The following is a 126,646-nucleotide window of genomic DNA, read 5'->3' on the forward strand; positions in this document are numbered from 1 at the left end:
TGCTATAGAAGGGACCAAACAGACTTATGACAAAGGCAGTTTGGTCAAAGTAAGCAATCTAATTCAGACTATGTTATCATCGCCCTGTCAAACAGATTACACACTACTGCTAATCTAAACAGTGATCTCCAACAGTTTCTGTAACAAGATGCTTCCACGCATGAGGATAAAACGTCCATTCTAACACGACACGAGAGAGAGAGAGAGTTCATATGACGAGGGTATCTTGGTACTTATAATAATCATCGCAAAAAATATTATTAGTGAATATGATATTTAATTGCATAGCAAACATTGGTTAAGAGAGAACCCTGCATACATTGCTAATTAGTGATGACTCGTCTATATATGGATATGTATGCATGTAATAGAGTTAATGAGAAAATCCTAATACAGTGTGAATGTGTGCCATTTGTGTATTCATTCTTCTGTATCCATAGAACCATGCACAAATAAAATTATCTTTGGCAGCCGACACATTTGCTTTTAAATAATTCTCTAAAATTTGCTTAATAGCCTATAATTACTACTATCACAATGAATTATCCGTGATATAATTTACGCTTACATAAATTTACGTAAAATAACAGATGTCGTTATGGCTCATCGATTTCTAGGTCAATACAAATATTTTCAAGTATCAGCAACAAATTGAAATAAACTAGTTGAAACATAATAAAGGTAAAGGTTTAATTCCTGTAGAAACAGCCATGTAATGTTTTGCAAACATAACCGTTTTTCTGTTTTATTTGTTTGTCTTGTCCAATTTTTTGTATTTGCCATTGAAAAAGACTCATTAAAGAGTCGAAAGCGCTCAGGCTAGTTAGATACTAATTTCGCTCTGTTCGTTCTCAGTTCATTGCATTTATTTTCATCAATCCCTGACACACGTGTTTCCTTGCTGGTTCCAGTGCACCTGAAAGTATTGTTATTTTCATATGATTTGTATATATATATCAGATTTGCAATACATGATTTAAACTAGTTATACTTGCACAAAAAGAATTTGAAAAATTATCAAGTGTAAAGAAGAAATAATAATTTAATTACTCGAATTAGAACGCTGTTACTGCCCCTTTGCTAATAATTTCCACCTATAGAGGCCGCTAACCAGAAATGACGTACATTTATCCCCACAAGACAAAGTACGTGCTTCTTGTCGAAAAATACAACGCTGTAACTATGGATAGGGAATATTTAGATGAAACTATCTAAAACTAATTTACTGTTCAACCTTATATCGATGTGCGTGCAAGACGCACTAGATTATGTCATTTTCAAAACTCTTCCATTATTTCAATTTATTTTCAAAACTGCCATTAATACAGGTAAAAAGGAATCAATGCGGGCTTCCCTATGTCGGCCGACTTTGTAAAAATAAAACAGAATTCGGCACACTTAAAAGAATCCAAAAGGACCCAAAGTTAGCTTCCTTATGTCGGCCGACTTCATAAAAGAATCGGCACATGTAAAAGAATACAAAGTCTGTTTCCGGGGTTGACTCGATTTGTAATAAAATAACCTTTGTAATTATATCCTGTCGGTAAGTTTAAACAAGGAGTTTACTGATCGTTGCCAGTTGTGTTTATTAATCACCCAGGCCTTTTTTTTTTTATTTTTTTATTTTTTTTTTTGGTTTGCCATATGTAATCATAATTGGTTCGTACAGGGTAAATAGTATACACAGCAACAACTTGCTTTAATAATATTTTTGTAACCCATGCTAGCGAAAATATTATCATCTGCCCTCACAGTTAATGTATTTTAAAATAATAATTTTTATTTGCGAGGTACCGTCGTATAGTTAATCCGGATACAATACAGTCTTGGTCATTTTGCACAATGTAACTTATCGTGCATGCGTGAGTGGCAGGTGCCTTCAAGCAATCGGGTGATATTCTCCTCTCCTCGGCGATTTTGTTATCAGAAATAAGCGAGGCAAACTACACATAGGATGCATACGCCATCCGATATCCGTTTCATAATGGGCCGACATGGTGGGGGGGGGGTGGCAACCGGAGCCCTCGGTCACAACGGCCCTGGCTATACATACGGAGTTCTTGGATATACGAGCGAAAGTACATCATATAAAAATGTTTGCACATCATATAAGGATCCAAGCACAGCATATAAAGAAGTCTGAACATCATATAAGGCATCTTCGCTAGCCAAGGTTCCGATATGATAACCCTATCTACATCTTGGCGTATCGAGGAGATATTTCTGTGCTTCGGGTCTGGAGCATCCAATCAAAATTAAGTTGTTCAAATTTGAACACTATTCCTCCATGATTGAGACAAGGGGAGCATACAGCTATAATGGACTGGTAAATAAGCAATCTTCCACTGCCGGTCGGTGTTTGTACAAATACCTTTCACTTAAATACGTCAATAATCGCTTCCCTCTGGTACGTACACATTCTTTCGGTGTTAAACTTTCAAAGTATCCTTTTTAAGTCAATTGCTTCCACCATTTTTGGACAATGTACAATGCAACACTGTTACACGCTGTTGGCTAGTTGGCATTACATACTAAGGAAGGCAACTCATTAAATCCAATAGATGTCGCTAAGACAAAATACTAAAATATCTGTTCAATTCGCCAAGGTGTAGATAGGGATATCATATCGGAACCATGGCTAGCGAAGATGTATATAAGAACGAAAGTACATATATAAAAAAGTCTGCACATAATATACGGACTAATGCATCACAAGTAAAGAAGTTTGCACATCACATAAAGACGAAAGTACATCATATAAAGTTTGTTCATAATATTAGGACGGACATCATATAAAGAGGTTTAAACATCATATAAATCATACGATACAAATTGTTATCTTAAGAACGCTCTGGCGTTCCATGTGTATTCGTTCTTTCTATCATGATAGGAATTACGATACGACACACTTATAGCTGTTTCATCTCTCTCTCTCTCTCTCTCTCTCTCTCTTGGTGTGCTGTAATTACTGATCCAAAGCAAGAGCCAGAAAACTAAACAGTCTTATAAGAAACACCAGTTGTTATCTATTACTAGTTGTTATCTATTACTAGTTGTTATCTATTACTAGTTGGTATCTATTACTAGCTTACCACTTAGTCTCACCTCTTCTTACACACGATTCTTCCACTTTCTTATGTGTGATGGCAGCATACTACGTTGTACACTGGTGACCACACATCTTGAATAAATCTCAGCGGTATATGTCTCTGAAAAGGTTTCCATTTAGAGTCTCTGTTTTTTGTAATATAGTAGGCACGGAAACTTTGTGTGGGATGCCAACGCATAGGCAAGATATTTATCAGATAGAGTCAGTTCACATAAAACATAATTACTGAGAAAATGAGAAAATATGTAGTGGACATGAGAAATTACGTAAAATTCAAACAGAAAACAACTGCCCCCTTGAAAATCTTAAGATGGTTTGCAGTCTTACAAAGGAATACGTGTACTTAATACTTTAACATATGCTAGTAAATAACTAATAAACATTTTTCAATCTGATTTGTTTCAAACGTTGGATTTACCTTAATACTTTTCACAACATCCTGACGGGCTAGCTCATGACATAATAGAGTCATTACGCCCTAGAAGACTCAACAAGGCTGCTTAACTTTGTACGTCTCCACACACGCACACACACACACACAGTAAATATTCTTATTTTCTAGAAACTAGACCTTTTTTAAATCAGCGTAAATTATGCAAAAGTCGGGCTATGCATATTTAATTTGTACTGTGCGTGGCTTTTGCCCATGACTAGATGCGATGCAGTTTTAATCTGAAATGTGTAATTGACCTTTATCCATAACTGAGGGTAGAAGATGGGCCTCCCTGACTAATATCTTTTTAAATAAACAACATATTGCAAAGCTAATTCTTGTCCATCATTTTCGATTATATCTTAAGATCAATATTACTTGGAAGTAAATATGTTCATAGCTGTTGGGTTCAAGGTCTAGTTTTTAGAAATTAAGAATATTTAGTGTGTGCGTGTGTGTGTGTGTGTGTGTGTGTGTGTGTGTACGTGTGTGTGATTTGGATTTTTAATGTAGCTTTAACAATTTTTCAGTCATATCCTTACGAGGTCGGCATTGTGGCAGTTTATAGTGATGTCTAGCACTGGGACATCAGGCCACAGACATGTAGCATCATGTCCCACCCATTCATATTATCCTGACACCAGGCCGACCAGTCCTAACACTAGCCTCTTAAAGCTGAGCGCCAAGCAAGGAAGCTGTAAGTACAATTTTTATAAGTCTTTGGTATGATTCGGCTGTGGTTCGAACCCGCGACCTCCCGCATCCGAGTTGGACGCTTTAACCACTAGGCCACCGGAGCGGTAAAGAATGTATAGAAGCAAGCTGTTTACGAATTTGATGAAAATATCAACCTCATTCTGGTTCTGTTATTATAGCTTAGCTTTTAATATAAATGTTGTTTATTTGAGAATTACTCATTCCATATCTTGACATCAGTGTTAGCGGAATCAATTTAAGTGGTGCTTTAGTTAATATTTTAGAGGATTTATTTAGATACATTATTCACTGGTATTACAAAGTGCTCATTAATAATTGTGGACTAAGTCACTATGTTGGGATTATAGTGAACTTATTCAAGGACGAGTTGGATTTAACAATGTGATACATCAAGACTGTTTGCACATCAACACATTCGATGGTATTGGCACATAAGCACATTCTGTATTTGAATTTGTTCGGGACACCACTGGAATTTATTTGGAACTCTATACATTTGGACTTGTGATAGAGCTTTTAAGATTATCTGGGATTTAATTCATAAAACTGCAAGTTCGTTTTCAGTTTTCAGTGTTTATATTATATTTATCAAAACGTGTTGGTTTTTGCTCTTTTCTGTTACATAGTTAAAGACCATAGTGTTCTAATGCTCGAATATTTGAAGAAGAAAAATTAATTAAGAAATATATTGTTATAATAAATAGGTTAGGATACCTTAATATCACAAACAAATAACATATATTTCAACATATGATGGAAAGAAATTATATAGTGTTAAAATATTTAACAGATAACTAAGATATGGATTGATATTTACAAACATTAGACAGATTGATACAATAATAGCTATCACGGTTCCAGTGATATAATAGCAGCAGAAGCAAGTCTTGAAGAAATTCGACATGATGTTTGCTTTAATATCTATGGATTAGTGATAGCTGGCCAAGTACACAAACCATAATACAGAATACGTCAACTCGTCAGAACAATAAACAAAAAGATTTTATAAAGAATTTAATGCAAATTTCAGTGAAGAAATTTTTAATATTGCGGATGGTAATACTATAAGTCTTATTGTATACATGCTGGAAAATAAATATTTGCATGATGCTTTGGAACATTTTATGACGAAGAACCTGCATTGAAAGAAAAACAGCACGATGGATATGCTCTTAAAAAGATATATAAAATAAACAACAGTTGAAAGAATTTTGTTATCGTATAATGTAAAGAAATTTCTCATATAATTATGTACATTAACTTATAAAAGAAATGTTTAAAGTAATGGAATGAATGGAATAAATGATACAGAATGTCTAAAATTTCGAAAACATGACGTCACGAAAGAAAGTTTAAAAGGTTCGACATAATGTTGTTTTTTTGGACTTGACCCCATGTTTCATCAGACGATAGGCTATAGGTGGCGGTCAACATAACTGGTGGAGTAAGGAACCGGGAAAATCCCCCAAAACAACCACCTACCCATGGGAAGCTACTGGCAATCTTTTTCACATACCCACATTGGTCCAGCGTGAGATTCGAACCCAGGCGGAGTCGCGGACAGAGATGAGATGACTGTGCCTATGTTAGACACCCGTTAGGGATCCTAAAGTATTATTCTCAGACACTGTCAGTTCTATTGCATGGAGGTAATATCTGGAGTTTAATTAACGCGTTTGATATTAAGTCGAGTACTTACAACATAAGGTAAATATGCATTGAAATTTGCAATTTACCGCAAACACCTTTTGCTGTGGGCGAATTAGGGAGAAATAGTCTTAAATCAGTATATATTATAAAACTATTACAATACTCCTGGAAATACTCCAAATGCCCAACAGTATACTTCCAAAAATTTGCTTTAATAAGCAACTAAAGTGGTCATCATCATCAATGTTTAAGCTTATGAAATCAAATATATACTCATTTGTTATGATTTTGGATGGGCCTGGTACAACCGAGGTGTAGGAGATTGATTAATATTTGTCGAATTGTTTAAGCAAAGATGTATTAGTATTTACCCACAAACCTAGAGCGCCAATATGAATGGATTGGACTAATTACGAGTCAACAAAAGCTGAGAGAAATGTTTGAGATTATAGAAAATCCATTGTATCTTAACTTATTTTGCGAGTTTAGAGGCAGTTATATGAATATTAGATCAATATGGATAGATACGAACGCCAGTTCGAGCCCCGGCCGAGTCAGATCGAAGACTTAAAAATTGGTACTTGCAGCTGCTCCGTATGTCACTCAACATTAAGAGGACAGTGTTAGCAGCGGTTGGCCTGGTGTCAGGATAATGTGACTGGGTTGGATATGATGCCACATGTCTGTGGCATGATGCCCCAGGGCTACACAACACTATAAACTTAGACACTGCAGACTTCGTAGCGATATGACACCAATTGTTAAAACTACGTTAAAAATCTGAATAACACACACACACACACTGATTAAAGCAGTGACAACGAATTTTGTTTTTAATTTTACCTTTTCTATTGCACGATTTGAATTACGATGATAGGTTTAATTATTTTACCACTAACATTTTTAAAATATATATTTGTATTTATTATTATTATTATTATTATTATTATTATTATTATTGTTGTTGTTGTTGTTGTTGTTGTTACTACTACTACTATTATTATTATTTCCCCTTCCTATTATGTTTAAATTTAAATTTGTAGCTATTATTTTTTTTACTGTTAGGTACATCTGTAAGGTGCGGATATTCCATCAGCGATTTCTTATCTTAGAATATATTTTATAACATAAATATTTTCTAATTTAAAAAAAATTTGGCAATATTCGTGTAATATTCCACATGCTACTCCTTTAAATCAGTAAGCATCAAAGTGATACGTGATCACTGGGGAAATATCAGTGAAGTCGTTCGCAGAGTCCAAATATGGCGCTCTGCTCTCACTGCTTGGATATTACTGGAACCGACACAGGCAGACTTGTCTTTCATCTTATATTAAATGCCGATAATGATCTCTTATCAAAGATTAAATTACTAAGCCGTCGATATAGTGCAATGTAGATATAAACATAAAATCTTTCTAACTTACTGGTAAATTATATATTGAATAGTTGTCGAGGGAAACAGTGATTGAATAGACAAGTTTTGGCATAGGTGGACTGGTGTGATGTCTCCTCTACAAAATCAGTAACACCTTGGACGGTCGCCAATTCCCTCTAAAGTTTGCTTTCAAGTAAAGAAAAAAGTCACTCTAGACTTTACACGTGCTCAGTCATCATTGCTGCATATTAATTCATCGTTTGTGATGGCATTAAATAATATACGTTTTTTTTCCAAAGATACACTGGAAATTAAATTACAGTTTCATTTATGTGCGGTTTATTAGCAAAACATTATGTCGTGGCGTGAACAGATCCAGACTATTTCTAGACCATTGTTAATTGGGATTTTAAAAAACCCAACACAAACCCCGAAAATTTTGTGCATCTAGTTTCGCATTTAATTTATGCTTCTTCAGGCACGAAATGTTTAGAAAGAAATGGACGCCTTTTATTTTAAAATAACAATTACGTCATTACGTATCGTCATAAATGATATGCATTGTCATAACAATTATATATATATATATATATATATATATATATATATATATATATATATATATATATATATATATATATATATATATATATATATATATATATATATATATATATATATATATATATATATATATGTGTGTGTGTGTGTGTGTGTGTGTGTGTGTGTGTGTGTGTGTGACAGGATCTTAAAGATACACTAGTCTCTAATGAAACCTGACTTACCAAAATAATAAAATAAAATAGAGATAAAACAGTCATACATATAGTTATATTGTTATAAAAGATATACAATATATTAATTTTTAAAAAATAAAAAAATAAAAATTTATACAATTTTAGATAGTGCATTGGCTATTGTTAGATGTAGTGGATGAAAACCCTTTTTGTAACAAGTAGTCAGTAATATGCAGGAAGGACAAACTGGTGTTAGGTAGACAGTCCTTCTTTCTACTCCCTCTCCTCGCACAACCCCACCCCATTGGCGAGCATAATTTATCCTGGAGTAGTTTTATTTAACGGGGGAAAATCTCTTCTATCTTTAAGCAAGAACGTTTGCTCCGTTTTCCCCAGACTTGGTGTTGTCTAGAAATGCCTAGAATTTACACTTTAAATTAAGACACTTTATCGTGAATCCCTTAGATAAAACAAGTCTTGTAACGGTCATTTAAAGCGAATAGAATGCAGTAATGATGGACATGTATAAGGTGCATAAAGGCGTGAGAAAGAGAGATCATTGGCATGCAATATATATCAATCGATCGTTGCAAGGAAATAACAGGCATTTTGACGGAATTTCAAAATAAAACATGTACCGCTTTTACAGAGTAGTTTTCTCTCTCTCTTTCTCTCTCTCTCTCACATCCACACACACACCAATTATTCTCTCCCTCCCTTTATCGCACGCACACACACACACACACACACACACACACACACACACCGATACCGATTATATTCTCTCAGAAAACTATCTTTAGAGTGATCATATCCCCCCCCCCCATAACCCAACAGGTGTACTGATATCGGAATTTAATTAATAATCGCTTATAACAATTTAGCACTCTTTCATTTACGATTTACTATAAGGCTATAACGATTAATTAATGCGCTATAACGATTCACAATTCCGTTTCAACGATCGAAAAATTTGTTTATACGATTTTTAAGTTTTTTTAAAAACAATTTACTCGCTTTCCGTTATAAGAATATAGTAATACTTTAATAAGTTAATCTGTTACAATGAATTAAAACGTCCGTCAATATTATTTAAGAGTTCGTTATAACGACTTAGTCATCCGTGCGAATTATTTAGTAATCTGACAAAGCTATTTACAACTCCGTAAGAACGATTTTAAGTGTTATGGTAAATTACTGCATATGTGTGTATGTATATGTGATGGGGTGGGTGATGTATAACTATTATGTGTATAACTGCTGTATGTTTCATCTCGCTCTATTCACCATATAATGTTTGCGTTTGATGTACATTTTGGCGTCTCCCTATCTTGATCTGTGTTAAAACTGGTGTAGACAGTACATATCATTGAACGGTAGCGTTAACAAGGACAATTAGTCAAGCATAAAAATAACATTCCAGAGTGTTCTACCGATTAATAGTGATGGTTATCCTTCTTGACTACTTCCGTGCATACAGGCACCAGTGGCTGACCCTTGCAACACTTTTCCCGAACATCTTATATAATTCGTCCATCTGATCTTATCAATTTACATGTTCATACAAATAGTCTCAACTCGAGGAACGACACCATAGCCCTCCAAGCCAGCGAGTCCACACACACACCAGCGTCCATCTATAAGCCTTCGAAAACCACCAGGAAGTGAAGTGAAATGGCACAAAGAAGGGGCTCTGTGCAAGTAGGTCCGCCTAAACATTTAGAATGGCCTTGGGACCAAAGACCCGGCATGTTGGAGTCCTATCTACAGACTCAGGTTTGTTCTATTTAATTTTCTTGTACTAAAATTATGTTCCCTCTCCCCATCCTCGTGACTCAACAACATTCATAGAAGTTGAATGTCAATGATAACATCAGGTTTGGCTTTCCCAGTTGCAAAAAAAGGCTACAGGAAGCTTCAATACTTTAGTAGAATATCATTTAATTTAGAGATCCGAATTCCCAAGTACAATGTGTTACAGTAATCTGAAACATTCTTCAGACAAGGTAATTTAATAATAAAAGTAAGATATCCTTGAATAGAACAGATAAGACTTTTATTACAATGTACATACATAAATACAATAGCGCTACTTGCGTAAAATTTACCTTTTTATTACAAATATGTATAATTAATAGATTAATTAATATGTATTAACATAAATAATATCTCATTATATCATCACAGTAGACAGCGAGCGGGGTAGAAAAAAAAAGTTGAGGAATAGGAATAGAAAATAGCTGTCGGAAGAGTGAGAACGACACCAATTCTTGTTTGGACACGTTTTGCTGAAGCAAACAGACACTGGGCAGAAAACAGATATGCAATTTTTTGGTTATCGAAAGTTACTCAGTGATGGAATAGATGCAAAATATCCGGATTGTAATGTTTTCTCACAAGGAAAACAAAATCCGATACATAGCGTACATACAGACAGACTGCGTAGTAGCTATATTGCAGAATGAAGACGCAATGGTTTTTTGTTGGCGTTTATAAGCCACCACAATCATAACCATAGTCACCAGAAGCGACAGCAAGATAACAACAGTACCACCAACAGCATGAATCTGTATCGATGTGTTTCTTTCTCTTCTTCCTTTTCTTCTTCTCCTTCTTCTTCTTCTTACTACTACTACTACTACTACTACAGTCTCAGCCTTGAATAAAAAAAGGATACATGAGTGTACATGCAGTCATATAATAAGATCAAATCGTATCGTCAAACTCTGCTTACGCTTCTCGCTTAGTAGTATGACCTAACACGATTATCCTGCCAGATGCGTCTTCTGGTGTTATAGAGTCAACAGCATTAATACCATGGTCAATAGTCAATGAATATCACATACGATACATTAATTGTCTGACTGCAATAGTATAAGTGGCTTCTCCGAAAACGTTGTATTTAGGAAAAAATTAATTCTCTACCACTACCATCATCGTCATTATTCCGCCTTTGTTCCGAATGGTAATGTTTTTTGGTCTGTTTTTGTTTTTAAATTACATATTTGGGTATCGTTTTAAAATCTTTTAACACTACCTTTTTGCACGAGTGTGTTTGGTATTAATCTGCAAAGGGGCTGAAAATGAGGAGTTTTCAGTGATTTTCGCTCACTTTAGAAGGTTATTTCGGTGTGAAAATAAATGAGTGAAATAACCTTAGGAACTCCGCTTGACATGAAAATATGTTCTTTCAATTTCCCCTGCGTGCTTATACATGTATACATATTCATGATTACTTTGTAGTTTACTGCAGTGGGTGGATTTTCATCTGACATGGAATTTACAGACAGAGGGACTTCGACCAATACTATTGGGAGTTACCTTGAAGGAGGGGTGTGGTGGCTATATGTTTATTGTACAAGAAATGTGTCTATTTACACACGAGAGTGTACTGACTTTTTAAGTTGGTGTCTATTTACACACGAGAGTGTACTTAATGACCTTTTTAAGTAGGCGCATCTGCTTTTATCCCTTGTCTCAATAATTATGCAAGAGGTATACCGTGTGATGCATGAAGACAGCTCTAATATCGATATATGCAAGAGCTGGGGGTATAAAACCAATTACATCGACCAAAACGATGTGCCTTTTAATGCATCGGAGACAGCTCTAATATCGGTATATCATATATGCACGAAACTTGAGTATGAAACCGATAATAAGGACAAGAAAGGTTTAACATTTGTCTGATTACAAACGCAATAGACAATTGGAATCATATATAGAAAATATTTAATATGCAAGCTTTACATAACTAACGGACTTTTAAATATATTCACATGTATTTATACATATTTTAGACTGGTCAGTATATTAGCAAACATATGTACCAGTATTTTCCAAATATGACATACACAGTTTGAGAACAATATAACGAATATTTTAAATATTATTATTTTCAAAGAAAGAAATTAACTCCTTCAAAGTGTCAAAATAACTCAATGGAAAATATTTTTCATATTTGGTGTGGTGTCATTAATATAAGTGGAAATGTGGTGTTAAGAATAGCTTTTAGGGGTGAGAGAGTGGCAATTATTAAACGGAAATTAGTCTCGTACAAAATTATGGGCAAAATTTTGCAACCTGCACTGGATACGTACATCCATGTCACCAAAACAATGCCCAAACCAAACACATTGCCCAAACCTATCACAATGCTCAAACCTATCACAATGCTCAAACCTATCACAATGCTCAAACCCAACACAATGCTAAAACCCAACACAATGCTCAAACCTAACACAATGCTCAAACCTATCACAATGCTCAAACCCAACACAATGCTCAAACCTATCACAATGCTCAAACCTATCACAATGCTCAAACCTGAAACATGTAGGCTCTGATCTCTACCACTACAACCACCTTACTTCCAATCATATTTTCTGGACGCGTGTATTTCTCCCTGTTTTTTAGTTAGGTATCTCACTGAAGGTATAAGTATTAATACTCCAGCTGGAAATGACACTGTCATGCTTGAAATGCAATCGGAATACCCCCAGGCCTTTTCGACAAGTATCGGGTAAGGCAATCGGAACATGCCCACGCCTTTTCGATAATGATCGGGATCGCTCATTGGAGATACTACAGTAGAAGCAATTGCATTTACTTCTAACTTGCTTACCAAGTTACGTTGCTTCACACACGACCACAGCGTTAATTACGGCGATTTATAAATTGAAATTATTTTTTCTTGACCGAAATATTCACAAGTTTACATATTAAGGTATGAACTTAACATATGATATTTTTGCCATGGTTCTATTTTGCTTTATGTACTTGAGCTTGTGACTGGATTCTCTACCATTTTCCGGCCAGTCCACCACCACTTTTTCCGCTTTATTACTTCATGCAAGTATTTTTGTGTGGATTTTTGTTTATTGTTTTCGACCATGCAACAGAGAAATCTGCCTGTTTTGCTGACCTTACTTTTTCATATCTCAGTCTGGTTATCTTAGACCTGTCGACTCAGTCATGGTGTCCACCCGCTAGAAACTACTTTTAAAAAGAAACATTTGATCTCATCTGCTGTGACTGACGGGGATGTTATAAACTCCAGCAGCAACAACAACAACGGCAACAAAAACAACACCAATAACAGATATGTAACAAAAATAAATCCACTCATAAAGCAAATTAAGGTCTCTCTAACTTCGATAACACCATACAAAACATTTAGACACACACACACACACACACATGTCGAGCTATTTGAGCTCAAGATACAGGCAATACACATCAATGGCCACACACAAACAAACTCTCTTAAGTGTTAATGCAAAGCGGGCAAAAGCCAGAAATGTCAAACTGGTTTCTTCTAACTTTGTCGAACACCCACAATCCGCCCAAACTGAATCGTATATAACAATCCGATAATGCGATTGTAAATTAAAACTGCTGCACTTACCAACAATAGTGATGCATTCACCACATGCTATTCCAAAAATGTTACCATGTGGCTTATCACTGCACTAGTCATAGCAACACTTGCCATAATTCCAGGACAGAAAATCCAGAAAGTCATGAATTAGAAATATCCAGATGTCACTACACGCTTCCTTAGAAATGTAACCACTAGGCATATCGTAATGCACAGTATCGTACCGTTGCCTACCATGGAACGTTTACAAATTAGAACTAATTAAAGATAAGACTTAACCGTATCAAATATGTTCATTATTTATTCTAAATTTCATATGACATCCATCGATTAAATGTGATAATTCAATACTAATATCAAATGATTTTGTTTCTATGTTCTCATGCGTCTTAATACGCAGAATTTAGATGAACAAAAACACGTGACTCAAGACGCTCATTACGCAATACTGCACACACATAACAATTATAACTTTTTCTTGATTATTTTTTTTTCTAAGAGCGACATATATAGCTAGATTCTACTTAGATAATTTATTCAGATTTTCATAAAAGAGTACAAAACCTGATGACCTTTATATATAGCGAGAAGCAATAATAATACCTGATGAATATTGTGTTTTGAATCTGCTACATAAATTGCAGTTGTGTAGGGTTATTTTAATTTAGTTAAAATTAGGCGAGAAAAATAATCTTCTTCGGTGTTTTTACCAAGACAAGGAAATCTCAGTCGTGGAGTTACGCTGTTTGTCTCTCCACGAGGCTATGCCTCTGGGGAGACAAATAAATATAACCCCTTGACTGGGATTTCCTTGTCTCGGTCCAAAACCCCAACATAGATTCAATTAGTCATTACGTCATGTGATCTATCTTGTCTTCAATGACTTCATGACCTCTACCATCCAATCCGAAGATTGCTCGGCTATTTCCTCAGGTCATGAAATAACATTGGAAATTGTTGTAGGAATACACATCAATTTAATGTGTTTGGTGATTCGTCTCAGTTGGAGTGAACCACATGTGTTACAACAACAAAGGCCAAGATTGTTCCGATTGTGGTTTTGTCTCCTGTCGCCGCCATTATGTTCCATATAAACGAAAGTAGTTCAGAATATAGGTCTCAGTACCGACGTGTGTGTGTGTGTGTGTGTGTGTGTGTGTGTGTTTTAACGTAGTCAGATCGCAACGATGTCTCCAGCGGCAGTTTATAGTGAAGCCATCATGCAGCAGACGTGGCATCATGTCCCACCCAGTCAAACTATCCTGACACCAGGCCGACCAGTCCTAACAATAATCTTTTAATGCTGTGAGCCTAGCGAGGCAGCTGTAAGTACCATTTTTTTAAGTCTTTGATGTGACTCAGCCGGGGTTTGAACTCGTGATTTCCTGCGTCCAAGACGGACGCTGTAACCACTTAGGCTATCTGAGAGATCTCACTGGCGACGAATTACATGGAGGTTTCTTTCTCGGCTTGACTGAAAAGGCCGAAGATATTCGATTGATTTACCACCATCCGCTGCATCAATCGAGGTATCGCTCTGCCATCTTCGTCAAGTTGAGCAATAACCTTTAATTTAACTGTAGGAAGACACATAAATTTGATGTTGTTGATGGTTTGCCTTCAGCCGAATGCGCGATATATGTTGCAAAAGAAAAGGCCAACGATGTTCCGATTGTAATCATGTGAACAAAAATAGTTCATACAATATGACGGCGAATTACATCCAATGTTTCTTTCTCGCCTTGACGGAAAAGCACACAATGTTTCCATTGTCACAACATAAACTGTATGTTCTCAGTAGGTCCATCATAAGAAATATATTACAAACATTTAGTTCCACAGAGCAAAAGTTTCTTTCAAACAAGCACTTTATTCTTGATTGCTCATATTAGAAGGATAATTTCAAGGTGTGAAATTATGTATAACTCTGTGAATTAAATGCAGTTTTGTTGAGTTTCAATTGATTGATGTACTTATTTTTTTTCTTCGGAAAAACGAACTAAAACCTAATCCTCCTCTTTGTCACCGACTAATTTTAGACAAATATGCAGGTCTCTGAATTCAATAATGGTGAAATAACCTGAAGAAATTTTCATCATGCACATATTTCATTTACAGTTACTGGTGGACAAAATTCGTATTTATGTCATAGGATTTTTAACGTCGGTTTTAACAATTGTCCAGTGATATCGGCTGTTCATAGTGATGTCTAGCACTGGGGCATCATGCCGCAGACATATCGCATAATTTCCTACCGAGTCACATTATCCTGGCGCTAGGCCGGCCAGTCCTAACACCAACCTCTTAATGCTGAGCATTAAGCGAAGCAGCTGCAATTACCATTTTTATAAATCTTTGGTATGACTCGACCGGGATTTGAACCCGCGACTTCCTGCATCCGAGGTGGACACTCTAACTACTTAGGCCACCGAAGCAGTCGTATTTCATGTAAGAAAATAAAATAAACGTTTTGAATCGAGTGCGGGAATTATTTACGGGTGATATTTTTGGCAACAAGTAGTGGCGCATCATGATAAACTTAAAGATGCATGTCATTTTATGAATATTTTCCTCAATGCCTTCACAAAATAATAGTTTTGTTAGTTGATCAGTAGTACAAATTAGTTGTCGTTCCTGAGCTACTTAGGCTTTCAAGAGGCTAATAATTTTAATGACTTGCAGGACAAGAGAGTTTATCTTGAAATTCTGTTAATTGCCTGGCAGACCATTGTTCTCAGCATTTCCCAGCTCATGAAAACTATTTATTAAAATTATTTAAAATCTGTTTTTGTAAGTCTCGCTTATTATCCGGATGTCAAGAAACACCAAACTCAGCTTTTGCGACAGCTAGACCGTCTGTCTCAATAGTCAGATGACAACCAGCCGAACATTACATTGACGGAAGATGTGAACTGATGTCGACAGTTCTGTCTGCTTCTGAACATTGGAAATGTAAACTGAATGATATATGACACTTATTTGATAATCCAAAATGCACACGTGCACGCCTGTTTGTAATTACGAGAAGAAAGGGCCTGCGTGTAGACCCCACGATCTCAAAGTTGAGCTAACCTGTCGCAGAATGAATTGTCTTAGCTTCATAATGACAACTAATCCTGTGATGAAGAAAAGCAAACGATGTTTTAAGGGGAAAAAAATCTTTGACAAAAACCCAAACGCAGATTTTATATGACCGTGATCGGGATACCAAGATCATAGAGGCGAGCGAGAGTGCTTTAGAAAGAGCCGTCTTGGCTTCGTAATGATCCAGTGAGAATCTGTCGGTGGCTTCAGGAAATAGCGTATATAATCAAAAATGAAAACTTTTACAAAATCATTAATACAATATTGACAACGACGACGACGATACCGTAAAGGAGACTGCTATACGTAGTTTCACTCCAACGTGGGCTTGACAAACACTACTAATGTCTTTGAATGTAGTGGCAGAAAAATTGAGTGAGAAGTTTATCGTTTTCATAAGTAATGCGAGTACGTCTTTAAGACAAAGCGTTACTGTTAGAAACCTACCTTCAAGAAGATGTTTTTTTCTCCTCTACATTCCAATGAGGCGAATGAAAAATCATCCTTAAGATGAAAGAGTGTATCTGTCTTTTTATATTAAGAAGGGTGCTAGGAAGGTGGCACGTTTGCATGTACAACAACCATATTTGGTCGGTAAAGGTATGAAAAGCAGCCAGGCAGGGTCAGGATGGGTAAAAACGTCATGCGTATACAATCATCCCCAAGTCGTATGCATAATTCCCTCGCCTTTACTCTTCAGTAGCCCCCGAAAGCACATCATAGATCGTGCAGGGAACATCATCTTCAGAACTCAGCTCCCAAACCAGAGATAGTGTTTTTAATCTAAACTTGTCAACATGATCAACTGGGATTTCTTTCAGCCACAATCGCCGGGCTATCAGGTATGAAATAAGATTTTTGAAATGCCATTTCTGACACTTTTGTTCAAAATTATGCTTGAGGATATATCACCAGCATTAGTGTCATTAGTTAATTTGTTGTGGGCCACTGTTTCATCTGTACGTGTGGATTCTTTACTTGAGAGCAAGAATGACGTAGTGTACGCTTCTTGTTGTACACGCATTTGTACAAATTATTTTCAGTTTAAACTAAAATCAGTATGCTTTGTTGGAGTGTTTGTAAATGCTAATAGAAGATAAAGTGAGTTCCATTGGCTAAAGGTACTTTCGAAATTTTCATACGATATTTAAAAACTGCAGCTTTCAAGAATTTACATTTGAACTCGATGTACAAATGTATTAGAAATCGTCTGATTTGTATGAAAAGATTGGTAAGAAAATCCATCAAATAATACATTTCCATGTATTCCCTAAACATCTTATTGAAATCGGAAACGATATTAGAGTTTTAAGGTAATTATAATATAAGAATCGAAATAGACGAAAACCGTTACATTAAATTCAGAACAAAATAGGAACGCCAAGTAACTCCAATGATTCATCCTTTGATTTCAATCGCAGACTCATCACCTACTCAAAACATGAAGACGGTTTAATGCAAGAAACTGTTTACAGTATTTCAGTTATGTACACTTGAATAAATAATAATTATACTTTTGAACATGAAAACGATGTTCATTGCATAAGGATCTCTCTTCCTTTGTTTGCGCCGAGCCTGTTCCCTTGCGTGTGGTTTGCTAAATTTTGTGCAATTATTGTGGTAATGCAACAAATGTTCTACCTGGTTCACGCTTCATAAACTTTTTAATTTAATTTGTCGTGTTTCTTTAGTGTCTAGAATTTGTATCAAAATTTGACTTTGATATGAGCTAAAGTAATTACGACTTTAGTAAATTATTTTATTACTTGATGTTTAGAACAGCCCGGATATCCTTGCAGGAACTAGTTTCAATCAAATTTGTCATGTCAGTTAACTCTCACTTTGTCCAACACCCTCTTCATAAAAATGTGAAATGCACTGAAGAGTAACGAGGTAATCTTACAGTGCGGATCTTCCCCATTTTAAAAATAATCTGGGGGGGAAATTATAAACATGCCCTTTTCTTTAAAATATGTTTCTGTTTGCGATTTTAATAATAAACATTCGATCTCAGAGTTTCCAGAACTAGAAGAACGAATGAAAAAAAGTAGGCAGCTGAAATTTATTTCGCTTAATGGAATTCCAGAACTAGAAGAACGAATGAAAAAAAGTAGGCAGCTGAAATTTATTCCGCTTAATGGAACATCATCAAGAATGACAGCAATATTTAAAACAAAAGCAGTAATTGTATTCTCTGCTTGTTCTTCCTAATCCAGTGTAGCTTGTAAAAACAAATATTTTGTTAGTTTGGCGTCCTCTTGAAAGTAGCCTTTGTAGATGAGCTAGTGGAACGTCATAAAATCGATGTTCCATTTGAGATTTTAATGACATGTTCTCACAGAAGTAGATAACGTCTCTAAACGTGGAACGAATAGTTAATTGGCAGTAAGTTCCTTGCTAATTATCTAAATGAAGAATATCAATTTCCATAGTTAAATGACTCCTGTATTTCTTTGATTTTTCACATAGGTTAAATTTTTATACAAGTTTCCAAAATTATATATCGCAGGTATTTAAGTTTAACGTATATTTCTCATTCAGGAGACTTGCAAATGTACCTAGATGAAGCTTCTATTGCTTCTTGAAGGAGAACGCAAACTTCGACTATCTGCTGACTCAAAAAAGTATTAGAGAAAACAGAATTCTTAAAGCGCAACTCTGATCATAGGTTCTGAATATGAGAACGTGCACATGATAACAACATAGTGAAGAATCTGCATGTACTTATAGTGGCTATTGCTGCAGCTGAACTGCCACCAAACTGGGATATACCGCGTGCTTCATAGTGCAAATTTACTTCAAATGAGCAGGAAATATATGCAAGCCAACTTTTTGTCGGGCAGGTGGCTGTAAATGCAATGAGTTTATTCAACCTAGTTTTGGAACGAGCCTCAACTTTCGAGAGCAGTTTCACAGCTGTGGAGGTACTCAACATCAGAGATATGTCTGGAAATTGCTACATTCAAGCTAAAACGACAACGTACCTTCGTAAAGCCGGATGAACATGTTATGTTTCTGTGGCCAAAAGAGGTCACGAAATTAAAACACGCGGGTTTGTTTTGTTTTTATAAAATGTTTTTAAGATAATGTATTCGTGAAAACTTAACAGCAGAAATATCCCCGTACGCGGTAATATTTTACTTAAGCTGTTCACACAGTACTTAAGGCACCAATAAATAGTTGTTAAGATGTAAGTATAACAAAGAATATATTTTGTTTACTCGATGTATTAAAAATATTACTGATTCAGTACTGTTATTCATCAGCTAAACTGTCACTCAGTGTCAAAATATGTGTCTATCACTAGAAGTTAGAATGAAGTCAGCACTCTTTCATAATTGTTTTGATTATATTTTGTCGTAATTGATTGATATATTAATTAAGAAAGTAAGGCTTCTAGGGCATGCATACGCGCGGTCGAGGGAGGGGCGAGGCACATTAATAATTAGCAGACGAGCCCATGTATATTACAAACGGCATATCTCTGGAGTTAAGAATCATCATAAAGCTAATCCGAATGTGTGATATGTACAATACTTTTTGCACGGCGGTTAAATAAGGTAAATAAATCAGTGTAGTGTTTTGTGATATTAGTAAGACCTTCGACAAAGTCTGGCAAAAAGGTTTAATTTATTACCAGAGAAATACTGGAACCGGTGATGGACGTTTGGAATGGTTTGAAAATTGTAATAGAAGAACAACAACATGTCAGGGCTAGAATGCCCCAGGGATCTATACCTGGGCACATTTTATTTTTTTAAGTTACACGTATGATATTTTGACTGATATTCGGTCCAATATAGGCGTCTTTGCTGATGATACATCGTTATCAGTTGTTGTTGAGGACCAAACCCTTACTGCTGTTGTTTCTTGAACGAACACCTACTTAAATCAATTTATGAGCTAATCAATAGTTAATCGATTTTAATTCAAATAAAATCGAACCAATGTTCATATCCAGAAAATCTCAAAGAGAACAACACCCACAACTTTTAATAAATGTCACGGTTATTAAGAATGGCACCTCGTATAAACACTTAGGCCTAACTTTAACAGAATCCTTACCTTGTCATATACATATGCAGGAAATAACAACAAAAGCATGGAAAAGGTCAGACATACTACAAAACTGAAAATCTAAACCTGATAGAAAAAAACTCATTAAAACTTCTTTTTTTAATTTTGATAAGACCTATTTTTGGAGTATTTAGATGTTATCTGGGGAAATTGCACTCAGTATGAATAAATGCAAGCTGAACAGGTAGAATCGTATGGCGGGAAACAAAATCTGCTAGAGTTTTGGAGGAGTAAAATGTGAAAGACTTTCAACAAGGCGTACAAAGCTGTATCATGGCGTGGATCGAGGATAAATCTCTCCAAATGTCCAGCTTGTCCAAATGTCCAGCTTGTAAGCAACTCCGTGACAGAGTAAAACTCTAAACGTCCTTTGCCAGGATAAATCTATACCAACGTTTATTTTTACCAAACGGACGTAAATATTGATCTTGAAATGTCACAATGTATTACTATCAAGGAGAAAGAATAGTACCAATTATCCACAAGAAACATCGACTGGGTTTTTATTTATTAAACGACAATCTTTGCTCCCAAAAAAATCGTTTGTCATCTACTCGTTAATAATGAGTAACCCTTTGCAATCGGTTGAGGTCAACGAACAGATAATAATAATAATAATAATAACTTAGTACAGCGTATAATCTTTAGAAGTTCTAAGCGCTTTGCAGTATCAGATAACACATAAAAACACACACAAAGACAAGATTACCAAAAATCACCATGAAAATACAAAACAAAAATATGCTGAAAGTGATAAAGGAAACAAACATTATTAAGTTTTAATCTTTTCATTTAGTCGAAATAGGTGATTTTTAAGAGCAAAACGATCTTCATAGGAATCTATAAGTACATAATTATAACTAAAAGAGATCCCTGAACAGTATTTATGTCTTCAATTTAAGCTGTATTATAGTCGGTACGTATTTCTTTTTTTATGAATATAATCCACCCAAGCTGCAGTTAAAAGTCTTTTATCTACCACCACCACTCGATCAATGCCAACATCCGTACACATCTTTTTCTTTCACATTCGTTGATTTGCAAGGATACAGTAAAATGTTTCTGCTGCAAACACATATTAGTCACTGTCGGACATTATAATAACAATGTATGTATAATGTTCTTTAAATATCTCATTATCAGATTTCAGTGTTTGCAGTATTCATCAGTCACATCAGCCATATTATATAAGTAAATAGTATTGTTAATGAGGAGAGAGCACGAAATAAGCTTATGATTGTTGATCAATCCCCAATATCTCTTGTTCAATATGTTGTACATTCCATGATGAGTTTTGTTAATAAATACTGTTTAAACCAAACTAATTGGCAAATTAAAACAATTCGCCATCCTTGCGCTAAAAATCTTCAAGTTGTATTGACTTTTTATGTAGGAATTAAATGCAAAGCAGTTCAATTTTAGAAGATTAGAAAATATATTCAAGGGTATGTAAGACAAAAACTGACCAGTTTATGTCCCTTGTGAAGTACAGTTGTGCAAAACAAGACTATGCATGTGCTCACGCATGCGTCGAAGTCCATTTTTGATGAGTTCTCGTTATGACGAGTTCTTATTTTCCTTTAGTCTCTTGGTCTTTGCATTGTTATACAAATACGCTGAGTTTCCACAAAACTTGTGTACAACGGCCGTTCAGGGCTTCACAGCAAAGTGATTAATATTTACAGGTTATCTTTAAAACAAAAAAGACAAGTAAAATTCGTGTAAATGGATTTTAAAGAAATTATGAAGCAAAGTTAGATGGATAAATAAGGTGGCGGGCTCTTCGCACAAAGAGTAACATGTCAACTCATTTTGATGCAATTTCTCACATTTAAACGCAAGTGAGTTTGTGTCTTTTAAATGCATATGATGATTTCAGCAAAGAGATAAATAATGACCCCTAAGAAAACGAATCTTCAAGGTGATATAACAGTGCTGTGAAGAAGTGCGTCAGCCTGAAACCTTTATCAGTGTTCACATATTGTAACCACAATTACTACACCTTGGTTACTACACCTTGGATGGTAGATGCTTTATGCGAGAATAGATAACGATCGCAGCTGCCAGAAACTTTGGTAGGATTCCAAAAGCTACGCGGCTACGAAAGTTTCATTTCTTGATGTATATTAATGGTCTCTCCAAACTAAAACCTACTGACGAAACCAAACATGACTTTAATTGTCACAAAATTCTCGCTTTATTTTATAGTCTAATGACTGACTCCTATTCATGTAAATTAGCTAAACTTTTACAGGCAAAAAAGGAATGGAAGTGTAGGTATGGCATATGTGATGTTTTCCTGAAGAACTGTTATGCAATAAAGAAACACTGATACGAGTAAATTGTAAATTGCACCATAACTTGCAAACCACAAGGTGATCCACTATTTTCAGAAGTTCCTTATTTCTTGTACAATTGTAATACGTTCTCTAATTTATAACATTTGTCTTCAGCATGAAATACGTTTCCATTTTGAATAATATTATAGATTAGTTAACAGCAACGTAATAAAAGGCTGCTCAGAAAATGATTATTTAGACAATTTTTCATTCTTTAAATTAGAATTATTATTCGAAGAAAGTACAGTCGTCGTAAATAGTCCAACTATGTGGAAGTTAAACTGTTTTGGTCGAGCGCACATCAGTGACATGGCGAGAATATAGTAGCAATTATTATGTTGGCGGCGATGCGACCTTCCTAATGGTTTTAGTTGGAATTATTCATGTAAACGTGGGTTCCACATGATTATTGTGTATTGCATTAAAACCAAGAAATATTTTCTACACGAATGCCTCAACACAATTCACGAAAACTGGTCAAAGCACAAAACCGAACGAGCAGACGGATGGACGAACGTTATATGATCGTGGAGCATATAGATAGTTCGACTGTAGTCAGCAAAGCCAAGTATTACGTTTCATCCTTCAATGAACCGTGCGAGTTCTCATTCAAATTAATATTTCTTGTATAACTGTCTGCTAAGTATATACAGTATTGTTTTGAGTGCAGGCAAGAATTCCTTTCATATACACATATAGCCGTAAGACGGTCATAATTAATGAACGATATGACGCGTTTTGGACATTCTAGCACTAATTGGCCTTTAAGTATTTAAGCTATACTAAAGTTACGTCTTGCCAAAAAGAAATGCTGGAAAGTTAATGAACATGTTTATGTAATCACATCTTCTGAAACTGACAGTGTTCCAATGTAATCTCCCTAATTGCACCCCTCTTGATATCTAGTGTTATTGCTACAACCAATAAGATCGAAAAGTAGACACCTAGCTTTTTGCATTCTGGTTGCTAAGAGGGAGAGGTCTCTCAGAAAGCAGAAGTTTCCCCCCTCGGAACGTCAGTGACTCATTCTGCGGTAAGCGGTGATGTGAATTGGACAACTCTCTTCTTGACCACTACAGTTTACTTAGACCCGCAACATTGCTTTCGCTTGCGAAAGAGTCAGCCATTCTTGGAATCACAGGATTTAAATTTAAATTCAGCCATGCCTACTGTATATGAGCAGGTGTACTCAAAGGTCGGCGGGCAGACGTCAGGGGTGAGTTTCATTCTTCATCACAACTGATGTTCTTTATTAGCAGTTAAAATATTTAATATAATGTCAAATAAAATGCTACGTATACAATAATGAAGTGTGATGCAAAATCATGACGTAAGGTCGAAGTCGTCCTGATGTAAATTATCATATCATCAGCTTATTTTGAGTCTATGCGTGCAAATTATCATGTCATAAAGCTTAATTTGGGTATATGTGTGTTAATTATCATGTCATAAAGCTTAATTTGGGTATATGTGTGTTTAATTATCATGTCATAAAGCTTAATTTGGGTATATGTGTGTTAATTATCATGTCATAAAGCTTAATTTGGGTACATGTGTGTTAATTATCATGTCATAAAGCTTAATTTGGGTATATGTGTGTTAATTATCATGTCATAAAGCTTAATTTGGGTATATGTGTGTTAATTATCATGGCATAAGCTTAATTTGGGTATATGTGTGTTAATTATCATGGCATAAGCATAATTTGGGTATATTGTGTTAATTATCATGGCATAAGCTTAATTTGGGTATATGTGTGTTAATTATCATGGCATAAGCATAATTTGGGTATATTCGTGTTAATTATCATGGCATAAGCTTAATTTGGGTGTACATGTGTTAATTATCATAGCATAAGCTTAATTTGGGTATACGTGTGTTAATTATCCTGGCATAAGCTTAATTTGGGTATATGTGTGTTAATTATCATGGCATAAGCTTAATTTGGGTCTATACGTTTTATTATTATACCATAGGCACAATATAGGTACATGCCTGTAAAATATCATGTCATAAGTTTAATTTGGTTCTGTCTGAACAAATTATCATCTCAAAAGTTTTGTTTGGGTCTGTACGTAGTACGTATTCTATCACAGCAATTGGAGTCTATTGGTAATAATTATCAACTCAAACGTTTAATGTGAGTCTATGCGTTCTATGATCATGCCATAAGCCTAATCTACGTTTTTGCTTACTAATTCTCATGCCATAAGCTTACTCTTGGTCTTTACGGGCTAATTATCGTTTCATAAGCTTTATTTGGTTCTGTTTGTACTCCTCTAAATTATAATCTCATAAGTTAAATTGGAATCCATACATGATAATTTTGCAGTCGTCAACTTAACAATATGAGTCTGTTTGTACTATGTATGTATGTATCATCTCCTAAGATCAATTTGGGTCTATATCGATCAACTTGTGACATTCTTTGTGTGCAGTTAGATGAAAAAATTAAATACACTGACATTATTTGCAGTGGATGTTATCTAAAACAAACAGTTCAGATTGCAAAGAAAGTTCTTGCATAAAATTATGTTGCATTTTTATTGGTTTGACGCATTGGGTCTGTGACATCAGCCATATTAAAAATCGAAAATTTGGAATCTAATGTACGGATTTAGTATATGATAGTGTAATATATACGGTATTCTTTGTGCACAAAGTTTCCCGCATCATCCAGGAAAACTTTGAACAATTGGGCCAAGCTCCCCAAACGTACCAAAAGTTTGCGCTCGGCATTATTTCTGCTTCCTACGGCAAAACGGCTGCAATCAGCATTATCTATCTATATCTAAAGATTACTTCGTATCTAAGCCACTTCTGGAGTTTTGTTTGATAATTTTATCATAATGGTGCTAATTTGTTTTGGGGAGTTTGGGGAGTTCTTATTTAGTTATGCTTAAAATCTTAGGAGATATACATATTTGCATACTTTATCCTTTCTGATACCCTCTCAAAGCTTTATGGCGATAAAGAGGTGAATGACAATGCTATGACAAATATAACAAAATGATCCCTTTGCTAATATATTTTTTTAACCCCACTCGGCTTCTTTCTTGGAAAATCAAAGGTAAAGGCTGTTGTTTGATGCTCTTTATGCTTTTAAATTAATTGCTGTTGTTGCTGATCCTCATTTTTTAATCTAATACATCTTATTACTTCGAGATTTTTGCGCACATGAACAGTACTTAAAGCTTGGGATCCAACAGGGACCAAGGCGGTCGAGAGCCATTCCAAAGCAAAAATATTCCTTGTCGGCGACTCTGTTTAATCCTTCGGTGGTTTGATTGAAGTCCCTAATGTGTAATAATAAAAACAACATATGAATCATTATGGCACATATCAAAACCATTTATATGAGCACAAAGTCAGAGTTGGAGACCGGCGGTTTAGTCTTTCCAGAATGTTCCAACAAAGAAATCTCGTACGATAATTCCTCCTTCATGATCAATTAATGAGAGGTATGTGTTTTAGTTCGGTGAAGAATGACGCGGAAAAACGTTGTGCAAACTATATGAGTCGACAAAACTTATGTTTGCACACGTTTCTTTCATTCATATTTCACTGAACTTAGATAGCATAAATGATCGATCGTTATGATGAAATTATAACCTAAAGTGTTAGAATAATATAAATTCTATTTACATTTTTTTATTAAAATGTATATTATTTCTGACGTATTTTCTTCTTCTTCTTTTACTGTTCATGGATATACTCAAAAAGAGCTATCAATATCCATAATTTATCTGCAGCCAATCAGAAAACGGGTAATAAGTTCCTTACAAACGTGACACAAACTGATCTCTTTTTATCAAATAAAATTAGGCAGCAGTTGTGATCCAGATATGATTATTAGTGTGTTTGTTTACCATGATAAAGATGTTCTTTGAAATACATTCTCTAATTTATTTAATGCTGTATATAAATGTGGTCCCTTTCATGAAACGTCATACGAGGGTCTAGTTGTACCGTTGCATAAAAAGGGCAATTTAGATGATGTTAATAATTATGGAGCTATAACACTTATGAGCTGCGTAGGTAAATTATTGATAGGTGTGCATACTAATAGGCTAAATGACTAGGTAGAAAACTATCATGTCTTTATTGAAGCACACGCATGATGTAGGAATAAGTATGAATATAGCTGGAATGCTTTTATTTTACATGACCGTATCTCAAGATTAAAAAGTTTTTCTGTGCGTTGATTGATTTCGCCCAAACGTTTGATTACATTGTAATGGATAACGCATGGAATAAATTGATAAAGCTAGATTTAAGGAAAAAATATTCTAGATAAAAGTCAAATCTATGCAAAGAAATGTCAAATCAAGAGTTAAATATGATATGTTAAGTGATGAATTCTCTTGCATTCTTGGTGTCTGGCAAGGTGAACGTTTATCGCCTTTACTTTTTCCAGTATTTGTAAATGATTTAGAGAAACTGTTTGCCATGCATGGTATTGAAGGTATATATATTGGGATGGTAAATATTTTTATTATTTATATGCAGATTACATTATCAGCTTTTTATGTTCGCTCTAAGGCCTTTAGTCCGGGTTAAATTTTTGAGAGATCACTGTACTCAGTGGAAACTTGTGGTTAACACCTCAAAAACAAAGGTTATGATTAAAAACATATTGTACTTTGGCTTGAATCCACTTACTGCAATGAAAATCTATAAATTGTAAAGAAGTTTGCATATATTGGACTGGTTATGTTATCTGACGATTCCTTTAACAAAGCAAAGAAAATATGACAGGGTACGCTAAACCAGTGTTATTTTTACCTGAAAAATAAATTTACATCCTTAAAAAGAAGCAATGCCATGAATCTTTTTGACAGACTGATAAAAACTATCTTTAATTATTGTTGCCAAGTCTGGAGATTTATTCCTGTTAAATGTATTATAGAATGAACTCACATTTATATAATTAGGTAAATTTGGCATCTCATATTTTAGGTAGGTGATGTGCAATATAAACATTTCTCAGTTTTTACCTTGCCTGAAACAATGATTGCTAATCATCAATGTTAGCATAATTGTAATGACAGTAGTTCGAAAGTGATTAAGAAGAATTAATTGTAAATCAAACATGAGAAAATTCTGTGTGAATCCATTGCAAATGGTGGGGGAAAAATTAGAAATAATTTCACAGTACATTCTGTGCGCTTGGATCGATGACTGCGAGATATGTGACTGTGTGGGGCACAAATTGAATTTTAATTAGGTTCCGTTCGATAACGGTCTGACCGATATTTTCAGTGTAGGATTAAGTGCAGGGAATGACACATTTGAGACAAACCAGAGAAAAACATTCTGAAAAACCTAGAACCATTTGAAACAGGTGTCATAAAATGATATTCTACAGAATATTTATTTCTAAGGGCGGACTATAGAGGATTATTCTGACTTCGATGATAGTGATACAATTTGTGGCAGTTTGAGAAAGTAATACTGATTGGCTAAGCTAAACGAGAGGTGTCATGTTACACATTTCGGATCCAAACTCAACCTTGAAAGCATTTATTCTTTAGAAGATAGAAACGCGATTGCTACTTTAGAGTATCTTCTCAAAGACTCACTGCTGAGGATGGTAGATGGGTGAAATCCTATAAACCAATGTAGGAATGACTTTCTTCTATTTGCAATTTCCTTGCAGATGAATATCATTTTTACCAGAATGCTTATAGTACAATGGTCGAGGATCCAAATATAGAGGGAAAGAGAATAATTTTTAGTAATTTGACCACTTACATGTATAAGGCTTTTAATCATCGAAATGGCGTCGTATATTCAGATATCTGGTAATTACTTTGACTGGCCATTGCTTAATTCGAATTGCGTAATTTCTGAATTTATCTTCAAAGTTTTATCCTCAATAATGTAGATATATTTTTCTCCCTACTGAGATATTTTGTGAATTAACCTGCTTATTTCATTTGCATTGATCTGCATGCTTTTTGTAATTTCATTTCTCATTGTGTTTTATTTGTATATTATACAATATACATGATAATACCGTGTCGTTTACTGTAGCATCCGCCATTCAATTCATTTAGTTGAAACAATGTATCCACACAGCTAATGGAATAAATAAAGACTCATATTCTTGTCAGTGAAATGACCAACCATACCTATGGCCTGTTTAAGGTGATAAAATAAATTTAAATATAATTAAATCCAATAAATAAAAGGGGAATAAAAACACATATAAATTAACTGCTAAATGATTCCTATTCGTGTAATTATTGGATACATTTTTTCAGATATCGGAAATTGGATTCGCAGTACCAAAAAAACTATCATAGTACAAAAGCTGTTTCTTGTTTAGGATCAAATAATTCTAATGTTCGGAACTTCTCAATAATTCCTTGTTTGGTCAGTAGCCAAAGTAATCCGAATGGGAACTATCGACATACATTTGACGGATGAGCCGTAAATTTAATTGACCTGGAAGTTGGGAATGCTATCTGGTCCTGAGTGAATAATTAACTCCTGACTTTGCAGGACGTTCCAAAAGATTAAGCTGTAGTTTCCGATACAGTGCACTCGTTGTTGCATCGCGTCTTCTTGCAATTTATCTTATCCATGAATCTCATCAAACGGTCTGAAACGTAGTGCCAGTAGGCGTGGTCAAATGAAATTGTGTGCAGGGCATTCAGGTGTGAACCAAAGAAAGTAATAGTTGGAGAACGAGTTTGATAAAAATAATAATGATCAAAGAAAAATAAATTATATACTTAGTAGTACATACAATGCACAAATACCTACATGTTTTGCAAACACAAAATTGTTTTATCAGATAACAGTTCTGATTTGTTTTTATTGGAGCTTCCATCACAAAATCGCAACCCATGAACCAGCTGAGCCGGTTTGAGCATGCTCCAAAACGATCTTAACTAATTGCTTGCAATTTTTTGTCATTTTCAAAATCCCTTTATTCGGAAGAATCATATCATCAAAAAGCTGTGACTAAATTATTGCTATACAGTAAATGTTGCTGAGCCCAGTGAAACGTACAGATGTACATGTTCTCACAAAAATATTTGGCACCAAATGCCAAAGCAAGCAAACAGATACACAATTATTTTTTTTTCATGCTTCCAAATACTTTCCTGGTCTACAGCAAAGAGTACATGCGATATAAACAGTTTACACTATATGGTATTACATAATGGGAATATGCACCTCTGGTAGAGAGCCTCAACTGCATGTACATGTGATTTCACCAGTACAACTTAGAGCCAGTACCCTCCGTCATTAATGTATAATCAACATTTAGAATAATAAATGTTACTCCATGCTTGTAAATCTTAATCCGAATTGAAACTTACAGATTTTGATTAGTCAGAACTGACAAATGTAGTTTTTGATTGGTCAGAATATTTTCGAGTAAATTGTATGGCTGGTGTCCGATCTGCGGAAGGAGTATTATATGACAGCAGATCTGGGTCTTTGCTGGTCGCGCTTGGCTTGAAGCTGTTGGAGGGTGTGTACGGTACGAGTTATATTTACCTGGTGTACCTCATCAGTGAGCAATTCCTGGCGCACATTTTCTTTGGAAAGAGAAAGAACAAGATAATTTCCAAACTCGTGCAATATGGTCGAAAGCACTTAACGTAATGTAACAGTAAACATACCCGGGTTACCCTCCCTCCCATCCCACCCCAACCCATTTCATTTTCACCTCAGTTTTAAAACACATTCCTCATGCCACAAGAGTATTCATTAACCTACTGACATGTGTGGATCAAAGGAGAAAGAAAAGCTTGTGCGTTCAGTGTCGGGTGACATGTAATTGTCTCACCTAATTAGCATTGTCTGGTAGGAATAGATATCAGTACCAGACTATCAGTTCCGTTTTCTTTTTGTCTGGTATCATTAATATTAGTTTGTCCGTGCCATTTTTCTTTTTGATTTTTTTGGGTTGTTTTTTTGGGGTGGGGTGGAGGTGGGTGGGGGGGAATTTGTGTTGGGGGTTATGGAACCATTAATTATCAATCCCAGTCTGTCGTTCTCGCTTGCGCTGATCATGCACGTTCTTTTTTGGAGGAAATGTCGGAAAGGGAAATAATTCTGTCTATGTGCCTTACTTGAATTTCTATACTTGTAATGGGACGTAAAATGTAAATGCGTTGGTAAAAGAACAACAACCAAAACTCGAAATTATATTCCCATAGCTAATGCATTGTCAAGAGCTTCTTAAACAAATCAAAATTTATACCAGATGTTAACAAAACGTTGCTTTAAGACGGTCTTTTCCATTCTTAAATTAAGACTTAAGAAAAGTCTTACATAGTACAACATATTTGTTTTCATCGAACCATATTCGAATAGTTTTGAAAATAGTAATGTCAGATCAAGGAAATTAAACTTATGTCCCAAGAAGGAATAAATTAATTTGTTTATAAAGATGCATTTTAAATATGACTTGTTAATAAATGAAATGTTAGGGCCAAAACGTCAGAGCAATTTTAACTTACTATGTATTATTTTTTTAATACATTTTAACTACTGTCTCTATAAAGGAATAAGTACTCCACAGATAAAATAAGCGAGTACAGTATATTTAGAAGCATCAGATGCATATTATCGTGTTGATATTTCTTTTTTCTCTTTTTGTGTTGTCAAGGTAACATTTGCATATTCACACTCGCTGGCAGAGACTGTATTCATTTTGAAGAATGAGTGACAGGGCGGGTTTAGTTCGGTTTTCGGGTAACCATAACAATCTAGAGGAAACTATATAGATGTCTCAATTAACCTTCAAAAGAAAAGCTGTAAAAATATGTTGGTATTTAATAAGTTTGCGGCACAGCAGCACATTACTGGCTCGACAGTGCCAAGCAAGATCAGGTACCCTAAAAAGGCATACGAAACTAAGATAAAGGATAAAAAGGTTAAAATCCTTAAAATACAAAGTTTTTATTTTTATACCGCACCCTTTTTTTAAAAACAAAAGTCCAAGACCATTTCTACTGGAATATCATTACGCGACGCAGGAAGGTTGACTTCATTAGTCATCTCTTACCTTATGCAGTATGGTGCATGTGGTGTATTTCTACATCCATGTATTTCGCGCGTGCTTGTGTCTGTGCGTGTGTCTGTGTGTAATAAAGCAACATAGATATACTTTAGCTGTACTGTATTTGTGACTATCGGGGTTGCATATAAATACAGTGTGTACATGTTTGCTGTTTTCATTGGTTAGATAACATCATGTATCGTAGGTTAATTAGTCACGTCATATGTATGCATTCAATGTCTGGATAATTCCTGAGTATCTGTTACTCAGGGGAAAAGCTATTATCTCCCTTGCACTGCTGATTCATACTACTGCCTTCATTGATGACGCATGCACTAAGGCTAGTCAGTCTTGCCCGTTTCTGGTAGTTACATACAATATAAAGAGCGTACCGGCTTCAAAATATACTAAATGTGTTACACACAGAGATGAAAATGCTGACAAATATGTGACTGGTAAATACTGGTACCCCTCCCCCTCCCCCCTCCCTCAATCCCCCAACTAATCTAACAGTTTCTCAATCTTGCATCATATGAATTATTAAAAATATTTGATGGCGGATGAGTGTACTTGGACACTTATGTGCAAGACCAAAGACGCGACAAATATTAAAAATTAAAGTATTTCAATATGGGAAAGACAGAAAAGGAATATGCAATACTTACCGCACCTGTCTATTACTGAGTAAACCAAGCGTACCTGGTCGCACAACGTGTCTTTGTCAATGATAAATACCTCTCTCTCTCTCTCTCTCTCTCTCTCTCTCTCTCTCGACCATCGATGCAGATACGGACTAAAATCTATGAAATGACAGCGTAGAAGATTTTCGTTTGTGTCATCCCACGATGTCTCTGGACATATGAATGATGGTAAAAGTTAAGTCAAACCGACCAAAGGATGTGTGTGTGTGTGTGTGTGTGAGAAAGAGAGAGAGAGAGAGAGAGTATAGTGGTGGTACTGTTACTAAAGTAGAATGTTAGTGTCCTTGTCAATGATAAATTGATAAATACATCTCTCTCTCTCTCTCAGTATCTACAAACAGTTCACGGTGAAAAGGAGAATATACATATCAGAGCGATTGTGCTGAATAAGATCTTTGGCTGTTAATTGGTAAATTAGCTCTTACTTTTAGCTTCAGCCAGAATCGCTGCTCATAAAATACGTCTTCGCTACTTAATTAACGATACCGATAAAAGCGGAAATTGGTTGCATATCTCATTATGTAACCTTTGACAAGTAGTTTTGTGCAAATTTAGCATATTCTAATATTGGAAGATTGCTGGCATGGGGTAAATGGACCAATTCTATAATATTCAAAAAATGTACCGCTGAATTATATTTTGATTGATTGAAATTGATCTTTAAATGTACAGAAATTGATTTTCCAATATTAGAAAATTATTTTGCATAATAATGTCACCGTGGTCATTTGCATATGCCGTCATTTCAACCATTTCTTCAAATAGATCACTCTTGTACACTTTTCCAATTTTAAGCATTGTCTGATCTTTTTAATTGCCATTAAGCATTGATGATTTGTTTAATTGCCATTAAGCACTGATGATCTGTTTAATTGCCATTAAGCATTGATGATCTGTTTAATTGCCATTAAGCATTGATAATCTGTTTAATTGCCATTAAGCATTGATGATTTGTTTAATTGCCATTAAGTACTGATGATCTGTTTAATTTCCATTAAGCACTGATGATCTGTTTAATTTCCATTAAACATTGCCTGATCTGTTTAATTGCCATTAAGCATTGATGATCTGTTTAATTGCCATTAAGCATTGATGATCTGTTTAATTGCCATTAATCATTGATGATCTGCTTAAAATCATTAGTCAAAAGTCGGAGTCAGAAACAAAACTTTCAAACAAGCACACCAATGAACATGATATTTGCATATAATACCATTCTGATCATTGAAACAGTTATTTTAGAAGAAATATTCGTAACTTTTCGCAAATTCGATGGTTCAGACTATGACCAGTACTCTCTAGGGTCTATAAAATTATAGCGTAGAAAAGCATATTGAGGCCAAGGGCCATCGCATATCTATCAGAGACGTTCCATTTTAAAAGTCTGTCAGAAAACCAGATTCGAGAAAACAATGCAACAGAAGGTTTGGTAGGAAACTAAGAGCCTCAGAACCAATAAGCCAAGACGACGAAAAAGTATTATTTCCGCTGGCTAAATGGGCTGTCACACAACAGCTGTTTTGCAATTTTTCTCGTGTAACTATTTTGATACGAGACGATGTTAGGCCAGCGATAGAAGACATACACTGTATGAGTGAGGTCAAAGCTGAGGTGCCTCCAACAGCGAGATGCAAGTGACAGGGCATAAACATATTATTCTTTAGCTGGTAAAAAGAATGGTAATAAATATACTTACATTTATGCATCGTGAATTTCCTAAAGATGTATTTTCTTAGCTGGTACTGCAAATCCGAATGACATGTCCTGCAAAACCTGAGACACACCGAAACTTTACTGGAATTTCGAGTACATTTCCAAGTGAAATCACATTATTCCCACTGCACTGAATTGACCCCATAATCCAGTCCATCATAATCAGAAAAGCAGAATTGAGTTGGATCAACATAAAAACGAAATCCATCCACACCAGACCAAATTAAAAAAAAAAACAATGTGGCCCTAAAGTTTTATTTTAAGTAGACCAAAACGACAATTCTTTTTGAAACTACTGTCGATTACGCAACGAAGTTCAATTTTCGCTGTACTATGTGCACATTAATATTGGTATTGTGTATTGATGAATCTACGGTTGTGTATGTTTTTTTATAAATTTAATTACTTTGTTTCTTGTAGTGTTTTTTTGTTATAATTAAGCCTTAGGTAGAATTACAAATTGAGTATATAATAATAAGGCTACTGCATTTATATGGGAAAATATGAACTCCCAAAGGTCGTGCAGTATTATTCCGAGGAAAAAAAAACTCGTTCATATTTTCCCATACAATGCAGTAACCTATAAATACTACCTACTAATATGTACAGCACACAGCTAACCCTGTGAGAGAAAAGTGTCAACATATGCAATGTATAGTCAGAAATATGGAACGTTCACCATTAAATAAATATATGTATTCCACCTTTGAAAACCACATATTACTGTCAGATTGTGCAAGGAAAGATCTTACCTGGTCATGAGCTAAATAAAAATATGTAGGGGCCTACACTAAGTCAGTAATGTATACAATGTTGGTTACTTACATCATTTGGTCGCAAGGTATATTACTAACATATATGTGCGAAAACAACAAACTTCATAATTGCAACATGAACAGAATCCAAGAAATTAAATTTAAAAGTTTTTTTTAAAAAACAAAGCCATTTTAGCGTGAACACAATGACCCACTTTTGTTAAAAAGGTGTAGTACTGATCAAACTGCATTCTCTTTGAAGTTTGATGATTCCTGGTATACCTACATAACTAACTAAATATATACATTATATGTCATTAGTTAATATTTCATACGATTTCACAATGCCAAGGCACAAATATTCAGTGCCAAATAGTTACAATTAAAATTATCTTCGGATTTATGGATTTAGCATGTAGTAAATTGTGCATACCCATCATTTTGTGACGGACAAGTGTATCATTAAAGCTTTTTATCATCTTCTTTTTCATAGATATGCTTGTAACTGTGTTGACTTTCAGCGGTATAATATTGCATGCCAAACAAAAAACCTGCAAGGACACAAACTTAAAGCGTGTATCTGCCCGAGGGCTGTTCGAAATTTACTGAAGCATTGAAAAAAGGAGGTCACAAAATCTAAAATATGAAAACCTGAGATGGGATATAGTATTTGCTTCTAAAGGTTATCACAGAAAACAAGAGAGGTTTAAATTTCTTTATTCTTCATCTTTGTGGAATACAAAAGGGGCACACGAGGGGGGTGGGGGACCTCCGGTCAGATGTTAATCTTTCTAAATGTACTTTTCCCTTGTCTACCGATTATCTGTACTTAAATTGATTGGTATTTTGGGAACTATATGATATTGAAACCCTGTCCTAACATGCTATTTGCCATTGTGGTGTATCAAAGTATAATATATTTCGATAACTAAAGAAAGAAAACCCCAACATATTAATTTATCTTTTAAGTTTTTACATACGGCTCAAATTGTCGAAGTCACACACTTGTACTGAGCACGAAAATGTTTTTTTTTTTTTTTTCTGACGTAAAGATGAAATAGCTTTACATCTGTTCAGTACGTTCTGTTCTGGGAATATAAGCTGATAACTGTACTAAGATTCAAAGGTTGTTTTCTCGGTGATAACAAAATAATCGACTGCACGTTTATACACCGTGTTGACGGTATCAGAGGACTAGCTGCACGATCGACACCCACACCAACTGATGACGTAATTAAATAAACAACATTCTTTGCAGATATTGTAACGATGTATCGTAATAGTAGGTGTACCGAGAAAGATAGCCATTTGCAAGTTAGGTCTTTCTTTTATGTTCCTGTAATACCTTTATTCATCAAACAATTAATCTGACAGTATCACTGCATTTATCCAGGTAGCTTTTCGTGAAATTCGTTAGATAGTTTCGAATTTGAAAGTGGAACATAATTGTTATTATAACCTGAGGAAAAAGGTTGAAAATATTAGTGTCAGTGTTAGACATACCCTGTGGATACAGGGTTCTACCTCAGAAGCATTTCATATGTTTTACCTGGATAGTCATCTAAAGGGCGAATAATAATAATAATAATAATAATACGAGGAAGAAGAAGAAGTTCCGTGTTACATAAGCTTTTCACAATTATGTAATTCATACTCAATAATGCCTGTGAAGAATTGAGAAAGAAAACTAGTTTGTCCGACGTCAAAATAAACTTTTAAATTGTTTGTTGTTCATATTAAATCTGCTTATCTGTATGCATCTGAAATGTTTGGGTTATAGAAACAGAACAACAACTGAAAGGGATCATTAGAACCATTGTCAGTTCTCTTTATCTGCTGTACGAGTTATGGGTAAATGTGGCCGCTAGTATATGCAAGTTGATTCTGTATTAGACCCATGACATTGGTGTAACTTTCTATGTATGCGATATCGGAAACTTTATTTACTGAAGTAATAGCCAAAGAAAATCTGCAAATTTTTCTTAGCACTGAATTTTTTTTATTACTTATGGTTGTCACTTTCAATACACCATTATTGTCTTTTTCTTGTCGTTTCATATTTTCTCCAAACGGTTTGCATGCAATGATTTAGATCTGGCTTCAGTATAAACGTTTGACTCAGTATGTTTGCATCCACTTAAAGTTTGGATTCAATATCAATGTTTGACTCGGTATGTTATCATGCACTTATAGTTGGCTTCAGTTTAAATATTTGACTCGATATTTGTGCATCCTTGATGCATTTAGATACTTGAAAAAGACTTCCATTCTTTTACGCAGACATTAATGTCTTTTTTAATTCACTGGTAATTTTCGTACTTTGTTTTCTTTTCCCGGATATTTCATCTTGCGTAACAAAAATGGTACTTTCTATTTCAACGTCTACATTGTTCGACACAGCAAACATGTATATTACAGTTCAGATTTGATGCCAAAAAGAGAAATGATGAAGTATATTTTCATTCCCGTGGTCCTTCATGCCAGACGCGTGCAAATTTTTCAGTTGCATCTAAAATACCAAGTAGTTTGTGATTCCATCTATTGTTATATATTCAGTCTGAACTGATGAAGGGGAATATGTGTCTCCAATGTTATATATATATATATATATATATATATATATATATATATATATATATATATATATATATATATATATATATATATATATATTTATATTTATATTTACCATTCAACAAAAAGTGATGGGTATCGGGGAAGTAGTTCCAAGATGGGAAGCCATACAAAAAATGAATGTGTACGGATGATTTATCAAAGATAGCATTTCCCGCAGATGTTGTGACGATATATCGTGTCATTTAGATGGTATGCCGAGTCTGTCTTTACTATTTGTACATTTTGCTAGATTATTATATATCTTTTTTTTGTGGAGGTGGGTACACATTTTCAACAAACACACAAACAGTGCATTGTCAATGTCTTTTATTCGATTAGTGTGTTGTAAATTTTCAAGAGAATTTCTCTTTTGAAAGAAGAACATAGTTGTCATAGCAACATGAGGATAAAATTTGAAATAAAAATAATACTTTGCCTGCCTTGTCGACAAAATAATTATTTTACCTCAGAAGACCTCGCTTTGCGATTTACTCATGTGGATGAAAAGACATCAACAGGATGATTAGTTGAAAACAATGAAAATTATAGTCATCGTCATCATCGTCATCATCATCATCTTTTACATAAGTTTTAATATCATTACATAATTCTTGCTGAATAATTCATTGTAATCTCATTTGAAGTTTATTGCACGATGTCTTGGGTTAGCGTCAGTTCTGTGCATACTGTATTCTTGAAATTTGGGATTGAGATTTCGATCTCAAATCTAAATAGAGACTGTTCTGTCACTTTGAATACGCTATGCATGCGTCTTGCTTGTCGTTTCTTGTTTTTTTTTTTTCAGCTAGGCTTGGCATGCGCCTACTTCCAATGGGCTTTAAATAAATTTCTAATCTTAGAATTATTCATGCTTTATGCATTTGATACACAGAAAGACGAAAACAAATTCTTTCGAACACATTTTTAAAATTACTTGTCCTTTTCCAAGTTTCAAGGAGAGTTTACCTCACACATTGTTTATATGATGACGATGTAAATAATAACTAGGTTTTCTATGTCACATTTTACATTTGTATTTACATCTTTATGTCAGACATGAGAACATATGTATAAACTATTTGTATTCCGATGAAAAAATAGCCTCATTGCTATTATTTTAACATTTGTTGGCTATCATATTTGTAATTTACAACACTAAATCTGTAAATTTGCAGCACGTGTGTTCAAATTTGTTTATGTAATTTCATGACCAGAAAATAAACTTACATCTTTTAATTATCCGATTAAAAACAGTCTCACAATGTGTTCTACCACAAAGAAAACACAAAAAGTAACTAAATAAGTAAACATCTGTTTTATCCCTCGTATTTAATATAGCCGTGTCTTCGTCACAGCGAGAATACATAATTATGTAACGATCGCAGATTGTTTTCCTGATGGGAAGAAAGTACACTATGTACTTCGACATATATACATTTTGTGTCAGGTTACCACAAAACTGTTTGTGACTAGCACCTTAAAACTATCCCTAATGTATGCTGACATTGAGATTTAACTCTGTAGTCTCACACAGAACATTGCTCATGTTACTGAAAGACAAACTCCTTTTAAATAAGTGTATATCAAAATTTTGAGGTTTTTTCAATAATATGATTTGATTTTGGGGAAGCATCCTTCTCTCAATATTCGTTAACATGTCCTTCTTTCCGTACCAATCAAACGATGAGGTGGATTGCGATTAGGCTTATACTGACCAAAAGATGAGAGAGACTGTGATTAGTCTTATACTGACCAAATGATGAGGGAGACTGTGATTAGTCTTATACTGACCAAATGATGAGAGAGACTGTGATTAGTCGTATACTGACCAAAAGATGAGAGAGACTGTGATTAGTCTTATACTGACCAAATGATGAGAGAGACTGTGATTAGTCTTATACTGACCAAATGATGAGAGAGACTGTGATTAGTCGTATACTGACCAAAAGATGAGAGAGACTGTGATTAGTCTTATACTGACCAAATGATGAGAGAGACTGTGATTAGTCTTATACTGACCAAAAGATGAGGGAGACTGTGATTAGTCTTATACTGACCAAAAGATGAGGGAGACTGTGATTAGTCTTATACTGACCAAAAGATGAGGGAGACTGTGATTAGTCTATAACGATCTAATGATGAGGGAGACTGATTAGTCTATACCGATCAAATGATGAGGGAGACTGTGAATAGTCTATACCTATCGGACGATGTGATTAGTATTATACTGATCAAACCAGGAGGTAAAATGTGCTTAGTCTTATTCTATTCAAACCAAGAGGTAGACTGTATTTAGTCTTATTCCGATCAAACCATGAGGTAGATTGTGTCTAGTCTTATTCCGATCAAACCATGAGGTAGACAGTGCCTAGTCTTATTCCGATCAAACCAAGAAGTAGACTGTATTTAGTTTAATTCCAATCAAACCATGAGGTAGACTGTGCCTAGTCTTATTCTAATCAAACCATGAGTTAGACTGTGCCTAGTCGTATTCCAATCAAACCAAGAGATAGACTATGCTTAGAGTTATTCTATTCAACCCAAGAGGTATATTTAGTCTTATTTTGATCAAACCATGAGGTAGACTGTGCCTAGTCTTATTCAAATAAAACCTAGAGGTAGACTGTGTTTAGTCTTAGTCTATTCAAACCAAAATGTCGACTGTATTTAGTCTTATTCCGATCAAACCATGAGGTTGACTGTGCCTAGTCTTTTTCCGATCAAACCATGAGCTAGACTGTTCCTAGTCTTAATCCGATTAAACCATGACATAGACTGTGATGAGTCTCACTCTGTTGATCTAAAACCTGTGCAACATTTCCTAAGTAATCAAAAAAGAGAACATTTGTCTCTAACATAAAGATAAAATAACTTGCAACTTGTTTTGTCTCTAGTAGAAGTAGAAAATTCATACTTATATAATGTTTCGTATACATTTTAAGTATCTTATTGATTAATACGGGTGATAGATGGCTGATACGGGTGCGTATCAACTGAATGCGTTTCTCATACAGCATAAAAGTTGGGTAGTTGAGTGTTATGTATTAAATCCAAGCAGGCAATTTGCGTCCGTATCAACATATATCACGATTCTATCATGCTCAATAATTTTTATATTTTGTTCTTTTTAAATATATAGGTGTACTTAGATGTACCTAGTAACTTCGTCTCTTGCATGAGCCATGAAATACCAACGAGAAAAGCTACAATAACTAATTATGCTTATTAAAGGGCCCACTAAATATCGTTAACAGCTGATATTTTCAACAAGACCTGAAGCAGTTTTAAAGTTATTTAAATGTGAATAAAAACAATTACTCATAAAACATAGCCAAAGTAAATTAAAATTGCGTCTGCTTTTCATCTTGCATCCACGATTGCAGACTATAATACATAGCATTTGCTTTTATTTTAACACCATTCATATCAGACTACTGTTCACCAAGATATACAAAGTCTGAAGAGGGAAGTACAGCGTCACATTATCTTCCAGTTGATTGATCAGATTCTAGTCAATCGATTTCAAGGTCTAGTGATCCGTTCTTTTTCAAGATTGACGACACAAATGAAGTGAAAATAGTACAGTAATTGAAGATGCTTATGAAGTGACCCTCTAGAATGGAAAAAAAAAATATGCATTTACCAACTGCATCCTTTGAACCATTTACATTGTGGTAAGTCAAGAATTCCAATTGGCGAGAAAGTCGTTATGTATCAGCAGGACCGCATATGACCCAGTTCTTTACTGCTTCAAAATAAAGAAAACTTTTCAGGACATATCTGATTTCTTTTTCTGTGTTAGATATATCGATACTCATAATTTTATCCCGAGAAATGTCTAAAGCACATGTAAGAAAATGCATTGCCAAAATTAAGGATGGATTAAGAGACAAGAAGAAATTCAAACTGTGCATAGGATTTTATTCTTCTTGATTCAAGTCGTCTGTTCCAAGACTTCTGAGCAGAGACTCCAATAAGTTTCTCTTTTACTCTTTTTTATTTCGAGATTCCAATATTTGATTTTGGGCCATGCCAGTTAGGATAATTATATTGAAGTGTTGGGCAGAGGTAACAATATGTTCCACATTTTTTTTGTCCGTTTCCCACACATACCGGAAGCTATTAAATCAATCACGTTTTGTTTCTTGTATGTGATGGTATTTTGCCGCTGCAACTGTATTGGAGAAATATCGCGTTTCAGGAAAATCTTAAAATCTTGCATCTACAGCTCCCACGCGGTTCGGAGGATCAACGTGTAGTGTTATTTGTGAGGGATTTTAGTTGCGCTCTAACGAGTATGTCTCTCTGATATTTTGATCAGCGGTTTGAGGTATAGTGGTTTATTTGGGAAAATTACTTCTTTAGGTTTCGGATACTTCAATAGTAGGCCAGTGTTATTCTTCCGCAACAAAGAGGGAACTGATCATCCATCTGCAGACGAGATTTAGCCATGGGTGAGAATGGATTTTGCCTAATGGATATAGTGCTGAGAAAGAAGGGAAGATGGTGCTATTATGTTCTGAATCGAAACAGTGATTGCAGTTAGAAAATATGTTCGGCCTTGGCTTTTCTTATCTTGGTCACCGGTTACTTTATTTATTGAAGCAATACAACCTTGCATTGTTCCAGCTATTTAGAAAAGCAGTGGTCTATCAATCATGACAAAATGTTTCTGAATCTAAAACACGTTGTAGATTTTACGAACTCGTAAACAAGACACCTTTCGGCTATTTGTTTTCTCTGATAAGAACATATTTCAGCCATTACTTCTTCAGTGCAGGGTAATTAGAACCACGCACGCGCCTTCAACACTTCGTTCCTACTAGACATATTTAGCAATGGGTATCTGATACTGTGAGATGCAGGATTTGTGCAGGTCAGAGTGATTAATCCGGAATTTGAAATCTTTCAACATACGTAGCCAAATAAATGACTAAACGTATTTGACTTGGAGCAGAGAAAGACCAAAAACTATGCAACTTTACTGTTCTGCCGTAAACACTCTGTATTTTCACATGTGTAGTGGCGGGTTTAGTTCATTTGTGAAACATTTATTTCATCCAGTGTCAGCGCGAGGGGTGGGAGGTTTGGGGGGTGGGAGGTGGAAATTGCCACAAGGCGTCAGGCGAAAGGGGCGCTTTTGGGATTTTTCATGCAACTGTATGTTTTATAGTATTTCACTTTGAGCTTTGAGTAACGGTGAATTCTTCACAAAACTTATAGGGGCGACAGGCAATTGACATAAAAAAATATGTACTCTATAGCAAAGTAGGGGGTCACAAAGGAACATTGCCCCCAGGGCCATCGAACCATCTTGCCAACACAGCTTTTATCATGCCATTCTTCTTGTACTATTTTAAAAATGTTAAGTAATCATATTATTTTTAACCACAAAAAGACGGTGAAAAGATTATTGTATTATCTCAAAGATGTTTCTAGCCTAAAAAAAAGAGATATGACTGCTTAAGAAATACCCAAAAGCATGGGTGGAAGGTATTTGTATCCCGTCAATAGTTTGGTAGGTAGTAGGTCAAGTTTCTTCTGACCTTTCCCACCCCATTTGAGATAGTTTAAAGTGGAGGCATGGGATCTCGGAATAAATATGTTGAGAATTTGCCCTTTGCTTCTTCTTCTTTTTTTTTTTAACAAAGATTACATGACTGTCATATAATATTTTCGAATTTTGTACTTCAACCTCACTGGAAAGAGATTCACTGTTAATAACCACGTGACTATTGACCTATGATATATGTTGCGAGATTTGGGTGGTCATGTGACTAGCAATGTAGATTGCGAGTACCGGGTTAAATTTCATCAAAGCTGTCAGCGGATTAAAGACATAACAAACATTATGCTCGCAATTTCTTGAAAATAAATGGTCTCTTTACGGATTTAATGCAAATATTGCTCGATGTGAGGTCGGTTAAGATTGATATTCCCGCTAGGAGGCGACTACGCTATGCCACCAACTCGGATTCCAACTTTTCGATAGGCATTTGGTTCTGACTCCTCATCCCAACAGAAATGTAAAACTACCTCAAAAGTAGTGGAAAGCTTGGTATGTGAGTACTAGTGGATCGATATGCAATTGGGAACATGTTTATTATACTGCAGGGTTGGATTGTTTTTGTGTTATTTCAAGCTTGCAGAAATCTCTTTATTGGCTTTGAAGATGAGATAAACATTAAAATATTCGGTTTTAATTATTTACGTATGATAATTAGTGATAGTTCTCAATGAGTTTGTTCTGAATACACTTAGTAGTGCAAGTCAAGACGATTTACGCTTCAGCTAATGGATTGGCAATTAACATTTGCCGTTGGCAGGACTTGTCTTAGTGTGTGCATAAAACTTTAATTTGCCTTTGACCGATCACCTAACTTGAGAATAACCATCCTTACTGATGGCCTTATTTGGGAATAACCGCCCTGACTGATGGCCTATCTTGGGAATAACCGCCCTGACTGATGGCCTAACTTCAGAATAACTATCCTGACTGATGGCCTATCTTGGGAACAACTGCCCTGACTGATGGCCTATCTTGCGAATAACCGCCCTGACTGATGGCCTAACTTCGGAATAACTGTCCTGACTGATGGCCTAACTTGGGAATAACCGTCCAGACTGATGGCCTAACTTGGGAATAACCGTCCAGACTGATGGCCTAACTTCGTGACAAGCAGCCTGAATGCTGGCTTAAGTTGGGAACAAGCGTCCTGGAATGAGGATGATAACTTAAGGGGAATAAAATCATTGTGACTAGGACTTGAGGCTGCTTATCCCACCAAGTTCCAATCCGCTTTCTCCCGATGTAAGCTACCCACAGGCTTTGCGTCAGTCGTTCCTCCGATGAAATGGAAGACTGAATTACATATTAACCTGAGGATTCACATGAGACGAAAACAGATATTTGTGATCTTTATGTTTCGCTAGCTTTCAAAGGAGAGACAATCAATTTTGTTGTATTCTAAGTGGCGCAGCAAATCGCCAGTGGCGTTCAAACTACAGAGAGAGAAAAAAAATAAAATGTCTTTGGCATTATTGTATCTATGCTCCTACAAGATATTATGTAATCAGTTATTGATTTGTTCAGCTGGGTATCATTCAAATCAACGATATGGCAAGATCTATAGGATGCTATCGATTCTGACATGCATGTTTACTTTGAAATTGCGTGCAAATATCTAAGTTTGGTCACCAATAGAAAGTCATCCTAAAATATCGCTGTTTGACATTTTTCAAACAGTGTGTGTGATAGTTAAATACTTGAATGTACGAAATGCTTACTATATAATTGATATGATGTGGATATAGGATGTGAATCTAGTATTAGAACTATATTTTCAACATATGATATATGATGCCACATTTTTCATGCTAGAGTTATATACTTGCTCATACACACGCTGCTTGTTATTGAAATGGGTGTGCTGTAAATTATTGGTCATCACCTGTCTTAAATTTAAGTTGCCTGTTAAAAGGTGGGCTTTTACATTTACCGCACCATGATGTCATTACTTAGGTTTTAAAGAAATTTTTGTTTTATAAAGGTATTCTTCTCAACTCATAGTTGGAAGTAAAATGCAGGTGTGTTGCTTTGGTAGGGACATAAGAGTATATACTAACTTCCTACCAAAACATTGTCTTAGCTTCTTAATATCACACCGACTATAGGAGCTTACGTACAATCCCTCCTGGTATGAAATTTCCACCTCAGGAAGAGGGCAACAGCCAATGTACCTTGGAGTGGGCAAGAGTGAAGGTATCGCAGGTAGAGAGCAACAGCCAATGTACTTCAGCGAGAGGGCAACAACTAAGGTACTTGAGGCAGAGGGCAAGGGGTAAGTAGGTGAGACCTAACAGGCCAGATTGACCTTGGGTCTATACCAGTCTCTAGGGTCCCATTACTGCGACGGTCCTAAAATAGGTTAAAATATGAAAGAACTTAGGTCCTTTTTACTGATTCAAGTCCATACACTGGATAGAAAACTAAATTAAATGAGATTCTGTGACATTCAAAGTAGATAAAATATTCAGCGATATTGTGCCATTTTTTTACACCAGGTGATTGGGTGTTGACTCTTTCCGTGAATATGCACAGCACTAAAGGAATACCACTTGTACTTCAGAACAAAACACGGATGTCTAGATAGTTCCTTTATCCTTTCAGTCATTTCCTGTACCTTATTGAGAATTTATCAAAAATACACCCATTAGTCATTCAGTACAGGATAAGGACCCTTTAACTGAGGTTGTTACATTTTAAGTTATTAATAACAGTAACCAATCCCCATAACGCCCACTTTTCCTGTAGCTCGTGCGTTAGGATGTCATAGATTCTCCGCTCTAGATGCGTGCGCTGAGAATATGTGACTAAAATAGAAATGAACTCAACAGCATACATGTGCATTTTGTCAGTTAATTAGGGTTATAGTGTAGGAACTCCAAACGTGTTGTGCGGAAGAATTCGGGATACATATTCAACTCCCTTCGTAAACATATATATCCGCCATTATATTACAAATTCAGTTAACTTGAGTTATAGATGTTCATAATCGAGCCCATCAGAACTACCCTTGACGCGGCCTTCTGCGTGAAGACAATCATACGAGCCACAAAATTATTTAGTCGTTTGAAGCGTGTTTTAACTTCGCATATTAAGAATCAAATTCTACTTTCATTGCTGAGTAATCCTATGTCAAGGCTGTAAAAACACCAAAATTGTCTCTCAGAAACATTTTCTCTATTTTTTCATATGCAAATAAGATAGGCCACAAAAGATTCTTGTTTGTCTAAATTTTATTTTACATTATTAACGAATCATGTCCCTCCAAATCCATGTTATCTATTTTATGTTTAAATAATTCTAGATTCTTTCCCATTATACCATATAATTCGTACCGTGAGTCGACCGCTTCGGTGGACTAGTGGTTAGAGCGTCCACTTCGGAAGCGAGAAGTCGCGGGTTCGAACCTCTGCTAAGTCATACCAAAGACATAGGAATGGTACTAACAGCTAGGCACTCAGCATTAAGAGTTTAGTGTTACAAACTGGTCGGCCTGGTGTCAGGATAATGTGACTGGCTGGGACATCATACTACATGTCTGCAGCAAGATCCCCCAGTGCTAGACATCGCTATAAATTGCCACACGTCAGACATCATAGCGACATGACTGAAACATTTTTAAAGCTACGTTACAAATGCAAATCACACACATTACACACACACACACACACACACACACAGTACTGTGAGTCGTCAAAGAATATGCTGATGAGTGCTGTCAATGTCACTGAAGCGCTTAAGCCTCAGCGAGCTTATAACAAAAAGAAGGGGGAAATGTTTATCCTTGATTCTTGGTAATTGTTCTTCCTAGACCAAAAGTACAGTAATTACTTAATTATATTAACACTACAGAATTTTACATTGTCATGATTTCACAGTCATTAAAGGATGAAATCAAGGAGCGATAATCGCAATTAATGGAAAGATGAAACACGAAATCTCCTCTCCACATGTTTAGGAATCGTATTCTTCTCAGCCCCTTTCTGAGGACGAAAAATGACTCCAGTGTCGCCATGGTCAGAACTCAAGTAACCCAGCAATCGGAGTTGACATAAGAGCCCTTCTGGCATAAACCATCCACTTTATGGACAAGATCCAAAATTCCCAATCTGAGATGCACAAACAATCATGCCCCCTCCACATCCATGACCATATATTTGCTGGACATTCGCCATCAGTAATGAGGTTGAGTAGTCATACATAATCTAAGGTGGATTTATCGTTCCCCTACCTAATACCCGGACCGGATTGGCCTTGAGTCTGTACCCGTTACCAAGGGTTCCACCACAAGAGCTAGTCTGTAAATCTTCTCCCACCAGCATAGCTCATGCATTAGAAAAAAGTGTCATCTGACTGCTTGCAATTCCCGGCACAATGACAACAGGGCATCATATACGATGCCCATCGTTCCCGATTCTCTAACATTGTATGTCTACATTTTCAAATATTATTAAATTCGACTAGATTCAATTCTGATACTTAAATTCTACAAGCAGTGTTGTTGCTTATTATCCTTACTAAACATGTATATCCACCTTACCAAACATGTATATTCACCAAGTATATATACATATGCAGACTTGATAAATTTATCAAATGAAATTCTAAATTCATCACCCACCCACCACTACCTAAGATACATGGTTCACGAAAATATTGACATGGCAACATATCGGCGGTCGTCATACTCGAAAACAAGCTCAAATTCCCATAACAAACACTAAAATATATTTCACTCTGTCAATACCAATGCAACAAATGTTCTTTTACTCTACAGTTCCTCATCATTGTCAGTTTCGAGTGAGTGATATTTTGGAAGAAGTTGTACCTACTTGTATCTATTAATCATCCTAAAAAGGAAACAGTAATGTAGCAGTATGTTATACATCTATAGCATTGATCCTATCAGATATTAACAAATTGTAGCCTTGATCCTATCAGATATTAACAAACTATAGCCTTGATCCTATTATATATTAACAAACTATAGCTTTGATCCTATCATATTAACACACTATAGCCTTGATCCTATCATATATCCACAAACAATAGCCTTGATCCTATTAGTTATTAACAAACTATAGCCTTGATCCTATTAGTTATTAACAAACTATAGCCTTGATCCTATCATATATTAACAAACCATAGCCTTGACCTATCATAAGAAAGTGTAGCCTTGATCATGTTAGTTATTAACAAACTATAGCCTTGATCCTATTAGTTATTAACAAACTATAGCCTTGATCCTATCATATATTAACAAATTGTAGCCTTGATCCAATTAGTTATTAATAAACTATAGCCTTGATCCTATTATATATTAACAAACTATAGCCTTGATCCTATTAGATATTTAAAAAATATAGCCTTGATCCTATTAGATATTAACAAACTATAGCCTTGATCCTATTATATATTAACAAATTGTAGCCTTGATCCTATCAGATATTAACTAACTGTAGCCTTGATCCTATCAGATATTAACAAACTATAGTCATGATCCTATTAGATATTAACAAAATGTTGCCTTGATCCTATCAACAAACTTTATCGTTGAGCATTGATCCTATCAGATATTAACAAACTATAGCCTTGATAGTAATAAAATCTTGCCTTGATCCTATCAACAAACTATATCCTTGAGCCTTGATCCTATCAGATATTAACAAATTACAGCCTTGATCCATTAAAATATTAACAAACTGTATTATTGATCCTTTCAAAAATCAACAAACTATAGCCTTGGTCCTATAAGATATTGAGAAACGATAACTTTGATCGTATCAGATAATAGCAAACTACAGTTTTGATACTACCAGGTATGAAAAAAGAACAAACTATAGCTTTTGATATGATAATATTTTAACAAACTACAGCCTTAATCCTGTCAGATATTAAAAAATTATAGATGTGATCATATCAGATATTTACAAACATTTACCTTGATCCTATCTGATATTTAAAATCTTTATCTTTGATCCTATCATATATTAACAAACTTTGATATGATGTGTCTGTATAACATAAGCTGGTCTGTTGGATTAATTTTATTTTCAGTTGCTAGTGAATAAAGCTCTGCAGGTGTTATGGTATCCGATGTGGAAGTTATGTTAGTTTGTTGTTCCGTCAGATTTGTACAAGAGAATGAAACCATGACAATATACAGTTTTTCACATTAATCTGTGTTGTGATATTTTTTTTTAAACGCATGTTGACTAAGTTGTCTTCTTGAGCATAAATCTGTTTAGACTACAATTGTAATCCAGACTCCATGGGTACTTGAATAAAATGAATTAAGGATTTTATGTCATCAATTAATACTTTCATCTGTGTAGCAGTAATAATATTCTATACCCCTAGACTTAACGCTGATAATATAATAAATTGCAAGTACACAATAAATGAGCATCACAACAAGAGAATTAAAAACATAGGTAAATATTTACTAACTTCGAATCGACATTCGCAGACAACAGATCAATCTCTAGAACGCAAATATTTAATTACATAGCAATAGTTCCAAAGTAAAGTGTACGTTTCATCATACAATAGCGAAAGCTTTCTGAAATACTCTGTTGGTGATTGTACCGAAAATATTGATTAATGGCAGGGTTTATTTTACAATATTATGACAGAAAGATGAAAGAGATAAGATCTTTTTAGATGTATGCTTTATGATACATTTTCCACTCAATAAAACAATCTTAAGTTAAAGATTTAAAATTCTTTAATTGAATAGCACTCTATTAATATAATTGTTTTCATATACTTACAATAAACAGACTGATCTACTTTGGGGTAGCGACCCAATATACAAAATCATTGTTTGGTACCGCCATTGCCAGAATCACAACCTTCTTTGAATAACGATTTTTCCAACATCTGTCGTAAAGACTGGACTGTCATGATTGATTTTTCATCCATAATTTGAGACTGTGGAAAGTAATTTACCCTGTTTGTAATGAAACGTAAGGAACGTACAGCATGAAGGTGAGGGATGAGGATGTGTTTAATTCCTTTGAAACTATGCACTGATCAATGCTATCAATATCACTGACTTAATTTGATGATGATAAGAAAGGATCAAAGAGACGATTTATCTTTGACTCGTGCGAAATATGTCACTGAGATCAATTTATCTTAATTAGCATAATTTTATGGACACGCTACAGAACCGATCAGTTTTGTTTACTGCTATGTTTTCTCTCTCATAAGAGGTAATTTGTTATTCTCAAGAAGTGGAGTAGACATGAAATGTACAATTCTGTTAGTTTGGACGATTTTGTATTGTGGGAGAAAGAGGATGTTCATTTATAATCATCCACTAATCCAGTAATCCAATAAACCTTCCGTATAACTATACCTAAAATAATATCTTTTTAAACATTGTCCTAAAATGTCATTTTTATTTTATAAGCCTATCAGAGCATAAAAAATAAACTATAATGAAATAGATTGTTGTTGGTGGACGTCTTTTTTAAATAGAAATTGAACTAGAAATAAAGTAAGCGTAGATGTCTAGAGACAAAGAATTGTTTCGGAAAATAACTGCAGACATAGAGAGTTAAAATCTGTCTTGATACCTCGCGAAGCAATGACACTCTTCCTGGTATACTTCCACTTGTGATTTCTAATTTTTTTAAAAAAGAGACTTTAGAGAACAAATTTCGTAAGCTGGTATGTAGATGTACATGAAATGCAGATGTGATTATGCTGTCTCGGAATAAAAATTACATAGTGGTATTATTGTAAACTATTAAATAGAGTTCAAGGTCTCCAAACATTATGGTATACTATTTAATTAGATCTCGTAAATCTTCAAAAAGCAGTTTTTATGTGCAAATACATGAAACAGTTGAAATGTACTCTCATTTTAGCTGCTTTAATGTAGATCGTCATTTTGATTGGCATAGGTACTTGTTCTTTGTAAGTGAGAGACAATTTTATTACAACCTTACCTGTTTCCAATTAGCCCAACCTTGGCTTCAGACATAGAGAGCGCAGTTTCACATGCAATTTAGGCCACAGGGCTAATATACAACACGTATGTAGAGGTAGAAATACAGGCACTTTGCTGGGATCAGATTGTGTCTGGAATCTGCCGTAACGGGTTGGGAAAGGTGTATTGTCATTCTACAATTATACCAACATTACTTTTTCCAGATGTGTATTGTCATTCTACAATTACATCAATATCACTTTTTCCAGATGCACATATGCTCATTCTAACTTCGCTTACTGTCTACATCGAGAAATTCTTTTAATCATTTATGTTATTGCCAGTACCACAACGCAACACAAACACCGTCATCATCATCATTATCATTAATTAAAGGCGTTTGTAATAATTGGATATCAAAAAACTGTATTTATCACAGTATATGATAGTTTGTACAGACCCATCGACTGTTACCAAAGCTATGGGGCAGTCTAGTACGAGTGTCTGTAATTATCATTCCAAATAGCAGTACGCAATCTGTTTTAATTTAAGACTTATATGAGGACACTAGTGCGTTTTAGAAAATGACAAAGAAAATGAACGGAAGAATACAAATATAGTATGATGGAAACTTAGAAAAGAAGTAGACGAATATTCAAAAGACTGGCATCATATTTGAATTGTATTTCTTAGCTGCTTACATGAGAGCAGCGAAGACTCGTATGTGATAAAAAAGTGTGACTTTTTGGTGGAATTTTCTTATGGAACACTAATCTTAGGACAAATATATCTCCCAGATTACATTCACGGATTTTCTATTTAGTTGAGCAATGATAGACTCAATTTCTCTCTTATTTTTTAACAAAGATAGTATTTATTTACATGATACGAACGATCTCTGAACCAGTCTTTTGCACAATATTTCATTTGACGTCAGTATTTTATTATTCGGCACAACTAAGGCTCACATCGTCTGTGTTTTCTGTATCCATACAGTTCATAGAAAGGTAAACTTTCTGCAACACAATACAGATATGGACAAACCATCAAAGCATCAACAATTTACAGGTGTGTAATATGTTATAACATCCGATATGAAGAAGTATACGTCTTTATTAATTCAGACATCTCCACTTGTAGGTTCACCCTGATGTAATCTAGTATTGGCATATCCCGAATGTTGGTATCAGTTTTGGGTTTTTTCAAGCTGCCACAGGATCTATACAACTTTTGTTATCGGCCAATCACGCAGGGGTTCTACATGACGTCATTTTAATCAGTTAGTCTGTTTTACATGCTTTCCAAAATGTATAACTTACTACGCACAGCAACTATAGTCTGATAATACAAACCCGTTTGTTTGTAAACCCTCCCCCCCCCCCGATTTAAATAATGGAAAACTTTAATGTGATAAAAAGTGCAAAGAACTTAGTCAATTAAATCATTCATTTAAAGTTTCTAAACTGGCTCTGAGTAGAGTGGCCCTAACACAGTCATGTTATGCGCGTTTCATGCTTAACGGAAGTTTTCGGTGTAATAGACGGACATGCTCGGATCCATTTCCAGTTTCTGGACAAGTCCATTTTCAGCAAAGGGATGAATCAGGACTACAGCTGTACATACACAAGTCGTCTGCTTCCGATATTACAATGTCGAATCAAGCAAAGGAAAATAATAACAACTGCAACTTTGCTTTTCATGTGGATTTAACAAGCGGTTTAACTTATATGTCCATGTATGCAGAGGGATATAATTCCAAACTCTCAACATTATGTAATTTACGCAATTATTCAGCAGTTGCCGAACAGGATGAACTACGTCATTATGTTCTCTGATGAAAATAAACTAGCCTATAGTGTACGCAATATGGCGCCGTGTTAGTATGGAAAGTCAGAAATGGTTAGAAATCATAAATAAATGATTTATTTGACTTAGTTCTGTGCACTTTTTATCCCATTAAACTTTCTCGGTTTTTAAATCGTTAGGGGGGTACAAACAAACGGGAATGTGGAGTCAGACTATAGTGCAAAGCACTTCATATATATATATATATATATATATATATATATATATATATATATATATATATATATATATATATATATATATATATATATATATATATATATAAGGTAAATTTGGCACCTGCTCTTTTAGGTAGTTGGTGTGCAATATAAACATTCCTCAGTTTTTACCTTGCCTAAAACAATGACTGCTAATCATAAAATCATCAATGTTAGCATGATTGTAATGACAGTGGTTCGAAAGTGATCAAGAAGAAATAATTGTAAATCTAACATGAGAAAATTTAGTGTGACCCCTTTGCAAATGTCAAATATGGCATGTCCTACACTGTGGAATAGTCTCCCATTGTTAGTTACTTATGACCAGGTTCACAATACTTCATCAAAACAGTTGTGACTAGCTACACCTTCTTATAAAGTGACCGAAGAGCGACGTGAGACTCTCGCTATCTTGAAAAAGACATGCAACTATAATCAGTGCCTATGCACCCAACATGACCAAACCAGGTAAGATAAAGGACAAATTTTGATGAAGACTATGAGTCTCTTGTTGCAGAAGTACCAGTGGTAAACAATCTCATGCTTGTGACTTCAATACTAGATTTTGCATAGATCACTTGGCCAGGTGTCACTGGCAAGAATGGCTTTGGCTAATACAACAGTAACTGACTCCTCCAGGAAATGCGCGGAACATCACCAACACAGTCTTCTGCATGTCAAGCCTCAACAAGACGTCTTGGATGCACCCACGCTCCAAGCACTGGAATCTTAACGACTACGTAATTCTACGGAGAAGAGACAGGCGTGAAGGCCATGAGAAATGCACGACTGACCATGGCGTCATAGTCTCCATGCTCAATATCCGGATTCAGCCTTGCAGATAACAACAAGATAAAAATGTCGCCAAAGAGCTCAATTTCTCCGGATTGAAAACGGAGAATGTGAAACCGACATTTCTCGAGGAACTTATCAGTCGACTACATGAAATCGATATAAACTCTGAGAATGTCGACTCAGCATCCTTCAGAGACTCAGCCTACACGTCTGCATCTAAAATACTTGTTCCTACCAGATTTAAACATCAATATCAGTTTAATGAGAACGATGTAGCCATACAGAGACTTTTAATCAGAAGCATTGGCTACAAAATGTCTGTTTAGAAGACAGCACTTCCTCATACAAGACATCAGCCGTTAACAGCACCAGTAGGAATGTCTAATGAAAACTCACTGAGTTGTAATCTCAAATATGAGCATTCAGTACTACGCTGATAGAAATTACATGAAGAACTTCTATGACAATATGTTTGTGTGTGTGATTTAGATTTTTAACGTAGCTTTTAACAATTATTCAGTCATATCGCTACGATGTCTGCAGTGTGACAGTTTGTAGTGATGTCTAGCACTGAGGAATCATGCTGCATACATGTAGCATTATGTCCCACCCAGTCACATTATCCTGACACCAGGCCGATCAGTCTTAATACTAACCTCTTAATGCTGAGCGCCAAGCGAGGAAGCTGTTAGTACCATTTTTGTAAGTCTTTGGTATGGCTCGGCCGGGGTTCGAGGCGGACGGTTTAACCACTAGGCCACCGGAGCAGTCATATGACAATAGAAAGACAATCTACGGGCCACAGTTGACAGAAACATCTTCAATACTGAGTGCTGACAACACCACACTGCTAACTGAAAAAGAAAAAATACTCCAAAGATTGGCAGAAAAAATTAATAGCATCCTCAATCAACAGTCATATAACAGTGAGGGGGCAAATGATCCACTACTTCCAGTGGACATCAACTTTTCACTTGCTGATCTTCTAACGCTGACTGAATCTGAACGCAATTGACCTGCTGTCACTTTTCAAAGCACCTGGAGTAGATTCAATAGCATCAAGAATCTGCAAAGCCAGAGGTTCTTGTATGGCACAGAAGCTAACTGAGTGCCTCCAGACAATACGGACTCAAGAAACCATACCCAAGGAGTATAAGGCTGCATCCGTCGTCCACTTTGTACAAGCGGAAAACCAATATACAATGATGAGACAAACAACGCGGCATCTCCTTGCTGTCACTTGCCAGAATATCCAAGCAAGAATTCGGTCGAATCACATTGTACATCGCATTGATCAAGGGCTCCTGCCTGTGAGTTAGTGTGACTTCAAGAAACGAAGATAGGCCATAAACATGTAGGTCGCCAACTCCAGAAATAATACCAGAAACAAAACTCCAACCATGTTTACGACGTTCATTGATATGTCATAAACCTTTGACACAGTCAGCCGTGGAGACATTTGGAAGATCATGGCAGAATTTGGTTGCTTAGAGAAATTCATCGTGATGGTTCGGCAGTTCCATGATAGAATATTCGCCCGTGTCGTGGAGAACGGCGAATCATCTTAACTATTCCCAGTCACCAATGAAGACAAGCAAGGTTGTGTGTTGGCTTCATCCCTCTTCAGTATGGTGTTTTCTGGGACTACAGGCGAAGACGAAATTGCAGGACAGAGTATGGGCCATTTCTCTACAGTTTGTGACATTTTCGGTCTCATAATCAATATCAAGAAGACGGAGGTGATGCACCAACCTACACCAGGTAAGCATTACGTAGAGCATACCATCACATAAATGGCCAGACTCTCCTGGCAGTGGACAAGTTCACCTATCTCGGCAGCACACAGTCACGTGTAGTTCACATCGATGACGAAGTTAACGCCAAAATTGATAACTAGATTGTGGCTTTTCGGAGGCTACGCGCAAATGTGTGGGAGCGCGGAGGTATAAGTCTACAAACAAAACCTAAGGTCTACAAATCCACTGTGTTACCCACCCTGTCGTATGCTTGCGAAATTTGGACGTACAGACGCCATGTCAAGAAGCTGAAAATAAATCAGTTTCATTTTATTTTCTGTAGTAAATGTACAGATTTGTACAAAAAGAAAGATTGCACTGTATATTATTTGTTTTATAAAACATTTCGAATTTAAATTCTAAGTGATTATTCCTCAGCGTAGCATTGCAGCGTTATATGTATTGAGTTAATGTGCATCTTTTATCACCTGCACTAAATTAACTGAACGAAAAATGCATAGAATTCGACCCACAATATACCAACCTCGAGAGCAGAGTCTTTGTAGACTGTGCTTAACTCCAACAATTTTTGCCTGTCACCTTATATTGCGCCGTTCACAATATGTGCTTCTACTTTAAATAAAATATTTTCCCGTTGATAAATTAATTATTTGTTTCACATCTGCGAAGCCAAAACGTTATAAGATCATTTGTTCCCATACTTGCGGTTTATTTATAGACATGTCTTTTTGAATTGTCAGTTGCCGAAAAGAATTACATTTCATGACACTAAAGACTAGACAAGTTACGGTGAATCGTATTTATTTGCACAGTACGGATGGAGGAAACGCATCAGTATATATGTATGCATATTTTTATTTTACTTTTTTGGACCTCATAATTAATTATAAAAGAAGTCATTTCTCATTTTGGCGAATATCTCTCAAAGCTTCCGAGGTTTCTAAAAAGAAAAATTCTTCTATATGCATTCATTAGCAATAGACTACACTATTTTCACTTTGGCGATCCCATGTTAGCTGAAGATTAAGGTTAACAGTTTTTTAAATTTGCTATACTTATTCCCTTGACTGGTAATTGATAACTAATTTTTGCGCTAAGAAAGTTCATTCTGCTACAAACTCAAATACAATTTTACCTTAGGGTCAAAGCCATGAGTAAGTAGTTTCGAATGAAACATGTTTACAGCAGTTCTTCGAGCGTGAGCACTATATGCGGTCATGGTTTTCATGTTTTCTTAGACACAACAGGGCGTCAGGAGGAACCCTTGGAACCGTCCTTAAGAAAACATGCTCATAAGGGCATTCCTCTAAACATTTTAAAACTGGAAAGCTTTGTGTGTACATATATCTGAAACTGGTACCTTAAATTTACCTAAAAGAAATAATGATACTTTAAATTGTCCTAGTAACTGTCATAGTGATAGACATAGCTCAAGGATATATTCGTCATTTTTCATTTCAAACTTTCGGGCATGTAAACTGTTGTTTCAATTTTAATCTGATTATGAACGTAAATAACAAATAAAGCCGCTGTTTTACTTCTGCCTTGAGAAAATATCTGGCTGGTCTAGAAAGCCATGAACATGTACAGAAGACATCAAATCCACACAGAGATATCCATACAAAGTTCAACGCCAAAATTGGAAACCAAACCAATAGTACATGATTTACTGGCACTAGTATATAGTTTACTGGCACTAGTGTATAACTTACCGGCAGTTGTATATGCAGGGCCGGCAAGAGGGGTGGAGAGCAACCGGGGATATATCCCCGGGGCCCGGGCCGAAAAACACTTTTTAATTTTATAAAAGAAATTTTTTGTTTGAACAAGAACTAGGAGAGGCCCGGGTATTTCTTGCCCAAGGGCCCGTGATCGCTCTCCTCGGCCTCGAGTATATGACTTAATGGCACTTGCATACCTAAGAACCCATTTAGATGTTTAGTTTCTTTGTCCATATATGATATTAGTCCTTGTACTGTGGCGGCGGCATTTAACTTAGTAATCTTGTCCTGTCATTTTACTTAGTACTCCGATCTTCTTCATTTTTGCGCTCTAGTCCTCACTTTTGACTTAGTTTTCTTTTAGACTGTGCTCCATTCCTCTCGTTTAATTTAGTTTTTCATTTATCTCATTTAACTTATTGTTCCATTTATCTCATTTAACTTAGTGTTCCACATATCTCATTTAACTTAGTGTTCCATTTATCTCATATAACTTTTTATTATTCCATTTATATCATTTAACTTAGTGTTCCATTTATCTCATTTAACTTAGTGTTCCACATATCTCATTTAACTTAGTGTTCCATTTATCTCATTTAACTTAGTGTTCCATTTATCTCATATAACTTATTATTCCATTTATCTCATTAACTCAGTACTACAGTAATCTATTTTGGGAAAGATTACTGTCTGTGATTTTCTCAACAGTTTAAACAAAATAAGTTTTCAATGTAATATGTTCACATCAAAGCGATATAGGCTTTTTACCTTTCACAAAAATACATCTATGTAATACAACTTGATGAGAGTGACATATGCAGTTGAATAGAAGCTGGTAACATCAAAATATATTTAACAAAACAGGTTACATTTATTTCTCGTTAGTGTTTGTTCTGTGAGTTGTATCACTTGCAGCCATAAGCCCGCCGAATCGCGTGGAGAGGTCGGAGAGGCAGGTGGGACTTATGGTCCATGCATCAGTCCCAAACCCAAAGGGGCCTCGAAAAGAGTTTTTTTTTAAAAAAAAATAAAAATAAACATTTCTAAAAATAATGCATATTAGTTGTCTTTCAAATCTTTATATAATAAATTATATGGGTTTGTGTTGGCATTCAATTCATTTCCAAAGTTCAATATAACCAAGGCATTGGGGCCGAAAAATCTCGCTATGGCCTGGACCTCTCTCAACCTCTGAAGGGGCCTGGCCATAATAGTAATATTTTATAGAATCTGACCAGCGTATCTGTTATAAATAGATAGCCCTTGACCACCTCAACCATGGCGATCCTGGAAACCATTAGCACCAGTGCGATCATGGAATGTGAAACCTTCAACACTAAGAATAGTAAGATCGACATCACAGATTAATAATTATCTGACATGAATCACGTGACGCACCATGCCAACCAGTCCCCTCTTGGGTCTTGAGTGAAAGTAATTGTTGTGAATATCGCTCATGGGTGTCTTACCAACAAACTGCCTAGACCCTCCAATTTTGAATCAGAACAAGCCCCTGCATGATACATTAACAGATCAGCAAAACGCACCTTATTACCAAGGCAACTGGCCAGAAATAGTACTCCTGTTTGGAAGATAAAGCAAACTTTCGGGATGTTCGAAAGCAGAAGCGGTGAAAGCGGAAGGACTCGGGGAAGTAATTTTCTGGTTGCGTTAATATAGGTGACTTTTAAAAAAATTATACTTGAAGGTCTCCTCTTACTTCAAAGAAGAGCTTTTGGAAGGAATTGTATTGAAGCATTAGAAATTTAATAGCACATCATAATATACCAAGCCCCTGCGGGAAAAAAAGAAATACGAGGTGAGTGCATTTGTAATATTGACTTGCTGTTTAGTTTTTCAACACATTAGTATTACTATTATTGATTATTATTATTATTATTATTATATATATATATATATATATATATATATATATATATATATATATATATATATATATATATATATATATATATATATATATATATATATATATAGTGTGTGTGTGTGTGTGTGTGTGTGTGTGTGTGTGTGTGTTTATCTGTGTGTGGACATGAACATGGAACTAATTTATGGTTCAAGGATTCAAGATTTTATTCCGCATATGTTGTTAATATGATTTACCCAACATAATACAGATGCAGAACAGCCACCATTGTACTGAATACATAAAATATTCCCTAATCCCCAGACCAACCTTTGACGTAGGTAAACATATTAATTTTTGTATAGTATAATATTAGTCTCAGAGATAAATGTGTTAGAAATGCAGCTTATTTATCGGTTTGCACCCGTTCATCTAACGATAAGTCTGTTTGTTTCTTTGCTATTCTATGCCATTTGCAACGCATCGTCGGTCAAGATGCATGCTCGATAAAAAGTTATACTTGGGCGTATTTGATTACCGTTATGAAGCATACAGGAAAATAATGTCAGTCTGCTTCCTGGCTGGATATCTGACCTTTCTCATTTTCCAGCATATTTGATGGTGTTTTGCTTCTGTTATACTTAATATTGAAACAGAGGAATCAGATGGTCCACTCACCGTACGTACTAAGTTAAATGTAACCTACGTTATGTCAATTATTCCATACTTACACAATTAATTTGCACGTTTCATGTGCCACACTAACACATTCTTAAAAGAATTAATTTTATAATTAACTTCATAAGAAGCACAGCATTTTGTCTTAGTTAAAGAATACGTTTTATGAGAAAACACAGAAACTTATGATTTTGCTCGTGCTGATATGCGGTGATTCTTCCATTTTATCAAAACCTATATAGTATGGTATGAATTTACAGATAAAACGTTCAGTGATCGAGCAACATGGTTACCTTAGAGATAGCGGGCATGAATCTATAAAAAAAAAATTAAAAAATGGAGTGGAATAAATCTCATGCTGGGGAATTTATAGTATTACAACTCTGATAGTCTTTGTGTAAATTTTATCAGAACTATTACAAAACAACAACAACAACAACAACAACAACAACAAAAGATTGGGAAAGACGTGCATTTCTCTTTCGGTCGATGATCATACTTGAGAAAAGTTTCTTGAATCGCAGCAAGTTTGCATTGTCTCGTAATACTCGTTATTTTAACAACCCTGGCTATAAAATGATTAGCCGGGGAATAAGCCCGATAAATGTTAAAGTTACCGTTCCAGCCGAGTTTGATAAATAATGCAGGGACCTTAAGCTGTCCAGCACAGACATACAAAGGTTTTTCTAATGGAATACAAGAACCATGTATAAAGGTAGAGAGAGACTAACTGGCGTCCCTTTACCAGTGACTATACGGCCTCTACCAATTTCATTTCCTAACACGAATAAACTAAGTGTGAAAGCGTGTTATATGTAAGTGATATTTCCAATAGGACCTTGATAATGTGCTGACGATTGAGCCAGTAAATGACTGTGAAGACCTTCTCAAAAGGCCGAGGAAAAAGGTCTCTGCCATGAACCATCATGAACACAACGTTTGAATTTCGGGCTAAATGTTAAAGTAAGTTTGATATGCAATAAACTTGTTTATAATCAATATAGAGTGATACAAATCTGATAGCAAGATAAAGCATTGCACAGTCTCCATGTCTGCTAAATTCACAGATGAAGATAATATAAACATTGTGCCAGTTGTTGGTGTCTAGAATTAATGTTTACATATATTTTCATGAGCAGCTGGTCATCAGTCTAAATAAACTAAAGGTAATGGAAATGAAGCCACAGAGGTCTAGCTTTAATATTCATTCCTTTTACAAGAATCTGTTGCAACGCAAACCATAAACAGAGCGACGATAATAACTCTATTGTTTGTTTCTTCTATATCAGTCACAGATGCAACAAAAATATTTTTTTATGTCAGAATATGACATTGCTTTATTTAATTTTGACCAAAGTGTACCATTTAAAGAACGTTTTCTTGAGCAAGCACGGTGTTGTCCTTTGCTGCAGCTTCATGGGTGAACGGAGTTTCGGTTTGAAAATAGTCATCTTGAATGATGATTTTTATGGAATTGAAATAAGGACAGTTTTCAAGTGAATGATCGTTTTCAGAACAGGGTGGAAGGCAGTGGAAACTGGAAAGATGTGACGATTGTGCTAGAAATATTTCCAAAACTAGGTCTCGAAAGCCCAAGGTTAGATATGAGATTAACACACATAATAGGCCCGATCTCTTTTGTCATTACAACTATTGTCTTTAAATATGGAAAGCCTCGTCCTCACCATTCTCGCCGTTTTTGTTTTCAGAATGCTTCGTTTGATTACATAGAGGTTCAAGTTTTCCACCTATAAAAAAGTAACAAATGAACTCGGACGAGTGTGAAAGCATATATCATACAAGTACATATATATCTCCTATTTAAAGAGGGGTGTAAGGCTACTACATTTTATCGCAGTTCTTTGAAATTTTCCTTCATGACAACACTGACTGCAAAAGAGCTAGATGCTGTTAGAACCATTAGGAGGCTCTCTTCGTTTATCGTTGTTGTATGTCAATCATAGTACATTTACATGGAATCACGGCTGTGTTTTATTTAAGCTTCGTCTAATATGGTCTAACTACACAACAATCGATCAGTTGTTTATTAAGCCAAATTTTTCCAGTGGTCTTGGCTGTTAATCATGCTTATCTAAACAGCATCAGTCCATGGGGAGCAGCCATTATAGATATGTTTAAAAGTTATACCCATGTTAATCTAGGGCAGCAAAAAAAAAAAAATAAAAAAAAAATGCAAACAAATCGTCAAGAGAAATAACACCATTTTACCGTCCTAATACATATTTTGCTTTGGTGTCATGAATTCAAGTACATGTTACTTAACTGATTTAATTCTACTGCAAACACTATAGATAGATTTTAGTACATGCCTAATTATTTTACTCCTAAAAGATTTCATAAACAGTATCATTCCAATCAATACGTTCTGTTCCATAGCGCTTCTATCGCATCCTTTCAAATTTAGTTTAGTTTCTACCGAAAAGTTTCGAGAGCACTCAAAGGCATGTACTTATAACTTTTCAGAGAGCAAGAGCAAGAAGTAATAAATATTTTAACCAATGACTCCGTTTGTCGTGCTACAAGCCCGATCGACATACATAACTATTTTGGATATTTGTGATATTAGTGCTCCTTAGAAATTGCAACTTCAAAAAACATTATGTTAAAACAATATTTTTTGAATTGAAGAAAATTGCATTAAACGCCGGAACTTAAGGAGTTCATTGTATATTACGTACTCATTAGTTATGAAATTTGACCAGGAATATCACGGAAGGTTGGAAAAACGGTGAAATACTTACATCGTAACACCTCGTGATAATAGCCTGTTAGTAGCAGAAGTTTTATGCTTGATTCCATACATACGATTTGGAACACAAATGGAACGATGAACAAACGGTAAATGGATGGAAAATAAATGCAAATAAAAATATAAAAAAAAAGTATAAATGGCATATGTTAAACGCTGCTTACCGCATGCACGAATGCTGAGCCAGAAATGGTAATCTGTAAACAATGAAAGATGAACGATAATCTTTTTAAAAAAAAGTATGATTATGTTGGGCATACTTCCTTCGTGTTGTCCCTTCAAGACAGGTAAACGAAAAGTGCATCATTTAATAAGATAAAAGGTGAATACTGAAATGATGGATGGTAAATGATGTAATAGTTGCCTACAGCTCTAATGCATTTCAAATGCATTTTGGGGGACATAACTGTTTCCAGGTTCGTACCTCTGTCTGTATGATTTACTCGGCTGTATAGGTACTCCATTCGGTTTAAATACGGATTCCAAAGCAATAAAACACGTGGTTTTCGTTTGGAGTGAATATCATCCGGAATCTTAATTGTTTTTGCTGGCAGTGTGAGTTATAGCCAAGGTCAATACAGACATAAACCTAATTTGTTTTACCAAAACACTTTTCATGACTTTTATTTCCTTTGGAGACAGTGCAATATTTGATACATCTTAATTCTCGTACGTCTCAGAGTTACGACCGAAGAAACTAAATACGGATTTTGATGTACTGCAAATGACACTGTAAAGTGCATCTAGGATCATTGAACGGTTTAAGTAATTTTGAAGATCATTCTTTCATGCATATAAACGAGGACATGGTAGATATTCGTCTCACCGAAATACATTGAAGAACAAACAGTAATGGGAGGAACGCTAGACCGAATTTCCTTTGTTTTTGCAAATCGTGTAATTGCTGTCCATTTCAAGAACGATGAACATAAATCATTCTCAAAAAAAAAAAAAAATTGGCAGCGCTGATTTTTGGCAGGTGTTTTTGTGGGTTTCAGATACATTTAGGAAGCAAAATATTAAAATATTAAATACGTTGGTAGCCTGATTATCCATCTAAATGTCCATTAAAGCGTGAATATTTGGCCAAATTGCCTCTTTAGTCAGTTACCCAATCCGTCTTCAAAGTTTGAGTTTCAAAACACTTTTTAATCTCGCTCATGCTCGTTCCCTCCCACCCCCAGACGTAGGAAATGTTTGGTAACTTACGTCACGTCGCTCAGTCTAAAAGTATTGGTATTTCTACAAGCCTACATGCGCGTTGGTCTCGTTGACTTCCTTTCATTATGTATCTCTTTCAGTTCGTCATCCTCTCTGTTTCTTAATAATGTGTAGTTTTATTGCGTGTTGTGTCAAATAACAACCTCCTTGTAGCTTACGTCTATTTTTGTAACGTAGAATAATGCACAACATAGCTTTAACAGTATCAATATCTTAAGTTGAAAAAGAATACTGCAAAACTGGATTATAGTTTGTCCCAGAAAAAAGTGCTAGAAGAGGGAATAATTCAGGATAAAAACAAGCAACGCGTTCCATGCAGATTCCTTAATGTATATAACAAACATTATAGCACTGCAAAATAACATAAGTTGTTGGTGGATCCTTGCTTAGCATTTACTCCCATGAAACACCAATCATTTCAGGACTTTGTTCATCTACTTTACTGGAAATACGCTCAGAGTGATAAAAGAAGTTACTGGAAAGAAAGCGAGCCGTTTACTGCTATTGTTATTGTACATATATGTAAATAACGTAGTTTAGTTCTCAAGTTCTCAAGAGTGTCTCCTTGAACACACACAGACATATATATATATATATATATATATATATATATATATATATATATATATATATATATAGAGAGAGAGAGAGAGAGAGAGAGAGAGAGAGAGAGAGAGAGAGATCGCTATAACAACTGAACAAAACAAATAAATGCTATTCAGTTTGAACTGCTGCTCTCTGTTCCTGTCAGAAAAAAAAATGCATTTTGTCGGCATCTACGACTTTAATAACACGCCTAAATGTTTGGAATTATATGATCGTGCCTTCTGCTGGTACAGAATGATGTACAAGCACTTGGCAAGAGCGACAACAATGCTAGTTAGATATCATTCGTCGATCCTCATCACCCCGTCCTTGGCTCTGAGGGAGGAATTTTGAATCAAAGTACTGCCCTCTTGGCACATGTGGCATAGCTCTGGAAATAGGTATTCCATATCTTGCAGTTTCATTAGCAAATGTAAGTAGAACATAGTTCAAAGTCTCTTGCGTTATGGCTTGTGCTCTGGCACCTCCATTGTACAACTTGACCCCATATGTCGAGTAACAAAAGATTGATTTAGACTTTGTGATAGTACTCTCTATATACAACCATTTGATTGGTCCGAATATTTTTTGATAGGATTTGGTGTAGAACCAAGTCTTATGAGAGAGGGACCTGACACATCCATTGAAACTCTCTCTCTCTCTCTCTCTCTCTCTCTCTCTCTCTCTCTATATATATATATATATATATATATATATATATATATATATATATATATATATATATATATATATATATATATATATATATATATATATAGTTCCAATACGTTTTATAATTACTATTCGTATATAAAATTACTCAAAATTGACAGCTGTACATTTTTCATTACACAACAACAACAAACAAATAAGCAAGAATCATGCACACTATCGAAGTTGACGACTGTCGCGTGTTTTTCATACATTTTCTTAGTGTTTGGTTACAAGTTTGTGTGTACTGTCAATTTAGCGATAGGAGGGGATGCTTATGGTTTGTATGTTCATTATAAACAAAGACTCGTATGCTCTGCAAGTATTGTCTAGGTGTGCCGTGTTGACCTTGAATTCCTGGCATTTCAACGGTAATTAGCTTCCGTGAGTAATCGAAAAGACTTTGTTGAAACAATCATCAGGACTCGCCCTAGCCATATCCACTTCTGATATCGACCGTACGTGACACATTGCGTGTCTGATACCAAACACGAAAGTTCACCACTTTTAGGATTGAAGTTAGCTGGGAGATGGCAGCATACAATCTTCGAAACAAGAATATCATCTTTAAAGTGACCACAGAGTGATGACGTTGTACCGGAAATTATTTTCCAAAAAATAGAAGGTATGATTATGAAGTGGAAAGTAGTTTTCCTTCCCGTCAAGAAAATAAAATATATTTAGCAATGTTTACAGATGGCTTCGGATAACCCACCATCATTAAAACGCATTTTTGTTGTAGTGCAACCAAGCATAACAGTATTATTCGCCTACAAATATATTTCTCGGAAATGTTAAGTTTTGTTTCACGCCTGTGAAGGCACAGAAATCAATTTTCCATAACGTTGTTCCTATCGTTCTGGTCATCGTTTTGACATCAGCGGTAAGTTATTGTATTTTGCTCAGTTGTGTGCTCGAGCGATTGCGTATTGTGTCTGCAGTTAGCTCAATTATTCTGAAACTATTTTCTGTACGGTCCTGAATCTTGATTATTTGCATTGGTTGGTATTATGCATCAAAAACAAAGGTCACAACAATAAACTTTTCATGTTTCTGTGGTTACGTTAACTTGCTTCTTTCTTCTTTATTTATCCCAGTTTCTTTGACACTATTGAACACTGATGAAACTTACTGTGTGCATACATCTTGAAGGGTATTACTTATAATAGTGACATACTTTTCACGCTCCATGAATCTTTCACGCTCATTTCTATAGGCACAATTGTGTGTAAAGGCTCGAAATTGGATGGGCGTATTTATATTATGGATTTTAATCACCTCGGAGATTTACTATTAAGGTCTCGGTTACCTATTTTTCTTGCTCTACTGATAATACGAAATTTTTGGACTATGCCACGACGAAGCGAGCAAGAGAACGCTTCCAGTGGTAATCTTGTCAGTGCATAGAGTTTTATTGCCTCTTGAGAAAAAAATACTTCATGCTAAATTTATTGTCTAACGCGACGATACCGCTGTCTTCAGGAGTTACCAAGCATTTATTTGGCAGCATGAGCATCTATGCTAATCCCTTGTAGCGAGTACTAAAATAACACAAAGAATACTTAGTTTTACATTTTCAAAGGATCGTGTTTTGCTACACTCTTTCTGAGGGATGATACCAATAAGAGATGTGCAACAAAATGTTTTCTCTGGACGTGGACGACAGTTTCAAACTTCAAAATCTTTAGACATTTATAATTCACTCAGACCAAACTAAATAACCATAATTTGTGAGCATTTACCTCTGAATCGTCGATTATCATAATATTGATCGAGTATTTACCCCAGAATCGTCGATTATCATAATATTGATCGAGTATTTACCCCAGAATCGTCGATTATCATAATATTGGTCTAGCTCGCATTGTACCTATCATACGATCTCGTAATATCATTAACACAACTTGATTGTCGAATGCTAAGGGAGACGATAACATCTACATATTACATCAAATCCATATATTCGCAGTTGCCTGACTGAACATTCCGTCTGGCTTTCCTGTGAATAGGAAATGTTTTCTATGAGTGTTCCCAAATGTTGAGTTAATGAATATGGTGAGAAAGACAGAGGAAGAGTAGCTTACAAGTTGCATGTGCGAAACGTGCATACTGTCTACGCTGCCATCATAGCCACACTGATGTGTTTTGACAATCTGACATTCCTGTTTACCTTTAGTTGAAACGGAAACGTCTTTTCTCACCATATATTTCATAATTATCAGGTAAATATTATTTCCTGCATCGATCGCTATGTCTTTTCAGCCCCGTGGCCATTAAGAATGTGGTATTTAGGTTGAACATCTAATAACCACCGTCGAGATAACAAATCATATTGTACACGTGTGTGTTTGAACTGGACAATTGTGTTTGAACTGGACAATAGTGACATTCGATTTTCTTTTGTCCATCGATCGCTCGGTACTGAGAATGTTCTTTCCTTTAAGGCACAATATTTTAAAAACCTGTTGATGTTTGGTTGATGACGATTATGAGATTGCATCATGGTCAGGACCTGCTAGTGCCATTTTCGGATAGTTCTACTTACATGTTTGGATTTACTTGGGTGTTGTTTGAAATGAGATAGCTTAACCTGTCGAGTTATCTAGTGCAGTAAGCTAGATCCCGCTTTTAAAGATAATGCATGTTACAAGCCGCCTAAGTAGGAAAGATGCTTGTTCCAAACAAAAGTTATACAGGCGCCACCAGTGCTGTCAATATAGTCAGAGAAATGAGTACTGCACTGAAGACATCGCAACCAGATTATACAGCTCGGGGTTGGGGTTTAAACAAAGCATTTCGATTAGTAATATGATAGGTTACATTTATTGTCGACGGCGAACTAAAATCGCAAAGCAAGATTATTAATCTAGCCAGTTTATTTACCGAAAATTAAATAGTTTAAAATAAAATCTTTTAAAATCCAGTGTATTTTTGTTGAAGAGAGACAGGCGGATTGTTGCAGTTAACCCTTCTCAATATGTTGCAGATGCGATAAGTTTGTTTAACAATGTTCGAGTGTTTATTCTGCCTATCTTAGGAAGTTGACACCATACGATGGAAAACAGTATGGATAAAATGTCATGTATTTCTAGCATACAGAATATGGTTTGTACAATGAACCTTTTATCATAGTCTTAATGTGGGCAGAGGAGCCAGACTATGCATTTGTGACGATCTGCAGGGATCCAGATTAAAGTAATTTATTCCGCTGTGTTGCCGACTGCATCCAACGCTTCAGCTATACTATGATATATCTGTCAATGCTACTTTCTTGAGCCAAGACTGATTTTTGTCCGCTGCAACGTTACTTTAATATAGTTGTAGATAGGACAACATTTTGTAAGTGTAAGACTTTCTTTACATAAATTATTTTTAAAACTTTGGAGCAATGGTCGTGAAACAGACGCTGTACCTTCGTCAACAATTTGGTACCGCAAACAGAGTGTACATATTTCATACTTGTTTGCAGATATTTTGGATAATATTTTGTGTTTGAAGCCAGGTTCGGATGACGCCTGTTGCATAGAAGTTTATTTTAGGTCTTAAAGAAAATTAACTGTATAAAGAAGGAAAAATATTTATGTTCGAAGCACTGTACAATAATCGTTAAGATCCTTCTTTTTAACAGGACAATTTTTTAACGAAGACTACTTTGAAGCTATATTTTTCCTCCAAAGAAACAATGGATCTTGACTTTCTATGCTAAGGGAAGCTTAGCGTACAAAGTCAAGATGCATTGTTTTTTTTTTTATAATGAATTATACAACGTTAATCCACTTTAAATCTCTTAGAAAGCAGTCTTTTCTCGATCCTGAATATACGTATTGAGAGCTCTGCTTCTTGCCTTCATCAAATTCATACACTATAAATTCAAAATAAGCCAAACTTGAAAATAAGACTGCCTTGAAACTAAGCCATCCAATCAATGCCATCAACAGTTTGCTCTCGCATAAGCCCTCCAATCAATGCCATCAACTGTTTGCTCTCACATAAGCCCTCCAAATAATGCCTTCAAGTTTTCTCTCAAGTTAAGTAAGGCATCTAATCAATGCCTTGGAGAGTTTTCTCTCACATAAGTAAGTTACCATATAAATTAAATCGCCTTGTAGATGTTTATATGTACCCTTGTGGCAGAAAATTTCAGAACTGTGTATGAAAATCATGTTATCTAAAGGTGCATTAAGATCCAGCGAGCCTATTCTTCAGCAATGGCCAATAGAAAATTCTAAACATTCTTTCAAGTTTCTGTAATCATGTGCACAAAATAATATATTTTTTAATATCTCAATTTTGCCCCCAAATTTGCCTCCTTCTAATGTCAGCCTTTTTTAAAATATAACACGAGCATAAATTGCTAATGATTAACGTAAGCGCGACTTACTTTCGAATCTTTAGGTTATATCACCAATCTCCGCTTCAAGATATTTAGACAACAGATGTTTCTTCGTGTATATATGCAGGTAGAGTAGAAAAATGACGGTGAAAGTCAAACTCACGAGTTCGAGTCATTGCGAATCAGATGCACGTGTCATTTGTATTTTAATCAATGGCAAACGAATACAGGAAGCAGGCTCTTTTGTAGCTAACCGTGATCCTAAAATACATCAATTCCAAAGCAGCCAGATTGTAAGTAAATAAACGGGTAACCATTGTTCTGCAGGCATTGTGCTAAGTCGAGTGTTCCATCTTCCCAAATCAATTGAATTCAAAGACCATATCATTGATTTGTGTATACAGCAGTCGCCACATTACATGTTGACTTAATGCACGTGCAGTACACTAAATAAGAACAACATGCGGTCGAAAATTGTGTATTGGATATGAAGAAGAAAAAAATTGTATGCATCTTATATTAATTATTAAGCTTGATTCAGAGTATCATCCCCTATTCTCCGTTGTATTATCACAAAGTATTAACCCAGTTTTCCTAATGAGTTACACTCTAGAAGGGACGCCAATATCTGTCTTCTCAATTATTCTACCTAATTAACACCCTTCATGGGATACCGATATATGCCCTGTCAATTAATTGTTGATTGTTGCTGAAGTCTTGTTTAACTACTTACATATGTTGGGATATACGTGCATCAGCGTTCACAAACGTAATTCGGTTAGAATGTGTTACACATTAAAAAAAAAATAGCGGAAATCACTTTTGAAAGATATGTAAATTTAAATTTCTGAATATTCAGAGTTTTAACCGTAGCGACTATGTATTAAGAATATATTCAACGCTTAAGTACGCAACAAGTTAACATTGTTAACATTGTACTATAGGCAAGGAGAGAGAGAGAGAGAGATATCTGGTTTGTTTTGTTCGTTTCCTTTTCTTTTCCTTCTTCTTGTGTTTTTTTTTAAGGTATATTACATTCTCTTTTGTAAATTTACTATGTCATAGGATATTAACTACAGACTCTTACCGAAAGAAAAAGAGCTTGCAACAGACGAAAGAGGACACTGAACATACTAACGTGTAGTCAAGAACTATATAGCACTTTATTAACTGTACCTAACCTTACCCAAAACAAAGAACATCTCGTACTAGATAATTAAGAAAGTAACGATTTAATTTATTAAGGAACCATGAAAAACGATCCTTATGTCTTATTTTGTCAATTCTTTTGAAACGATTGATTCCATTACTTGGCAATTGTTTAAGAAGTGCAAAGCGTATTTTTCTTCCATTCGCGTGGTCTGAATTAACAGCTTTCTTCATGAGAACTACATGTATAATAATAATCTCTCTCAGGTAACGCGGCTGGGTTTCTTCGGCACATAGACGAAAACAGAATGAGAATACAGTGAGCTGGTGGAAAAGCAAACGGAATTTATCTTCGAATCTTTGCAATTATCCCTTTGAGTTCAGCATATGATGTCTTCAATAGCTTTTCGGTATATCTGAATAATATCCAGTCTGGATACTTTTCCCCAGAACTTAACAAAAATGGAGAAGTTTAGAAGGATTTATAGAACTAACGTCCCAACGTGGGGAAAACTCAGTGGCAGTATTCTCACTTTAGTACAACACGTCTAGCTAGGCTGGGAGAAAAATCATCGTGTCTATAAGTTAGTATTTTTTAATATTGAAATATAAACAACAGTTCAGGATGCTTCTCCTGAATATTTTATCTATTTTAAAATATCCTTTCTTCTTGCAAAGACATCTTTGAACATGCATATATTGAGCATGCATATATTGCTGTTCTTATACATACATACATACATACATACATACATACATACGGGGCCCCGATTGGCCGAGTGGTCTAAAACGCTCTCCGTTACGGTATACTGCCATCTCACCTCTGTCTGCGTGGGTTCGAGTCTCGGATTCGGCCAATGTGGGTATGTGAGAAAGCTTGCCAGTAGCTTCTCGTGGACCAGTGGTTCTTTTTCGGGATTTCTTCCTCCACCATTAATACTGGCTGCCATGTGCTGAAAAATGGCGTTAAACCCAACAACAACAACATACATACATACATACATACATACATACATACATACATACATACATACATACATACATACATACATACTCTTGAAGCTCATGTACTATACCAATATAATGCAATCTAGAGATTGGAACTAGTCTACCACATCCCCACATTGAACGAACCAACCACTTCAATTTTCAGTATGTTATACCTACTGACATTTTATCCAAAGCAGCCTTCTTATTATCGCAACCCCGGGGATTCGATATTTCATGGCGTATCTCGTACTCATGGAAATCACGTAAGCCCGTCATTTTACCATATTTACCAAGATAATTGACACCTTTGTTACTATAAGCAGCTTGAGTGTTATAAATCCTAATGTACAAAGCAGAGTATCCATTTCGATGCAGAATATGTTTGTTATTGTCTTAGTCACAATTTGACTGGCTCCCTTAATAGTGCGAGGTTTCTTTAATATTGTATTAAGTATTTTTTTAAAAGAAAAACACTTACTGCTTTACTATCAAGCTGTGATTACCTCATTTATGTTATCATTTTAAATTTTTTAGATTTATGGGTATTGCGGTTCATAAATCTGTGCAGGAAAGACCATTGGTTTTCAAGTAAATGTGGAAAGTGTGTTCATTTGTCCATCACACGTCAGAATAGCAAGTAACACAGACATGTGATCAGCCAAGCAGCAGAACATAACCGACGCACTAAAAAGCCATGTGTGCCAAACAAAAACAAATACACAAACATTCATCGGACGTGCTAAAAAGTCAGGTGTGCCAAACAAAAACAAATACACAAACATTCATCGGACGTACTAAAAAGCCAGGTGTGCCAAACAAAAACAAATACACAAACATTCATCGGACGTACTAAAAAGCCAGGTGTGTCAAACAAAAACAAATACACAAACATTCATGGGACGTACTAAAAAGCCAGGTGTGTCAAACAAAAACAAATACACAAACATTCATGGGACGTACTAAAAAGCCAGGTGTGCCAAACAAAAACAAATACACAAACATTCATGGGACGTACTAAAAAGCCAGGTGTGCTAACAAAAACAAATACACAAACATTCATCGGACGTACTAAAAAGCCAGGTGTGCTAACAAAAACAAATACACAAACATTCATCGGACGTACTAAAAGGCCAGGTGTGATGACAAAATCAAATACACAAACATTCATCGGACCTTTTAAATATACTCGATCTGTGTGATCTTACTTTCTAGAAGGAAAGTGGTAAATTGTCTCATTGCATAGAAAGAAATTGTTTAATTTTAAATGTAAAGTCATGTTTTGTATGGGTGTCTTCTTCCGTGAACAATAGTTGGTTGAATTGGCGTCGAATTTCATGCATATTTCAGGTAATAATGAGGATTCTCGTTAATTGATGAAAGTGATTTGTCATTATCATTTGCTGATTTATTTTTGGGAGGGGTCATTAATGTTTGTGCAGTATTATTATATACGTTGGAAAGTTTTAATCAGCATGCTCTAACCTGCTTGCAAATATCAGGTAACTAAGTCCCAAATCATGGTTTATATTATTTGGTTATTATTCACTGTCCGTTGATAATATAGTTATATTAGTGGGATTTTATTTATGGTAGAGATTGTTCGACACCCTAATCGTCTGCACAATGTAAAGGCATGTATGTGGATTATCATTATATTATCAAATATAATGAATTTTTTAAAATTATTTTCATGAGTACATTATTACGAATTTATAGTTGTTTTTTTTTAGTACTAGATTCAAACCAACGAACAAGAGAAAATATCGGTTCCAAAAGGCAGTTAATTTTCATAACGTTCCTTTGACTACAGATTGAAACCAGAGAATTGATAAGACTTAATTTAGCTATGAATGTGTTGTGCTTAAAAAAAACCCCAATGTTTCACTTCATTTTAACGTCTGACCTCAGCACTCGTGGTCCATGATGCTATGCAGTTTTACAGGAATCCCAGATTGGTCCGATCTGGAGGTTTCCGATAGGACGGTTAAAATATCACATATCACCAAGAAATATAGATGTGTTAATCATCTTCACATTACACCTGTAGTTATGGTGACGATTATGAGGCGCCGTAGCTGACAAAACCTTGTCCAATCAGAACGTTGCCGTTGAAATTTTAGTGTCATATGTCCAGAATTACAATTTCACGTATTGTATCAAAACTGTTGGTCTTTAAAGTTCCATTTTCTATGTCGAGGTTTTAGATTGTGTCGTTTGAATTACACGGTGGTGGTTGAAATGTCAATGTCATACGTCGAGAATTCTTAACTTACATATTAGTTCAAGGAGTTTATGTTGAAAGTTCCATTTCATATGTTGAGTATTTTGATTTCATCTGTTGAATTACACAGCGCTGGTTGAAAATTCGATGTCCAGTGTCGAGCTTTTAGACTGTATCTTCTGAATTACACGGCGGTTGTTGAAATTTTAATGTCATATATCGAGAGTTTCAATTTAAAATGAATCACATTGATTGTGCTGAAAGTTCTATTTCGTATGTTGAGTTTTCAGATTGTATCTGTTGAATGTCACACCGGTGATTGGGCATTTTATCTGGTGAAATGATGTGTTGGTGTTAAAAGTAACATTAGACAATGTCCACGTTAACAATTCAAAATAATATCGAATATTAAGATACATCATTCGTGTATTCAGTTATGAGGCGCCATTACATTTCGTGCATTTACAGTTTGAAAGTTACCATTCACAGGTCGAGAATTACTACTAATTTCTTCGCATGAGGTCGTTCTCGTGAACGGACCGCGTTATTTTTAAACAAGAGGGCTGCTTCTCGTTGCTGTGAAATTCAACAGATGAAATCTAAATACTGGCCATATGAAATGGAACTTTCATCACAAACAGTTGCATACAACTTGTGAATTAAGGATTCTCAACATACTATATTGAAATTTCAACCACCGCTGTGTAATTCAAAATATAAAATCTAAAATCTCGATCTCGAAAATGGAACTCTAAGGACATCCAATTTGATCCAACACGTGATATTGGATTTCTCGACATACGACATTAAAATATCAATTGCAACTTTTCTCACTGGACCAGCTTTTGTCCGTTGCGGCGCCTTATAAGACGTCACGATCCTTTACCTTAGAACTTCAGGAGCCCAATAAACTGACCAATCAAGCTGTATTTACTTCTACTGCAGAATTTGTTATTGATACACACTGCGCAGGTTCAAGAGTCTCCCAAGGTATACACTACTAGCCCCAGAGCAACGATAAGAGACCATATCCGTGGAAAATGTTGGTTGGGTGATTTATATAAATGACTCTGTGCTATCGGAAATTTCTGTGACTGGATAGTAAGGAAATCCAGTAAGTACTCAAAATGTCATACAACGCAACAATAATAATGTGGAACGTTCAAATTAAGAAGTTAAAGATGGCGCTCAGAGCATAGGCATCCTCCGATAGACTGAAATAGGTTTGCAAAAATAAAATAATATTTTATTGAGAAATTTAGGCAAGAGTCCAACAGTTATATAACGTGATCGTGCGACTACCGAGGAACAATCAAGACAGTGTACTAAACTCCAAGCGGATAAAGAATTTCGGATCTGGTCATGTGTCTTTAAAACATGTGCAGCACAAAAAGAAGTTCCTAGCAAAAGCCACTCTGTAAGATATGATACGGTATTTATATCCGAGCCATTAATATTCAACAAACTGAAACAGAAACCACGACAAGCTCAAAAGTGTACCCTATTCCTGGTATATTTCAAGTGGGTTTGATTCCGTGACGGTTAATTAACTAGAAGTAGTTTTTTGTTCGCAACGTTTCGAGACATCCGGAACTGGTAAAGTAGGTAAAGGCTGTATGACTGCTTATTATTTTAGCATCAGATGTTATTATAAGTATCCATGTTTTAAGCAAATTTTATTATATGTATCCGTATTTTAAGCAAATTTTATTATATGTATCCGTGTTTTAAGCAGATGTTATTATAAGTATCCATGTTTTAATTAAAAAGTTACGTTTCTGAACGTTTGTACAATTTTCATAAATTTGTTTCTTCGACAAATCAACCGTCAGTAGAGACAACATAATCTGTTTAACTTTAATACCTATATTTGAAACGTTCCCAAATTAGACTGCAAAACCATCGCTTTTCTTAGAAAAGCAAGATATTATACGAATCATTTGCAATCATTATAGGCGTCAACAATCTGCAATCGATATATTTTTCACTGTACGCCGCGCGAATTCATGCAATTCTATCTCCACCCAGCAGAACTATTTTCTACTCAGTTTCATTTTGACTCCCTGCCAGTTGTCTGAGTCTGAGTGAATCACGTAATTGTCTAGAGGAGCTAGGGTCTATATTTCATACTTTTCTTTTAAATTTTGGTTGGATTGGGAAAGAACCCGTCTTGGCGAGATTCATTGAGAAGCTCTGGCTCGAATACAAAGACCGTTTTCTTTCATTGCACCCTATATTAAAGACCAAAATATTATGTTCATTCTTGTCTGACAAAATAGATAATTGGAAAACTAAGGTAGCTAGTGTTTCTGGCATTCGTGGTCTCAGAATTGTTGGTAGCTTTTATTGTCTGAGGGAACTTTACTTTTGTATGGTAAAGTAATGGACATTTTTTGCATTCATGCGACTTCTTTTAGGCAAGGTTTCCTTTTCTATTTTGAATACTTCAGGAAAGATTGGTCGGTTCTATTTGAGGGAATGACACACAGCAATTTATTTTGGACCGATGAGTTTGACATTTCACACTCTAGAATAGGCTACCTTGACATATATGTTAATTTTTGATCGGTTTTTACGACTGCTTTACATACAACCAAGATTTTACATGCAGCATTATGTTATCCTGTATATACTGAACGTTATCTTCGACATGGAAAGGTTGGAAAGTCTTTTGAGCAGGAATATTCCTTATCGAAGACATTTATTCTGGAACATAGCAATTGGTATATAGGTAGACATTGGAATCAAAGCTGTTTCTTCAGCAAAATCGAGGCAGGACGTTTCTTTGTTTGAAAATAAATACCGGCTGTATCCCTGAAGATGAGATGGTTGTTTTGTTGGAGTTAACGGGGTCTCAAATCGAAGTCAACCAAGATTTAAGTAGAATTTCCTAGTGCGGATCCAACGTGGGGTTGGTGAATTGGTGGGGGAGGGTACGCTTAAAATGCAAAAGCTTCAGGGGGCTACACGCACAAACCTCATGCCTGTTTGATTTAGCCACCACCCCCATCAAACAGTATTCCTGGGTCCGTCAGTGAACCGTTTTATCTTCTACTATGCAACATGTCATTCCATCCATACATCCTCTGTTAAACTCATCAAAAGATTTAATGAAAACAAGCATGGTTCTTTATCGTTTAAATTGTCTTTAGTTATGTTACAAATGAATGTACTCGTATTTATCGTGACTTTGATGTCTTGTTAACTTTGTTTTCTTTTTTAATTCCCTGTTACATCCTTTATGCCTTGCTTCATTTGAGTTCCGTACACACCTGCCATGAATAATTTCTCCCTGAAAATAGTAAGTATATGCAAAGTAAGTAACAGAAGATATATTTACGCATTTTGTGATTTTAATTTCAACATTAGCGGACAGGTATTGACATCATGTACGTCGTAAAGCTTATGGTAATTTCAAAGGAGAAATACCAGTGGGTTACTTGCAGTAATCTTTAGAAACTTTGAATGGAAACATGACAGAAATTAATGTGAAACTGGGAGTCTCTTTAGTGAGCTAGTGAAACACGAGAATCTCTTGCGTTAGAAAGAAAAACAGCTTTTTTTGTTTGCAGTTCTTGTCATATGTTTTTTTTCTTCCAATGTCATTCCAAACTTGGGTTTTCAAAAGAGCATATAGTCCAATAATAATCAAGGAATGCAATAAGCATACATTGTTATAGAAAGAACATAATGATGTTTGTCAAGAACATATATATTTTGGATAGTAAAGTTTTTTGCGCTTATTGGTGATTATTTTGGGGGATTGATGCAGGCACTTTAGTTATTTGTTTTGGAAAATATTTTCTCATTTTTTTTATGAGCTTTCATTTTTCTCCTTTTTTAAGTCTACATAAACATATGCATCTAATATCAATGAACTTCTCAGTACAAAGTAAACATAAAGATAGAGTTGCTGCAATAAAGTACCTGTCAGTCGATGATTGGAAAATGGTTTCACATACTGTGAGATGCTCAATAAAACCAGTTTATTCTGACGTCAAGAACACCTTGCTAGCTCTACAAATGATAATGTGTTTTGTAACATGAACACATGTTTGGCACAATAATATATATTCTTCCACTTAAAAATCGGGATAAGTTTCATAAAATCCGTTCGATGACTGATTTATAAGTTAATAAAACAAGACGTCACTCTTTTTATCACTATTATAAAACAAATCTTATGAACTTATTCTTTTAGTAAATAAGTTAATAAAAAAATAATAACATAACTGGCATGAATGTTGATCTTCCTTTGAACAATTTCCATAGTTTCTGATATTAAAATCTTTTACTTGATTAGATGGCTGATATGGTTCTCAGCGTCTTGGAATCTACAAATTGCGCTTCAAGAAATTAATTTTACGTAAAACTCAAAGTTTGTAGATTCTTTTGTGCTGCAAGGTAAGATCGAAACGACGTTTTTGCTAGTTTGTACTTATGTTATTATACGGCTCATATTAAACTGTTCATGTGTGTGTGTGTGTGTGTGTGTGTGTGATTTGGATTTTTAACATAGCTTTAACAATTTTTCAGTCATATCGCTACGATGTCTGCAGTGTGGCTGTTTATAGTGATGTCTAGCACTGGGGCATCATGTCGCATACATGTAGCATGATATCCCACCCAGTTACATTATCCTGACACCAGGCCACCAGTCCTAACAGCTGTTAGTGCCATCTTTGTAAGTCTTTGGTATGACTCGACCAGGGATCGAACCCACGACCTCCCCCATCCGAGGCGGACGCTCTAACCACTAGGCCACCGGAGCGGTCACTACTACACATGTAAGATAGGACCCATATTTTAACACAGCTAATACACATGTAACAAGACAGCCTTAAAATATGGATCATTTATTAAATGTGTGGTAGCAGTGTTAGACAGCCTTAAAATATCTGTCTTTTATTGCATGTGTGGTAACAGCATCAGACAGTTATAACAACAAGAAGAAAAAGAAAAACACCGATCCTTTGCTGCATGTGTGATAACCACTGTTGTTCCTAATCCTTGGACAATGCACCTCTACGTCTAGGAGAGTACAGTACAGCTTATATGCCCATGATTTCATAGTGGGAGAAATTTTGAAGCAGACAATGTCGAACTTTTGAGAGAAGAATACCAACGGTCTCCAACTTCTGTACTAATTTGATCAAGTTTTTGATGAAGCCCCCACCCCATTCTAGAGAATTACTTACTGGTGTCATAAAAGGAAAAGTGTTGGTTGATCAAAAAAACTGGAACATATCAGGTCATTTTCCCATCGAAAATTCAACCAACCAGCTGTCGTCTTGACATTTTCTGCTGTATAAATAGATTACAATAACATGAATTGTGCAAATATTGGTATCGGTGAAAATCGTTTGAGACTCATAAAATACTCATTTAGAATGCAGGTTAGCAACATTGGTCTTTCTGAACAGTAATTACATGCCACCACGAATATCTGGTGGCGTCTTCCTTGTAGCATAACTGTATCAATAAAGCTTCAGTCTTGAAAATGCCGGTGACGTGAGACCACTGTAGCATTGCCTAACCAGATTAGAACGTTTGATCTGATTTTAATTAGTTTGGACGCCTGAATTACTGAAAATTGTCACTGTAAATGCAAACACTATTAATGAATAAAGGGTTAAGTCTGAAACTGCAACATAGTGTTCAAAATATTGACCCATTCGTGCCAGAGTAAAAAATTAGTTCCTTTACCTTTGCAGGCTGTTTTAGAATCACAGCAAGAAGGCAAATTACGCGAAAGTTCTTTATAACTGATGCACGGCAAATGTTAAATGATTTTGAACTTCGGAGTTTTGTTAAGGTTAGAACAAGTATTCAGATTTAATATCAAGGAACGAATCTGCAACTACTCCATCCAGGGACGAAGACGTCGTCAACATTTACCCGGCCCAGCCATTTTTTTCCCGGTCAGGACGAAAGGACTAGTGGTTTTCCTATTCGGGAATGGCTCTGGTGATCAGACGAAATTCACCTCGTATCTCGTGGCAGATAAGGTTCATAGTGTTTTGATTGTGACTTTGTCTCATTCCTTTTATTTAGGTGTTTTTGACACGATAGATTCCTAAAACCAAAAGAATTATTTTAAATATTTCATTAAAAATATACGTACATTAAAATCCATAACTTTTCTATTCGATAACATTTATGTTCCAAATTCAGGGAACCGTTCTAGTTCATCTGGAAGAGCGTCGGACTCGTAATCCAAGGTTCGCGGGTTCGACACCCGCCCAGGCCATTCCAGGCCGGCTGCCTCTGTATGACCTTGGATCCGATATCCCTGGGATAATACAGCCAATAATGTGTTAAAAGTGCCGTTAAAGCTAAGAAAACAAACAAAAACATAAATGCCATGATTCATTTCCTGTCTCTATGACAGTACTCTATCACGTAAATACGTCAGCTCATGAGTTACTAATGAAAACCGAGATATGCATTTTCATGTCGAAAAAGTCATATGTATTTGAAACGACTTTGCTTGAATTTTAATGGGCACATTGCATGTATTTTAATGGGCCGTTTGCGTGTATTTTAATGGACACTTTTGTGTGTATTTTAATGGACACTTTTGCGCGTATTTTAATGGCATTTTGCGTGTATTTTAATGGGCATATTGTGCAAGATTGTGTGTAAGAGTTACGATAATTAAAATCAGAATTCGTAGAGAAGTCATTGAAAGCCAGGTCAGTGATACCGGTTATCTGGTTTACGTATTTTGTTTTTATTTCAACGAAGGAGTTTATGGTAGATTACTTACAAGAATTTGCTGCATATATTTCGAAACTACAACACCTGTGCAAAACTAAAGTAACTACAATCGGTGATAATTTACCGTCGTATAAATGTTGAATTATACAACACGGCTGAAGAGCAAACTGTAATTAAAACGCATGTACACATTTATATTGCGCGCACGCACGCACACACACACAACCGAAATTGCCTAAACGTTTGAACCAGATGTGCCATCATATTTAAGAAATCCCGATGTCTTTACCACCGTATTAAAGGAACGCACATGCTATTTAATTGTTTACTTCTAGTGCGCCTAGATGATATTTTATGTTTGTTCTGCAATGACAGTTTACCTAGGAAATTACGAAGTGCACAAGAAAACTTCGTAATGCGGCTTTCAGTTAAAATCCAAATGCTTTTAGCCTGTATCATGAACAATGAGTAATTCATTTTCCCCTTTCCAAGGCCCCACACCTCCAGTCTGCATAGTGTGTGTTTCCAAATATGGCCCAGTCGTAAGCTCCGCATGCTTCAGCTTCCCGCTAGGAAGCCACTACCGGTATCAATTCGTAAATGCCATTACCAATAACCGGTCATTGGATTTAGATACAATAGATAAAACCAGTAGCGATGCATGTATACAATTTAGATGTACATGAAATGATACATCAAAAAGAGCAGGGTACCAGAGTACATAAATCTCTCTCTCTCTCTCTCTCTCTCTCTCCAAATTATTGAATATTTAGTGTGGAAATGTATGGTTTCATTCAGTTCATTACCGTATGTACAATATGCGGAGAAAATGATATAGTATTTCTTTCACAGGAATATGTGTATATACGGTTTTTGATTGATTGGTTGATTGACTGGTTGGTTGATTAGTTGATACTTCACTGCGCATCATCACTGCAAGGCTATATAGTGCCATAAAAAGTTATATAATATATGATGTATGAATGAAAAGTGGTTATACGAGCAACGAGCTACGGTTTTAGGAATATTAAATGGCCTTACCTACGGTTTAAGACCGACTATTTTAATTTTTGGAGGACCTCCGTCTTTAATTTGCTTATTTGCTGGAGTAACTTAAACGAGTCAGGAAGTGGAACTGAAGCAATTGTATTACTACATGTTGTCTTCAGTATCCCCAGTCTGAATCAATGGTAGCATTTCAGGTGGAAGTTGGTGTTTAGGTATGGAATACATCTAACGTGACCGTCACTGCTAACATCCAAACCACCGAAGTGCACTTTTGTACAAAAAAAAAAATAATCATAACATAAAAGAGAATTTAATCAAATTTAGGAATCGCACTTCTACCCAAAATATCGTACCTCTGTAACATATGCTTCTTTGTCTATTTTAGCTGAACCGGTCAGGCGAACAAGTTGGTTAAATAGTCAGCCTTGGATGCAGAAGGTCGCGGGTTCGAACCCCGGCCGAGTCATATCAAAGACTTATAAATATGGTACAAACAGCTGCCTCGCTAGGCTCTTAGCATTAAGAGGTCAGTGTTAGGACTGGTCAGCCTGGTGTCAAGATAATGTGACTGGATGGGACATCATGCTACATGTCTGCGGCATGATGCCCCAGTGCTAGACATCACTATAAACTGCCACACTGCAGACATAGTAGCGAAATGATGCTAAGTTAAAAATCCGAAACACACACACACACACACACACACACACACACACACACACTCTATTTTATTGCTTGAACCTTCTTTGAGAATCCTATCCCAGATATAGCTGAAATCCACCTGTCATTACTCCTTCAGCTTGTGCATGTGTTATTTTTTGTTCCCTGTTTAAAGGTTTGGTAGAAACAAGTTCCGAAACTTTACTAAAATAGAGAACCAGTCCTGAAATTTCAAATTACACTAGGTGCTGCAGAGAAAGGTGTTAGATGAGTTACATTAGCAAAATTTCCACCAGGAAAGATCCATCATTTGTTTAAATAATGTCACAATCAACAGAATCAAGAAACTCAGCCGTTGTTATCGTGTAATGTAGAAACGGAGAAAAGAAAAAATGACGCCACCTGTTCCCATTTGGGACATTAAAAATTGTTATCGCGAGATAATCTGGTACAAATATGTTTCTATGTTTCTGTATGAGAAATTTATACGTATAAGCCATACAACTGTAAATAACAAGATGAGGTATAAAGATGAAGGATGTGTGTAACTTATCCCAAGGCCGATCTTCTACACGCAGCTCTAAAATGTACCCATTCTTTCTTTTAATTTTATTATCAAACGCATACTAAATATTTGGGCAAAATGATCTACCAAGTTTCCTTTTGGAGTCTTGGAATGTTGCAGGTCGACGGTTTGTGAGAGATTATATTGCATCAGGATATGAAGTAAACATTGATTACCCTTTAATAAACCTTCCGACGATTAGCCTGTGTTGAAGGTCCATAAATAGTACTCCATGGATGGTAAAAATTTCCGCTTGCGTCTCATGTTTCAAATAACTATCGCCTTAGGTTGTGTTACGTATTTAGACTCTCATAAACAGTAACAAGAAAAAAGTGAAGACAACAAGCTTTATAAAATTTAACATATAATTTATTTTTACTAGAAAACCAGGGTAAATATGAGGAAAAGAACTTACGGTTTTATGAATCAAATCTAAAATAATCCAAGATTTAAAAAATTAGAAATCCTAGTAATAAAATATTCTAATGAATCTAAGTTCGAGTCCCGACGAAAATCCAATATGGAAGGCGATGACGTATGCTATAGTCAGTGTAGTACTGATGTGTCTACGGTTCCTTGTTGAACCACGGAAGATAATAATCCAGTTTTGATTTCCGAATAAAATTTCAATAAAAGTCTTTATCCAGTAATTCTGTATGAGCAATTAAATATTCCCAGGGAAAATAATTAATCTCTTAGGTTCCAAATGATTTGGAGAAAAATTAATATTGAACTCCAACTGGTCAGAACATAATTAACACCTTGACGTCTAAGTGTTCGAAAGTCCGACTTGAATTATTTCTCAAAACATCACTATTAAATCTGGCTACTGCACAAAACAGACGCCCGGATAAGGGTCAACCCTCGGGTAAAACCAGAATACCTACATGTTTAAAATGACGTACTCCCAGGACAGCCTCGACTTCACTCTAAATTTCACACTAAGAATGAAAAACAAAAATTAAAAAAGAAGAAGTTGTTTACTGATTCTGAATCAAGGTCAGGAACTAGGTCAACATTAAGATAAAAAGTTCTAATATATCTGTTTACGAAAAAGCAGTCAGGTCAAACTAATTTCTGGAAAATGTCAAATTCTAGTAAATATGATTACATTACAATAGCATGTAATGGAATAAAAAATTTTTTTAAAAACTAACAAACAAACAAATAAATTAAATCAAATATAAATTAAATCAAATATACATAACAGTTGATTGCATCGGGATCCTTGTATATCTTATGTATTTCTGGCAGTTTTATTCGCGGCCATGCTTTCCACCTTGGCATGCTCTTCAATCCACTCAGAAAGAATCATTCTTCCTGTAAAATATTCAAACTTGTCTTATGCTACAGTAGGTATCGTATCTTTTCGCCTAGAAGTCGGACCCAATTGCAAAACTGCACAGACCCAAATCGTTGGATACAATAATAGGTACAGCCTGTTTCGGGGCAAATATAGGATTCAGACATCTATCTGCTTCAAATACAGTTATTTTAAAATGGCGATTTCAGTTACCACACCATTTCTGAAAGGTGCCTGTAAAACTCTTAACAGGCAAGATGTGTAGTATTAGAATATATTCCTAAAGATGCTTGTAGAACTCTTGTCAATATACTGTCAGAATATATCCCTTCATGTACGTGTAAAATTCTTGACGGTGTACTGTCAGAATATACCGATAATGGTGTATGTGAAACTCTTGTCGGTGTACCGTCAGAATATATCGTAACGGTGCGTGTAAAACTCTTCACGGTGTGCTGTCAGAATATATCTTGAAGGTACGTGTAAAACTCTTGACGGTGTGCTGTCAGAATATACCCCTAAAGGTGCTTGTAAAACTCTTGACAGTGTACTATCAGAATATATCCCAATAGGCGCGTGTTAATCTCTTGACGGTGTACTTTCAAAATATATTCTTAAAGGTGCGCGAAGTCCGAAATTATATGGAATTCACGTGCACTTTCCCTAAAAGTAACTCTGGTTGTTATTTCTCTTTGTAGCACAAGATGCCCGCCGTAGAGGGTCTGCATCCCGAAATAAAGGACAATCGTGATGGATCTATCTCGGTTGAGTACCTGCCAACAAGAGGGGGTCGGCATGAAGTCCAGATGTGCTATGAAGGGGTTGCCGTTGAGGGTGAGTACATTTTTTGATTATTTTAAACACCACAGGACATAAACGAATTTCCCTCGTCTAAAATAGTTCAAATGTAGTTATCGCAAACTACAGTTGTTTCCAAATTGTTGCAGAAGTAATAATGATTCAAGTGTCAGAGGTTCTAATATATGCAACAGTTTGATTCTCAAAACACTACTGAGAAAGAGATGCCAAAAGAAAATTGCAACTTTTTTTTAATACCGATTATGATTTATACTTGAGTTACAGAAGACTTACTAGAATGGAGACCAACGACAAACCAGTCTTCTAGAAATAACAGTGTCAGATTGAACTACATGTATATACATGTTCAGGTCAAAACTGTACTTTTTCATCCCTACTGCCTGCGTAGAATCCCTAATCTACTAAACTATACTGCCCTTACTCTACCAGATATGAATTACAGCACAGAAATTTCACTCCTCAGCACCTTATGGTTAATATTTCAAGCAATATGATTTACTATTAAAGTTGACGGGTATTTGTCGAGTCTGTGTTTAGCAACGGATATACGTAAGTATTAACTTTCCGGGTACGTAAGTATCACTTTTCCGGACACGTAAGTATTGCCTTTCCGGGATACGTCAGTATCACTTTTCCGGGGCACGTGAGTATTACCTTTCCAGGACGCGTAAGTATCACTTTTCCTGGAGCCGTAAGTAATACCTTTCCGGGACACGTATCACTTTTCCGGGACGGCGTCGTCTTTGACACCGAGATTTTATTCAAATTCCTGAAGGTCGTCTATTATGAAGGTGCATGATAACACCGTTAACAGGGAAACATACCGTTCCACAAAACCCTTCTGAAGTTTACTCACACACACACACACACACACACACACACACACACACATATTATTTAAAACTGACAATCGTTGATTAGCATAAATTATATTTTGTTTAAATAACAATTGGTTTTTAAGCAAGTTGATAATGTAGTTTACAAAGAAGCACGTTGATACTTATAATATCTCATGTATTCTAGTTTACAAAGACACACTTTGATGATTATAATATCACACATAATATAGTTTACAAAGATGCAGTTTATAAAAATAAAACAACTACGACAAATGTATGAACTTGAAGATAACATTTGAAACTGCAGTCGGTGACAATTTGGTGTTTAGTAGATTAGACATTCTCACATAGAATATCAGCAACTGTTGAACGGTATGTATGCATGCATGTATGTATGTATGTATGTATGTATGTATGTATGTATGTATGTATGTATGTATGTATAAGAACAGCAATACTTGCAGTTTTAATAAACGCTATTTAAATCTGTTAATTTATGAGGTTATTCAAGCGTAAAAGGTTCAGATGCGGTGCTTGTTCAATTGTTTTATTTCTTATTTTAGGGCAATGTCGTCAACTTTCAGGTCATAACAACGTATGGTACATTGTATGAACTGTATGCATATCGTACGTGCGCATCAAAGAGACTGAGTTCAACTATAGTTCAGCGAATAGAATTTCATGTTATATGTTTTCTCTTTGCTTTAAGAATTTTTACATGCTAGTGATATCGGTCATAAAAAAAAGTTCACTGCACTTTTGTATTTGAAAAAAGACGCTATTGTATATGTTAAATGACCAATACTTTCAATCATTATTTTAGCTTACGATCTGAACGATTAAAATTTACAGCTAGTGGTTTATTTTAAAAATATGCATCTTTGGCGGGACCCAGTCATCTAGTGTTTTAGTATAAAGAGTCCAAATTTACAGTTTAGTTGCGTTATAGATTCAAGGGTAAAACCATTAAATAAGTCTTACATACAGAATATATATATATATATATATATATATATATATATATATATATATATATATATATATATATATATATATATATATATATATATATACAGAAATTAGTAAACTGTATTCTTGTCAGTTCTTTTTTTTTGAGGGGGGGGGGGCACCAGACAGATCCCCCACTTAACCAAAATAATAAAGTTGTTTTATGTATGTGTGTTAACCCCCTGATATGTTGTTTGTATTCTTTAGAAAAGGATTCCGAACGAAATTTGTTTTGGAGTAATTTTGTCGAGGTATTTGTTTTTTTTAGCCCTAGTGTTTTTTGCAGGTTAGATTTTCCGAATCGGTTTCATTCACCGTCTTTGAAATTTCATCCCTGATTTTCTAGTTGACCTTGGCTGGAGGTCTCCTACATCCCGTGTATGCTATTGTGTATGATGCTATGTTGTTTGTATGCTATATGGTATATTTGTTGGGATAGCCTTCTATTCCAAATTTTGCCCAGTTTTTTTCCCCTTTTTCTTTCTCTTTTTTTTAATTAGTTATTTTGCTTCTGTTTTTGAATTTTGCCGATGAAACGGTGCACTATTTTTAAAGAAAAACACATCCTATTGTTTTAAATGCCTGTTCATGTGTGTCGTTTCATCGTTATAACTTATTGCAAGCAGTTGGGTAGGTTGTATTCGAATCAGGATCCACACTCTTTTTATTTAGCTGTGTTTTACCTGGATCGAACTAGACCTCCCTTTATTTATTTAATATTGTCCAGAAAGTCAAAAGATTTTTGTTACTTGCCACTTATAGCGTGGACTAGTTCCCCATAGAGTTGGAGCTGTATGGATTTTTAGATAGAGAGACATAGTTAGAGATTTGGATAATAGTGTTAGCTTTTTTGTATATGTGTTTGGTCTGCTTATGTACTACATGGGGTATTTCCAAGACTCTTTCCTGAGCCTTTCCACTTCGCGAAGCGCCATGTGGTCTAGCCACAGGAGTTCCTCGTCTTGTACTTTCCCATGTAGTTAATATGTATAGTGACGTTCTGTTGTTGTGCTACTAAGTGGCGCAGAGAGAGAAAGAGATGTTAATTGAGAAGAAGGAAAAAAAAAGGACGAAGAAAAAAAGGGACTCTCAAAGGGGGAAGAAACCTTTAGGAGGCTCGGCTCTGTCCTTTTAAGGTATTATCCCGACGGGATATAATCATACCTTCACCTCCTTTTACTTCTTTTACTATCTCCCTATTGTTATAATTTGTCCACATGCTCTCATTGTTGCTGCGATGTAGCTTGTTATCATATAAAGGGTATTTTTGGTAAAGTTTCCATCAAGAAACAAAATGTTTTCTTGTCAGTTCGTGCCTTGCACTGAACAATTTACACAAACCAAAACAGTGTTATGTACGGATGGAATGCACACTGGGTAAGGTAATATGGGGTAAGGAATCCTTTCTGTGGAAAGTTTGTACTTGTAGTCTTGTAATTTGCTAAGTTTAAATCTAAATACACCATCTTGTTTTGCAGGAAGTCCCTTTCAGTGCCTTGTCGATTCAGTTGATGATGGGTACGTGTCTGTGTTCGGCCCAGGCCTGGTGGGCGGCATGTGCGGACAGATGGAGAGCTTCAACGTGGTAACCAAATCTGGCACTCTCAGTACGTAACCACGTGATTCTACTTTCTCTACCATATTCTTAGATTTCAGTGGCATAGGAGGAATCACAAACTGTAATTAGCATTCATTAGCATGCCGCAAAGCCATAATCAACTTAATGGGCTTACATAAAGGTGATCATCAACCTCAAAATCTTGCGTAAACATTGGTGTAATGGAGCAAAATTTATTGGCAGTTGTAAACAATTAAGTCTGTAAAATGTACAATAGCAACAAACAACGTATCCACACACATCCGGTTGATAGGCATATAATGGTAGTGCTTTTATTCACAATTGTGGAATATACTTGTAGATCTTCTGATCATTTAATAAAAACAACGTGGTACATTCACAAACTTTATTCAGGTCCTTGGTAAGACCAAGTTATATATAGGTTAAGTTGATTCCGAGAGGAAGGCACGTTTTTCAAACTCCACATTAAACGATTTAATTTCCTCTTTTTACGCATTCTCAAAGATTTTTGTTATGCAGTTTAACAGTAGTTCAGAATGAACTGGGATTTATGCAAGTTAGACTTAGTGCACCTTAAAATATCCACGTCAGTAAAAAAAAACTCAGATGGTACATTCCAAGTGTGTAAATACTATGAATAGTAAAGTATGGATTGAATATCAGTGTTGCAGCCATACATTAAATAAAAGATTAAAATATTCATTATATTCTAGATCATATATTTACATTTATACTGGTTATATAGACTATATTTGGATTAGAACCTTTCAGACCCCGGGGTGGGGGGTCGTGGTGGCTCAATGGTTAGCGTGCTAGCCTCTCGACCGAAAGGCTGCGGATTCGAATCCTACCATCGGACCAGCCTGGGTCAGCTACCATGGTGTGTCCTTAGGAAAGGCACTTGACTCCAACTGCCTCGGCACTGTATAACCTACTTGTGTTGCTGTGCCGTAAAACACCAAACCAACCAAATCATGTTGCGCGCGTAGTATTGAAAGTTAATCTGATGCGAGGAACATTGGTATCACGACTTTTGAAAATTTTCTTCTTTTTGTATCTCTCTTTGTGTTTATTTCCTTCTGAATGAAAAAAATAGCATTGTGTAAAAGTATTGCAAAAGCAAACAAAATATTTTGTAGTTAATCAAATTTGAAACAGATCATCGATTTTCATTAAACGGTAATAAAATAGGCGTGTCCAGACGTAATGGATACACTGAAAATATCAGGTTCATTTTCATACAAAACAAGTACTGAATATGCCTACACGTATGTACTATGTGACAGCTGTGTTCACCCTCAATTGAATGATGTAAAAGGTGCCCCTAAAATCCGCAGTTGTTCGACGAAATTTACAAGAGAATGATGCATTTGCTCCCATACCTTGTTGTAAAATCAAGATGTAAATCCAAAAGAAGAAGATAAGGAATCCTAGATTATCACATCACGTACTTGCATAATCGAATAATGATTAACAATAAAATTCCGAGGCGGCGGAAAGCAACTTCTCGAAGAAAGCATAAACATTATCTGCAGATTTCTTGGCGAGTACTCGTACTCATTAGACAAAGATGACACAACTCACCTCGCAAGTCCATTTCTACAAGTAACTGGCAGGACAGGGTAATCAATCTAAGATTAAATACATGTGGTCGGAGACAAAAGACATTTATACGATTGAAAAGTAAGTCACCAATTCTCAAACTGTAAATGACTCTTAATACAGACGAAGCATTGGAAGAAGACGAGATAAGAATTAAGAGAAGAAAATGTGATTGAAGCTATAACATGCGATTGAATGGTTTTGTTTGAACATATAAATCGCGTTTTCAAACTATCCTTCATGCAAGACCTTTGACTTTGATACAATTCTCCATCGGACAACTCGGAAGCGGGAGGTTGTAGGTTCGAACCCCGGCCGATTCATATCAAAGACTTTTTAAAAAAATGGTACTAACAGCTGCCTCGCTAGGCGCTCAGCATTAAGAGGTTAGTGTTAGGACTGGTCGGCCTGGTGTTAGGATAATGTGACTGCATGGGACATCGTGCTACATGTCTGTGGCATGATGCCCCAGTGCTAGACATCACTATAAACTGCCACACTGCAGACATCGTAGCGATATGACTGAAAAATTGATAAAGCTACGTTAAAAATCTAAATCACACACACACACACACACACACACATCGGACAAAGTTTGAAACTGTTGAAATTATATAAATAATTATCAAAGAGTTTTCTTCAGAGTGCTGTTTTCTTACATACAAATTACAGAAGAAAAAACATGATCTATTATCTTTGCTTCAAATTTAATATAAATTTCGCATTATTTTAAGCAAGGAAATACACATTCTTGCTTCCATTTATTGCTAATCCGTTTCAATGTTTCGTCACGAAGGAGGAAAGACCACATAACATACCCTTGTCCGTACGTCTGTCATATCTGCTGTTTTGCTTTGAGGACAGTTTCTCATTCACTGTTGTCTGTCGAGTCAAATCAATGAATCAGAGGCATTCCGTATAATGCATGTTTAACTGATTATCCTTCGTCTTTCAGAGGACCTAGTAGTTACCATTGACGGTCCCACCAAAACTGAGTTGAAACGTGAAGATAAAGGCGATCGGACAACACTTTCCTACTTGCCCATGACTTCTGGTGCCTACAACATCAGTATTAAATACAAGGGCAAGCCCATCAAAGGCTCTCCGTTTGTTGCCAAAATTTCTGGTAAATATATGTCTTCCCAATGCACAGTTTAGCATATAGGATGGAAATGCATACAATGGATTCGTTGTTTTTTTATTTATTGAAAATTATGGTTGTTTTGTGAAAATTATTCAGAACTACGTTGTCTCTTTATATGATCGTTTTTATTTTATTCAGGTACCTCTTTATAGCGATTTTTTCCCGTTTTATGTGCCATGTTGTCGCAATGGTTAAGTCCCTATTGCCACAGAAAGTGGAAAAATTTGCTTGAATCAATAAAATGAATTCAGAAGTATTACTTCATCTAAAGGCGACTATAGTTGCCAAAACGCATTCCATGCTAAGTATTCAGCAAAACGGAACTGAAAATGCTATGGGTGAACGGTTGGATGACCATTTTTAATGTCTAGTATCGTCCATAGGTGCATGAACTGCGTCATTTATTTCCTTTGTTTTTGCGTGGGTGAAAGGCTGTAGAACTATTAGATTCAAGGTCCGCTAGAATTTGTTTCTTATATAATACTTAACTGGACTACAATTATACTACCTTCACCCTCCTCATTTCACCTCACCTTTCTCACCTCCAACTGAACCTTTCCCGACCCATCCTCCCACCCCGACTTCAACCAAGCGGTGAGAACCCAAAATGAGTCTTTCTCCTGTTTCTGCATACACAAGGTTTAGGTGAAAATTTTGTTAAATGTCACAGCAATTAAAGCTTTGTGAATTTGTTCTTCGACCCACTCCCAAGGTCTCATGGGCAGGGCAATTAAGTTTTATGAATTTGATCTTCGACTAGCTTCCAAGGTCTGAAGGAGAAAGGACTATGAGTAACACCCCTCCTGCCAATAGTAGGCATAGTGACAAAAAGTACCATTTTTGTGAAATTCTGTCCACGGTTTTAGGAAGAGTGTGGGTAAAGCACAGAGGGACTGAGGGACATCATAATACAGTTTACGATAAAGCTTGCGGAAACTGGAAAATATTTTTTAATCTTGGCATTACAGAAACGTTGACAAAATGGATACTCATCTTTGTCAAAACTGGAATTGTACCGTGTGATATAAAAGACGATGAAAGTCACCATTCTGTACTAAAAGATTTTTTAAAAAGTTCTTCGTTTTAGCTTACATGTATTGCTGTTATTATATGGAACGAAACCAGATTTAATTTGCGCTGCGTCAATTAAACTTTTCATTCTAATGGGAATTAACTAAACTCTCAATGGACTGTATTATAATATAGTTTAATTCGAGAACACCTCAGATCGGTTTTAAAATGGTCAACATGGCATTCCTTGAAGCAAAACTTAGTTTTACCTCCAAGTTCGACCATAAGGCATGAATTAAGTCTAGTTATTGTCATCTATCAACGGCAATAGTACATTAATTCCACAGCATATCTCCAAGCAAAGGCGAAGGCAGATAAATTCCACAACTCGCCACCAAGCAATATGAGATTTATCACAATATACAACACCTTAGGACGATTTTGCAACCTTTTCTTTTGGGGTGGGGGGTGGGGGGTGGGGTCGATTGCGAAATGATGTGAAAAATATAAAGAAAAAGTCTATTAGCTGATGTTAATTTCATGACATAATTGACACAAATAGGAAACAAATCCCTGGCTAATAGTAATCCAACAGGGTTTTAATAAAATGATTTCAAAAAGTTTTATATACAAAATGCAGAACCTCGATTAGAAAAGCTTGTCGGGGGTCATATGAACATTCCCGATAATTGATAAGTCGGATAATCGAGTCTGTTTTTGCATGTGACATATTGTTGGTCCGGATGGACATTAACAAGTCGGATAATTTAGGTTTAGATATTCATTGTTTGTCTTTATTATAAAAGGAGTATAGGTGTGCATATTGATCCACCCATTGTATAAGTTATTCTAAAAATAATGTTGAAGCGTCTTGTATCACAAAATTTCATTTTTTTTTTTTTTACAAGCGCAACATCTTTACTCCGTTGGCTCATTTCTGCAATCATCAAATAATCAATCTTGCTTTATATGTACATATTCACACTTAAAGCCAATCTAAATAGCATACTAGAAGCTACGTAACTTGTATATCGCACATTGCGCAGAGCACTACTATCGATTCGGATTGTTTGTGGCGTCTTCGGTTTTCGGGTAGGGTGTAAAAAAATAAAAACGCAACTCTTTTCAGAGCTTGTAAAGTGCGCATGTGCGCTATATAGTCTATTTAGAAAACTACTTACAATAAATTCCAAAAATTTTGAGTTATATGCAAAAATACGATATGTACCTAGTTCCTATTCATATAAATCAAATCATGACACATACAGTGTGTTCCATGGTAGTAGTAACTAAGCTGCAACGGTGAGTATAATACAGCCAAGTTCGTCAGTTATACGCCATTAGAACAAAGTTGTGTAAGTCGTAGGTTTGACTAGTTCTGGTGTGTGTCTTAACCGCGAGATAGAAAGCAATTTGGCGGCGAGGAGCGACCGAGTTGTACATGCAACGTTTGACAAACGCAACCGATGCTACGCACGACCCGAATTGATAGTACACACATTAAGCTGCCAGTGCATGAATAATCCGTCTGATAAATTCAAGATAATAATGTTGTGTTGTGGTCGCAGGACTCTCATAATCTTGGTGGGATTGATTTCCTCTGGCTTTTTAATTCAGTAATATAAGATATGACTCCGTTCCACTGCAAATATTATTTCATGCAGAATATATAGATCTTTTTAAAAACTCTACTGGTCATAGATCAGGAGGGCTTATGAGATGGTGTGATATCCGTCCTCCGTCCGTCCGTCCGTCCGCACAAATTTATTATCACTTCTCCTCCTAAACTACTTGGAGGATTGCCATGAACCTTTATACACACGTTAATGCACGATACTGCCACCATAGTGTTCTTGTTGTAAATATTATTATCTTATTATCTCTACTCTGTTCGTCCTACTGACCCTCAGTATGGTCAACTTGGTGGCCAGCTTGAAAATACTGTCATTTCGACTCCTTCCATCTCGATGGCATATCATCATGGGGTTTTCACCAATTGACTTATGATACCTAGCTGGTCCCCAATGAAAACTGTGTCAACCGTACATCCAATATGGCCACAATGATGGTGATTTTGAAAATTTCGTTCTTAAATAAAAATGGTTTAAATCTGACATCGAATATGGCCACCACAGTAATTAATTTATAAAAGATGCTTAAAAAACTCAACAATTAAAAGAGATATATGGTATTATCTTGAATACCTGGAAATTCGTTTCGGCCAGTAGAGCATCAGTTCCTTGTTACCATACCGTTTGTATAGAGTTTAAGGAGTTAATTAAAAAATCAAATAAGTCGACATCAGAAATTGTGCGTGACATTAAACAGTTGTTTAGTGAATGTCACATAAATGTACAACTAGGTACTGGGGACGATTTACCTAGTCCTTTCTTGTTTGAATTTATTGATATTGTTTTTTTTATCCCACTCAGACTAATGTCCCTTTTGTGTGTTTTACCAGCCGGTTTATACGACGATTCCAATGGTGGCATTCGTAGGCCTGGTGAGTGAGTTAGCTGACTGTATGAGCTGCTATTTTTTAAGTTTCAGTTTTAGTTTTGTAGGAGCTGTGAATATAACATGCAAAACAATGACATTTTCATAGGCGAGCAAGTACCGAAATATATATCGCCTATGTTGTAGTGATGAGTCATCATGACTGAGAGAAAGGGCATCTATCGACACGTTCTCTTTACTTTGCGTAGCAAAATATATTATGCTCTTCTGTTTGTCTCTTTGTCTGTATTTGTAAACGTCAGCATTTGTCTTGGCACAAATGAAGTTTTGTATAACCCCATCTTAACACGAGTTATGTAATTCCATTTTTTAAGTGAAAATCCTTTTATGTTCGAGCTCAGTGTTAGAAACTCCACTGAAACAACAGGGTTAGAAATTAAAGTTAATCCCACAACTCGTCAGCCACATTTGATTGCAGTCGAAAGCTTGAATGAAACATTATATCTGGAGAGTTGGTGTTACAGTTCATCAATGGGCACAAAATAACCTTATATTGTCATTTAGGTGAGCTGATCTGAGAGTTGTTTCCATTCGATAAAATGACATTTATGGTACCTACTTACACAGACTTGATTGTGGACTGCCGTAGTGTCCACGTAAGGTCGTTGAAGACTTTATCTAAGTTTTGGGTCAACTAGTTCAAATTTTGAATTTGACTGGAAAAAAGCAATATTTACCACACGATATTCCCCGTTCATACAGAGGATAAACCTCCCTACCCCTTACAAACTAAAGTCTTGTTAGATCAAAGCGTGACATGAGCCTGATGTCAGTTGGAAAACTATATCGAAGACCAGTTATGCAAATTCTCTTCAAACCTGGCAAACGTTAGTTTTTTTTGGGGGGGGGGAATAAAATATATTGTACGATGCATCAAAGTAACATTTTCTGCTATCTCCATTGCTTTTTATTCAGCTGTGTTATGAGAAAATTTCAGTAACCTGCATGGCATCAGTAGTATTAGATGAATTATATGCTTCAAAACGAACCCAATAATAAACATCCTGCTGAACTGGATTTTGAATTTCGAATTTTGTTTCATTTGATTACATGCATGTTTTTTCATATCATATTCTATTTTCATTTTAACCTTTTCATATAAGAAGTATAGCGTATTTAATTTGTTTGTTTCTTGACAAATTAAGTATGACACAAGCTGAACGACTTAACCTAGAAATGTATTTTTGCAGAAGCAGTCTGCTTTTATGCTAAGTCATTGGTAACTTAGCAATATCTTTTAGAATTATAATTGAAATCGTGACGCACCTTTACATTTCCGCACTATGCATGTCCTGGACGATAAACTCCGTCATTCAAAATGAGGATCGTGCGACCTGCGTCTTGTTTATTGTCAATTTCAGATGACGTCAGGCATGCACAGTGACGAACTGTAAATTTGTCTACTTCATATTTGTGAAAGCAACTATCCATCTCCAGTTTGTGCTCTTTGTGCTTGCATGTGTTGTCCTTGTGTTGATAATTGTAAAATTGTATAAAACCAGTGTTCAATTTTCTTCCTACCTTGACAACCAGTAAAAATGCTCAATGGGCAACACTGTTTTCTTATCACAATTGACAATTTTGTCAAACAAATATTTCAGTTCTGTATGTTGAAGGCTGACGTGTATGTACAAAAAAAATACTTTTATTTGTTAAAAACATATTAAACTACTGAAAATAAAAGATCTTGCTCTGGTCTCCTCGCCTGAAATAACTAACAGTATGCTATTCGACCAAAACACTGTTATGGGACAAAGTTATCTCTGTATAGAAAATAATATTGCTTAGAAACCTGAGATATTTCATGCATTAAAGATATATAATTTTACTTTTTAGGTGAGGGGAGAAAGCGAACCCAGTTGTCAATATCCAACTGCAGCGACTATTCACTGAGTGTCCTTGAACCCGAAATATTTGACCTTGCGGGTTCCCTCAAGAATCCGTCGGGGACTATAGAGCCGTGTATCCTCAAAAAGATGCCCGACGGACATCTGGGTAAAATATAGTACATTGCAAAATTGTGCTTGTTTGGAAATAAGATTTACAAGGAGGAGGAGGACGAAGACGACGATTATTATTATTATTATTATTATTCAGAACACTGAATTTCTCCAATAGCTCAATGTCAAATTTTGGTTATTTAGTATAAGTTTCTATCGACGCCTTTAGCATATTACTGGCTATTTCATGCAAAGGAAATGGAAGCTAAGTGCCATTCCCAAATATACCAGAAGCAGACGACCCTCTCTGGCCTGGGCTGGTATTGAACCCTCAACTAGTTTTATAATCATGTAGTGTTCAGTCGAACGTGTAGTTTAGTTATGACTGACGATCAATCACTGTAAAGTAAGAACTTATGTTGATATATACATACTAATAACACTGTCTGATTTACATTAGCATTAAACGCAAAGATGATTGGGAAATTAATAAAATGTCGGTTGCCTGCTGCAGATGCTTCGATACCATGAGCAAATTATGGAGGGACAACAAGTGATCTCACCACAAACACGCATTGACATCATCCATCAATATAAATTGTCATTAATTGTATTTAAGCTACAAACGCTCGTTTCTTACCTGACCATACACAGTCCTTTTCATTTTGTCTAAACATAGTAAGAAACACGGCTATTAGAACATGTTAAAAAAATACAGGCTCACAGATCACGTGGACAGTTGATATCACAAATATCATACTTGTTATCTTTTGAATTTGCCCGTTGCAAATTAAAAGTGCAAGGTTAGCTAGTGTTGTAAAAGTTAACATCTTAGCTAAGACGGCAATTTAGCCCACAGCCGTTTGACAGTTAGAAGGCTGCACAAAAGTTTAAAAAAATGGTCCGACTGGTTTCAGCACATATCTGTCATTTATATCGCAAAATGATTTCTCTGGCAGTAGACACCGTTACACACAGTCCTTGGATTATGAGTCGTACGCTCTTCAAACTGACCTATCGTGCTTCTTTCATTAGAAGTTAGCAGTTTCTCTGCATGATCCAGGTGGACATATTTCCATGTCTTACTTCTAAATAGGCTACTAAACTGATCAGCAATTGTTTCTGTTTATTTCACATATTTTACGAATGAAATTTATATCAAATATTGTTAACGAGCCTTGACTATGTATCAAAGAATATGAAACCGAGTAGCAACAATCAGGATGCCTTATTGTAGATAGCCACTCTTCTTCAATTACAATAGATGTCGTCTGCTCGGGTTAGGAAGATGCGGCAGAAGTAGTTCCACTATATGAACAAAAACCATTCACCTATAATGTATGGGGAAAACAATATCAAATACCTGTTGAAATTGGCCTATTTAAGCACTCTGTGTTTTCTTCAACACATGCGAATAGGGTTACTGACCGTCCCAACCACCCTTTAGAAAAGAGCAAGCCTGCGAAGAATATGGTGCCGAGTTGATTTACTATGAGCAGAACGAAACTTTGCAGCACTTAATAGTTTCGTATGATTGTCCATTTTTTCATCGAAGAGACACCCTTATCTCTCCATCGTTATTTTCAGTGGTGTCCAGAATTCATGATTTCATGTAGAGTATATATATATATATATATATATATATATATATATATATATATATATATATATATATATATATATATATATATACACACAATAAACTGACAACGAACAATGCAGAACTAGTATCTAACCAGCCTAAGCGCTTTCAACTCCTAATGAGTCTTTTTCAAAGACAAATACAAAACATAGACAAGACGAACAAATAAAACACAAAAACCGTTGTATTTGCAAAATATTACAAGGCTATTTCTACAGGAATTAAACCTTTCAATGTATTATGTTTTCAGCTAGTTCATTTCAACTTGTTGCGGATGCTGGAAACTATTTTTATTAACCTAGAAATCGACAAGCCGTAACTACATCTGTTGTTTTATGTAAATTTATATAAGCACAAATTATATCCCGGATATTTCATTGTTATAATAGTAATTATAGGCTATTAAGCAAATTTGGGAATTATTTAAAAGAAAATGTGTCGGCTGCAAGTCTTCTTGTTTTGAACCGCTTGTTTTCAATATTCTAAGGCGGCGAATCCAGTAAGATTCCTTTTCTTTCCTGGTTTCGGAACTCCAGTTGGAGTGCATGGAGTGCATTTATCTTAATCAATCCCTGACACACGTGATCCTTGTTGGATCCAGTGCACTTGAAAGGACTGCTATTCGCAATATGACTTGTACTTTGTACTCTTTATATATATATATATATATATATATATATATATATATATATATATATATATATATATATATATTTATATTTATATATATAAGTGTGTGTATGTGTGTGTGATTTTGGATATTGGGTAAAGTTCATATCAGTATAAACAACCACTATCCCCCCAACACACACACACACACAGATAGACGAGCACGCACCTTACGCTCGTCACTTTCTGATTAGGATATGTAGGGATGACCAAAACCGTTTACGGTAAATGCAAAGAGATTTACGCATTATGTACAAAAGTACGATTTTTCCTCAGGCCATTACTGTACACATATCGGCTGTATGCAGTGAATGTAAATTTTAAAGCCCTTGAGATTGTAATATGGACGAAATTGAGATGGGATTTTTGTGCACTAAATGGCCTTATTGATTCATTTATTTATTATTGTTTTAATTTATTTTTTCAGGCATTGCTGCGTTTGCTCCAAGGGAGAAAGGAGAGTATCAAGTTCAAATCTACAGAGACGAAAAGCCGATAAAGGGAAGTCCGTTTTCCATTAAAGTTGGTGAACATGAAATTGCACATGCGGCCAAGGTCAACATTTCTGGAAAGATTAGTGAAGCCATTGCAAATGAAGCCAATTATTTCACGATCGATGCAAATGGAGCAGGTATAGTCACACACTTGTCGGATCTTTAATTTGATGACTTTATGTACCGTTGCCTATATAGATCCAAATTTATCGGATGACACTAGTAAACAAATAAATTTTAGAATACCTAACTTGCTTTTGGTAAGTCAGCTTGTAAAAATCTTATGAAGATAATGTTCGACTAAATATGAAATAGAAGTGTCTATTTGAATTGCTATTATCAAGAGCCGTCGTCTTTACATCATAGCAGTCTTAAGTATTTTGATGAATCTGGATTGTTTCCAACCCAGGTTATGGAGTGGTTGGAGTTGTTTTGGAGGGCCCACATCGAGCCGAGTTGGATTATACAGAACCCAGCCCCAGGCAATACCAAATAATGTACAGCCCACACGAGCCCGGAATTTATATCCTCAACGTTCGATTTGCTGATGAACACGTCAACGGTAAGTCACTGCCTTCTCGCATACTCCTGCATTACAGGTCTATAGCAAACTGACAGAATCATTTCCTTTCAGTGAAGTTTATGATTAGTTATCACTATATCATTACCCTTTAGTAAATGTCTATAGTAGGTCACACTTTATCTTTGTCTTTCAAACACTCCTGTTCTAAGATGCCATTGTTAAATTATATATTAAGTTGCCCGTCTATATTACGTTGGCACTGTCATTTTCCTTTCAAAGGCTTGTGGATGGCGAGCTACCATTTTGTCATCATCCAATTTAACACGTCGATAGCAAATTAGACCAGTTCAATCATCATGTTGTTGAAATACCCCAAACCAGAGTAATTAAAATATTTGAAGGTTCGACCAAACCAGTTATTGAGGATGTGTTTTTGACCTTCACCAATAACAATAGAATTGACCAATTTAAACAAATGTGTTTATCGAGATCATATATAATCTTATAATCTAATCTTATAATATGCAGACGGTGAATCTAATATGTTTCTTTTAACAAACGTTCTATTTTCTAATTAACAGTATCACTTACCTTAAATTAAAAATGTCGTCAATTGTGTAAGCCAAAGCCATCATGTAAGTACAGACATGAGATTTGAACGATGGCCCAATTACTGTTTTGTTTTTTTGTTTTTTTTTTGGTTAAATTTATGTTTGATTATACATTTGGATACTTGCCGATGAGTTTGTTCTAAATTTTTCTCTCTGTTACATGACATTACTCTTTCGTCCTCGATAGGTTCTTTCCAAAAGTACCAACTTTTTGTTGTATATTTTCATATATTAGAATACTATTTGATACCATTCTGGCATGATGCTGACTCGAATATATTTCTTTCTAAATCTACAGGCTCGTAAGGTTTCCGAACGGTGATTATGATTCAAGTCCGTTAAACTTGAGTTTATAGGGGGAATATACATATTTGAGCAGCACCGAGTATAATTCACATTTTTTACACTTTAACTCGTTGGTTGGACATTGACGTTTCTAAACCACACTATGAAATATATCCAGTAGTAACGCAAACGACAAAAATATCATCAGTAACACAGACAAATAATCAAAGTGTGCTTCACATTTATCTTTCATGTCAGAACTGAACAATTTTCCATGATAAGCAAACATAGCTTTTGGCTCTCTCTGAAGTTGGGTGCGCATGTGTGGGTCTTAAATTTCGTGCACATAAACATGTTTTAATAATAACGCATTACTTTAATTTACATACTTTTGTACCAAACGGTAGGAAGTCCATTTTTGGTGAATGTTGGCGGAGAACCATCAGGGCGTATTCGTGAAACAGTGACTGTGGACATGGAGCAGGCCGAACCAGTCAATCCCGGTACACGTTGCGAATTTCACCTGAAGATCCCAGGTAGGCTATGCCATGTCTGATTGTTTTGTCTTTATTCCGCAAATACGAAGTTATGTAGTCCTAAGTCATGTACGTTATATACTACGTTATGCAGTCTGAAACATATACGTTATATATAGAGGATCTCAGATGGTTAATGATTTAATGTTGAATTGATGAAAAGCGTCCAGCTTTTGCGAGCCCTGGAGTTTTATAAATTTAATATTAAATTATTAACCGTTTGAGATTCTTTTTATCATATCGTGTTTTTCATTCAGTGGAAATTATTCTGTTGGAAAGAAGAACGAATAATTTCGTTCATTCTGACAGACGTTGCACCTTTCATTTGTTGTGCGTAAAAAATAGTCCCAACCAAAGTTTAACTAGTATTGACGTTTGAGAGTACATTATACTTTTCTTACAAACTATAAAACAAAGAACAAGCGTCCTTCCGAATCAACAGAACATTTTACACAGACCAGATGATTTTTCACCACGGATTGTTCAATGTGTCTGAGGTCGCATTGTTTGATGCACTACCTTTGCGGTTGACGATCCATGTTTACATAGCCTTAACGTGTCACTTTCACAACTAAACATTTCATTGAAATTGCGATATTCATGTGAAAGAAGGTTTACTGGGTGCAGAAATGCCCATATTTACTGTAATGTATTTGTGACCGGATATTTGCAATGTTTGATTTGGAACTGTGGACTATAGAATGTGCAAACGAATTTCATTTTGACTCAAAATTGCATCACATATTTACCGCGTAAATATGCAATGGTTGGACAAACATCTGTCGGTTTGGAGACATTGTCCACATTCTTGTGTGAACAGAGTTTAAGTTAAGATTTAAACCACGCTTGTAGATAGGGTGGATTCCATGTTACAAATATACCGCCTCCCTCATCCCCCACCACACACAAGCAATACCCATAGTTTCACTTGTTGCTATTATTGTTTTTATCTTGTGGTTTTAACTATTTTTCTTTTATGATATGTTATACATGACATAACAAACCCTTTGGGGGTAAATTAGCCATAATGAAGCAGACGAGACCATTTTCTCCTAATTTCTTTTCGCGAGTCGATTCGAAAAATGGCTTCAGAAATGTTCATTGAAAACAAAAATTCCAGAAGACGGGGTTTAAAAAAGTTTTCACACAATCGCAGTCAATCAATAGAGAGAATAATGCGCAATAATTTCATGGGCTTATTTAGACAAATCGGAATCAGATAAAGTTATATTTTAACGTGTGCTACTATCGAAAATATGAAATTGCACATACTACAGAAAAACTATACCCACTATGTGATAAACTACGTTATGCAGTCTGAAACATGTATGTCATATACTTCGTTATGTAGTCTGAGACATATACGTTACATACTTCATTATGTAGTCGGAGATATGTACGTTATATACTACGTTATGCAGTCGGAGACATGTACATCATATACTTCATTATTTGGTTGGAGACATTAATTTATTTATATTCCAAATATGATTTTGTGTTCAAGGAGCAAAAATGTTTTCCTCTTTTTATTGAAAAATGTGTAAAGATTAACCATTATATTTTAAGATTAACGTATATTATTAGTATATGGTACACTATTAATAACTTACAGTTAAACTGTTACTATTATACAGTTAAAATATTACTTATGTATAGTTAAGCTATTACTAATATACAACTAGGCTATTATTAGTATACAGTTAAACTATTACTAGTCTACAGTTAAACTATTACTAGTATACAGTTAAACTATTACTAGTATACAGTTAAACTGTTACTAGTATATAGTTAATCTCTTACTAGCAAATATTTAATGCATTGCTAGTATACATTTAAGCTATTACTAGTGTACTACAGCTAACGTATTACTAGTATATAGTTAAACTATTAGTATTATGCAGTCAAACTATTGCTAGCTAACAGTTAAATTAATAATTGTATACAGTTAGGTTATTACTAGTATGCAGTGAAGCTATCACTAGTATACATTTAAACTCTTGCTAGTGTAGAGCTAAACTATTACTAGTTTACAGTTAAACTATTTCTAGTATACAGTTAAGCAATTACTATTATGCAGTGAAGCCATTACTAGTATACAGTTAAACTATTACTATTATGCAGTTAAACTATTACTAGTTTATAGTTAAACTATGACTAGTATACAGTTAAGTTACTACTAATGTACAGTGAAGCTATCACTAGTATATAGTTAAACTCGTAATAATATAGTTAAAGTATTAAGCAGCTAAGCTATTTCTAGTATACAGTTAAGCTAGTACTTGTATACAATTAAGCTATTACTATTATACAGCTGAAGTTATACTAGTATACAGTGAAACTATTACTAGTGCTCAGTTAAACTATTACTATTATACAGTTAAACTACTACTAGTGTATAGTTCAGCGGTTACTAGTGTACAGTTAAGCCATCGCTAGTATACATCTAAACTATTTCTTGCGTACAGTTAAACTATTACTGTTGTACATTTAAATTATTACTAGCATACAGTTAAACTACTTTTGCCAGAGTCAGACCCGTATGCATACTAAAGAAAATAACTGTATCAGCCACATAAATTATTCTGACTAAAAAATGTTACCCAGCTTTGCCGAACTAGGGTTGACATAGATGCATGCGACATATATATCTATGTCGACATGTATGCATAAGGACGGAGAGACAAATATTTGTAAAATCACCATTTTTAAAAACACAAGAAGGTTAATTAAAGCTTTTCTTTCAAAGGCACTAATCCGTTCGATATGGAAGCTTCTGTAACGGACCCTGATGGAGCTACAGAAGTCTGTGAAGTGATCGATGAGGAAGACTTCCACTACCGTATTGTGTTTACCCCGAAGTTAAAGGGCATCAATACGCTTAGCATTAAACACAAAGGCCTTCATATATCAGGTAAGCAGTGGGGAAGATGCTTATTGTGCATGGTTTAATTGTAGTTGTGGATTAGTAGATTTTTATGGTCTTTTCGAACATTTCCTGAACTTTCGCCTTGGCTGGATATATAGAACTGTCAACTGTCAACTTGAAAGTTCAGTAGATATGTGGTTTTGTTGTATTCTTGAAACACAGATGGTCAATAATAAAACAATTTATAACTTCGCACTGCGCTTGTCTGACACCATTTTAAGTTGTCTTTGTTTACTCGCAAGTTCGCAGTGCGTCGTTTTCGTCTCCAGAAGATAGTACGGGACATTGAAATCAAATTCATTTATGATATTCACGTTCCCAGCCTAAGCGATTCTATGAAAATCTGAACGATTATAAACTGTTACTGTTACTCTATTACTACTAATTCTTTTTCATTTTCTTGTTATTATTATCGTCATGTCAAGCAAGGTAAACCCGACCATTGTCTCAAAATTCTAATATACCTATAAATAAATCATTGTACATGGCTTGCGTTGCTGGAATCTGAAAAAAGGCTACTTGATCTGATGCAAATATCGTATTCGCCTATTACATTTGCTCATCGCAATAGATTTCAACGAAAATGGAGTCATTTTGTCATCAGGCTCATCTTTCGCATGAATCATTGACAGTTTCTGACAATTTAAAAAAAAGAAGCAAATTGTACTAAAGGAAATTTTCTACATTGAGGCTGGTATAGAACCTATATTACGACGCTGTATATTGAGGCTGCTATAGAACCTATATTACGACGCTGTATATTGAGGCTGCTATAGAACCTATATTACGACGCTGTATATTGAGGCTGGTATATAACCTATATTACGAACCTCTGTATTGAAGCTGGTATAGAACCTATATTACGATGCTGTATATTGAAGCTGGTATATAACCTACATTACGACGCTGTCCAAACGGAGCTAATCCGACTCTATATATTCATGTAAGTTCATCTCAGCCTGACAGAGTCTGCGAATCCATACCTACAAGCCTGACAGAGTCTGCGAATCCATACTTACAAGCCTGACAGTCTGCGAATCCATGCCTACAAGCCTGACAAAGTCTGCGAATCCAAACTTACAAGCCTGACAGTCTGCGAATTCATACCTACAAGCCTAGCAGAGTCTGCAAATCCATACCTACAAGCCTGACAGAGTTTGCAAATCCAAACCTAAAAGCCTGACAGTCTGCGAATCCTTACCTACAAGCCTGACAGAGTCTGCAAATCCATACCTACAAGCATTGACAGAGTTTGCAAATCCATACCTACAAGCCTGACAGAGTCTGCGAATCAATACCTACAAGCCTGACAGAGTCTGCGAAACCATACTTACGAGCCCGACAGAGTTTGTGAATCCATACCTACAAGCCTGACAGTCGGCGATTCCATACCTACAAAGTCTGGACAGGTCGGAAACGGAATTCCTAAAGTCTTGGTTAATGTGCAAAACAATTGTTTTTGCAATTATTCAAATGTAATCCTCTACTGCTTTGCTTTCTCGACTGAACCCAGAAGTTCATACCCCGACAGTATATTTAATATCTCATTGACTTTTAACTATTCTCATACCATAATTAAGTGTTTAGCGGCTAATGCAGCATACCAAAATTTTCACTCTACGCCATACCTACTCTTTTCTTTTCTCCACTTATTAATATGTTCCTTTCTAAGAACTGAAAATCCTAAAGTCGAATACCTCAAGTTTTGTATTAGAATTGTAAAGTCCTATTTGAAAATCGAGGGCAAGCAGATTGCAACAGGATCCCCTAGAATTCCGAAGTCATAAATCTGCTCTCTGGCGTAGAAGCTGAAACAGATTTCAAGTACTCATAAAGCAACACCCTTACCAAGACCTAAAAGCCTAAGCTGATATTTTTTCAATGTTTAATGTAAAAAAGTTAAGCTTAAAAATTCTTTACTTGAAAAGTATGATTGTTACAATTACAAGTATCAAAATAAAGAAATATCTTAATAGGAGAATAGAATATTGCGGCAGGGCGCGTATTACCACGAGGCAATTAACTATTCTATACGAGACAATTAACTATTCTATAATTTCTTTCCCTTCTTGTTCCTAGGAAGTCCATTCCAGTACACTGTGGGTCAAATGAACAGCGGTGGCTTTCACAAGGTTCAAGTCGGCGGACCGGGCGTAGAAAAAGGAGAGGCTGGTGCGGAGAGTAAGTTAACCCAGTTGTTTGAGCAAGTTTACGAGAAAGACATGCATCATACAACCCCTTAGTTTTGTATATATGCTACAGACAAAGATGAAGAAAACAAAATCGATACATGAGAAAAATATAATGATTTTGTTGCTAAGAAAGTCATCTAGATTGTCGTAAATTATTTATGACAAATACCTCGTCTTATTGTCGTAAATTATTTATGACAAATATATATTCTTATTGTCGTAAATTATTTATGACAAATATCTATTCTTATTGTCGTAAATTATTTATGACAAATACCTAGTCTTATTGTCTTAAATTATTTATGACAAATGCCTATTCTTATTGTCGTAAATTAGGGGCCCCGAGTGGCCGAGTGGGCTAAAGCGCTCTCCGTTACGGACCACTGCCATCTCACCTCTGCCTGCGTGAGTTCGAGTCCAAGGCTCGGCTAGCGTGGGTACGTGGGAAAGCCTGCCAGTAGCTTCTCGTGGGTCGGTGGTTCTTCCCTGGGTTTTTCAGGGTTCTTCCTCCACCATTAATACTGGCCGCCATGTATAGCCTATCGTGTGCTGAAAAATGGCGTTAAACACTACAACAACAACAATATTGTCGTAAATTATTTATGATAAATACCTAGTCTTATTGTCGTAAATTATTTATGATAAATACCTATTATTATTGTCGTAAATTATTTATGATAAATACCTATTATTATTATTGTAACTTATTTATAACAAATACCTAGTCTTATTGTCGTAAATTATTATGATAAATACCTATTATTATTGTCGTAAATTATTTATGATAAATACCTATTATTATTATCGTAACTTATTTATAACAAATACCTAGTCTTAGCTTTATGTCTACGTATGTACATATTATTTCAGATCATTTCAACATTTATACCAGGGAAGCTGGTTCTGGAACGCTGTCAATTGCAGTTGAAGGTCCTTCCAAAGCCCAAGTAAAAGTAGAAACCCGTCCCCATGGTTTCCTAGGGGTCAGCTACAAAGTACAGAAACCGGGTAACACACAATTCTCTCTCTACCCCCCCCCCTCTCTCACACACACACACACACACATGGAGATTATTCAGAAGAGTTTTATCTTGACTAATGTCTGTGACATGTGTGGCTGTCATTTAACTGATGTCTGTGGCATCAGTGTGGCTGACATCAATGTAGCTATCATTTGACCAGTATCTGTGACGTCGGCGTGGCTATCATTGTGTCTTACTTTACTGTATAAACTGAGAAGAAAATACGGAGTAAGAGCATGAGGGAAAGCGGAGGGTCAAGAGTGAGGAAGAAAAGAGAATGGAATAAATGCTGGTCATTTGTTATGACACAAGAGCATTTATAGAAGGATGGTTAGTCTCTTGTTTTAGTCCTTGTAGGAAACAATATAAGTAACATGTAAAGGATTTACGCCACTTAGTTTCCAATGCGATTTCCCTACTTACACGTGTTTTAGGTTTCTATTTATATATGTGCCAAAGTCTTAAAATTAATGTAAGTGGTCAAATATGATTGATTCTATATCCATTGTTCATTAAGTATGATAAATCCCTGGGGTTCTTTAAAATTTCACTTCATGACAGAAGGCTTTAGAAACCTGGATTAAAAACAAAAACACAGTTTACTAGAATTGTAAGTATAGACAGAGTTCAACAATAACTATCGTCCAGTGGTGTATGTATATATATATATATATATATATATATATATATATATATATATATATATATATATATATATATATATATATATAGTTAGTTAGTTAGTTAGTTAGTTAGTTAGCTAGTTAGTTTGTTATTTCTGGACTAGCATGTCAAGCCCCTATTTCAAAACGAGTAAAAAAAGGGTTTAAGAATATAAAAAATGCAAGAATAAAGAAAAAGTGTAAAATTACTCACAAACTTCAAGTGATACAAAATATGTCAATCCGATGGATTGATTGATTGATGATTAACGCAATTCAGGGCATGAAGTTATATAGTGTCGAGACTATTTGTCTTGCTCAGCTACATGATTCATGCAGAGATCAAACCTGAGCGGGATTCAAAACCACCGTCCTTCTAATCGCAAGCTCGGCTTACTATTCGTTGAATCACGTTGGCTTCCAAACATAACTCTTTCTCACTGCAGATTTTTGGCACAGTTACCAGTGGTTAGTAAACCACTTTTTCTTGCCAGCAAAAACCGTGGGGATGAATATTTAAAAGATCCTCATCTAACAAGGAATAATTATAATAAAAGCCTTGAACGCCAATTGGCTAAAATGAAATGATGTATGCACTATGTGTTACCATAACACAACTTATAGAGAGAAGATCTGAGCAATTCAGTTGAAGAAAACAATTCTTATGTGTATATATAAACTTCAACGGTATTGGGAGGCAATCGTTGCAAAGGTGTATGCCTTGGAAAACGTGAACTTTGTAACAAAACATGTCATTACGAATACTGTAAATCCCACTTGTTGCGATACGTGTTGGTCTTGATGCTCGACCATGTCTTAAATGCGGTATCGGAGTCAAGTCGCGTAATCAGCTTTGCCGACCATGTGGACCTGTTACCAAGTATTATCGTGAGCGAGGCAAATACATGCCAACACGCCCATCACAGAAAGAGACAACGATGCCGTCAAGGAAGAAGCCGACGATATTGTCAAGGATCAAAGCGATTGCTGTTTAAAAAATAATATTAGCAAATAAACAATTGGGCAATGGGTTTTCTCCATTGCATATGGGCGTGCTGACCACCAAACAACGTAAGAAATCCGCACGAGAGTGTTGGAAAGATAACACCAAGTGAAAAGGTAGGTATACTTATATTATTAGGATTCGTAGATTAGCTACGGCAGTCTGTAAGACAACTTCGCCAGACGAACCACGCCCATTTGTGAGGCAAACCGTAAATCAACTCATACAATCTCGCGAGAACGTGCAATATGGCTACGAAGAAGTATAACATAAGGCTGGTATAATTGCGTTTTGAGGACTTCTTCCAGAGGAGTCACATCCTACTGTGAGACATCTTCGCACAACAGCAGCACATTTACATAATAAGATTCCTCCATGGGCTAAGCGGGCTGAAAAGCACGTGTTGTCGCTGATGAGGAAAATCGACCTGTACCGAACGTTCTGTTGCGGACGAGGTTCGGTATGGTCTCCAAATAATCAATGTTCCTTTATTCAAGTAACACAGTCGTTATCTTGATTTTCAAGATTATAGGACAATGATCCCATGAGTATACAGTAAAAATTCTCTCAAACCTTCGCCGTGGAATTATATTAATATTACGGCACTTTGGCGTTCGGTTCTTTGGTGGACATTGTTCTCCATATGGAATTTGCTATGCATGGTTTTTAATCATGATAGGCTGTGCATGGTCTCTACCCTCACAGCAGTGCTTTCGTAATGGTGCCTATGCAGTCTTAAGCTACATATATATTGAGGCCATCAATGATGAAATCAATAATCCTCCAGAAGTTTGATCCTCCAGAGGAAGTTTAGGATGGATGCTTTCCAGGTACCTTATTTCCCCTTACAAGCCTTTCTATGGTCGAATTTTATTCCAACACCTGTGTATATTCCAACTCGGCGGTGATAAACCTAAATTGCAATAAGAACCGGTGTTTTGAATGCGTGATATCATCAGCGCAACGAGCGATCATACAGACCAGCGCCGAAAATGTAGACAACTCATGGGAGAACTATGGGAGAACTCAAGTTTGGTGACATAGAATTCCCTTTACATGTTAATGATATCAGTAAGTTCAAACGACTTAACCCTGACATCGCCGTTGATGTGTTTACTTGGAACAAATTCCTTTACTCGATAGGACAAATTCCCTCGAGAAGCGAAGCTTCCACACGTGAGCGGACTAGACTATTAATCTGCAGTTAATGAACAACATGGAAAACATGGACGTTTCTGATACCTCAGAAGCGCGGTACCACTATTGATGGATACAAACTTTCTACAAATGGTTTACCAGCACAGCAAGCACCATGGAAGAACGTTTTCCTGCCGAGCTGCATGCATGTATTTAGCATATAACGGCTGCTTGATGGCCGTGACTTTTACAGTGGGGGAGTCAGTGAGAAACTTCAGCGTACGATCATGCCAGAACCTGGTAAGAATATTTTGATAGTCACTGTGTTGCAACGGAAAAAGTACCGCTGTTGCAGCTTTTTAGACCTTACGCGTATATGGCTTTTCTCAGTGATCTTTGCTCCGTCATTGGGAATAAGTTTCATCCATTAGGGCTCTGCTGTTAGGCAACTGAGCCTGAGCTGGATTGCCGTAAATGTTTTCGTGCGGCATCGCACACAATAAGAAGGCATGATGATTATATACGCACAAGTGACATTCAGCATTACATCATGAAAGAGAATTTTTTTCGTCATTGACGTCTCAGTATCGGCGAAGTACTGACAACCAAAACACGGCGACATGTCACCGAATTCGGTTCACGTGCTGATTACTGGCCGAACCGGATCCGAGGAAACCCAATTGTTTTGTGGGGTTTACGTATGGTCTTGCAAACATTCCCTGGACCCGGTGTGCCGTAGAAAACTCGCTGAATGCGTTTCGAAAAAGGGTCCAGGAGGTTACACAGGATCGACAAAGTTTCCTCATGATTGACTTAAGTAGTTTTCGGAAAAAAAAGGATAACGCAGGTCTGGAAACAAACGTGTTTCACAAATCAATGTTGCAACGATGATAAATATATACAATGTCCAAAACGGAGAAAACCGCCAGCGAAGTCATAACAGAATATGCTGATGGACGTAACAAAACTACCCATGATCAACTGGAACTAGCCCACGATTACATGGATGTCCGCGAAAGAGTGAAAAATATGTTTTAGTCGCGACAGACAGCACGCTAAGACCTCATGACAGGCTTCGAACAAATGTTTGCCTCACTGCTTAAGCACACGCTGTAACAACAAAACGAGTAACATAGTCACACTCGACAAGGATATAAAACAAATGCAGTTAATCGCGTAGACTATTGGACGCATGCCAGAGATGATTTCGGGAATCCGATTAAGCATTGAGAACATCCGAGTTTAAATGTGGGTTGTAGCAAAGGTACCACTATACTCGACGAAGACATTGGATAGGCACTTGCGAATATTTCACAACAACCACCACTCATCAAGTCGGAGATAGAAGCACCGTTTCAGTTATTTAGTGAAAATGGTCACCAGGAGGATTCTCGAGAACCCCGTTAGTGCCGTCAACTGAGCCAAACTCGTGTTGAACCTCATATATGTCAGGTGATGCAGAGATGAACAAACTAAGGCCCACGTACGTATTCAGAGAGTTTACTTGAATAAAAACAAGCCAGCGGTAATATGTGGAATCTTTTCACAAGAATACTTGATGAATCTGTCAGAGAAAACGGTGAAAGAGTCTATGAAATTGGTCAACATTGATATAGGCAGTCATGAAACAAAGAAAGAATAATATTCAAAGGCGGATATCACATTCGCTTGAACATATACCATCATACAAACCCCAACCCAGACCATTATGAGAACCCCAATCCAGACCCTCAACATATGCCATCATACAAACCCCAACCCAGACCATTATGAGCACCCCAGTCCAGACCCTCGTACAAACCTGGACTATCATACACACCAGAAATTAAAATCAAACTAAATCCGGATATAAAACGTTCATTGGAAGCTCCAATGGTTAGAACTTTTCCCAGCACAAGAAGATTTTAAGACGATAAGAGAAAATAGCAAAAAAATACTTACGAAAACTAAAACGACGCAAACCTAACCCCAAGCCGATCGCTTATATGTAGTCGCTCTTGCAGTTGAATCCCCATTCCAATATCCACCTGCACCTGAATACCACGAGAACCTCCACCTGCGCACGATCTCGCTCTGGAAAACGAAATTTCAAGGTGGCGAGAACAATCTGAATACATTGGCCGACGACTTAAGAACAAAGAGCCATGTGAAGATAAGCTCTTTGTGTGACCTGCATTAGTTCTACGAACTGATAGATGGACAAGAAATGTTCTAGGGGTGTGTTCGCACCGTCAACAACGCACCATATGTCATAAACTAGGTCACATAGATTTATCAGCGGATGCTCGTCGACAGCATTATACACCTAGGGACGTTTCGTGCATTAATAAATGACCGTTCGATGGTTCTGACGAGAATAACTCGCTTGTATTTTCGTCAGACTCAGGCACCATCTGCAATATAACTGGACTGTTCACGGATACATATGAGATTGAATCAATAAATGATGAGATTTGAAGAAGAATTTTGTTGATGAATAGCATAAAACTCTAAATCTACATACGCATACACGAGCCTAGACTCAGTCCTACATCTCATTCGAATATCCAGAATACACAAATGACATCGTTAAGAATAGTTCTTGGTTGCTCATGAATATATTACTGACATTCCCACAGACAAACCAATTCTACGTGCAGGACACGGGTGGGTCGGATATCATATCGTGTTAGACATTTGTCAGGATCATCTCAACGATTCAGGATAATCTAATCCACGACTCTATCAACTACCGTTCCATTGCCTCAACTTTGTTGACGCAAGCTTCGCAGTGTTACATATTGTTTCGGTTCTCCCTGAATGCCATCCCCCGGTCATCTGATTTCGATTACTCCTACGGCGCCCGTGTATTTTGCGAGAATCCCTGGTTAATGTAACTTCGTTTTTCAATTGTTTACCTGAACTTTACGTGCTCAACCTCCAAGGCTAGGCTTGGTGATATTACTTCTTTTGAGGTCGACTGATATTACAATCATATATGGACGTGTGACACCCGCGGGTGTCGTCAACACGAGAAACCCCATTTATTCGACATGTTAAGGAATGGTTTTGGTGATGTCGTCTGGGGATTGTTCACAGGATCGCCAAAGGTTCTCGAGGGTCAGACCTCACACGCTGCGTCAGTCGCTAAACATGTTACAATGCGAGTCACTGATAGCATCAATAGCGCTGTTGTGGATTAGATGAACGACCTGGTATTGCGGACATTCCAATCAATTTGAGATCAATCAGCGACTCAACATTCCAAAGATGGTTACACTTCCATCAAAAGCAGCAATACCAGCGCCGGTAAGTAAAATCATAAATGAAGGTGTTCAACGACAGCTTGCGCAAGTTAATACAGATTCGGTGATTACAAAATCTGGATGTGGGGAGCGGATTCGAAAAGCAGAGTTCTCTGAAAAGTTATTGGACGATACCAGTAATGAATGAAGGATGACTCGATTCAAATATGCACCTGATTACATCCGGGATATAGACACGCCTGTGTTGCGAGATAGAAGCATTCAACATTATCAATAGTACGCGTACGTGGCTAGGGATTCAGTCAAGCAAGGGCCAATAGAATTTAGGTTCATTACACATCTCGTAATTTTCTTGCGTGCATCGCATTCTTGGAAGTCAAAGGAAAGCTTGTACGCGGCGATAAAATCAACGCTTGCGATGGCAGCGATAAAATCGAATTTGCCAATAACGGTATAGTGGCGTTGTTTAACAGAGTACAATATTTTATCGGTGGCAAGAAAATAAAAGTAATTCTCAACAACGTTGACTTTGCCACAATAATTCACATACAAAGTCAAACGCCCTAGCCATATCAAATAAAGTTTCCGATCAGCGAATAAGTAAATAAAAAAGACCTTTAAGATATTACATGTTTATTTGCTGTTCTTTGCTCTATATTAAAATACATTTAATTTCCAGTTTAAATCTGATGATTGCGGAAAGCGATCGATAAACAGATGCCATGTAGAGTCCATGTTATGCAACGGGAGTTACTCTGGTTCTGTCGAAGAAATATTTTTACGATGGCATATGCTTATCCTAATGTTCGGAACTTGATGTACATGTTCCACAATGAGAAAATCAGCTAGAAGAATGGATGTACCTCCATGGCAATCATTCTGCCATCTGTGCCGTCCAGAACAATTTATCAGAAAGAATTTATAAAATGCATCTGTAACCACCCATGACGGGGAGAGTAGCTGCGTGAATGTCGCTGTGAATGGACCACCAACATGAGTATGAAAGAAGATGTCGACCTCAGAATGTTTAAACAACTCCCAGTATTCCAGGGAAAACTAATAAATCGTGTACAACAAAGTTTTAAGTTCAACACCTGTCGATTGCGAAAGCCACGAGAAAACAACAACCGTCCATATTTCACATTTTTTAACTCAAATTTACTATCACAGAGTCGATCTCTTAGTTCTTGACAAATACTGTAACCATGTGATCTAACTCTTGCATAACAGCAATGGACATTATCAGACGAGAAACTGGTTAACCAATCTGTTACAGTGATAGCTTTTTTAAGAAGACAGCCATTGGCGTATTTTTAAACAGTGTTCTCGACAGTAATCCCGAGATTGTCACGAAATCAACTGATGATCCGCAACTAGTAACTTCTTGTCTTATATATATATATATATATATATATATATATATATATATATATATATATATATATATATATATATATATATATATATATATATATATATATATATATATAAGATAAGATAAACTCACGATAGGTAGCGCTATGCAGAAAAGATACCGAAAACTTCGAATACCGCGATACCATAGAAGCTATCATTTTGTGAAATAGACGGATACTCAGCGCTGAACAAAGTTAGGAATCCCCATATGACATTGATAACATCTTTGTATATGTCTAGTACATGCAAATGAATTAGTATTTATTAGGACTACCAGTCTACACTTCGTTTGATTTTTCTCTTCATGTTTCCTTAACTTAGGATACACGCACTTGCCATTATTTCATCTAGACATTTTAATATGAGCAAAAGCTGCTGTTCATAAAAGAATATGTATCTAGTCCACGGTAATCAGCCGACAATCAAAATGAAGAACATTTACCATTCTTTGTATTTAAATTTAAAAAAAAAATATGAACATATTATTATTATTATTATTATTATTATTATTAGCTACTGTCACTCATAACGCATATCCTTTGTATAGTCACCCTGCTAAAAGCTATTGTTGCTGGGTATTTATTATCAGTTTCTTAAGATCAATAAAATCAAACAAGATAGAGAAAAATAAGCTTTTTTAAAAAAAATTAAAGTTTAAATAGTCATCAAAATAGCTAATAATTTTCACAAAGCAAGTATACTTACTTTGTAGAGACCAAGAACACGTACACACCTGTAACGAGAAAAATATGCATGGTACAATAATGTGATTGGTGTTTTTCTTCTAGTGCATCAAAAACTGCATTGTCAAAACACATCTTCTGTCAGTCCACACTTCTCTAGCTTTGCTTACTTTCTAGTTGTTACTGTTATTATTATTATTATTATTATTATCATTATTATTATTATTATTATTATTATTATTATTATTATTAATATTATTATCATAGGTATGTATGGGGTTCACATCAAGTTCAACGATGAGCATATCCCGAACTCACCCTTCAAGATTAACATCTCGCCCGACGGAGGCACCGCCAAGCTTGTGACCGTGCATGCCCTCAAGGACAGAGGACTCGCAGTAAGATGGATTGTCCTAAAATATGTGGTCTATGATATAAGATGACTTGTCATAAAACATGTAATCTAGTAGCTTTTCAGAAAAGGAAATAATATGCTGAAAAGTCACGTTAAAGAATTTTTCTAATTAGAATTTAAAGATGACCCTGGTCTAGAAACTTGCAATAAAACTATGACAATGGTCTGGAAACTTGCAATAAAACTATGACCATGGTCTGGAAACTTGTAATAAAGCTATGACCATGGTCTGGAAACTTGTAATAAAGCTATCATTAAAGTGATTTTCACCAATAGTAGATTCATATCATATCTATTAGCTGCAATATCGCATATTAACAGGTATAGTCATATCTTCATATATTCATGCCTATTCTCCATTGAAGTCCATGACATTATTCTAATATAGAAAAACACTGGTATAATAGTAAACCTATAAATATATTTCTTATATCCTTTTTGTATATTGAAACCATAATACAGATTTTTTCCTTCGTGTGCAATCATAAACAATGCAATATCGTTGTGTTCACTCATTTAAGTGTGTCTTTTCTTTCAGACAGATTTCCTTTGTAATGCTTAACAATCTTTCATGTAGAACTCCATGTTCAGTTTGCTTAAACTGAATTTAGATATTAAATACTTCTTCGCCATTAGTTATTTCTTTTTTCGGCTCTTTTCAGTTCTAAACATATTTTGATATTTCATGCATAATATGCCATGTCTTTCTAATTTTCCATTCAGGTTCTTAATTCTTATTTTCTCGTGTTAACAATTGAAAATAATTGGAGATTGATCATTAGTTTAACTACATGATTAGATTACTTTTAGTCGGACATCGATTAATAACATAAGCAACTCTCGTACATGTACTACAGTAGAACGAAAACTGTTGTAGAAAAACGTTGTTTGCTTTTGATTCGTTACTGTAGTCAATCAAATATCTCGGTGCTCAGCCTATGACATTTTAAGTTATTAGTGATAAATTTGTAATAAATCATTTGTTTGATTCCAACTGCAATCGATTCTACGCAACATGTGCCATTGCTAATGTATCTGTAGGTACATGAACTATTTCAGTCATTTGCACAACTTGCTTAAAAGTAAAGAACGATGTAAAAGTGTATTTTCTATGTTCTAGTTGTGCTTAACTACATCGTATGTTTTATTCCAGGTTGATAAGCCAGCCACATTTACTATCTCTTTCAATGGAGCTGTGGGTCAGCTACACGCCACTGTTCGCACACCATCTGGTAATCACGAAGACTGTTTATTCCAAGAAATGGACGTCGGATTGTACGCCTGTCGATTCATACCTAAGGAAAACGGTGTCCATTACATTGATGTGCGACTGAACGAGGCCCACGTACCCGATAGCCCCTTCGCTGTGATGGTGGGGTCTACGGCGGCTGACCCAGCTATGGTACATGCCCTTGGAGATGGTTTGGAATCAGGAAAATGCAGTAAGTATAATAACTGGACATAAAAATGACGTGGTTGTAATTTATGTCCTTTATTAAATAAAGTAATCTCCTTTATAAGGTAATAACAATCAAAAATATTATACAGTGTTGATAATTACAATAACAGTCCTGTGAAAGAAAATAATGAAATCAACGACAACTATAAGAAATCTTTGGAAATCTTTGGCAATTTGTGACCTTCTGTAAATTGGCTGCACAGACTTTCTGTTGCGCAAACCATTATCATCTCAGTAACTGTGTCATTACTGATAACATCTCTAAACAAAATAGCTTTTTTGAGTGTAATAGATAAGTGGAATTCACAGTCTTAAAGTCATGATCTTTACCCTGCACAAGTTAAATGAAATTGTTTTTTTCAATATAATAAACAAGTCAAAGTTCATGAACAATTAGTGACCATTCCTTTTTTAGTCTTTTTTTTGTAACAACATTTACTTGTAAATACATATTTTACAATAGAATAGCACAAGAAACTGCACATCACCATATCCAGTTTTGGTGATTTGGCTTACTTGGATCATTCACTTTTTAAGAATAGAAATGGTATGTATGGTTAAATTCTTCAACATTTGATAAGTGACCAGTCTTAAAATGTCTATGTACATTTGTAAATGTTTTTCGTTTTCAGACTCGAAGAACAGGTTCATGGTTCGCACTGCTGGATCAGGATCTGGATTTCTTGCGGTGTTTGTTGACGGTCCATCCAAAGTTGCACTCAGCTGCAAGGAAGTTGATGATGGTTATGAATTCAGCTACACGCCATTTGCTCCTGGAAAGTACCTTATCACCATCAAGTACGGCAACATCAACATTGCTGGCAGTCCATATTGCCCCACAGTCACAGGTATTGCCCTAACTGTGTTGTAAACGTCAGGCTGTAAAAGCTTTTGCAACAATAGCCAGATCCGTCTGATGCATAATTGTTAATCGTGCCACCAACCGATTTCAGTAAAATTACATTGTAGGGATGAACTAAAACTCAGTGATAAAACCATCATATGTTTTGTCATTTTCTTCTCTACCTAAATTTGTTTAAACTCCAGTAATCAATGAGTTTTGTTCTTTTATGTGTCAGATTTTATTTATGTGGGATCAATTACCTACAGAGTCAGATAATTTCTCAATCCAGATCCATTCCATGCATAACAACATCACATTAGCTTTCATTTCTGTTCAATTGCTTATTTCCTTTACAACTGTTTGAAATTGATGCAGTAGACGTTGTTCTTTTGCAGGAATATCTGCGTAAGCAACCATGTTCCCCTTGTTAGAATGCGAAACTTGGGGGTGTACTTCAAGCTGTTTTCTTATAACATAAATTTATTTCGTAAAACAAAAGTCAGAGCTATAATAAAAACCCCTTATCATTCTTCACTGTTGTTACATGGTACTAGTGTGCCAAATCAGTTTTTGACTAGTTCTCTATATATCACCATCTGCATGAATTTCATTGACCCGTCACAAACCAATTCCAGGTGCTGGCAGAAAACCATCTCCTCTGAACGAGCAGACTTCGATGGTTGTAGAGACCGTAGAAAAGAAGGCTGGGTCCAGGGTGATCGCTAGATTCCGAGGTGATGCCAGCAAAGTGGTGGTTAGGGGCCCAGGCCTCAAAAAGTGCTTCACCAACCGCCAGGCACAAGTCACCATTGAAGTCAAAGATGCAGGTAAGCTCACCTGTTTACAACACACATTGACCAATAGGTATATACAATTGCTTTGTTTATGTGCGCAAAATGCAAAAAGTTACTCACTGTCTTGCGTGAAGCATACAGTAGTTAAACTGGTTCTTGCAAAAAATTTAACGACTGGTTACAATCAAAGCCACAACGCCTCATTTTTTGTTCTCGCTATAGTTAAGAAAGAATATATAACTTTGATATTAATGCTACTGTATGTGTATGCTATTCTAACAAAGTGTTGTTCTACATTAATCCTTTGTTAGAGTGATTATTCAGTTTCTCTGACGTCATTGACATACCGATTTTCATTTTTGCATTATTAGTAGCTTCTTGAATAAAATTCACTATAGTGAGAAAAGGATATTTATGGTCGTGTGTTTCATAACTAGTGTTTTACTTCCGTGACTGAATATCAACAATAACAAGAAATCAAATCAATTTTACAATGTGATGTAATTCCCCCCATTTTGGGGTGGGGTATTATGGAATATATTTTTATTGACCTTTCGTCACTTGTCGATCACGCTGTCCGATTAACCAATCAGCATGTGTAAATTAGACACACTGTCATGCATTGTTAGCATCCGCCATTTACTTTGGACAAGCTGACTGTTGCGATATTAATTTGGCTATCGTAAAGATTTAATGTATTTACAATGGTACATCGATTTTCGATCGATAATGGTGAAAATAAGCCAATGGGGGCTTTGTAAGTCGTTATCCAGATCATCTGAATAGAGGAGTTAGAGTTATTTCTTTATCGAAACCTAGACAAAACTTGGATGGATAAAAACTTAGGTTGCCCGCATGATCTGCTCAATAAATACACAATTGATGGCAATAACGACGTGTTTAATTTTGGCAATAAAAACATGTGAAAAATTAAGTTCCATCTGATATTTTTAATAAAAGGTTAGTAGATAGTAATTTTAAGACTATATGTAAAAATCAACGTGTCTTGAATATGGTTTGAAAACCCCTAACTTCGGATTTTGTTGAGTGTGTAATTTTCTTCTTTAGGAAGCACTGGACCTTAGATCGCATTATTTCATAGTTTGAAAATTTATTCTTTAATGAGGAGGGGTGGGAAATGAAAAATATGATTAGTAATGGTTTTAGGTATATCTCTCTCAATATAGTAAGCATGTATTTTCATGTATCACAGATTAAGATTCCATCTCCCGAAGAGATCAGAGTGATCCCTGTGTTGAAAAAGTACCTTTATGTTTCATCAATAGTTACATAAATGTCTTGAGCTTAAAATTATATTTCTTAAAGTCTCTCCTTTTGCTTATCTGTGTGACAGGTGAAGCTGTACTGGGTGTGGGTATGATCGGTCCAAACGGAATGCCGGAGGCCGAGCTGTCCCTCAAGAGAAACACGAACTTCTCGTACAACCTGTTGTATACAGTCAAGGAACCGGGGGATCACTTGCTATATATCAAATGGGGAGATGAAGATGTACCCGGCAGTCCATTTCCTATCAGCACGTAGACGAATTCCGTTATAAGTCCCCAGTTTCTTTTACCAAATGGACTTAAAAACTATCCAAGGAACCAAACAATTTACCAACACGTACCAGATGATTTTCTTAAAGCGTGTCTGCTTTTGTATGGCGGCATTGATGTGATTGAGTGAACTGTATATTCAAGATTTTCAAGGTGCACTAAAGTGTTTACATGACTGTCAATAAAGAACTTATCAGGACTTCGATAGTGTACAAATACAGACATGCATCCTTTTGTTTTTAACCTGAATTATATCCTACGTGGACTTTCCATTTTATCACTAAAACTTTTTATTTGTTATTATTTCACCATATATATATATATATATATATATATATATATATATATATATATATATATATATATATATATATATATATATATATATAGATATATATATATATATATATATATATATATATATATATATATATATATATATATATATATATATATATATAATAAGTGTATATCTTTATCCATTTTCAGTAACTTTTACATATGAATTTATTTGCTTTTGAGTGTTTTATTATCTGTTTATTTAATACGTCCCTTATTTTGTAACAGTTGATGTTTTAATGTACTTCTGTGCCGTGATGGCTAAGAATAAGTTACCGCATTTGAACCTTGTATGTATACTGATGTGACAGTATGTGTGTCATATTCTAGTTTTCTGAATGGAATGTTTACGACACGATGTATTTTTATTCTAATTTATTAAATGACATTTTACATATTTTGTGTTTCATTTTATTTAGCAATTAGCTTTGCGATTTTCCGTACAAATCCATGGGTCCCTCTGAGCTGTTGAAAACTAGCCTTGTGATAGGTCCTGCAGATGCAAAGGGGCATCAATTGTCTTCCATTATTGATATAAACAAAATTTCTGCAAGATTTCAGAAATGGGCTGTCTCTCGAAACGTCCATATAAAAATTTAAAACTGTTTGTACTAAGCCAAAGCTCACGGTCAAAACACCAAATTTCGAAATTTGCTCTGTAAAAGATAATAACCCCTCTATCGGGTCATGCTTTCATTAAAGTTACATGCAAATGTCAAATGCATTTAGAATACACCGCTGTTTAACTGATATAAATGGAAAATAAAGTCTACGCTCTTTTATAAGGGTAAGATGTAAATATTGCTAACCATATGCAACATCTACCCACTGTTATAATGGATAGTTCTTTAAAACAATAGCTTCTTTTTTCTTTCAAAACCAATAGTCCACCGTTTCTTCGCCAAATTCCAAATTTGAAATAAATATAACCATTAATAAAATATAAGATTGTAAGACAACTGGGATAAAATTTGAAATAACTGGTTATGCCTACAAAAAAACTAAATATAGCACACATGCATATAGCAATATACACATAGCAAAAACGGGATATAGATGACCTCTAGCCAAGGTCAACTAGAAAATCAGGAATGGGATTTCGAGTCAGGTGATAGAAACCAACTCAGAAGAACCACCCAGTAGAAAACACTAGGAAATCCAACAAATACCCCGTCAAAAATTATCTTGAAATAAATTTTTGATCGGAATTCTTTTATTTAAAAAAAACAAACATACAACACACCTGGAGGAAACACATACATATAAACACTTTCCTTTTTTTGGACAAGGGGGGGGGGCATCTGTCTGGTGCCCCCAGAAAAAACAAAATTTAAGTTGTGTTTGTCTTGGTCACATTTTCAACATCATTTGCAACATGGAGAACCGTACAAGAAAGGTAACATTAACAAACAGATCATGCAAAATTGTATAATGACAAAAAGGGATTATAATCAAACTATTATGACTGACAACCTTGGGAAAATGATCAGAAAATGTAAGATATTGTGAATACATAAAAACACCCTGAGGAAATGAAACGTCATGATTGCAGAAGAGAACCAGTACCAAGCAATACGCAAACGGTAAGCCAGATCGTTACAAAAGACTTCGTACGGTACGACTCCACTGGGTATGACCGAATTCATATGAGTTTGATACAAAATGTATTGGAATTGGCCTACGTGATATTATATAACTTTACTAAAAGGACAAAAATAAAATATATTTAGGATGTATTGCTGGTTATATTAATTGTGTTATTTTGTCGAGACTCACAGACAACATGACTTAACATGCTTTTTTCACTAAATCATTTGCTTCTTTATGTTTTCAATCAAGGAGGCAAGGGTCGGTGATTTCACTGAAAGTAATTATTAATACACGTGACCTATTATAAAAGCTTTTTATTGCTTAAGCAGCTTTTGTTCAACTTTAATAACATGCGTTAAAAGTGAGTTCCTTCAAATGTAAGGCTTGTTAGATATATTCTTCTCCTTTCTACAATCTCTGCCTCTGACAAAATCCCAAATATTGTTAAAAGTACCATACTTAGAATAATCTCATTTTTAAAAGAAATTTTGAGAAATGAAGTGAAATTTTGGCCTGGCGACTTCCAGAACTGGTGTTCTAGTCCTACTCGTAACAGGTGAAATTAGAAAACTGAACTGACACTAAATAAAGCACAACAAGGAGAACGACAAAAGTATTTGTTAACATAAAGGCAATCTGATTAACATCATATCTCCATTTTCCTACGTGAAGAGCTGACAATGACCGCTTAGGGGTCATGTTCTGGTGACCCTTGACTTAGCCATTTGAAATGCAACTTTCAAAAATCTTAGGTGAATTAAATAGTTCGGCGCACATATATGCTGTTCAGCCACATTGCGCAGTCTCCCACAGGCGAAGATATAGGACTTCATCTGATTGGCTGACAAAATTAGCAATTGTGGTAAAAACAGGTCACCAGAACACGACCTTTAAGCAGTCACTGTCAGATCTTTACATAGGAAAGTGGAGATCTGATTTTAATCCAATTAACATATATGATGAATCAGAATGGATAAAACATTGAACACAAACAAAAACATTCGGGTACCCCGGTAACCAACCTATAGAATCTATACGTAACCGGTAGAAGTTTTCTAAAATGTTGACCGCTTCACCACTTAGAAAACTTTAAGTAACAAATTGGTACTTTCTCTCTCTCTCTCTCTCTCTCTCTCTCTCTCTCTCTCTCTCTCTCTGTGCTGATTCGTGGTATCATGGAAAGAATATAAAGTCTGAATCAGCATAGGTTATCCTAGATTACTCATAGAAAACATTACATTAGGCATTTATCTGACATCAGCATAGGTTATCCTAGATTACTCATAGAAAACATTACATTAGGCATTTATCTGACATCAGCAAGAGCTGAGTATATTCTAAATTTGGAGAATAATTACAGAGGAGGACAAAATCATTATTATTTATTCCAAAGTCATTTTCGTTAGAGAGTTTTGCTGAACATTTTTTTCTCTCCTATTACATGGTTTGACACTAACGTTTTGCCTTGTCTCAAAGGTATTGCAAAACAAATCAGAGCTGGATCAGGTCAAGGGTTGAGGGGGTGGGGTGGGTTGCAAGAGTCTAGGTGTCTATTTACTCGAAGTATGCATAATATCCAATAAGAATAAAATGATGGCCAAATTTCAAGTGACTCTATGTGTGTGTGTGTGTGTGTGTGTGTGTGTGTGTTTAGGGAAGTAGCCTGACTTGGCCTTGCAAACAGTTATATACACAATAAATATTACATATACTGGAAGGTGATATTGAAAATCTCATATAATGTTATGATCTCATTCCTTGGCTGACATAAATTTCATTTTCACTTTTCATATAATATATGTGTGTGTGTGTGTGTGTGTGTGTGTGTGTGTGTGTGTGTGTGTGTGTGTGTGTGTGTAATGAGTATAACTGGAGTGTGATTTGGATTTCAATATGTACGAAATTTACTGTTTATGTTGATAGCAGAGGGCCATTCAGCATTGATGTCATGTTACCATGGATAGAAACTATACAAAATTTTGGGTTCTGTCCTGTGAGTAATTTAAGAACTTATACAGAATTTTAATAAGTAATTTAACGCGAATAAAGAAAACAATATGAAAACTTATCAGCAGTCTTACTTGTAGATTATTTCTTCATTTTGGGGTTGGGTGTGTTCGTTTGCTTTTGCTTCGTGGTTTAGTGGGAAGGGTTAAATAATCGAATCTCTGTAGTGATGAAAACAGGAAAATTGAGTCACTTTTATGGTGTCCAGTTTCTACAGGGAAGGTAGGTGACTCTTCAGATCTACTGCGCTAATATTACCTGGATTATTCCCCTTACAGTACTCACATATCTATTATAGAGACTAGACTTTATAGAGGTTAAGAATAGACGAGACAAGTAATTCGTTGACCATCACTGCTCATAATAGCCATCAATATATAAATTATTCACTAACATTGACGGTGTCTTTTCGACAACAATAGTGCAAAATTAAATTGTAAATGTATCGGCACGTTTGAAAATCACTGGTCGTATTTAGTATTTCATATAAGATATTCTCTGTGTGTGTGTGTGTGTGTGTGTGTGTGTGTGTGTGTGTGTGTGAGAGAGAGAGAGAGAGAGAGAGATTTGGGTTTTAACGTAGCATTAACAGTTTTTCAGTCATAATCGCTACGATGTCTGCATTGTGGCAGTTTATAGTGAACTGGGGCATCATGACACAGACTTGTAGCACTATGTTCCACCCATTGACAAAAGGCCGACAAGTCCTAAAACTAACCTCTTAATCCTGAGCACCAGTTGAGGTAGCTGCTAGTATCATATTTATAAGTCTTTGGTATGACTCGGCCGGGGTTCGAACCAGCATCCAAGACGGACGCTCTACTACTTCAGCTAATAAATAATTGTATCATTAATATTTCATGAATATGCATTCATATCTTCACGTATGATCATAGCTACATTCATATACATATTTACGTCAAGAAGGAATATACCTATCGAACTACCTACCTAAATACATACATACATATGTATGTACGTACATGCATGCACGTATGCGCACGCACACATACATACATACATACATACATACATACATACATACATACATACATACATACATACATATTCTCTCTTAGAGTTAAAGGAAAACTGTGGAGCTTAATTAGGAATTCTTTTCGATATATAAAGGTCCTTGTTCTCCTCAATGGCCAACATTCCAAACCATACTCAGTAAACCAAGGGATAGGACAAGGAAGAACGTTAACAGCATGGTTATTCTTAGTCATGATAAATGACGTAATATCTTTACTGGAGTCCAAAAAAATGTGGAATACATGTCGGTACCTTAAGCATCCCATGTTTTCTACTAGCTGATGACACAACCTTACTATCCTCATCATTTGATGTCAGGTGTATTTTGCTTCGCGACCTCCTGGACTATGCATCAAAGTGGAGACTGCGATGCAAAACGGATAAAAGCAATATTGTCATATTTTCTGAGAACAGAATCCTGCAAGAAAACACGTTCATGCTAGGAGATAATCAGACTTCTATAGTGTCGTCAAGAAAATATGCTGGGGTTACCTCCCCTGACCTTTCTAATCTTTTACAGTGAAAAGTGCTGGTGATAAAGGAAGACCACTATTATATTCCCTTGATGGAATTGGCATAGGAAAGGATGGTAGGAGTCCAGGTAATAGTGCTATAATCTCGTCAAAAATAGCCTGCTATGATGTATAAGCGAATGTTGGTCAAACTTGACTCAGTCACAGATATATGACCTAGTCTGTCGAAGAAAAGCTGCAAGTAGAATTATAGGTCTGGATCAGCGCTCACCTACAGAGACAACAATAAGCAG

The 126,646-nt window shown here is 35.7% G+C and overlaps 1 protein-coding gene and 1 long non-coding RNA gene across 5 annotated transcripts; one reads left to right on the forward strand and one right to left on the reverse strand.

Annotated features, from left to right (window-relative positions):
• Window positions 1–17,172: 17,172 nt before the first annotated feature.
• Window positions 17,173–121,645, forward strand: LOC149803775 (filamin-A-like). Of its 4 annotated transcripts, none has more exons than XM_089953563.1 (17): window positions 17,173–17,330; window positions 85,035–85,170; window positions 88,481–88,609; window positions 91,139–91,309; window positions 94,800–94,841; window positions 96,692–96,850; window positions 99,534–99,737; window positions 100,010–100,162; window positions 101,427–101,555; window positions 104,302–104,466; window positions 106,561–106,662; window positions 107,544–107,681; window positions 116,109–116,239; window positions 117,410–117,698; window positions 118,348–118,563; window positions 119,195–119,386; window positions 120,708–121,645. In XM_089953563.1, the coding sequence occupies exons 1-17, from the start codon at window positions 17,286–17,288 to the stop codon at window positions 120,893–120,895; spliced, it is 2,589 nt and encodes an 862-aa protein (XP_089809689.1). In that variant the 5' UTR covers window positions 17,173–17,285; the 3' UTR covers window positions 120,896–121,645. The 4 variants fall into 4 exon arrangements, with proteins under 4 accessions (XP_089809689.1, XP_089809687.1, XP_089809690.1 ...); XM_089953561.1 differs by lacking the exon at window positions 17,173–17,330 and adding an exon at window positions 23,910–24,120; XM_089953565.1 differs by lacking the exon at window positions 17,173–17,330 and adding an exon at window positions 59,165–59,374.
• Window positions 61,411–64,567, reverse strand: LOC149803776 (uncharacterized). The gene is made up of 2 exons (XR_016419984.1): window positions 62,863–64,567; window positions 61,411–61,848 (listed from the first exon to the last, which is right to left on the reverse strand). It is a non-coding gene; the product is annotated as an uncharacterized LOC149803776 (long non-coding RNA).
• Window positions 121,646–126,646: the final 5,001 nt, after the last annotated feature.

This window comes from Sinohyriopsis cumingii, chromosome 3, assembly GCF_028554795.1.
Source record: "Sinohyriopsis cumingii isolate HCF-2022 chromosome 3, ASM2855479v2, whole genome shotgun sequence".
NCBI classification, from domain to species: domain Eukaryota; kingdom Metazoa; phylum Mollusca; class Bivalvia; order Unionida; family Unionidae; genus Sinohyriopsis; species Sinohyriopsis cumingii.

Bases quoted from the DNA above. Each gene is read 5' to 3' on its own strand.
- LOC149803775 (XM_089953561.1), top strand. From the start codon at position 24,067: ATGCCTACTGTATATGAGCAGGTGTACTCAAAGGTCGGCGGGCAGACG. The intron at 24,121-85,034 runs GTGAGTTTCATT...TTCTCTTTGTAG, and splicing joins TCGGCGGGCAGACGTCAGGG to CACAAGATGCCCGCCGTAGA. The intron at 106,663-107,543 runs GTAAGTTAACCC...ATATTATTTCAG, and splicing joins AGGAGAGGCTGGTGCGGAGA to ATCATTTCAACATTTATACC.